This window comes from Mytilus californianus, unplaced genomic scaffold (assembly GCF_021869535.1).
Source record: "Mytilus californianus isolate M0D057914Y unplaced genomic scaffold, xbMytCali1.0.p SCAF_9, whole genome shotgun sequence".
NCBI classification, from domain to species: domain Eukaryota; kingdom Metazoa; phylum Mollusca; class Bivalvia; order Mytilida; family Mytilidae; genus Mytilus; species Mytilus californianus.
The window spans coordinates 46,692,356-46,814,251 of NW_026262745.1; the positions used below are offsets into that span (position 1 = coordinate 46,692,356).

General features: G+C 32.3%; 1 protein-coding gene and 3 long non-coding RNA genes across 5 annotated transcripts; 2 read left to right on the plus strand and 2 right to left on the minus strand.

Moving 5' to 3' along the window:
* Positions 1 to 5,878: 5,878 nt before the first annotated feature.
* LOC127715620 (uncharacterized) lies at positions 5,879 to 10,343 on the minus strand. Its single transcript, XR_007988503.1, has 2 exons — positions 9,770 to 10,343; positions 5,879 to 6,347 (listed from the first exon to the last, which is right to left on the minus strand). It is a non-coding gene; the product is annotated as an uncharacterized LOC127715620 (long non-coding RNA).
* A 32,976-nt stretch (positions 10,344 to 43,319) lies between these two features.
* On the plus strand, positions 43,320 to 120,359 carry LOC127715614 (glycine receptor subunit alpha-3-like). The gene is made up of 8 exons (XM_052221711.1): positions 43,320 to 43,626; positions 65,260 to 65,330; positions 68,325 to 68,392; positions 114,820 to 115,046; positions 115,862 to 115,944; positions 116,268 to 116,402; positions 117,984 to 118,336; positions 120,021 to 120,359. The coding sequence occupies exons 1-8, from the start codon at positions 43,562 to 43,564 to the stop codon at positions 120,150 to 120,152; spliced, it is 1,134 nt and encodes a 377-aa protein (XP_052077671.1). The 5' UTR covers positions 43,320 to 43,561; the 3' UTR covers positions 120,153 to 120,359.
* LOC127715615 (uncharacterized) lies at positions 70,695 to 84,299 on the minus strand. Of its 2 annotated transcripts, none has more exons than XR_007988497.1 (4): positions 84,212 to 84,299; positions 79,862 to 79,937; positions 74,700 to 75,111; positions 70,695 to 73,715 (listed from the first exon to the last, which is right to left on the minus strand). It is a non-coding gene; the product is annotated as an uncharacterized LOC127715615 (long non-coding RNA). The 2 variants fall into 2 exon arrangements; XR_007988498.1 differs by having other exon boundaries at positions 79,862 to 79,950; positions 84,212 to 84,251.
* Positions 84,318 to 99,616, plus strand: LOC127715616 (uncharacterized). The gene is made up of 3 exons (XR_007988499.1): positions 84,318 to 84,416; positions 96,651 to 96,768; positions 99,462 to 99,616. It is a non-coding gene; the product is annotated as an uncharacterized LOC127715616 (long non-coding RNA).
* Positions 120,360 to 121,896: the final 1,537 nt, after the last annotated feature.

Sequence of the window (121,896 nt, forward strand, 5' to 3'; positions counted from 1 at the left end):
TTCTTTTTTATATTTGTAAACACGCAGCAGCTCTTGAGATAAAAAAAAAAGTGATTGTGATAAAAAAATTTATTTTGCTTGAAATAAAACGAGAAAGCTGGTAGTTATTTAATAGCCAATAAAGGGACCAAAATGAGCATGTTTGATGAATGCCAATGGATATTGTACGCAAACATTAATGAAGGTATCGTCTGATCAAAAATGTAATTTCGTCGAGAATATGCAATAATATTTGCCCCGGTACGTTAAGCAAATTTAATTGAACCAATTCCGTTCCGAACTTTTAAAAATTCACATTAAAACATATCTTTTTTTTTTTTTTGTATAATTCGCCTGGAAAATTAAAATTTCGTTTAGCTTAAACAGTTTTAAATGCACCCCGTACTCGTATACCGGATACCAAATATACATGAACACTGTTTGTCTTGAATCTGATAGTGCTCTGCTAGTCATTACTAAATTCATACGTGTAAAACTATACAATTTTACTCATCTGCCTTCAACACAAAGTCTTGGCTAACACCGAACAGCAAGCTATACGGTGCCCCAAAATGACCAGTGTAGAACCATTCAAACGGAAAAACTAACGGTCTATATATTCGACTTTTGAAATACATAATCAAACAACAACCACTAAACAGCAGGTTAGGGCAGATCCAAACAAATGCAGCGGAGTTCAAAAGCCCAAATAAACGAATAATTCTCGAGACTTAAGTGACATTGTTTTAATAAGATCAGAACCTTATATGTGTTAATTTAAAGCAAAAGATATAAGTTTGTAAGAAAAATATTGACGTACCAATTTTAATAGTTAAGAAAATTTCCTTTTGCTAAACGATGATAACATTTTAACATTTTGGAATACCTTATAATTCATAATCTATTTCTGAAACGACTTCTCGCCTTGAACATGTATGAAATGTTTGCCACTGGACGTTAAACAACCATTAATCAATCATTCAACTTTAAAAATGAATTAAGCCGCAAGTTTATCCATCAACGAGTGCTGTTGTTTGTTTGTCCATTTAACATATACTGAATTCGTTTTTGTCCAGCATTATATTCCTTAGAAGAGTTCAAGTATGTAAATAAATTCATAGGGTATCATGTGCTAGTTGAAATTTTTCAGTGAAATCAGTATTGTGTGTCTTACGTTCTTTCATGCATATCAAATGTTGTATCCACTTTTTGCTGTTCGTAGTCTGTTAGTCGTCGGTCTGCAAACTTTAGCACACACTTATGTAATGACCAATCTCGAAAGGGGGAACATTATTTTTTATTAAAAAAAAAACTAAAACAATTTCTATATTCTATCATTCAATTAACCGATGTACACCTAAGAATTTCAACTATAGATGTTGAATTAAAAAAAAACAATAAAAAGTCCCAATGTATTTTTATGGCAAACATATCTAAAGGGTTATTTTCTCATGCAAAATAATTATTTTTTTCATTTTTTCAAGATAATAATGTTTTCAGATATGTTCTTTGACACGTGTCTTACGGGTCACCGATTTTCGGCAAAATCAAAGAAAATCAGCAAGTGCCTAAACATAAGTTTTAAGAATGTTGATGTTGTATTAATATATGGAACATGATTGTCTTCATACCAAAATATAGTACTCACATTTAATTTTCTTGTAAATGAAATTGGGAATGAATATGGGGATAATGGACGTCATACTCAACTCCGAAATATATAAAAGAAACTAAAATTAAAAGTATACAAGACTAACAAAGGCCAGAGGCTCCTGAATTGTGACAGGCGCAAAAATGCGGCGAGGTTAAACATATTCATATTTTTTTTCGAATTGTCTTTTTTTGTGAAATTATTCAGCAACAAATTAATCTATTTATTTTTAATACAATGAAACAAGATTTTTTTAACGAAATGAAGAATTTTTTCGTCCCTTATATTCAAAGGAAATAAACAATTTGTCAAAAAAAAAAAAAAAAACTCCGCCCATCCTTCTCTTCACCTCCCCCCCCCCCCCCCCCCCTTAAATCCAGAAAAGAATAAATTGACATTTTATTAAGAATAAATGTAAAATCATAGATAAACTGCTATTATATTCTTATTAAGATCTACATTTTAAAAGATTCGGGGACTAATATTTCTCTAAAAGCCCATGCATACACTAATATTTGTGTGTTTTTGTTTCAAGTTGTTTCAATTATCATTTACATGTATGAGGCTATAAATGGGACCACCATTTATAAGTATATGAATGGGGTTTACAGATTTGAGAATTATGGGGAAACTAAGTTAATAAGAAGCGAGGCAAAAAAAACTAGATAACAGAATATAGAGGTGGTGTAACCCAAATAATTCAGTCGTTATATTCCGCTGATCTACGATTACTACATAAATTCACAATTTTATGAATGTTGACATTGATAGAAATAGTTTTTATACGCCCGTCAATTTTTGACGGGATGTATTATGGTATACAAATGTCCGGTGTCCGTCCGTCCGTCCGTCCGTCCGTCCGTCTGTCTGTTCGGCGTAAACATGTCGCACCGTAACATCAGAACGACTTATCCAAATTTTATGAAACTTAATATAGTTGTTTCTTATGATGGTCAAACGATCTGTATACTTTTTGGTGAAAATAAGATTAAAACTTTTTGAGTTACGGGACTTAGTAACTAAAACAGGTATGTGTTTTTTTTTTCACATGTCGCGCCGTATCTCAAAAACAATTTATGATTATTGCTTACAACTTTACACACTTCTTAGTTATGTTAATCTTAAGATCTGTATACTTTTTGGTGATGATTCAAAATTTTATTTTTGAGTTATTGAGTATTTTGTAAAAAAAAAAAGGGGGAGGGGTTTTTCACATGTCGCGCCGTATCTCAAAAACGATTTATGATTATTGCTTAAAATTTTTCACACTTCTTAGTTATATTAATCTAAAGATCTGTATACTTTTTGGTTTTGATTCAAAATTTTATTTTTGATATATTGATTTTTTTTAAAGGGGGGTTTTCGCATGTCGCGTACTTTTTGGTTTTGATTCAAAATTTTACTTTAGAGATATTGCGTTTTTTGTAAAAAAGGGGGTTTTCGCATGTCAGGCCGTATGTCAGAAACTATTTATGATTATTGAATAACAATTCACACACAAGACGACGGGCGTATCATGCGCTCATGGCGCAGCTGTTTATTTGAAAATATTTTATCGAACTTTAATATCGTAATCTGTAAAGTTCAACGAGACTTTTTGTACCTTTTTGCATGGACTGTCTCGGATATAACGATAACGCAAATCACGTGTATTAAACACGGTATAGGCCCAGGAGGATATCATTTCATTATCACTTCCTAATATCCAATCCACAGACACGAGTCACACGACATCCCCGTATCTTCTAATTTTACTTGTATACGAATTACCAACAAATTTGGCAATTACCAGTTGTTGACGCTAGTAAGAAAATGAATAGTTAAGTTCGAACTATTATTATTTCAAATGTCAAAAACACTTTAAGTATTATAACAGATCATCTAAAAATCAAACTAAATAAGAAGTATCACAGGTCAGATCGGCCAATGTCACTCATTAGGACTTATAACTAATTGAAATACTGACACATTGCTTATAGTTTGCCTAACGCTAATTTGAATCGTAAGATATTACTGATTTAAAAACTTGTAGTATCAAAATTGAATTGCATAAATTAAAAAGAAATACATTGTGTATCTAAAGTATTTTCATCAGCTTTCCGGATGACCCTAATAATATTTACCTTTCAAATGATTTTTCTACAGAAGGTTATATATCTTCTCTCTGGTCACTAAATTGCCCTAAAGCTAAAAGTCACCGTCAGATGTATAGTATATAGAAGGCAAAAAACGCTTAGTTGTTAATTTCTGTGTTATTTGGTCTCTTGACGAGAGATTATACCACATCTCCTTATTTTTTAAGATTTGTTTGTGTTCAATGTGCAAACAATGCAAAAACATATTATATAGTATCTTTAAAATGAAACGGTGTGTAGAAATACCGCAAAGCACTTCTTAGTGCACTAAGGACACAAAAACGATGTTTTAAGATCACAAGGAACATGGATATAAGTAAATAACTCATAAATATAAAGTTTGGTATCAATAGATATTGTAATTTTGAAGTAAAATGACTTTTTAATCAGCGCGTGCCACTCGGCACGTGACCAACGGCTTATTGCAAATTCCCAATCATTAAGTTCAATCAACCATATCCAAATAACAATCGTCTTTTGATCGTTACTAATTGATTAATTAATGATAGTTGTTGAATAAACCTAACGGTTTAGGATGTTATAATTTCAAGCTGATGAAAGAAAAATTAAAGACTGAATTGCTTTAGTAAACTTGTTTTTTTTTTTTTAAAGAAACCTGTTTCGAGATAGAAATTGAGAAAAAAATGCTTCTGAGATTTCATTTCCACATTTACAACTCTATAGACGGGTCTTTCTCATTATCCCCCTTAGTATTGCACATGTCCGCACGAGGTCATCGATGTCCGGTCGCCATTAAGGTCGTGAAACATTGTAAACATTAGAGAAAGCACGCTATCTGAACACACATAATTTTATTGTTGATACGTCAACCAAAATGAATGATCTGAATTATTAAATATGATAATTATCTCATATTAATGAGATAACACATTGGTATGCAATGTTGACGTTTTGACAAGAAGACTTCATAGACATGTGTGTAATTTACTAGGGATAATCACAGTTGGAAAGGCAAACAGTGTTGACTTGTTTACCTTCACATGTTAACGTAATTGCTTGTTATGTAAAAAAATGTATTACCCCAGGAGTTCACTTCAGAAGACCCGTAATTCCTACTTTGATAAGTCCAGATGCTAATAATTCGATACAATTTAATAATAAAAAGTAATGAGCAGGTCTATGATTACCAGTATATATATATATGATTTAATATACAATTATCTTTTAATTTTCACTTGTTCATAACAACAATAATAAGAAGAAGACCAGGAATTATCGTCTCCAAGCTAGTTTAAACACTCACATTTAATGACATCCAAGACAGGAGATTTAGTCCACTGTTCATTGAAGAGTTTTGATGATTTAATCTAACTTTTATTGTTGGGTTACAGTCTCATTGACATATATCACACTTCCTGAATTCTCTCATTCAAGTCAAATATGGAAATCAATTAATTGAAATAAAACAATCTGAAGGTTGAATAAAAATGTAATAAAAAAAAATGAAGAACGAAAAACACAATTTACAATGTAATATTATATTCAATCCGTATCTACATTGACATCCCGTATTAAATCTGATCTCAAATTTACCAATGCGGAACAAACAATAAGAATGTCATCAAAATTCTTTAAAGACGACACTGGTACAGTGCACTTAAAACTTTAAATACTTTCAGTCTACGAATAGCACGCTCTACATGTATTCGTACATGTGCAATACGTCTAGTAGTTGTGACATCTTCATTTGAAAGCTGGGGTTTGCATTTTGTAAATACAAGAATGTTTAATTTTACACGACGAAGAAAACGAAAATCTTCAATTGTAAATCCACGATCTGCCATTACTTCGTCACCCGGCAATAAATAGTTTAAAAATCCACTCTTTTCCACGATAATATTATAACAAAAAGTAGGTTGATATTCGTGTAATGTAACATGGTCTGCTAACTGTTCTTTTCCCTCAGACTCTCAACAGACGAACTACATCTGTGAGAGCTGATACTGGGTCTTTACATGTTGGGGGAAACTAGCTTAGAACAATGCCTTTGATGGTGTATGGCATTGCTGCCGATGTAAAGGCAGGCCGGGCGTTGTTGCCGATGTAGAGGCAGGCCGGGAACAACAACAGGAAAGAAAACCAAACTAAAATATCAAGAAACTCGCTATTAATTTAATAAAGAAAACATTGAAATAATTACAATATAATTTCAAAGTACACATTTTGAAGTCAAAATAAGTTGAAAACAATGATAAAATACTACAAACAATTCAAGTTAAATACCAAATAATAACAATGATAATTACTGTTAAAATAAACCTCTGAATTAAAATATTAGTTACTTATAAACTTTATTTATTTTTCAAACTTAAATTAAAAGAAAAATAATTTTAAATCTAAATTATTTTCAAAACCAAGAGACTCACCTAAAATATCAAGAAACTCGCTATTAATTGTATAGCGGCTTGATCAGTTTATATACTAAGTTTTGAATGTCCTAGTAACCCTTAACTGACTATAACAAACAAAAGAATTGATGATTTATGAGTTATCAATAAAATTTAGAATGCTCAAATATAGTTATGGTCTTAGATTAGGTCGAAATTACACGTCACATAAAACTGGTTTTTCTTTCATCTCTTCAATTTCTTATTCTAAAATTGCCAATTTATGTTTCGAATATATTTATTACCATTTCCCTAATTATAATATAAAACAATTACAACGTAAATCCATATAACATAGTATAAAATAACATTATAAATATTAATCCGGATCTTAATCAAAAGTAATTATGGAACTAGATTGTGCTTTATGGCTTAACACAAATAAAGCTGCTGATGTGAGTTGACCGTTGTCTGAACTTTTAAGATGTTTTATTAACTTTGCTGGACATATAATCGAAGGTCCATTTGGCCACAGCTGAAGTTTTATTGCACAGATACGTTCAATAGTTTGTTAAAGTATTTATTTGACATGTTTGAAATATCCTACGCTTTGAAAATGTATAGAACAGTTAAACAATAATTTTGTATAAAATAGTTTACAGAGTAGAACTTACATACATTAACTAATAAACTATATGAAATAAAATAAACTGCATTTTTCTATTACAATAATATAAAACGTGATAAACATAAAATCGAAGGAATAATTGTAACGTCATCTATATCCAAAATTTATGTCAAATATCTGTCACAATATATCACTCTCCTTAGAAATTTTGGACTCCAAAATTAAATAAATTAAAAAAAAAATATTTTAAAGAAATCGCATACAATGTTATGTTTACTATATTAATTTGAAAATGGATTTATAACTTTTAATTATTAACGTAAATAAATAATTAATATCCATATTAAACCTCAAAACAATATAGAAGACAAGCAATTGAGAAGATTGCGATGCAAAAAAAAATTAAAGTATAGTATTTTGTTTTTGATTTTAAGCGATAAAAAAAAAACTTGAAATCATTTTTTTAAATATTTTTCTCTTTTTTTTTTCTTTTTTTTTCATTTTTGAGACTGCATGTTAATCATACTGTTTAATTGGTGGTTTTATTGTAATTCTTTATAAATCAATCGATGTCTATGATGTTACAATATTTTGGTATTAATTTTAAATTGTTGTTCTTGAAAGTTTGTTACCCGCATGCTTACAATTGAACGTTTATTTGACAGTTAATGAAATTTAATTAAAAATATATGTGTTTTAAACAAAATGTTGCAAAAATATATGAAATATGAAAAGACTAGAATAAAACTTTAACAGAATTTTAATTGCTTACTTCAGTCTCTAAGTTACTGTTTAGTCGTTTTTATGGCGTTCCTGCTTCTGAGGTTACCCATTATATTAAATATTTGTGGCGTCCCTGCTCTTGAGGTAGCCCTTTATGTTAAGTATTTGTGGCGTCCCTGCTCCTGAGGTAGCCCTTTATTTAGTATTTGTGTGGCGTCCCTGCTATTTAGGTAGCCTATGCAATATGCTTGCCTGTATATATATATATATTAAATTATTATTACTTTGTACCGGTATTAGATTATCTAACAGTAAACGGCAACAAGAATTTGACTAACTTGTTCCTAATAGGTAACTTACAAACAAGGATATTTACTTTATGTAACCCTTAATGAAGTTGAACCTAATCTTAAAGACGACTGATTGCAAATATTAATATTGACATGCGTTTGAAATACAAACATTCAGTTCTAATTAACATCATTCTGAAAAGTTATTCAATGGATGATTTAAATGAATAAAATTTTACAACACTTTATCAAAAAATAATTTTATAACTTATTTTAACAGTATTTTAGTAAAGTTTTTCTTAAAATTTTAAGACATGAAACGCAATACGATTTGTGAAATGAGAATGAACATTTTGTTTCATAGCTGAAAATTTTAAATTTTAAATTTAGATTGTAAAATAGATTTTAAATAAGCATTTGATATACTCACAGTTTCATGAAAATATATGTTTACAATAAAAATACACAACAATATAACGTTAAAGTTCTTAATGTCACTGATGTTGATAATAGTTCTTGGTTCTTTGAAAATAATGCATTATAGTGTTCTTGGATACAGAGTTCTTCTTTATGGTTGGTATCGATGTACAACTGTGTATTTTGATAAAGTCACAAATAAATCATTAACTGGAAACAAATGTAAAATTGAATAGTCCGAAAGGTACAAAAATAATGTTCAACTGTAAATACTCCGGTTCGAATTGTCGAAACACTGTCTTAGTCTCTGGCATGCTGAAAGGTCTGGATGCCGATGTTTGGTGTCAGCTTTTAAATTTCGTCCACAAATTATTGTAATAGTTCCTCCACCATATATTAGGTCCTCCACCATATATTATAACAAAAAGTAGGTTGATATTCGTGTAATGTAACAGGGTCTGCTAACTGTTCTTTTCCCTCAGACTCTCAACAGACGAACTACATCTGTGAGAGCTGATACTGGGTCTTTACATGTTGGGGGAAACTAGCTTAGAACAATGCCTTTGATGGTGTATGGCATTGCTGCCGATGTAAAGGCAGGCCGGGCGTTGTTGCCGATGTAGAGGCAGGCCGGGAACAACAACAGGAAAGAAAACCAAACTAAAATATCAAGAAACTCGCTATTAATTTAATAAAGAAAACATTGAAATAATTACAATATAATTTCAAAGTACACATTTTGAAGTCAAAATAAGTTGAAAACAATGATAAAATACTACAAACAATTCAAGTTAAATACCAAATAATAACAATGATAATTACTGTTAAAATAAACGAGAGGTACCGGGATCGATGCCCGGGTCCTCCACCATATATTATAACAAAAAGTAGGTTGATATTCGTGTAATGTAACAGGGTCTGCTAACTGTTCTTTTCCCTCAGACTCTCAACAGACGAACTACATCTGTGAGAGCTGATACTGGGTCTTTACATGTTGGGGGAAACTAGCTTAGAACAATGCCTTTGATGGTGTATGGCATTGCTGCCGATGTAAAGGCAGGCCGGGCGTTGTTGCCGATGTAGAGGCAGGCCGGGAACAACAACAGGAAAGAAAACCAAACTAAAATATCAAGAAACTCGCTATTAATTTAATAAAGAAAACATTGAAATAATTACAATATAATTTCAAAGTACACATTTTGAAGTCAAAATAAGTTGAAAACAATGATAAAATACTACAAACAATTCAAGTTAAATACCAAATAATAACAATGATAATTACTGTTAAAATAAACCTCTGAATTAAAATATTAGTTACTTATAAACTTTATTTATTTTTCAAACTTAAATTAAAAGAAAAATAATTTTAAATCTAAATTATTTTCAAAACCAAGAGACTCACCTAAAATATCAAGAAACTCGCTATTAATTGTATAGCGGCTTGATCAGTTTATATACTAAGTTTTGAATGTCCTAGTAACCCTTAACTGACTATAACAAACAAAAGAATTGATGATTTATGAGTTATCAATAAAATTTAGAATGCTCAAATATAGTTATGGTCTTAGATTAGGTCGAAATTACACGTCACATAAAACTGGTTTTTCTTTCATCTCTTCAATTTCTTATTCTAAAATTGCCAATTTATGTTTCGAATATATTTATTACCATTTCCCTAATTATAATATAAAACAATTACAACGTAAATCCATATAACATAGTATAAAATAACATTATAAATATTAATCCGGATCTTAATCAAAAGTAATTATGGAACTAGATTGTGCTTTATGGCTTAACACAAATAAAGCTGCTGATGTGAGTTGACCGTTGTCTGAACTTTTAAGATGTTTTATTAACTTTGCTGGACATATAATCGAAGGTCCATTTGGCCACAGCTGAAGTTTTATTGCACAGATACGTTCAATAGTTTGTTAAAGTATTTATTTGACATGTTTGAAATATCCTACGCTTTGAAAATGTATAGAACAGTTAAACAATAATTTTGTATAAAATAGTTTACAGAGTAGAACTTACATACATTAACTAATAAACTATATGAAATAAAATAAACTGCATTTTTCTATTACAATAATATAAAACGTGATAAACATAAAATCGAAGGAATAATTGTAACGTCATCTATATCCAAAATTTATGTCAAATATCTGTCACAATAATAAACTTGTCACTAGTTCTTCCGCCAAAAGCTTTGGAAATAAACATGAATTGACCATGTGGAGATTTTCCAACTAAATATTTTGCGGTATTGTGCGACTTGTAATTACTGAAAGTTTCACTTCTAGTTTCAAGTTCGTAGGTCGTTGTATAAATGTTTCGGCACAGTCTATTATTACAGTGGTGCGAGGGTAATTTTCTCGGAAAGATTCGGGACAACATGCTTGTATTGTATTTGTTTCCCTCGGCAACCATGCAACTAAATCCTTAAGTTTTCTGCAAGCATTAAACATTTTACTAGCTTAACTTTTGAAATTCCAAATCTACGAGCTAAGTCATCAAACAGCAAGTTTAGTTTAAGTTTCATCAACACTAGTAGTTACTGGTCGGCGACTTCAAGTTGAAAGTTATATGTATTTACTGCTGACATAACCTCTGCTAACGTAAAGAATACTTCTTCACTTACACCAGTATATAACAAGAAGTCACTGTCCGTTACAATACTTATTTTTGCGGACATAGCGCTACTTTCAATTTTGACTTGAACCCCCTTTTCTTCAGTCAACGCCGTATTCGTTTGAGTAAAGGTATTCTGTATGTCCGACCAGGGTTTTGAATATATGTGATCCTGTGAAATCAAATAATCAGAATCGACATATTGTGTTCCAACTGATGCCGTAGGTGGATTAACCACATTAAAATCACAAAAAGCTTCTGGAAGCCGAGCTGGAAGCAGTTCAGAATTAGACGGTCCTTCAGTCTGATTAATGTCAACACTCGTCTCGGTACTACTGCTTTCTTCCAGTAAACGTTTTCTTTTTCTACTTTCTGGTTCTTGTCTCGACAGTTTACGTCTACCGGGGGTTGTCTGGCTTTCATACCCAAGATTTAATTTTGGGAAATGATTTTGTTCCGTCGGAGCTCCGTCTAGAAAGTGATCCGAGCATACGAATACTTGCTTTGGAAGTGTTTTTCTATTTAAAGCTTTAATACACTGTAATCGTTTTGTTTCATTAGCGGGCATAACATGTAGTTTAAATGGAACCAAACAAGAACAGTCTTAGTGATTTTGTCCATGTAATTCACAAAATGATACGTTCCAATCATTTAATTTACGACGATTATTAGAACATCCATTTATAACAGCACAAGAATTTCCACCCCCTTTCCTATATTTTTCGTTATTTGCCATGGTCATATGTACATGAAATATGTGAAACAAAAACGTTATAAATGACCGATAATTATATAGACTATATAGATTATTGATTGCACGTGCGTTATCATTCACGAGTGCTATGGCCGACGTACCACGTGACCTCTTAATGGCAGCGCACATGTTTTTGAGATAAGACGTGGATAAACCCGTCTATAGTTTACCATGGAAGTAATATTGAAAGGAATAACAACGTCGTCACTTCAAAGGTTTCATCTGCGTTACCGCCCATCTTTCGATAACTCGTTAATTGGTTTAATATATGGCATGGTAATTGACTCTCGGCATGTGATAGATCAAATCACTGACACTTTTCGGTCATTTTCGTGTTCCCGGAAAATTACGAATAGACCAGTTGTTGTCGTATGTACGTACGAAGTAACCCGAATAGTTCACTCGTTACATTCCGCTGCTGTACGCTACCGAATAGAGTCAGTCATTCAATGTTGATTTTAGTCTATTTTTCCTATTTATGTCTTTTTCGATCTTAATAGTTTAGGCCGACAGTTATCACATATTGAATTTAAGAAAAAGGGTGGATCATTTTCAATTTTAATACTCAAAACCAGTTAATTAAGAAGCCATTTCTGAAAGTTAAGAAGATGATTGTACAAAAAAATATGTGTCGACCCCCTTTTATTAAATACGAATAATCCAAGTCTTCCGTGTATACCAGGCAAATCAAATGCTCACAATTTTAAACGTTTCTATTCTTTAATTTGTACATAAACAAATTCATATAAAATAAATTTGCGGTTAGACAGATAGCGTCAAGCTCGTTTTGTATGGTTGATTTTCTTTTTGCTGTAACGTGCTACATTAATATTAGTATTCAATTGTAAACACTTTTTTAAAATAGATATAAATTTAACATGTTTACGAACTTATGATCCCGATTTTAATTGTCCAGTTTCAATAACGTAATCATTAAAATTTTACTTGAAAGTAAATATTTTTATAAATCTCGATAAACTTGGCACAGTTCAACAGTAAAATATTCTATGTCTACATCTGTCTACATTATTTTGTTCAACATCATGTGAAACCTGATCGATTCGGTATTTAACTGTTTTACTCGGGATCCGCTTTTAACCGGAAAATACTTTTAGAACAGTTTAAAACAAACGGTAAAAAGCAAAAATATGCTAAATTAAATACAATTTTCCACGCTAAACTGTTGTAGGTTGAACAATTCTCGTCCGTTTTTCAAGTTTTTTACATCATACGACTTCTTTCTGAAGGTAGGGGTTTTATATGATACAGCGCCACCTTCTTATTAATAAACCTCGGATTTCACACAGGTGCTTTATAATTACCGGACTCGATAAAATCACGTGACTGATAAGAAATTCCAGATGCCATTTTACAACCGCGGTATCACAGATAGTAACCAAAGGGGTATTGCCGATGAGACTATAATTGGATAAAATCATATGACTTTAGTACAGAGCTCTGCAGGCTGTTAATACATGCTAATTAGTCGTTGTTATTCCTTTTAAATATTACTTCCATGAGTTTACATACTATCATTATACCTTGAAAGACATTTGAGAGTAAAATATATTCTTCAAAACCCGATTATAGAAGTGATATAGAAAGACTTCAAGAGGTTAATATTATTTTCAAAAAGAGAATAATCATATTAAATTGTCTTCTTTGAAAGTTACCTTTATTACGGATGTCATTGGTTTTTTTTATTGTCATTCTCCGCCATATGTGTATTTTGTATAATTATAAAATTCAATTATGTTATTAATATAACACTGATGCATTTAAAAAATAATGTAAACCATATATTCTTGCTCCTAAATAAAACTCTTATAATCTTATCCTTAGTAAATCTAGTATGTGTACCCATTAAAAGTATTTCGGTTGAACAAAATTACCGTTCTATAACTAAAATTTGGCCCAGTGATTTCAGAGGAGAAGATTTTTTGTAAAAGCTAACGACGACGGACGCAAGATGAGCTAAAAATAAGAGTAGAAAATACGATATTACATAGAAGTAAAAAATATAACAGACAGAAATACAAAAAGCACCATATAACTGCATTTATCATGTTTATAAAATATTTCAGGTCTGCAAAAACATCACTATCAATCAAGCATATAAAAAAACGATTTCTTCTACTTAGAATATTACAGCAGGTCTTGTCAACCACACCAAAAACAGTACTTTTAAAAAGATATATAAACTTATCATCATCAGATAAAATATTTAAAATCACCATTACTTCTTTTAACTTCATAAAATAAACTTTCACGTAAATCTGCATATAAAGGACAGTCTAATATAATACGTTTCTCATCTTCAATTTTACATGTTTAATCAGTATACAAAGTGGATTCTAAACGGTCAAGGTTTTTCGAATTTCGGGATGTCGGGATTTAACTTTTTTTTAAATTCGGGACTTCGGGATTTCATGTTTTTAAGCCCGGGATTTCGGGATCAGGACCCCTCCTACCCCCCCCCCCCCCCCCCCCCCCTCCACAAAAGATATGATCATAAAATTTAAAATAATGTATTTTTACAAAGTCTATTTCTATATGCCATGTCCTTTGTGAAAGTTGTATCATTCCATCAGGTCCTTAGTGCACATTTTCCTTCTTAGTGTACGAAGGAGGTCCTTTGCGGTATTTCTACGAATGTGCTGCCTTGGAGCCTTTATATCAGGAGACTGAATTAACGAGAGCTTCTAAACACCACCTAGGCCGCCTTTGTGCACTAAGATCCTTTAACTGGACCAAGCCCATGATGGGATAGTGTTATGAATAAAAAATGAACGTACCGTCAAATGTAGTTTTTCCACAAGATATTATATTATCTGATGTCAAACAAACCAATCAACAAAGAAGCATGGATATTGAGCACTTGTATAACACTTGTACATAAGTTTAATAGTGACAACTATCCATTTTGTTATAAAAAAACATATGCATATTTTTTTAATTTGAGGTTTCATATGACTTTAAGATCAATACTCTTTATCTCTTCTAATTACAAAAACACAAGAATTATTATTTTTCAGTTTGAAGTTATTTCTTAAAGGTTTATTGGATCAATTAACAAGGTGATTAGACATTACACAAGAAGAGCGCGTGCCACATTAAAATAATAACATATTTTTTAAATTTTAAATAAGGAATCGTTTTGAAACTAATTTTTTATTAAGTTTTTGAAAACAGTCATATTAATGGAAATTAGTTAAAAAGTCAAAGTTCAAAGTCATAAAGAAGTGTTCCGTGTAGAAATGTTTTCGAAAGTCAATTTCGTTCATAATTTCTCTATGTAAAACGGTTTTGTAAACTTCTTTAAATAAATTCGGATCTTCCCTCATCTGATCACCAGCATGGCTGAAGAAATTGTTCCCAGATGTATTGTGAGGTGACACGTCCAGGTATTCAAGCGATTTCCTGTCGGACTTTAAAACTCTTATTACACAATTACATAAAGCAAGTTGCACCACTTGACCTCTGAGGGTATTGATCAGTGTACACGGCCGATAACTTGTAACTTTCCATTTTGAAAATATCAGGTGTAATATACATCTTTGTCTTGCGTGTCCGATAGTGATATACTATAGTCATTACTTATATACGCTTGTTTATAAATAACGTTTCTGGTGTTAAGAATGATATTTATGAAAATCTTAATAATTCCCCAAAAAAGATCTGATAAAATAAAAATCTATTTACATATTTTCCAAGGGTATATACTTGTTGTCAATAGATATGGACATTTGAAACATACACATTATAAATGATTTCACAAAATGTACGCACTTGTCGATCATTGGTTTATACGCCTTGAAAGAATGTTATGGAACTATAATAATAATAATAATAGATAGTCTCAATTTAGAATATATACATGTATATACATATTGAATATACGAGAGAAACATTCAAAACCAATCTGATTTAAAAACAGGTCGAAGTATTACTCGCTTTAATTTGGTTCGTCGAAGTTATGGACAAAGAAAAATTACAGATTTATCTTTCGGTTAGATTATTTCGAACAGTTTAAGTCGTCATCATCACAATTGTTGGGTATAATCAGAGACATATGTCTAATGTATAATAATGTGAACATGGTTCTAATAGTACCTTATGTCAATTTTCCTGTTCCGACATGCATGTTATATATATGCCACTGGACGTACATTAATGATCCCCAAAAAGAATTTCTGAATAATATGATTTATGATAGTTTGTATGAGTGTAACCATTGTAACCAATGTAACCATTATGTCAATGGGGGTTACAAAACAAGGTAACTCAATTATGGTGCAAATTTTGTGCCTTATATACCTTTTCTGCTCTCTGGTCGGATCGTTGTCGGACACATTTTCTATTTCCATTCTCCATTTTATTCAATTGGTTGCATGCATTTTTGTTTTATCTTTCTCTGATGTTTTCGTAGAATTAATCTAAATATTTTAAAGAAGACATTTAAATCTTTCTTCTAAAACTTTTAGCATTAAAACCTAATTGCATTAAATTGAATTAGTAATATGTTATTATCAGTTTTATCACTTTTTCGGATGAACTTTATAATATTGACCCAGGAAATGATTTTTGACAGAATTTTATATATTGTAGAATTCGTTCTTTTTATCGACACATTAATTGATTATTTGCTTCCGTAAAATGATATTTTTACACCACGAACAGCTGAAAGTACGTGATGTTAAGCTAAGATAGTATGTTGTTATATCATTAGAATGTCACGATAGGCTTACCATACGATATGCACATTTAAAACTACATGACTTTCAGTTGAAACTAGGTGATGTTAATCTAAGATAGCATGTTGTTATATCATTTGAATGTCACGATAGGCTTACCATACAATATGCTCATTTAAAACTACACAACGTACAGTTGAAAGAATGTGATGTTGAGCTATGATAACACGATGTTATATCATAATAATATCACGATAGGCTTGCCATACAATATGCTCATTCAAAACTACACGACGTACAGTTGAAAGTACGTGTTGTTGAGCTAAGATAGCACGATGTTATATCATTATGACGTTACGAGAGGCTTATCATACAATGTGTTGACTTGAAACTACACAATGTAAATTTGAAGTAGTTTGGTCTTGACTTAAAACAGTAAAATGTTAAGCTATAAAAACAGAACGTAAAGTCAAAATAAAACAATGATAGGATGACATATACTTGTGCAGAATTGGAGATTTTTGGTGTTGACCTCGAATATAGTACAAATATTAGATCGTTTTATGTTAAATTGAAAGAAAATAATGATGCGTAAAACATTACAGAATTATGTGAATTGAAACTGCAATTCTATGGAAAAGAATGAGGGACAAATCCCCAGGATTTTTCTTCTTCATTTGCAAGTTCGGAGGCAAAATGATATACAAAGAAAGTTTTTCATAAATTCATAAAGCAAAAGAATTACCCATCGCTATATATTACACTTGAATACAGTTTTGCCGTATATTTTACATGTTTTGTTTGGATCTTTTTTTATAATTAAAAACCAGACTTTTTTATGAACAATATTTAAGAAAATATTTATCTATGTTGTGTGTTAATACATACAATATAATATTGTGCTTATAAGACTTCTGACTGTGAGGGTCAAATTTTACTCATATAAAATCACATCTATGTAAGAGTTAGTGGAGAATTTGTATTTACCACTCCCGTTTTCCACGAAATAGAACATAAGAATCTGAAAAAACAAAGATCAACTGATATGACAAATAATACGCTTAGCGTAGGACTGAGAGGGTCAGAGCTATATCGGAATTTACCCCCCCCCCCCCCCCCCCCCCCCCCGGGCTTGTTAGAGGTATCTGAAAATTTGTGGAATTTTCTTTTCCACGAAATAAAACAAAAGAATCTGGACTTCAATAGAATGTCAGAGACGGTTTGTCGACTAGTTCGTTGAAAATTTGGCTAGGCAAGTAAAGTATGTCTTGTAACAAAGCAGGGTTTATTCATATTCATATCACACTTACATGTTCTCGTCCTGTTATGCATGTAATATTTGCCACTGTACGTAAAACGCATCCTTTTTCCCCGAAATAACACCAAAAAAACTGGACTTAATCAAAACCGATGCTATTTGGATTTCCATAGATTGTCAGGGACGGTTTGTCAACTAGTTTGTTAAAAATTCGGCTAAGCAAGCAAAATATGTCTTGTACAGAGAGCCAAGATTCATATTCATATCACACTTACATATTCTCGTCCTTATATGCATGTAATATTTGCCACTGTACACTAAATACAAATACATTTTCATCAATTCTTTTTTATGAAAAGGAGCCTATTCTAAGCACGTTCATTGATTTGACACCCTGTTATTCATGTTTTTTGGGAGTTCCTCGAAAATTATAAAACATTCCTTCTTTATTTACAAAATCGCCAAGTGACGGGTGCCACATATGAAACAGGATCTGCTTACCCTTCTGGAGCACCTGAGATTACCCCTTTTTTGAGGGTTTCGTGTTGCTCAGTTTTTGGTTTTCTATATATTGCTCTTAATATACTGTTGTTTGGCTTTTGATCTTTTTTCTTTTGTTTATTTCGGCTGATGAGTTTTTGTCATGACATTGTCTGTTTGGTTAAGATTTTTACTATCCCTTTTGTATCTTTCGCCTTCTTTTATCAATTTTTGTGTATTTGTTTTTTCGATTCTCCCCTCATCCTGAACAGTATAATAGATAGATAAATGAAAACAGAAACCCTTTTCAACAAAAGGAGATCTATAAGTAAATTGTAAATTTCTTCCTCATTAGATATATTGCCCTTAGGGTAGATCGGGTGTCTTCCGCCATCTTAGGGAGCTACCATTTGATTTTTATTCGGGGCTAGGATGAAATTTGTAAAAAAAGGCAGGACAGGAGTTTTGAGTAAAAAATAAGTCAGGATGAGCAACTTGGCAAAAAAAAGGCAGGTTGATAATTTATGTAAAAAAAAGTCAGAATAAAAAAAAAAAAAAAAAATGCAGGACCGAATAGAGTGAAAAATAAAAACGCAGGACAGAGATTACAACTAAAAAAAAGGCAGGTCAAAATTTTTCATCCTAGCACCCCCCCCCCCCCCCCCCCTAAAAATCACATGGTAGCTCCCTTAGATTCTCATATAGCTCAACACAATCGGTCTAGATCTAAAAAAAATATAATATACACATTTTGAGAGAGGAATGTTATTCATATGTAGTACTTTTCATCTTGATGAAGAAAATTATGAGATTTATTTGATTAAAACGACTATTTGTTTTTGAATACAGAACGTTTTTTGCATATGTTTTTCAACTTTTCCATATAGGGTAGATAACTCGGATAACTAAAAAAAAATGTTTTTGAATACAGAACGTTTTTTGCATATGTTTTTCAACTTTTCCATATAGGGGAGATAACTCGGATAACATTATTTTTTGTCGTTTTTTTTTTTCTTTTTTTCCATGGCATACACCTTATCGCTATTCCCGCTTGACCCGAGAATCTGTCCCGCTCGAACTTTTGACGCCATACAACAATCACTTTTCCATTGTGGCGTCAGACATTTTCTATTATGACGTCAAAATTTTACGGGAACTTGTGTGATGTCCAGTAATGGCGGACAAATAGCGATAAGGTGTATTGTCAGTCTGTTTTCGACTTATGAGTTTGAAATCCCTTTGGCATATTTCGTCTCTAATGATGGAATGTGTAGGGCCTTTATCTATTTTGTTTTGTAGACAGAAAACGAGTCTCGTGATCCCAATTTTTATTTTTATTTTCTAACATTGAGTTTTCCATGTATAGTTTATACAAAATCTGACAATGCTGCATAACCTGTAGCTTGCAAAATGCTCTGTGGCCCAAACTTTTTATTATGTTTTTCAAAAAAGAATAAACTACATTTTGGCAAATAATTAAAAAAAAATCTACCGATTTTAATTTTGACCAAACTCATGAAAACTATAAGAGAGAGAGCGAGAGAGAAACTGTTGACATCAAAAAAACAAATCTACAAATTAATCAAAGCAATACCAAAATAATTCATGGACTTTAACAATTTTTACAGATTTTTGATTTTTTTTCTTTTTCTTTGAAAACACATATAGATAGAGAGAAGCTGCAAAGAACCAAGAAAATCAATTTGGACAAGAAAATAAGTGACGGAAATCATTAATTGGCTTATTATTATAAGTTATAGGGGTCATTGTCCATTAATGACTTTACCAATTTAAAAAAATGAAATATTCTCCGAGTGGATATATACATAAACCTGGGCACTATCTTACTTGGTGCTGGAAAAATGGTTGGCACTGCTGTAAATGATGTATTTTTTTTTTTAAAGTCGACGATTTAGACTGGAGGCTCTAGGTCAAATTTCATTAGGTTTCATATAGACTTCATGTATGAGCGAAAAGTATACAACAGAATCTACCATACTTTATGTTTGGGTTGGCCCCATGCAGTAGGATTCTTCCACCTATCAATTCTTTTTGTTTTATTTCGTGGAAAAGAAAATTCAAATTTTCAGATACCTCTAACAAGGCCGGGGGTTGGGGGTCACATTCTCATATAGCTCTGACCCTCTCAGTCCTACGCTTTAGCGTATTATTTGTCATATCAGTTGATCTTTGTTTTTTAAGATTAAGACTCCAGATTCTTATGTTTTATTTCGGGGAAAACGGGAGTGGTAAATACAAATTCTCCGATAACTCTTACATAGATGTGATTTTATATGAGTAAAATTTTACCCTCACAGTCATAAGTCTTATAAGCACAATATTATATTGTATGTATTAACACACAACATAGATAAATATTTTCTTAAATATTGTTCATAAAAAAAGTCTGGTTTTTAATCATAAAAAAAGATCCAAACAAAACATGTAAAATATACGGCAAAACTGTATTCAAGTGTAATATATAGCGATTGGTAATTCTTTTGCTTTATGAATTTATGAAAAACTTTCTTTGTATATCATTTTGCCTCCGAACTTGCAAATGAAGAAGAAAAAATCCTGGGGATTTGTCCCTCATTCTTTTCCATAGATTTCAGTTTCAATTCACATAATTCTGTAATGTTTTACGCATCATTATTTTCTTTCAATTTAACATAAAACGATCTAATATTTGTACTATATTCGAGGTCAACACCAAAAATCTTCAATTCTGCACAAGTATATGTCATCCTATCATTGTTTTATTTTGACTTTACGTTCTGTTTTTATAGCTTAACATTTTACTGTTTTAAGTCAAGACCAAACTACTTCAAATTTACATTGTGTAGTTTCAAGTCAACATATTGTATGATAAGCCTCTCGTAACGTCATAATGATATAACATCGTGCTATCTTAGCTCAACAACACGTACTTTCAACTGTACGTCGTGTAGTTTTAAATGAGCATATTGTATGGCAAGCCTATCGTGATATTAATATGACATAAGATATTGCTATCATAGCTCAACATCACGTACTTTCAACTGTACGTCGTGTAGTTTTGAATGAGCATATTGTATGGCAAGCCTATCGTGATATTATTATGATATAAAATCGTGCTATCATAGCTCAACATCACATACTTACAACTGTACGTTGTGCAGTTTTAGATGAGCATATTGTATGGTAAGCCTATCGTGACATTCGAATGATATAACAACATGCTATCTTAGATTAACATCACCTAGTTTCAACTGAAAGTCATGTAGTTTTAAATGAGCATATCGTATGGTAAGCCTATCGTGACGTTCTAATGATATAACAACGTGCTATCTTAGCTTAACATCACGTACTTTCAGCTGTACGTGGTGTAATTTTAAATGAGCAAATTGTATAACAAGCCTGTCGTGACATTATAATGATGTAACATCGTGCTGTCTTAGCTGAACAACACGTACTTTCAACTGTACGTCGTGTAGTTTTAAATGAGCATATTGTATGGCAAGCCTATCGTGATATTAATATGACATAAGATATTGCTATCATAGCTCAACATCACGTACTTTCAACTGTACGCCGTGTAGTTTTAAACGAGCATCTCGTGTGGTAAGCCTATCGTGACATTCTCATGATATAACAACGTGCCATCTTAGCTTAACATCACGTACTTTCAACTGTACGTTATGTAGTTTTAAATGAGCAAATTGTATAATAAGCCTATTGTGTCATTATAATGATATAACATCGTGCTATCGTAGCTTAATATTACAAAATTTCAACTGTACGCCGTGTAGTTTCAAGTGAGCATCTTAGCTTAACACGTTGCATCGTGTTGTTTTAAGTCAACAAATTGTATAGTAAACCTTTCGTTTCAATATAGTGGTGTAGCATCGTGTTATCTTAACTTAACATCATGTACTTTCAACTGTGCATCATGGTGTTTTAAATCAACATATTGCATGATAGACCAATCGTAATATCACAATGATATAACACCGTACTATCTCAGCTCAACATTTATTAATAACAAGTCAGCACCATACATTTTAGCTATTCATTTTATTTGTTATCATAGCTATCGAAGTGGACGACTGAGCAGTATACATCTGCAAGCTAACATCATGCAACGTCAACTTCACATCATGTACTTTAAACCCAACGTTACGTGTGTTTGGCATATCATCACAACATCGTGACTTATCATTATACTTTCACGACTAAAGCACTTGTCATTGCAAGTCAACATTGAGCAAATTCAACTTAGCATATTGTAATTTAGAGTAAGTATTTTGATGACTCAATTCAACATCACGCTGTCTTAACTTTACATTTTAAGCTTCAGCATAACGTTTTGTAAATCTCTAATATATGACAGCTGAGGCTTTCCATACGTTTCCGCATTTTGGCACTACGTTTCCGCATTAAAATTCTTACGTTTCCGCATTTTTATAGTACTCTTTTCCGCATTGTTTTTACATTGATTTTATTAAAGGTTATTTACGTTTCCGCATTTAAATTTTTAATGTATCACCCCCTTTTACTCACCAACTGGGTGGAAGTAAGACTTCGAGCAGGATAAGTCTTTATGACTAAAATGAAACTACAAATGTATGAACTTAAAATGATAAAAATCACACATGGTCATATATCAATTAAAAGTCAATGTTCAGCACTAAAAGTTTATATATATTTTAAGCGTCAGTATACTATTATACAGTACATGTAGCACAGTTTAAAGCGGTAAACTTGTAGCCAACTGACTTTATAAAGTCTAACCTCGTATTCTATTCTCTACCATACTTGACAAACTGTTCGGATACGAATTCAGCACGTTCGCGATCATTTTTACGAACTGATGCTATTGCTGATAAAGACCGAATTTTGATGTAAGTTGTTGTTTGGATCTTCTGCAAAACGTCCATAAAAATAAATATAATTGTGTGACATGGATAGAACTGGCAGAAACGATTCCAGCTCAGTTGTGGTTCTTTTGGTATCTGTGTCGGGAGGAGATGACCATATTTGATAATAAAGTCTTATACCGATATATCATTATTACCATTTTTTACAGGTGAAATACAGGTAAAAATGCTGAAAAGTGGTATCTATTTATTTCGGAAAAGTAATGCACGAAAATGTGGAAACGTGAATTGCTAAAATGCGGAAACGTTATACACCCATACAATTACTATATGTCTCTGATGAAGATTATTCGTTCAAACTTTTATGAAGAAATAACCGACTTTTTTCAACTAGATAAATAAACAACAAAAATGCCGGTTTTTTCTTCTAAAATAAATTTCTTTCTTTAACAAAAAGGATTTTTGATAAGGATTGTTACACAAATGTAGAGCCCAATATTGTAACGAAGATATTCCTTATCTCTTTACCGAAATCCGCATATGTTTATCTTTTGAAACAAAATTTAAGGAGACAGAAATGTTCAAGAAACCGAAATTTTTAGTAAATGTCGAAAACTTCAAACCCGTTTATCTTTAAAATTCAACATATGAAGATATAGATATAGTTTTTATTACATATTCAAGTTGGTTTTGTAAAAATTAGCTTGTATGTGTACTTTCATAAAAAAAACACTGTGTTGTTGGTCGTTTGCCCATAATTGCCCTAAAGCTAAATGTCATCGTCAGATTGTGAGGGTCTGAATCGGGATTCATTATTTCTGTATTCTATTATTTTAGGCAATTTTTTCTATTCGTTATACCTTTTGCCGATCATTCTTTATTCCATGTATTCTGGAACCTCATCATTTTCTTTTCTATGTATTTGTCTGGTTGTTTTCTGTTTTCTTTATTCTTTTGTCAATAATTTTCATCCACAACGTCATGTATAATGGAAGACGACAAACATTTTAGTATACATACCACCCGTTGTCAATTCTCCCCTGATATACAAACCACATGTAGTTATTTCTCACTTGGACACAGGACTTATATATATATATACAACTCGTCTAAACATCAACCCAACAATGTTAGATCTGTAAATTTGCTTTCGCAAATTTTTTGTTCTTCCCTCGCCGGGATTCGAACCCATGCTACTGAGATATCGTGATATATATTTTACGTAATAGTAACGAATGGAATTTTATCGCACTGGCTTGTTAAATGTATTTTGATCTGACAACAAGAACACATTTGTTTATCATAATTTTTTACTTTATCTAAAATTAAGAATGGAAATGGGGAATATGTAAAAGAGACAACAACATGAAAACAGAAGGCCACCAATTATATTTGATCATGTTTTAGTTTCGAAAAAGGCATCAACCATCGTATTTTCAAAAAATCTCTACAAGGATGATCAAAGTTTTAACGACCTTGAATGGCTATACAGACTGAGCCCTCGCACGGTCGATCTCTAAAATTTGCCAAATTTAAGAAACTTTATCAAGAGATAGGCTTTACCTAGCTTTAGGCCCCGGGTTTTAAAAAATATCCATTTAGGAACCAAATTGTGGCTTCTTTATATTTAATGTTGTCGAAGAGAACAATTACACAAAGTGCAACATGAGAGAAGAGGTTTCATTTTGGCTTACATTTTTTTTTTATTAAAGTGACTAATCTTTTGAGGTTACGTCACGGAAATATGTTTCAAATGAAAAGGTGCAATTGGATGCATCCCTAAAGAAAAAATAAAAAAAAAAATATAGAGATAAAATTACGGCTATTCGTCAATCAGACAGCAATACTACATAAAAACAAGTAGGTTATCTGACATATAGAATAAAAGGTCTACTTTAAGCATAACCCGCGCTGATATCAACTTTCTAAGTTCTGGTAAAATTCAACATACATGTAGGACTCTGAAACGTAAAATATATGAAAGTTGTTTTTTTTTACGTACGATACACGTAGAGTGCCATTCCCTAAATACATACGGGTCCACAAACTATTATAATGTAAGGGTAAATGAGGATCTCATTAGAGGAACAAAGTAAAGATGCATGCTGAAGGAAGAATAATTTCCACACGAAGAACATCAAAAAAGGACGATCTCTCAATTAGTATGCAACTGTAACTAATACATCCATAGACATTAACACTAAGTAATGCTTTATATACTGACATTGAAACAAATACACTGCTCATATAAAATTTGGCATTACTTTCCCGGGAAAAAGAATACGTTTCCACAATTAAAGTCTACGCTTCCGGAAATAAATACCTTACTTTTCCGAGAAAATATTACAATTCCGGTATGTTCAGGCAAAAGTAGTAATATCTTTTAAAGTCAAATCCTATAAGGAAAGGATGCACACAAGAGCTAACTGTACACATTCTGGTATGTTGTGTGGTTGAGTTGCTGTCTCTTTTACGTCTTTATCACATCTTCTCTTCGTATATGTACGCGACTTTGATATCGTCATGCATGGACACAATACTTCACACCATTTCCTTTTTCGTATTTTGACATGATTGATATACAAATAAGAAGATGTGGTATAATTGACAAATTCGAGTATTTATACTACATAACATAGGTGATGTCATGATCACAAAACTTCCAATAATTTTGACATTGATCATAAGTTATATTTTACTATTTTGTAAATTTGAGTTATTGACAAACAATCGCAGGGGTTTATTTGTAGCACGTTCCTTCGTTTTTGAATGCCGCAAATATAAAAATAAGGGTTTTTTTAAAATATTCCTTTTGGGCCAGGGCCGACCGTGCGAGGACTTAATAGCCAGTCCAGTTCGTCAAATGTTCATTTCTTGCAAGAATTATTTTACATGCGGACATAACGATAATCCTTTCATAAACCCACTTCAAATTTCATTTGTCGTTTGCTGCTTTTACACAAATAACACACAAATAACACACATTTGTAACCAGTGACCGGTATTACAATTTTACATAAGTTTTTATTAAAAGTTCATTGAGCTGTTACTTTAATTACAAGTTTTAGCAAGACGAAACTGTTTACTAAATGAATTCAACAAATGTCAAGCTCATCTAGATCAATTTTATTATTTAACAAAAAATTTTTTTTAATTACAAGCTATTTTAAATGTCGGTATAAATGTTAATGTTTTTTTCTCACCGAAAATATAATATGCATCTATTAAAACTTATTGTCTATTGATTAAAAAAACATCTTTCACTTCTAGGTTTGTAATGAGCACAATAACGACCTTCTTATTATCTTTCCGGTTATTATTTTTTCGCAGATATATTTAAAAGACCATACCTTACTTACATGCCACGAGTTTTCATATTAGTAAGCAATATTGAAAACGAATAATTTGATATAAAGAGCTATTTTATTTTTAACAGATTAACACTTTGTACGTTTTAAATCGTGCATCAATATTTATAAATTTAGTTATATATCCATTGTTCATTCGTTTATCTTAATTGTGAAGCATGTTTATATATTCAGATTCAATTTTTTTATTAAAGTCTCACCACTTGTATAACATTATACATTCCAATATACATATAAAACATTACTTTAAAATAAATATTGGAAAACATATATAAAACTAACCACCAGTAAAATATCTTAAATCGATAACGCTCGGAGCGGATTAATGATAGATACACGAGGATGCTTTAACCGTAAGGCACCCTGCTAATGTTAATATCTAAGAACAGGATTTCATATAGATAAGTATTCTTTTCTTATATTTCATGTTAGAATAATACAATAAAATACAGTGTTCAACAATAATAGAGTACACTAATCCGAAATGTGCATATACTTCTACATCCTGTCGATACTTATATTTTCTCAGACTGCTTATGACTTCTTTATATAAAATCAATTAGATATGAACTGATTGATTATTTAGTTTAAGAAAACAGGGTTTATTTATTGAAATTAAATATGAACTAGCTTTCAATAAGATCTATTAGATCCGTACTTCATGTTTTTTAATATTTGTGACATTTTGTTGTTGTGTTTCGTGCCGATCTGATGAATCAAGCCCTTTCCATCTGATATTTACTGTTTGTTCTAATGTTGTGCTGTCACACTACTGTCCCAGGTTAGGGGGATTGAGCGTTCATACACATATTTAACTCCGCAACATTCTTCGTGAGCCTGTCCCAAATTATCACCAGTGTCACTAGTGGGGACCTCAACTATGGCTATCGTTGGTTGCGTCTGCAATATTGTTTTTCGTTTGTTGTTTCAGCATAAATCATACCGTTTGATTTCTATTTTAAATTGTTTCACATCTCGTCATGCCTGTGCCTTTTAGAGCTTACTATACGGTGTTAATGTTGTCGTTGGTGAAGGCCGAATGGTAACCTATAACATATGTTTACACCTTCGTCCTTTGGTTGATAATTGGTGCATTGGCAAGCATAACATACTTTGTATCGATCTGATACTTTGTATCGATCTGATACCCTTTTCAACTGATTTTTATAGTTTGTTCTTATGTTATACTGTTACACTACTATCCTAGGTTAGGGGAGGGTTGGCGCCTTTAAACTAGTTTAACCCCTCCACATTCTGTATGTGACTGTCCCTAGTCCGAAGCCTGTAATTCAGTGGTTGTCGTTTGTTGCTGTATGTCAGATTTGTTTTGCGTTCATTGTTTTGTTCATAAATCAGGCCGTTAGATTTCTCGTGTGAATTGTTTTACATTTGTCATTCCGGGGCCGTTTAAAGCTAACTACGGTATGGGTTTTGCTCGTTGTTGAGCGCCGTACGGTGACCTATAGTTGTTAACTTCTATGTCATTTGGTCTCTGGTGGAGAGTTGACTCATTTGCAATCAAACCACGTCTTATTATCTTTTGATCTGAGCGTCCCTGATGAGTCTTATTTCGACGAAACGCGCGTCTGGCGTATCAAATTTTAAGCCTGGTACCTTTGATAACTACTTATTATGTTTATATGTAGTGTATCTCCTTATTTCCATTAAGATAGTGAATAGAATAGTGCAGTAGGAGTTAACGCAAGAAGTATATAACTAATGCGTTTTCAGAAACAAATATTAAGGTAAAGTATCATTGCAAGGGTAATGACACGGGTCTTCATATTTTGGTGAACAAATTTGAAAAAAAACTTAAATTATGCTTTCTTATTTTTTTTTTTTTTTTTTTTAATTTATTGAATACATATTAAAAATATATATGTGCATTTGAACAACCCAAAATACTTAAAATCGGTAAAAACGTTCTTGATATTGTTTCAAAATTATTTTTATGATTTTCTCCGGTCCATACATTTTTTGGCTAAAATATTGATATGATCCTTCATTAATCCTGGTCAAATTACATGTATATAAAATCTTCATATGGTCTCCAAATTTGTCCTTCGATAATTAAGATGGGGGGGTGTTTTGCAAAACCGGGTTCCTTCTTGAATGGTGTGAAGTCACGGCAAAATGATTCGGTTATCATGTGGTCAAAACCAAAGTGTTTCCGACTTTTAAGTTAGTATTTAATGCGTCTTTGGAATTTTATCGGGTGTAATAGCATTGACAGAGTCACATAAGAGGCGCGGAAGTTCTTCATACTTAAAATGTGAGCACGATCAACACTTTAACAATCCCAAAATATAACAAAGCATTCAATTTTTAAAATTACATTGATATGCTACAACTATGCATTATAGACTAGAAACGTTACCACGAGAAGCACTTGCAGTCATGAATGCTGTATTTTATAGAGAAATACAATTTGATTTTGAAATACTTTGCGATTATTATCAGCCAACCAAAAGTACTGAATCGTATGAACCATACATGTAAGGTTATTAAGAAATGATGGAGTAATGAGGGGTTAGAGATAATTTTGAGACGAAATTCAATTAAGTTTTCATTTTCAAGCTATAGTTATCCTTGTCCAAGTTGTATGTACCATAATGATATCATCGTGATATGGATTATATATATGTGTTTATTATCCTCCTTCAGTCTGTGCGACGTCGTTTTGCCTTCTCCTCTTCGTTAATGGTGGAAATTGCTGTGTTCTCTCTCATGATAATAAGGACTGCTTGAACGTTTATTGTACTGGTATTTGAGAATAATTATAGTCGGCAACTAAGGAAGTGTCGTTAATTAGTGTTATCTGTATCTAGACTGAACAGTACAAATGCATTGCCAATAGCGTCTATTGCTTGTCATTGTCTGTAATTTATAATCAATATTGAAAAAGAATACATTTTTGGAGGATTTATATAACTTTGGGAATGTTGTTAACTAATTTTTGTTGCTTTCTAAAAAACACTTTCTCAAATGTAAGACTTTTCAGTTTACAAAATGTATCATATTTGAGGAGTTCTTTTTCCTTTGATTTTTTTTTATCAGTTACAGTTATGCTTTTCCACGTTGTATGTAACATACTACAACAAGAAATGACATTTTCTACATTATTTTTTTCCCTTTCCCCATCACAGGTGTACTAATCTATTGGTCAAAACTTTAAATTATGACATTAATTATCATTGATATGGTTAGAATTATAAATTAACTTTTTTGAAAATTGGAATTTTTGAAGCATTACGAATGTTCTACCCCAGGAATAGATTACCTTAGCTTATTTGGCAAAACTTAAAGAAATTGTGTGTCTTCAATGCTCATCAACTTCGTATTTTGTTTGGCATTTTTATATTTTTTAATGAGAGCGTCACTGATGAGTCTTTTGTATCCGAAACGCGCGTCTGGCGTACAAAATGTCAATTTTGTTATCTATGATGAGTTTATTTACCAAGACAAATATTACAGGTTAAACCAGACACAACCGTTGTTTGGTTATCTCAAATCTTTCTAGCTTGATTGACATCCTTCTGTCAGATGTTATAGTTTATTGTTAGTACGATGATTATCTGTCATTAGGCAGGTTAATTGATATATAACACAATTTTGTCTAAAAGCCATTTCGATACTTGCTGCATGACCTTGTACTGTACCATTATTCATCATGCAGTACAGCAACCGTTGTCTCTTTTATATCCAATATATATTCATCACAAAATAAAACATCAACTAAACGAAAATCCAATAATAAATATGCAAATCTAATATGATACTACTTTACGATGACAGCCCTATACTAAATCAAAGAAAGCATCAATATGTTCCCAGTCTAACTGATTGTCATTTTCCAGGATTTGATTTCTGCCAATCACAAACTCGTATACAAAGGATGCTATATATTCACACTTGAACATGCTATTAAGGGGATACCCAACACTTTGACTTAAATAGATATGATGGCTCGTTTAATTTTCAAAATAATTTGACAAAATATTTACCTGTTTACAAAAATATAAAAATTTCAAGACATTTGAACAGGACAATTTACAGGAATATATAGCAGTTTGATAATACTAATATTGATCATTGAGAAGCTTGATTTCTCTTTACTAATGGTACGTGATTAAAACGTTCCGCCGATTTTTTAAGAGTTAACGCCCTTAGTTGTTCTGTAACCCCTTAATCAAATTTAATTGAGTATCCTTCATCCATCATGTACATGAATAAGGTCAAATTACCGAAGTGCTCCCTATTAAATTATTAAAAAGTCTCATGTTGCTTGGGATATATCTAATATATACAAAACAGTATACAATAAAGCTACGTAAATATCGATTCATTATCATCCAAATAACACCAGAATTTAATCTCAAAGCAAAATTAGGGAGAATTTTTATACAGAAGTAAGAACAATTGAAAATATTCAAAGCTAAAGAAATGTCTTCATTGAAGGAACAAGTTATCAGCTGTCACCTTGTCTTCACCTCTCCGGCAATCAGTGAATGCTTATAATGCACTATACTAAAGGTTGTGAAAGCCAAAAATATAAAAACGTTAGAAAGCACAAAATCTAGAAGTGCTTGGGCAACCAAAGGTCAGAAATAGTATAAATCTTTAATCGTCATTGAAATAAACATTGAACGTATAAGACTCGCATAAAACTTCAGTTACTTTCCTTACTGTTTTAATTATCACTTGTCCAAAATAAAGAATTTTGAAATTTTGAAATAGTTCATAAAAAATAACGATTTTCACAGTCCTTGTGAGGGATCTCCATTTCAAACAAACAGATAAACCAACGCGGTTATGAGAACATTAAGGACCCAAAAGAATATATGTGTAATTATATCTGAATAATAAATTCAATTTACAAATGGTTTATGGGGGTAACTAACAGAATACGGAAAGCATTGATAATTAAGGGCATCTAGATTTTCGCATTCGAAGCATTAGAAAACGTATAGATTCGGAAGTAATGTTCGATTTATTAAGTGGTGTCATGTTAAACAGTAAAACCTTACAGGACTATCACTTGGGAAAAGCTCGGGATTAATTTATAACAATACGTGACTATAAGGTGTCAGGTCGCAGTTACACTATAAGTAATTTATAGACGAGTTCATATATTTACCATTGCAATAGCAGTTTAATGTATAATAAGAAGGTTTGTTTTCAAAGATGCACTTTAAATATCGGTTGAAAACTTTTTAAATTTCTGATTAAAGATCATTGATGAATAGATTAGTGGTTGTAGATTTCGTATCTTCTAACAAATAACAAATATCAAATGCATATTCAGAACAAAATAAATCCAATTGGTGCTGCACTACGGAGCCCTGTTGGTCTCACACAGATTATAAAGTGTCTTTTAAAGTCCTGTGCTGAAGATGTGTAAAGTCAAGCGCTGGGGATGTAAAGTCTAGCGCTGGGGATGTAAAGTCTAGCGCTGGAGATGTGTAAAATCTAGCGCTGGAGATATGCAAAGTCTAGCGCTGGAGATGTAAAGTCAAGCGCTGGAGATGTAAAATCAAGCGCTGGAGATGTAAATCTAGCGCTGGAGATGTAAAATCAAGCGCTGGAGATGTAATGTCAAGCGCTGGAGATGTAAAATCAAGCGCTGGAGATGTAAATCTAGCGCTGGAGATGTAAAATCAAGCGCTGGAGATGTAAAGTCAAGCGTTGGAGATGTAAAATCAAGCGCTGGAGATGTAAAGTCCAGCGCTGAAGATGTAAAGTCAAGCGCTGGAGATATAAAGTCTAGCGCTGGAGATGTAAAGTCAAGCGCTGGAAATGTAAAGTCCAGCGCTGGAGATGTAAAGTCCAGCGCTGGAGATGTAAAGTCAAGCGCTGGAGATATAAAGTCTAGCGCTGGAGATGTAAAGTCAAGCGCTGGAAATGTAAAGTCCAGCGCTGGAGATGTAAAGTCCAGCGCTGAAGATGTAAAGTCTAGCGCTGAAGATATAAAGTGTAGCACTGAAGATGTAAAGTCAAGCGCTGGAGATGTAAAGTCTATCGCTAGAAATGTAAAATCGTGTTTTATAGCGTGTTGCAAATAAGGATGCAAGAAAGGGATCAACTTATTTTTGTGTATTTTCACCTTGGACTTAATTACAAGGAAATATTACAAATCCTTAATGAAAAACACAGGATTGGCATTTCTTTGTGTCACCTAAAAAGGCTGTTGGCTAGCTTTGTATTATACAGAAGGAAAAATTACTCTGATCTTCTAGACGTAGCCATGTTTATTCATGAACAAGTACAAGAGTCCGGACAGCTGAATGGATACCGCTGGATGCACCTAAAATGTTTGCACAGTGGACTGACCGTAAGAAAAGAAACAGTGCGACTTTTAATGCGTGCTTTAAATCCTGGTGGTGTTAATAACAGATTGAAGCGAAAACTTAAGAGACGGGAATATAATGGTCAAGGGCCAAACTTTATATGGCATCTAGATTCTTACGATAAACTGAAGCCTTTCGGATTTTGCATTAATGGATGCATTGACGGTTACTCCAGATTTATTGTATGGCTACATGTTAACAGAACAAGCAGCAACCCTCGGGTAATTGCCGGATATTATATTAAAGCTGTTATAAGAAATAATGGCGTACCGTTGAGAATGCGCGGTGACCTAGGGACAGAAAACACACACACAGCTCAGATGCAAACGTTTTTCCATCGAAATGATCATAGGAATACATTCATATATGGTACTAGCCAACACAACCAGCGTATAGAAAGTTGGAGGAGTGTACTTAGAAGAGAAAATACAGATTTCTGGATCTCACTGTTTCAAACTTTCAAGAAGGATGGATTTTATACCGGGGATTTCATCGACAAAAATCTTCTCCAGTTTTGTTTCATGAAACTTTTGAAGGTATGATAAACATATACTATGTACCATTACTATCTTTAATGTTCTATTTGCTGTTCAATGGACAACCAACCATTACATATCCTACTGAGTACATGTATTATTACACAAAATGGAAAATGTATCTATGAATGTAATTTTTCAATCCGTTTACATAACCAAAATTGATTGTCTCTAAAATTTAAAAATGTTATAATTAGATTGTACAATTTTTTATTTTATAGAGGGAATTCCAGAATGTCGTAGATACTTGGAACCATCACAAAATCCGGCCGTGTAAGTACGAAGGGAATGTACATGGCCGTCTAGTAATACCCTACAACTGTCCGAGAAATGAAGACACCCTTAATTTCCTATGTCCTGTTCGACCAGAGGATGTTGAGGCTTGTCTGGAGGAAAGTTTATTTCTTGAAGATATTTGTGACAAAAATGTTTTTGATCTCGCTTGTATTGTTATGAGAGAAAATCATTTGGATAAACCAGAAGATCCATATGCTGCTACCAACTTGTATATTGAGCTGCGAAACATATTCCGCATCATAATGGAGCCATGATTACTTCAATACACTGAACAATAATTAAAAACTTTTAATTTGTTTTCTCCAAATTATTTCGAGATGAATTAGGCGGGTTTATTTGTTATTTTCATATAAGGATAAGTATCATAAAACAACGAGTTTCCTATTTCTTGCCCTTCAAATTGAAAAGGTATATGACGTAGATAAGCTGGTTCTCGGCTGACAACCACACTTCCATCGTCATAGAATACAAGCCAACACCAGTTTATGACGTAGACTGCTCCTTGTGATCTGGATAACACATACTTACCGCGCCCGGGGCATAACAATTTGTTATCGCCGTTATCCCATGATAATTGGTGTCCCATCGTTGAAAGCTAAATTCTGATCTTTTTTATGGTAGTGATATTCAAACTAATTGAAGGAATTTGATACACAATTTTAGAGTGTCATACTAGTGTTCCATTATCAATTTTTTACTTTGATGGGGTTCAACATAAATTTCCATAATTATTTTGGTTATTTCATGACGGTTAGTTTTATTGGTCTTAAACCCCGAGTACCCGGAGGAAACCGCCGACCTGCGGTAAGCAACTGACATAAATCATCACATAACCACATGAAAACCTAATCTACATTTTTGAGCCTGCCAAAACTCCGACTTGAACACCTAGAAATGATAGGTTAGTGCTCATATACACTCTTTCTACTTAGACGTGACAGTTAGAGCCGGAACCCGTTCTAGCTATTCTGACCCAAAAGAATTTCTAAGCTTATGCCATCACTTTGTGTCCGTCCGTTAAACTTTTTAAATTTTAATTTCTCCTCTGAAACTACTCACCATTAATCTCTACAAAGTTCCCTCATTTTTCAAACATGACTCCATGACCAATACTTGTTTCTGATTGGTCGGAATTCTTTCCGCAAGGAATGTTTACAGACTTATCATTGCGAAATCTGTGGACTGGTTGTTCCTGTAATTGCAGGGTGGTTTCATTCCGAGATTCCATAATGTGGATTTTTTGCCTTTCCCCACCAGGTAAGCAACCGTTGTATCTGGGTCGACTCGACTTGATATATCGTTGTCCCAGTCAGTTTCCTCTGTTTTCTGTCCTGATGGATGTCCGGCCTGCCACTGACGCATTTACCCTGTACGTGGGTTTGTATTTTCTCCTTGTGTTTATCCTCATATTGCCAGAATGACACACATATACATACCACATATTTTTTTACAAACACTTATCCAAAAACTTAACATGTCAACTTGACCATGAAAATGAGGTCAAGGCTATGGGAAAAGCAACTTGCTGACAAGCCATTTCATACCCAATATGTTTGTCACAGGTGTCTGAGATAATCAAGTTAATAAAACGTTTACATTGTAACCACCGCCTTAACACTTAGCATTGCTACATAGTAGCTAAATGTGTCCCCCGCCAGTGGGTATATGTATATATTATCGGGATTTTGACAGCTAGATATAGTAAAATATCATCCCGTGAGCCAGAATGTGAAGTTCGGAGGCTAGTGAGCGTAGCAAACGAGCCACAAAGCTTTATATTCTGTCGAGCGGGTTGATATTTTACAATATCTCAGTGTCAAAAATTCAGATAATATGTTTATCACCCTTCATAGGCGATATTTCTGGGTAAAATCTAACATCGATCAAATTCTCCCAACGTTTTTGCGAGGGAAGCGGCACGATGTTATTTTGCATATCAATACTGGTTTCACCAACTGTATCATCCATATTATGACTTTCCATTTTAATAAAATTGACCAATGATCTTTCTTTTTCATTTTCCACAGGTATTTTACATACTTGTATAGGGAAACGGTAGCGTTCGTTTTTGCAACGTTGAGCAGAACAGATAAGAACGACGTCCAGCTAGTTTTTAGAACGTTTTATTCGGGAATTCTAAATAGTTTCGTTTTAATTGAAATCAAAATATGTAAATGAAAATTTTTTAAATAACATATATATGTATGTTATCAAAATTTTGACGTAGTAATTACTGTTTAAACGTTTTGAGAATCGCTTGATAAGTTCTGCTCTCTGCACGTGCCATTTCGAGACAACTTTTACGGTTGCTCTCAGCAAGTAGATATAGCCGTAGGGAAGGGTGATAATTATCATTAGGGGGTTAAAAATGTTGGTTTAATTAATCCAACAACAGTAGGAAAATTGATATAACCTACATAAATGCATCAATTATACAATTACTCTGAAAATGTTCTATTCATGAGCGCAAACTTGCATACCAAATATCAGACCTATTGGTCAAAAGATACGGAAAAGGTTTTTGAAATGGACAATGTCTGATAAGTCTGAATAAAGTCCGATGATCACAAAAAAAATTGCAGCAGTTTCTTTTCTGTTCATCAGGGCAAACTTGCATACCAAATACCAGACCAATCCATCAAAGGACTACAAAGAAGAATCATGCACGGAAACGGTTTGTTTGGCAAAAAAAAAAGACAAAGTTTGATATTTGGCAAGAAAAAACAAGAATCACGACGCAAATGCAATATATTCTTCTGTTCATTGAGAAATCTTCCATACCAAATTTACCAATCGCCAAAGGACTTCAGAGGAGAAACACAGAAAGGGATGGCGGACAGACGCGTGTTATTGCCTATTAGATCAATAAAATACTGGGACAATAAAAAACAATCCCTTTGTCTCGCCTTAAGTGACTTTGATCCAGGCGAGACAAAATCATAAAACAGGAATTTAATCCTCCATTTTACACAAAGAATTGGGGATTTGACTTTTACAGACTCACGAAGATGTCTCGCCTTAATATGGACGTGGACACAGATGTAAGCTTATCAGAAATCCAAAACTGGATCCTTAAATGCATCAAAATAAGAAAACTTGACCAAAGTAAATGGATTGTGAGAATGAGGTCATTATCAGTTGACACCTGTCAAACTGCGACATGTACACCTTACAAGGAATTAACACACCAAATATTATTGACCTACCATACCTAATTACTGAGAAACTGACTTATTCACGGACACTTGATCCTGGTCACTGGACGATGACAATGACCTTAAGGTCAGTACCTTACAACACATTCGCAAACCACACATTATGGACCTATCATATCTAGTTACTAAGAGTCTAACCTTACCACGAAAACTTGACCCTGGTCACCGACAATGAGGTCAAACTGACCTAGTCGACACATGTTAGACAGACATGTACACCTTATGACAAATTCATACAGCAAATATTGACCTACCATACCTAGTTACTGCCGATTAAACTGACATAATCACAAAAACTTGATTGTGAGGTCAAGGTCAGTTGACATATGTAAGAATGACATGTACACCTAACAATGAATTTCACACTCCAAATATTATTGGCCTACCATACCTTGTTACTGAGAAACTGACTTATTCACGGACACTTGATCCTGGTCACTGGACGATGACAATGACCTTAAGGTCAGTACCTTACAACACATTCGCAAACCACACATTATGGACCTATCATATCTAGTTACTAAGAGTCTAACCTTACCACGAAAACTTGACCCTGGTCACCGACAATGAGGTCAAACTGACCTAGTCGACACATGTTAGACAGACATGTACACCTTATGACAAATTCATACAGCAAATATTGACCTACCATACCTAGTTACTGCCGATTAAACTGACATAATCACAAAAACTTGATTGTGAGGTCAAGGTCAGTTGACATATGTAAGAATGACATGTACACCTAACAATGAATTTCACACTCCAAATATTATTGGCCTACCATACCTTGTTACTGAGAAACTGACCTAATCATAACTTGACCCTGGTCACTGGACCATGACAATGAGGTCAAGGTCAGCCGATATACGACTGACTGACAGGCTTATGTCTCAAGTTACATTGGCACCAAATTTGGTGGTCCCAGGTCAAAAATTTCGTGAGATATATGCATTTAAACCAGAGGCTCTAGCGAGCCTGGTTAAAGAAGTAGTTAGTATGTTTTTATTATAGGGTTCAATGTTAAACTATATTTGGCCATGGAATCCATTTTGGATTTGCAGTTGCCATAAAAATCATAAAATTGTCAAATTCAGGACCATCATTTGATCATTCCTGCATAAAGTTGATTCATTGTACTATACGGATGCTCAAACAGAGCAGTTCACATGTTTTCCCTTATGGTTCTTTGTTAAACTGTCTCGGCCTGTGGCGACCATCTTGGTTCTCCAATCAGCACCGAATTCATTAAAATTATTAAGGACTATTATCTGATCATTTATCCATAAACTGGAATCGATATGTCAAAGTTTCTTTGTATAAGTTGTTTGTACATTTTGTTTCCTATATGGTTCTATGTTAAATTGTATTTGACCATGGAAGCCCTCTTGGATTTACAGTCGACACCAAAATCATAAATTTTATCAAGAACCTTCATTTGATCATTCATGCATATATTGGATTCATTTTGTAATATGGTTTCTAAACCAGAGGCTCTAGAGAGCATGTAATCAGTCACTTGGTTTAAAAGAAAACGGTTTCTCAGTAGAAATAGTTTGCATTTTTTCCCATAGGGTTCAATGTTAAACTATGTTCGACAGTGGCGGCCATCTTGGACTTCCGATCGGCACTAAAATCATAACATTTATGAAGGACCATTATCTGATCATTCATGCATAAACTGGAATCAAAATATCACACAATGTCTCCGTAGACGTTGTTTGCATGCTTTTCCCATATGGTTCTATGTTAATCTTTGTTCGACTGTGGCGCCCATCTTGGATTTCCGATCGGCACCAAAATAATACAATTTATGAAGGACAATTATTCGATCAGTCCTGACATATATATTGGATTCAATATGTCAAAAGGTATCTGAAAAAGAGCAGTTTTTATGTTTTCCCATAGGGTTCTATGCTAAACTAATTCCTGCGGTGGCGGCCATCTTGGATTACGGATCGGCACCAAATGAACAATCTTTGATGAGGTCTACCCAAGGAACATTCCTGCCAAGTTTGGTTTGAATTGGCCCAGTGGTTTCAGAGAAGATGTTTACGTACGACGACGACAGACGACGGACGCAAAGTGATGACAAAAGTTCACATGGTCCTTCGGACCAGGTGAACTAAAAAGAGCAGTTTACATGTACTACCATATGGTTCAATATTAAATGTCCATCTGTGGCAGCCATCTTGGATTTCTGATCGGCACCAAAATCATAAAATTTATCAAGGACTAATATCTGATCATTTATGCATAAACTTGAATCAATATGACAAACGGTTTCTCCGTAAAAGTTGTTTGCATTTTTCTCCATAGGGTTCTATATTAAACCATGTCCGGCTGTGGCAGCCATATTGGTTTTCCGATCGGCACTAAAGTCATAAAACTTTTGAAGGACCATTATTTGATCATTCATGCACAAGGCCAAGACAAAATGTATGTTTCCTATTACACACTCATGGATTTTACATCTCCAGCGCTTGACTTTACATCTCCAGCGCTTAATTTTACATCTTCAGCGCTAGACTTTTCATCTCCAGCGCTTGATTTTACATCTCCAGCGCTTGATTTTACATCTTCAGCGCTAGACTTTACATCTCCAGCGCTGGACTTTACATCTCCAGCGCTAGACTTTAGATCTCCAGCGCTGGACTTTACATCTCCAGCGCTAGACTTTACATCTTCAGCGCTGGACTTTACATCTCCAGCGCTAGACTTTACATCTCTAGCGCTAGACTTTACATCTCCAGCGCTTGACTTTACACATCTTCAGCGCAGGACTTTAAAAGACACTTTATAATCTGTGTGAGACCAACAGGGCTCCGTACTGCACAGTGGGTTGACCGGGATTAAGTGTATGTATTCAACTACCACATGAAAGTTAGTTAAACTTTGTTGGATAGGGACAGATATTTTGCATGGCAAATAGAATTAACAGCAAGACTTAGTGTTCTGTAACGGTGGAAATCGTGTCACCTTCCTTATACGAGACTTCGGATTTAACTTTCCATTTCGACGTGATTGCGTATTTATGCATCCCACACAGCCAAGCGAAAACTATACTTTTTAGCATGGATTTTATCTCTGTCGAATGGTAGCGAGGACGGACCACATTTCAATGACCCAATCATTCAGTTGAGATTATTCATTAATGAACATCGACATTAAATAATGATTAATTGTTAATCCAGATTTTGAAATTTCATCTTCACTAAAAATTTTCTTACTTTCCAGATATAGTTAATTCTATTGAACTAGTTGGTACCTTAAATGTAAGACATTTGACTACAATTACAGCTTTAAATTGTAATTATACAGTCACGTGTTCCCTTCTTATTTTTTAGCTAAACTTGAGAAAAATATGCCCTAAAACGTTAAGATATAATTAAATGAAACATCAACAAATGTTTATCAGTCGACGACTGATATTAAGTATTCATTGCATAACATGAATAGCAAAAACTTTTGAACTAGAAAAAAAGACAAAAGTTACCAAAACCAAAAGTTGAAGGGAGATATCAAACACCATAGCCCAACCAAAAAAAAGGCCGAAAAGACAAACAGCAGTGCTATAAAAACTTAGATTTAGCAGAATTCTACATATTTCGGTTGATCCTGATATTTTTTTTCTTATAATATATTTCTGTTTCTTTAAAATTCAAACTTGCCTTTATATAGCGAAATTTCATACAGATAAATCTTAAGAGTTTTTAACATTTGTAGTCCTATATCCTGTCAATATTTCTGATTGTACAAATCAATGGATTTCTCAGACTGCTTGTGACGTCGTTATATCAAATGCATTTGATATGAACTGAAAAAACAGCGTTTATTTATTGAAATTGGCTATAAACTAGCTTGCAATACCGTGAGTATTCTTAGATCCGTTCTGTGTGTTTTGTAAAATTTGTGACATTTTTTTGTTGTGCTTCGTCAAGCCCTTTCCATTTGATATCTACCTCTGTCCCATGTCAGGAGGATTTAGCGTTCATACACACATTTAACTCCGCAACTTTCTCCGTGTGCCTGTCTCAAATCATGACCAGTGTTACTAGTGAGGACCTCAATTATGGCTATCTTTAGTTGCGCGTCTGCAATATTTGTTTTTCGCTTGTTGTTTTAGCATAAATCATACCGTTTGATTTTTTTTTAATTGTTTCACATCTCGTCATGCCTGTGCCTTTTAGAGCTTACTATACGGTGTTAATGTTGTCGTTTTTGAAGGCCGTCTGGTGACCTCCGTCATCTTTTTGGTTGATAATTGGTTCATTAGCAATCATAACACATCTCCTAATTTCTATAAAGTTACATTTTATAAATTATAAATTACGAGTTATATCAAGATTTTCAACTATGAAATGACGAGTTATACTGTTGTCATCTGGACTTCTCCTATCTGGCAGTTGTTTCCTAATTAATGCTAAAGAGGGGCGTCTGAATGGTTGTGTATGATGAATAATAAATGCGCAGCCATGTCGGAATCGGATTTTGAGCTACACTTTATATAGGTTATAAGCTATTCATTTCTGGAAAAGATTTTGATTTTCAAATATTTTGGCCTAGAGCATCACTGAAGAGACATTATTTTCCCAAGTGCTCATCTGGTGCAGAAAAATTAGCAACATTCATGTTATTAATCCGATATCTCGAGTAAGGATAGTGCTCCTATCTAGCATTTCCACTACCTTTTATTTCAAACGGCAACCAACATATCTCGTTCTTATACCCTGTCGATCCAATTTACAGAGCATAACTATTGAATGTATTGTTGTTTTGTTCTGATCCCCAATTTGCATGAAATAGTTGTCACTGTACGTTTAGCCCAATCAAACATTATCAATATAAACCCATCATTTGAGACAACCAAAGATATGAAAAAGAAAAAAAAAAAAAAAACAAAAACAAATCATGGGATATATTTTTCGTGTGCGCATGACTTATTACTGAAAAAAAATTATCCGATAAGATCAAGATAAAAAAAAATTTAAAGCCAACAATATAAAACATTAAAGATCACATAAACTAAAAGTACCTGAACAGAACAACCAAAGGTTCTTATTGAGGGTAGTCATCTCAAACAAACAAAGAAAACAACTTAAGTCTGGGAGAAAATGATTTATTAACTAGTATAAGTTGTAATTGGCTTTGAATTAGTTTTGAGTAACTGCGAGTACTCTTATATCGATACTGTGCGTCTATTGCTCTTATGTTAGGTGCCAAGTACCGACCTTTTGAGTTAAGCCAATTGCTACTGATTCTTTTACAGTTTGTTCTTTTGTTGTGCTGTTACACCACTGTCCCAGGTTAGGGAAGGGTTGGCGCCTTTAAACATGTTTAACCCCGCCACATTCTGTATGTGCCTGTCCCAAGTCAGCAGCCCGTAGTTCAGTGGTTGTCGTTGGTTAATGTCTGTCGTACCTGTATTTGTTTTTCTGATATTGTGTTGTTATAAATAAGGCCGTTATTTCTCTCGTTTGAATTGTATCGCATTTGTCATGTCGGGGGCTTTTATAGCCGACTTTACGGTATGGGTTTTACTCATTGTTGAAGGCCGTACGGTTGCTTATAATTGCTCACATTCACTTCATTTGAACAACGGTGGATAGTTGACTCATTGCCAATCATACAACATCTCCTTATAATAATAAAGAGATTAACATTAAATTCCCATAGAAATGTCATTTGTTAGTTTAAAGAAAAAAACAACATCGTTCACAAAACCTAAAAAATATATTGTAAAAAAACCCCGTGAATTTCAGAACATTTCGTAAAAAAATCAGATGTTTGAATTTTTAAAACCATCCTTTGATTTACAACGCCCATAGACTGTGAAATACAGTGCATTCAACGGCTTATTTTGAGGAAAGTAACTAAATTAAAAATATTTTACAACTAAATGCATCGACATTCATATTTCGGCTACGAAATTATTAAATAACTTATTAAATAATTATTTGATGCGATTTGCGAAAGTAGTTTACTGCATCTATTTGTAAAATGAGCGTTTTCCTAATGTTCAGTGGAAAATATTACATGTATTCAGGACTGGAACAAATTTAACAATACATCAGTTTCTAGATAGAACTGGGTAAAATGTTGGATATTTGTATAACTGATAGAGAAGAAGGCAAAAGAGTTTGAGCATTTTATTAAGTATTAATTATCCAAGTGCATTGTGTTTTAATTGAATGTGAATTATTAGTTTGCATTATGAATGATAAAGTGCACTATTTCCCCCAAAGCTGGCAATGGAACCCGTTGTGCGGCACGGGATATATTATAAATAAAACATCTCTTAGGTTGATACAATACAGAATCTCTTTAACCAATAGAACGGTATACATTTTTAAATACGGACAAATATACAATCTTCTCTAATGTGTCAATAATAAAAAAAAATAGTATTGATTTTCTTGCATAGTAAAAACTATAAATAATATTATGCAACCATTAACAAAGCATTGTTAAACATATTACAACTTTAATATAATTATATATTTTGCATGGATTCATGTTATTCATATTGGAGAGAAGAGCATTGTAAAGATTAGAAGCTAATTTTTTGCAACACGAGATTCTGTCCAGACAATTGACATAAATACAAACCTTTTTTCCCTCTTTTGAAGTTTTGCAATGACATAATTTAGCATCAATTATCTAATTACACGAATCATATGTAAGCAGGACACATGTGACGTAGCCTGTATGTACTTTGATTTTTAGCCAGAGACGAAACAACTTTTATGCATAATTTGTTATATGTAACAGCTCAAGTGATATAACATCAACTTTTCGCTTAACTTAATGCTATTATTTCTTTACTGACGGTCGATAGTAAAATTGAGTGTGAGAACTATACACTACAATTGCGTATACAAACGGTCGATAATACTATTGAAGTAATAAGTAGGTCTCTTCACAATTAACTACAATTACCGATTGAAGAGGATGGATATAATTGTCACTATTGTTTTCTTTGTTTGCTTAGTAAATGTAGAACCCAAGCTATCAAGGTAAGTTATAATTTATCTAATTATCAAATTATATTGTATATGATACACGCACAATTTATATACAGATACAGTAAATGTAACAGATGCTATGACTATCACATCTGTTTCTGGAATGTTTGATCCATGTAATAAATTAAATTTCCTGTTCTTTGAGCTGATGTAAGCTGTATGTGTTAAATATGAAAAATGGGATCGTCGAATACTGAAAGAGGACTTCACATCTAATAACCAGAATACATATTTAACCTACAAAAATAGACATGACTATATATATATAGCCTTGAAACTCCTCATTAAATCCATGATAGTAGCTGATACTACCATTATTATACATTTAGCTTGCTTTCTTTATTCCAAAAAATTGCCCTATGCTTAATGAAAATTCTGTTGTGGAGAATGCCAAAGTTTTCGTATGTTGAAACAGAAAAACAAATTTGCGGACGTATGTGTAGGTTACGTATTCTCTGGCAAAATTTTTAATCATAGCTGACATGACCTTCCTTTCTAGTGACATTTAAAATTAGTTATTACTTCACCCAGTTCACCAGGTGGATACAGTTTTTATATTCTCTCAATTGTTTTTTTTTCATTTGTTGCTTGAAACATTTTCAAGGAGATGTAAACTAAATTAAGTGTTACTAAATTACCAAGTATGTGCTATATGAATGAAATGGAAATACTGTTGGGATCGATTTTGACCTCTCTTAAATATAACAGTAGAATATTTCGCATGATACCTTTAACACAGTTTCTGATAGAAGCTGTTCTGCACTACAACAGGTTGTGACACTTCCACTCTATAGCAGATTTGACAATTTTACATTAGAACAGATTATGAAAGTGCTATCCTATTACGTTTTCTGATACTTCTACCTGAAAACAGATAGTCTGGACAGTTCTACCATAGAGCCGTTTTGGACAGTTTTACCTCATATCAAATTCTGACAGATCAACCCAAAAACAGATTTTGACAGCTGTAGCCATAGACAGTTCTACCACGGAAAAGATTCTGACATGTCCAACCTTGATAAGTTCTTTGAAAAGATCTTGTATCTTTTTTTACTACTCACAAAACTCATCACCTGCGCTCGCATTGAAATATTTAAAAGGCCAAATCACTAACGAGCATTGAAAACAAATTCTAAATGGTGTGTCAAATAGGGTATAGAACGTGATAGAATAGTTATACGACATATTAATTTGATAGTTCAAAAGACGGGTTATAGATAATTCGAATTTTATGAGCACTAAACTTGCAATAAATTAATTTGAGAAAAGAAATACATCACATGACGAAATGAAAGTTTGTGCACTGTTATCATTTAACATGTATCTATATAATTATGTATATATTGCCATTGATCTTCAGTCGTGTTTTCATTACTGTAAATTCAGAAATTATTGCGATGTTTTTATTAATGCGAATATTGCGACTGTGTGAGTATCGCAATAATCACTCGCATTCTGATATCTGATGCATATATCTGTATGCAGCTTTTTTCTGAAATCGCATAATTAATCTCGCATTTATGTCCATTCTTAAAAAATCGCAATAATCAATGCACGCAATAATTTCTGAATTTACAGTATATAAAAGTAATGAAGAATATGTTATTTACTCATGGGTCGCCATTTACTTAGGTGCATATTGATAGTGAGCCACATTCTGTATGTATGTGCCTGTCCCAAGTCAGGAGCCTGTAATTTAGTGGTTGTCGTTTGTTTATGTGTTACATATTTTTTTTTCGTTCATTTTTTGTACATAAATTAGGCCGTTAGTTTTCTCGTTTGAATTGTTTTACATTGTCATTTCGGGGCCTTTTATAGCTGTTGGGTATGGGCTTTGCTCATTGTTGACGGCCGTACGGTGACCTATAGTTGTTAATTTCTGTGTCATTAAGTCTCTTGTGGAGAGTTGTCTCATTGGCAATCATACCACATCTTCTTTTTTATATAGCTCATAAAAACGTGGAAAGAACAATTAGAGTATCGTCTTTTTTTAAGTAATAAACACCTAATCAAAAATTGAAGTAAGGACTTTTTAAAGGTACAACCAACAAAGGTAAACATGCAAATTTAATATAACTCAAATCGATTAAAGCTAAAATGAAGAAAAGAAGGCAGCTTAATACTTCGATAAGAAATTTGTTGCACCATGGAAATGACGGCCACATCATATGAAGATGGAGCGACCACTTGGCAATAAGCGTTTATTTAGACTAAGTTCATGTAATAAAAACTTAAATCGAAAATCTTCAGTCATGATCATGAATAAAAAGTCGCCAAAGATACCAGGCTTCTGATTTTGCACGCCAGACCACTGGAAGTATCATCTATAAACCATATGGCAAAATAATTATAATCCTGAAAAAAATCCAGCAATTATTCCGAGAGCGTTTAACACAAATATGCGGAAAATAGAAATGAACAAATAGCTGATGCCGATATATTTGTTATCAACTCCCTAGGTAACGATGCATGCATTATGCAAAGATGCGAGCAAGGCATGTATTTACCCAAAAGGGAGCGATGTATTTATTCATCTCAATCAGGCACTATTATAAACAGTCTCACAAAGAGTAAGGCTTGTTCCTCTCTAACGTTTCACCCTTCGGGAAATTAACTTTCATAGGCATCAGGATTAATTTTAGAATATTACTATTTTGATTTACTATTTTATAGACAGTACTCAGAAATAATAAAACCATTGGTTTTTTTTAATAACATTTAAATATCATATTTTATATATGACAGAGGGTTGTTTTCAATAACAGAATGAAATTCGATATTTCTATCATTGTTTTTATATTTTTGTGTATCGTTATCATGATGTATGCAACGAGTACAATGTATTCGTTAGTTGAAGCATACTTATTTCATTTCTTTTTATATCATATTGATTGACTATTTAAGGAAACGTATGAAGTGAAAGGTGTCATACCCAAAATTTGGAATTCAACATAGCTTAAATACTACTAGTATGATAAAGAAGATAATACCTCGAGAAAAAAAATTATTTCATTTTGTACGTTTCATTTCAATTATTTTATGCAAAAGTGGTTATAATGTTATTCCATGGTCCTCGTTCTTGGAGGAAACAATATTTGTTCTTGAAAGTCAATTATTGTGTCGTCTGCAGCAACCATTTGCAACTTTACAGAATGTAACACTGAAATTTTAAGGAGGAGGAAATTGCAGAAATTGTACAAAACTAGAGAGGATTTGCATCTTGGGGGTAAATCCAGAAAAGTGCTTCGCAGCAAATTCATAAAGTGTTACTCCTATTTTCTGCCACCCTTTTCACATCGACGCACTAAACTGTACCTTCCCGATGGTATCATTATCCAAGTAAAGTTAACGTTGCGTCGGAACCGACATGACGTATAACATGCATTTCTAAACCTTCCTTTGATTAGTTTAAAAAATATTAAAAAAAACTAGGGTTCAAACCTTTTAGGATTGAGCTTAGATTGTTTTGAGCAAACTTTCTTTGATCTATAGATCTATAGATCCTCAATTATAGAAACATCATTGGCTGTCTTTTTTTTTTTGTTAGCAGCGTTCCTGATGAATAAAAATCCAGAAAACAAAAGAATAAAAAAAAGCACCAAATGTATATTGACAATGTTATCCTCATATTTAAAAGAATAAAAAAAATCTTTACTTTGTCATTTTCTTTACTGTCTTTTGTTGTTTTATTGACAACTTTTTTCCCAATGCCGCAAAAAGAAATAAACAGAACGTAAAGCACCTTGTTGTTATACATCGATTATAGTGAATTACAACTGCAGAATAAATGTCTTTTTTATCAGGATACAGAAATTTCCAATTATCTCCAAAAAGTTTCCAAATCCATTTCTCAGTTTTATTATATGATTGATAATTAAGAAAAAAATAAACTCTAGAACTTTATTGAGAATTTCGTACTTTTGCTAGAGTGTGTGGTTTACAAAAAATTAATGATCGATGTTAAAATTGAAACACAAAATGTGTACTCGATACTTCCTTTACTAGGCATTACATCCATGGAAGTAACAAATGTATTCATTTGCATAAATCTGTTCATCGTAATGTAAAATTTACAGTATCCACCAACTAAAAATAAATTATTGATTGTAAAATTAAATACAATATACTTGTTAATTTCAATATGAATAGAAATATGTTGGACATAATTATGTCAATGAAACAGCAACCCAACGATCCAAAAACTAAAATATATCTAGAGATCAGCATATCTAATAAATATCTTCTGTATCTATAGTGGACTTGCCTCGTTCTGTTCATGCATGAAGTATATGCCACTAGGCAAAGCCGCATTAATTATAAGTAACCAATAATCATTTAGTGGTCTTACGTTTTAAGATAATGTTGTCTCCTGTTTCGTATCAGAAGCTCCTTCTGACATCAATGGGCCTGCATAATGAACTTTTTATAAGCTAAATACATTTATACAGATGTAGGCCAGATTATTAATGGCTAGACGAGGCATAATACCATTAGGTATAATAAACGCGTCAGAGCGACGCTATATTTCTTTATATCACAATACCGCCATCCGAAAATTGCAGAGCGTATAAAACAATTAGTTTACATTATAAATAATATATAAACCACTCATACCACATCTTCTTATATCTATCTACGACCTCTAAGAATGATCAAAACATTTTAAACAAATTATTTTTGCACTAACTGTCCTAGTATAAATTGTAATTATTTTCTCCTTGATTTATACAAAATATATTGAAAAAAATAATATTACAGCTCTGCAAAATGCATAATTGACAAGATAATGATATAAATAGTTTATGTTTGAATTCAAACAACAGACACAATCTTACTCTGACATAATAGACGATTTAATTATACAGCTATAGAGTAACAATATAAAAAGAAAAAAAATGCAGCGAAATATTAATTAAAGAGAAAAGATAGTGGGAAATGGTTTTCTTATTCTGTTTACTCAATGATTTGAGAGAGAATCCATTTCTCTATTTATTGAATGCCACAATGAGTTGGATGACCGTTATGGAATATCTGTGTCAAATGACCACGGATATGTTCCAATTGTCGTTCCAACGTTAACAATCCCGTCCTCTTTTCCTGTAGTGTGACATCATTAAATGACACTTATGTTTACCTACCATGATCAACATAACAGGTGCACTAGTGCATTAGGATTTTCTTTCCCTTCCGGAGTACCTGAGATGACCACCAGTTTTTGGTGAGGTTCTTGTTGCTCAGTCTTTATGTTTCTATGCCGTGTTTTAAGGACTTGTTTTTGTCTTTGTGTCGTTTTTGAATTCGTTTTGTGACATGGAGCTGGCAGTTTTTCCCCACTTATGAATGTTTAAAGCCTCCTTGGTATCATCCGTTTTATTTTATTATTCTTATGATTACACAGAATTTCTTTAGTTCTGGCAGCTTTGAACATTCCAGTAGAGTTTAACATTTGAGCATATAACAGTCTGAGATGCATTGTTTGCCAATATAATGTTTTTTCTTTCTTCTGTCACATACCACGAGTGAATGAAATTCGTTACAAGTGCAATTGCACAATTAGTGGTTGAGTAATTAGAATGTACTCCATGGAATCCATTAAAAAAAACAATGATCAAACAACGAGAACAAATAACACACCTGGCAGAGCCAAACAAATATTTTTAATCAAGAAATATTATCAGATATTATTTTTTCATATTAGTTTTTAATCTGATTTATTTTTTGGGGTCCGTATAAATGTTGGATATTTATTTAGTTTGTTTTTATGGTAGATTTGGGATAACATATATTTTTTTTTTCTTTCGATTTATGTTTTGTTTTGTTTTGTTGTTGTTAATTTGGTACTTTTCTTTGTGTTTTTTGTTTTTGTTGGTGAGATTTCTTCTATTTACTGACAACGTTTTATGTGTCTTGTGAGGTTGTTTTTAATTGTGAATACCTATAGCTACATATGTGACAAATGTATGTGTTTCTACTGATGGAAACTATTTTTACAGATTTCACATACAAATGTGTGCTTTGAACTTTAAACTTATGGTATTGCCGACCTCTCCCACATGTTTAACAAAATCTGTTTAGATAAATATAAAAGAATTTCAAGGATAGAATAAGTTCATTGATGGTATGACAGTGTGAACAGCGCGCGTGTATATAAGTTTTGTTTTACGTTCTTCACAAATGAAGAAAAACATAGAATAGTCTTTAATTGAATGTACAATATGCTGTTCTTTAAAAGAGTAATAAGGAAGGGTTGAATGCTGAAATTTAAATTGTCTGCAATTTCAAATTATTTTACCCAGAAATGTTTGAAAATGCACAGGGATATCCTAAATCATACGCCACAGAAGGACAGCCGTAGCCATTCGGGAAAGAAAACTAAAAGTCAGACAACAATCCATTCAACAGTACACACTGTTGAAAAGCTAAGATTCAGCAACATATACCACCACCCCTTTTTAAAAATTGGCTGATAAAACGTAATGTTTTTCTTTCTTCTGTGAAATATCACGAGTTAATGAAATTCGTAACAAGTGCAAATTGTTCATGGATTGCTTATCATTGAAAAATATATCCTAGAAGAGAAATGACAACGTTCCAATATCGTGAATACTCAACAGTACTTTTACATAACAGTCTATCAATGTAATTGCGCAATTAGTGGTTGAGTAATTAGAATATACACTATAGACATGGAATCCATCAAAACAAAAAAGAAACAATGATCAAACAACGAGAACAAATAACAGACCTGGCAGAGCCAAACAAATATTTCTGATCAAGAGATATGATCAGATGGTATTTGTTCATATGCGTTTTTAACTTGGTTTACTTTTGGGGTGCGTATACATGTCGGATATGTATTTACTAGTTTGTTTTTATGATAGATTTTGGATAACAGATATTTATTTTCTTTCAATAGGTGGTTGTTTTGTTGTTTTGCTTTGTTTTTTGTTGTTGTTAATTTGGTACTTTTCTTTGTGTTTTTGTTTGGTGAAATGTCTTCTATTTATTGACAACGATTTATGTGTCTTTGAGGTTGTTTTTAGTTGTGAATTCTTATAGCTACATCTGTTACAAATGTATTTGTTTTCACTGAGATTCGAAACTGATGAAAGTTATTTTTCACAGATTTTACACATATGTGTGCTTTGAACTTTAAACTTATGGTATTGCCGACCTCTCCCATATGTTTAACAAAATCTGTTTAGATAAATATAAATAATTTCAAGGATAAAAAAAGTTCATAAGTTTATTGATGATAAGACAGTGCAGACAGCACGTGTGTATTAAAGTATTGTTTGCCTTCTTCACAAATGAAAACAAAAACATAGTATAGTCTCTGATTGCATGTACAGTATGCAGTTGAGAAGAACAAAGAAGAATTGAATGCTGAAACTTAAATTGTTTGCAATTTTGCAATTTCAATTGTTTTTACCCTTAAGTATAAGAAAATGCACAGGGGTGTCCTAAATCATACGCCACTGAGGGACAGCTGTACCCTTCAAGGAAACAAAGACCAATAGTCAAACAACAATCCATTTAAAAGTACACACTGTTGAACCCCAAAATGGCTGATAAAACGGTATAATGTTTTTCCTTCTGTGACATATCACGAGTTAATAAAATTCGTAACAAGTGCAAATTGTTCATGGATTGCTTATCATTGAAAAATACATCATAGAAGACAATAACAAAAGGTGACAAAGTTCCAAAGTCGTGAATACTGAATAGTATTTTCACAGAACAATCTATTAATGTAATTGAACAATTAGTGGTTGAGTGATAACTATGTACACAATAGACACTGACTCCATAAAAACCAAAAAGAAACAATGATCAAAAGTAGCGAAACAAATAACATATCTGGCAGACACAGAATTATCTTTGATCAAGAGATATAATTTGTTCATATGCGTTTTTAATTTGATTTCTTTTTATGGGATTTCTTTTACTTTATTACTGACAACGATTTACGTGTCTTGTGAGGTTGTTTTTAATTGCAACTTCCTATAGCTATATATTTTACAAATGTATGTATTTCCAATGAGATTCGAAACTGATGGAAATTATTTTCACAGATTTAACATATACATATATGCTTTGAACTTTGAACTAGTGGTATTGCTGACCTCTCCCATTTGTTCAACAAAATATGTTAAGATATATATAAATAAAGACAACAGTAGTATACGGGTGTTCAAAAGTTATAAATCGATTGAAAGAAAACAAATTCGGGTTATAAACTAAAACCGAGGGAAACACATCAACTATAAGAGGAAAACAAAGGAACAACAGGAACACTGAATTTAAAACAAATCAAGCATAAAATAAGTTCATAAGATTTTTGATGGTATGACAGTGTAGACAGCATGCGTGTATAAAAATATGTTTAGCGTTCTTCACAAATGACAAAAAACCCATTTAAAAAACGACTACCAGTCAAACAACAATCAATTAAATAGTACACACTGTTTAAATGTTAAGATTCAGCAACATACACCAATACACCAACCAACCAACCCTTTTCCATCATTGGCTGGTAAAACGAAGTGCTTCGTTGGAATCAACAATGATGGCGTCATAATGTCATGCGTCATGTTGCTGATGACTTATAAAAAAACTAGTGAATAACAGCCTTTGGATATGTTATATACGAGAAAAGGTAGCCGATGTTAAAATGTAGTAAATCGCATATTATAATATGTGTGTTGTTAATATCTAAATATTTCATATTTTACAAACTTTATCACATACGCATAACAAACAAAGAACCCTAATTTTTGTACACACCTATTTAGTAATGATCTTGCAAAAATCCTATGTTTTGGTCCTCTTTAGTCTGATTTTAAACAAACTTCCCAACTGTAGTTATTTATTACTTGCGTTATATGAACATTGCGTAACCAAATACTGAAATCACAGCCACAACTGTAACATGTGTAAACGTCAGATTAGAAGGGATTGATGATGTTCTTAAGTGGATTATTGTTATGATAGCTTTAATTAATATGTCGAAACGATCGATGTTAGGCATTATATAATTCATCTTGTTTTTTTCTTTCTCGTGCTAGCTGAATACACTGTTTGTATGTTTCTATACTTGAAAATGCATATATACTTTGTTCTCATCGAAGTTTTACAGAAACATTTTTTTTTATTATTTTCACTAGGGTGACCATGGTGACCAGTTTGCAAGTTGTTATAACAATCCATTCTTATTAAAAGTAGGGTATTGTATCAAAGCTTACTAACTTGTAAAATCGTTTTTGGGATACAGTACATCAAGGGGGAGCAAGAAGGTGAACTGTGATTTATTTTTATCAATAGTACCGCTTAAGTCGACGCTAGGGGCAGTCTTGACCTTGTTGTAGGGTATGAATGATTCGTTTATTGTTGAAGACCCTACATCAATTGTCAAGATGAAGAACAGGAATAAAAGCCCTGTTCATTGATAATTTTCTATGTTTTCTATGTATTGTGTGCGATTTTGTCCCATGTACATTTACTCCATATCCTTTCATTTTCTATAGCCCCAAAATTAAACTAGTATACATGGACCTGCACCAAGATTTGTTTTTCGAGACAATTCTGTCTGTTACGTTATTGAACACAGTGCATCCTTTCAAATAAGACAAACTCTTATCTCCCGTTAAATATCTAATCTTAAGAATCGTCGTCAGACTGTATGCATATTTAGTACATAATAGGAGTGTTTTTATTTGTGTGTGTTTTTTCTTCCTTACTGGCTGGTTGGTTTATCAAATTTGGCTTGATACAAAACCAGTTAAAAACAGACAGCTTTAGTTTATATTGGACGGGGGTTATATTGTTATTATCGAAGAAGAAACCAAAGTTAGATTTAGAAATCTATCTGTTATATTTTAGAATAATCTCATCTTGATCTGTATGTGTATAAATATTGGTGTAATTGATTAAGAAGAAGCAGTGTAAATACATATGTTTTTCTAATTATTAAATTATTTCTAGACTATATGTATTTAATGTTCATAATTAAGACACAGGAATAGTTGATTTAATGTAGCATATGTTTAATTTACACTCAAGTATATCAATTTCAACAGAACATTAAGCATAAAGAGTTATTGTACTACGTTAGATTGCTGTCCAACTATAGCTATTGCATGCATTAATAGATTCACGGTCGTTCACTAGATGATTGAAAGCATGTCGTTGTAATTGTTTCAGACTTTGAATGCATCATACAACCCTTTGTTAAGCTTTTATGTTTATTTATTGACAATTTATATACTGCAAACTGACGCCATATGACAATAAAAAAACTCACATGACACTTTGCCAAGCTGAGCTTAAAAGTTACGCTATACACAATAGTACTCTGTACACCAATGTACCAAGGGAACACTTAATATTCCATTGAACTTCCATAATAAATGGCTGTTAATGTGATAAAAGAATGATGTCGACAAGCATTACAAAACATGAAATATCGAGCCAAGTCTGTTTTATAGATTCCATTGACAACAGATATTACGTGTTGTTCCGATTATCCTGAAGGGGCCTCGGTGGCCGAGTAGTCTAAGTAGTTCATCTACGGTATGATTAGCCTGTCAACTCTGAACCTGACACGTGGCAAGTGCGTTCGATTTCAATCTCTATTAACTAGATTTGACAGATTTCCCGCCAAAGGTCGGTGGTTCTCTCCGGGCATTCTGGTTGCATCCACCAATATAAGCTGGCGAATCTATAAACGAACATTTCTATATTATTCAGTAATAAATACTTTTTTAAATAATAGACAAGTGTTCTACTGTCCATTTTCGATAGAATTATTTAAACATTTGTTACTTTAATTTTGTGTATATGGATTTGTATTTACTAGATGGTATTATTCCAGTTATTAGTACAAACTTGACATAAAAATAAGGGCATACTTAGTACAAATGAATGTAAACGCACGATTTTAACTAATCTTGATTAGAATTGAGCATGGGTTTTCTTTAGTATACATTTATCAAATTTCCCACCACCACACGCATTTTATCAAACAACGTAATTGTAGATGTTTACAAATTGTGTTTTGTTTTCTTCATATATTATAGAATTTAAAGAGACATATAGATAAAAGTTTCAGACCAAATACTTTATTTGAATATAACTGTAGTAAAGAATCCGACTTTTCCGTCACTTGCAACTGTCTTGAACACCTATTTTTTCATTATCACAACGCTCTCCTGAGTGCAGTTGTATTCTTCTCAGATTTTGTCGGGGTTTGTGTCACTCAGTTTTAAGTTTTCTATGTTGTATTTTGTGTACTGTTGTTTGCTTTTTGTCGGTTTTTTTTTTTTGCCATGATATTGTCAGTGAATTTGACTATTCCTTTGATATCTTTCTCTTCTCTTTTCCAATTACAAGCTTTGAATGTCCGGTGATGAAATGGTATAAGATTTCTCCGTCTCACAATAGACAAACTGCAAGTACAAAAAACCCAACTGTCTCGTGGGAGAGGTGTGAATCAAGGACTAATAACTGTGAACGTTTTTCACGATAGTTGATATGACCCCTAATATGCGTTAACAAATCTCAAATTCAGCGTTGTTTCGTTAATATTCTAGATCTTCATTGCGTATAGGTTATTGTAGCTAAAATACTTATGCATGTCTTTGAACTATCTCCAAACCTTCAATGGATTAATCCTTTTTCTTGTGACAGTGCCGAGTTTTTCTGTTTTGTGTAAAACCAATTTAAAATTTTGCCTTCTGACGCCAGACAATTAACCAATCAAAGCCTGGTACTTCATTCTTAAAACTGTTGTTCGTTTGTAACTGACTTCTAACTGTGCCTGCTCTACCTTGTTCAGACAGCTTCCACGTTTTATTTACTATCTGTGCTTCAACATCAGTGCGATTTGCTAGTAGTTTTCCCTAAATCAGTACCAATGAAATATGTTCCAGACACATTATCTGCTGTTTAACGGTACACTTCAAACTCAAAACTTACTTGTCTTATTGACTTTCCTCTTTACTACTCGCAAAGCATTTACCAATGCCTCATGGTCATATTGAGAATCAATGTGTTTACAAACTCGTGGCATCCATACATTAAGTTAAGGAAGAGCCGTAAACACTAAGGAAAATTTAATGTATCATGCCACCCTTTTTTCCAAAAGACTTAATAATAATATAATAATTAATAATAATGTTGTTAGTTTGACTTTGATTTATGAAATTTAACTATCCCTTTTGTATTTCCGCCTCTATTCTGTTAATCATTTTTCTTTTTGTATTATTGTTTTCATTGCTACATAAAACAACAGCTAATAAAGTAGTTTGCCTAGCCTATAGGACAATAGACTTTATACAATCGCTTGACGCCCGTTTTTCAGATTGATAACTCACATTTTTCATGTCTTCCAAAATTCGCATTGAACCCAAACTTTATTTTTCTTTTGAATTGTTTTACATTTGTCATTTCGGTGCCTTTTCTAGCTGACTATGCGGTATGGAATTTGCTCATTGTTGAAGGCCGTACGGTGACCTATAGTTGGTAAATTTTGTGTCATTTGGTTTCTTGTGGAGTGTTGTCGTATTGGCAATCATACCAAATCTTCTTTTTATAATCAATGAGAATGATGTATGGAAGTTCCTAGGCAAACGGCCGAAGGAAGAAAAGCAAATATGGTGACATTCCTTTCCTATATACTGTTAATCTGTACCCAGTACGTTAAAAACAGCTAGGCACATATGTGTAGTGAACTGAATTTTAATGTGCGTATTGTTATGCGTTTACTTTTCTACATTGGCTAGAGGTATAGGGGAGGGTTGAGATCTCATAAACATGTTTAACCCCGCCGCATTTTTGCGCCTGTCCCAAGTCAGGAGTCTCTAGCCTTTGTTAGTCTTGTATTATTTTTAATTTTAGTTTCTTGTGTACAATTTGGAGTTTAGTATGGCGTTCATTATCACTGAACTAGTATATATATTTGTTTAGGGGCCAGCTGAAGGACGCCTCCGGGTGCGGGAATTTCTCGCTGCATTGAAGACCTGTTAGTGACCTTCTGCTGTTGTCTGTTCTATGGTCGGGTTGTTGTCTCTTTGACACATTCCCCATTTCCATTCTCAATTTTAGTACAAATTAGCGTTCACTACCACATCATATCAATGTTCTCGTCCTTATATGCATTTAATGTTTGCCTCTAGATGTTAAACACCCATCTATCCATGGTTTCCGTATACATGAATAATGAGAATAGCCTTTTTTATTAAAAAATACACAATTTTGGGTATTAAGGTCTTATTCTTTTCATCGAGAGAAAAAAACACTCACATATTGACGAAATGTCTTTTTAGATATATATATATATATGTTTGTGTTTGACTCTCATAAACAAATTATATTTAGTTAATGTTCATAATTAAGGAATACTAGACATTTGCGGAAACTGGGTCTTCACCTAGGATTACACTTAGACTTACGATTACAGTTGACGAAAAACAAGGGGTCCTCTCAAAATAAGAAAATAAATCCAATTGAGATACATAGTAAAATGAAATGATATTTTTTTTTTATCATGTAAATAAGTCTTTTCGACGACACACAAATGCAGAAACTTATGGTCACAACAGATGTGAATCGCCACAAAGTCCTCATAACTTTTTTTTTTTTATTTCTCCGAATGCGTGTTCAATCTCTACTCTTTAGTGTGTAATATGTCTATTTAATTTTCTACACTTCCTCTGCATATTCTGGGGTTTGTCTCATGTAAGGTGTCAATACTTGATATCTGTTCGGATATATTTTGTCGCCAAGCAAAAACAGCTCAGTCGGGAAAGGTAATTCTATTACAGGTTAGAAAAATCAGGTGCTAACTTTCCATTGTTATACAATGCATTTTTAGAATCAAAGAAATTGTACGAGTCAAAAAGAAACCGTCGTGGTATATGTCGTCTTAGAAACTTTTTTCACTGATCAATAATTGTCAAATATCCTCGGACAGGGGACTGCTCACCATTTACTTATAGAGAGAGGTAGATATGGTAATACTCCCCGACACAATAGAGTATGTAAAAGATGTTGTAGTAATGAGGTCGAAGACGAAACACACTTTCTTTTTAACTGTGATAGTCTATCTGATCAACGAAAAGATATGATAACAATGATAAATAATTGCTGCAAGAATTTTAAAAATCTAGACCCTACCAAAAAACTGATATGGTTAATGAATAATGAAGATGAGAAATTGTTATCAGAATTATGCATGTTCATTAAGAAATATCAAAAGTTTTAATGGGATTTATCTCCCTCTTCTACTTGTAAGTTGAACTTGATATTTTCCCTTTAGTGAGTTCTAGAGCATCGTCCCTTGATGAATCTTGCACAGTAGCAATGTCAATCCCTTGCTGCTGTGCATTAGTCATGAGGGGAACCACTATTGGGGATAATCTCATAATATCTGTAGCTAGTTCTGAATGACCTCCCCGTGATGACCTCTGCATTGTCGTGATGTAAAGTTCCTCGCTGCTGTGCACTGGTCATGAGGAGAACTACTATAAAATTAGAAACTATATTTCTGGTTCTATTAATTCCTGTTAATAAATTTTATATCTATATCTATTTCTTTTTAAATTTTTTTTTTTATAAAACCGACCTCATTACACCTAATGCTTCATACTGTAATAATATCCTACATTGCTCATATTTTCACTTTATTTCTTTGTGTATTATGTATTGGGTATTTCACAAAAAAAACTTGCATGTTTTATAATCATTGTATTATGATGTTTATGTATCTTACCTGACAAGGGCCCATGATTGGTAAATAAATAATGTCTAATGTCTAATGTCCTATATTTCTTATCAACATATATATATATATATATTGCTGATGCCAAAGAAATCTGCACTCAACATAACATTTCCTGTCTTCGTTCAATATTACAACTAGAGTGTGAATGCAGTCACAATGTCTGTGTCCTGGGGGAAATACTATCCTTGTAGTTCTGTTATCGGCCACAAACTTTCCGTCGATAGCCCCACTGCAAACGGAAGTTTTGGCCACTCACCTTGTAAGTTCTGCCAATCATCTAAAGAAGGCCAATAGATAAAACGGTTATATGTTTCTTGAAATATGTATACATGTATGTGTTTCATCTTTGGTAGTCGAAACACTAAGGTCAACTATTTCAGAAATCATATGATAAGACGGGTACGATTGGGAGTCGTACATCTTTTATACGATTACACTTTTGTAGCCGCAAACGTTTAAATCTTGCCAAATAATGTAAACAGTGTTTTAACTGTTTTTCTACTGTTTGACGTTAATGATACTTGTAGTAAATATCGCGTTGGCGATTTTTTTTTTAAATATCAGCTTATAATTAATTCCTATTGAAATATAAAAATATCTCGTTATAAATGATGTGTCATGTATTTGATTACGATTCGGATCCAATTAATATCCGTGTGCATTCAAATATCTTTACAAGCAAAGAGCATTTAAGTCAAGAATGATGTAATATAGTTTTATTTGGTAACATACAACTCCCTTATTTCTTAAGAAATTAAAAAAAAAAAATCGTTAAAAAAAAGTTTGACATGCATTAAATCTAATATAGGGTTCACAGACATCCGTGTACTTTATAAGACAACCTGAGTGCTTTAAGAATATCTAAACGAAGTTCTTGAGGGCCTATACTTTGAAATTTTTGATTTAATTTAAAATGTAATTACATGTATATGTTGAATGCAACTTAAGTTACTCTTATTTTTTTTAAACGAGAAAACGATGCAAAGGGGCATTTAGAACCCATAAGTAGAAGAAAAAAGACTCCACCATGGTAAAAAAAACTACTAAAATATAAAAAAAAACTCAACAAAAACTCAACAAAGAAAAATAGAGTTCATTTCTACATGACGATAAAAAAAATCAACTGATTTTGACGAATCATGGTACACGTTTTCCAATTATAACAGTAAGATTTAAATGATTTAGACCTCTGATGAATAAGGATAATTTGACAAACCACAATATAAATTGAATGAAGTTGTCGTTAACGATAGTAGAAAATTAACATTTGGTGCCCGACGGTAAAAGGCATTTCTACCATCTTGAAAGAATTCTATGATCACTTATTACAACACGGGCCGGTATATGTAAAAACGAACATATCTCTGCTTTATATTTTCATTGCATTGAAAGATATTTGTTGTTTTATTTTTCTAATTGATGTGGTTAGGCCGTCATAAAACAATTTGTAGTAACAGAACTTATTAAAATGCATCGAACTGACAAGTTGTCACAGCAAGCTAAGATGGTCAGTTTGGGGAACCTGAGAAGAAAAAAATTTAGATAAAAACAAACAAAAATCATATTAAACGTAAAAACCACGAAGAGCCGCTGGTCTGACAAGTGTTTCAAACTGGTCCGAGTTGTCTTTCAAACTGGTCCGAGTTGTCTTTCAAACTGGTCCGAGTTGTCTATAAAAGTAGTCTGAGTTGTCTTTAAATTGGCCCGAGTTTTCTTAGTCCGATTTGCCTTTGGGTCCGAGTTGTCCCGATTCCACCTCAAGCTGCCAAGATGCCACTTTTTATCGATATTTCTTTGAAATCCCGTTGTTCAACTATAGAAAAACATCATAGGAGTTAATTCTTTATTTTGAACCGACGGTTTATATTTACGGCTTTGAAACGACCCAAGATTTAAATGCTACCTGTAAGTGTAATTGTAATCCTAATCGTAGGTGTATGACAGTTTCCGCAAATGTCTAATAATATTTGAGTTAATGTAGCATATCCCTTACCGAAAAATAAGCCCTGCGGCAAACATTTGCCGCAAGTTTGCAGCAAACATTGCCGCAAGCTTGCAGCAAACATTTGCTGCAAACTTGCCGCAACCATTTTACCATGCAAATGAAGGTTGCGGCAAGCTTGCTGCAAACATAATTATGCAAATTAGATTTGCCGCAAGCTTGCGGCAATTGTTTGCTGCAAGCTTGCGGCAATTGTTTGTTGCAAACTTGCGGCAAACTTGCAGGAACTACACATATACCAATGTCATGTGTGTAGACACATTCAATTTTATCTCTTTCAAATTACACAGCAACATTTTTAAAAGAATTCCTGCCTGTATACAAACAGTCATTGAAAGAATTCTTGCAAACTTAAAGATTTAGGGAAATACATACATGCATTTGAGTTTTGTAAAAGGGAGCAGGGGTTATTCTCAAATGACATCATATACCTGTATTAAGAAATGAAAAAGGAAAAATCTCCAATGTGTATTGGGTATAAAGCTATTGGTAATAATTGCATTACAGAATTGAACTTTAAATTTTAATAAACATGATACAGTACATCAGTTACAAAATTCAAACTTATAATAGCTAAAGTTTTTCAAACACATACATATATATATATAGTTGCTTACTTAATTATGTATGATGGTGACATTAATTATTTTATTAAAACATGCAGTTCTATGAATTTTTTGTACTTACAAAATTACCTATTGAATATCCTATATTATTGAACCAAAATGCCTCCTTGATCTCTTCTATGTGAAATGCATTTTCCAAACACAATCAACATGACCTATATAGACACAATTTCAAATTGTTAGCTTCCAGGAAGTGCCAACTAGGCATGCCCAGTCAATAATGTGTAATTCTTGCAATGTTCTGGCAAACATATAGAATGGTCAAAGTTTTCTGCAATTTTGCGGCAAACATATAGAATGGTCAAAGTTTTCTGCAATCTTGCAGCAAACATTATTTATTATCATAACTTTCTGGCAATCTTACGGCAAACATTGATGTTTCTGCAAACTTGCCGCAAGCTTGCAGCAAAAAGCTGCAATGTTTGTCGGAAGTTTGCAGCTAGCGGCAAACATCTGCAAACACTATTTTCTGTGTTCCTGCAAACTTTTTGTTTGCCGCAAGCTTGCAGTAAGTCTGCTGCAAGTTTGCGGCAAACAATTCAGTTCCATAAGGGATGTTTAATTAACACTCAAGTACATAAATCTAAACGGACATCAGGTCGATGTATTGCATGCATTAATAGATTTAAGGTCGTACACTGGATAATTGATAGCAAACCGTTGTAATTGTTTTAAACATTGAATGCATCATACAACCTTTGTTATGTTTTTATATTTCTATGTATTGAAAGTTTACGGACGGACACTGACGCCACATGATTATAAAAAGCTCACATGACACTTTGCCAAGCTAAACTTAAAAGTTACGCAATATACAATAATATTTTGTACACCAATGTACCAAGGGAATACCTAATATCCCGTGAAAATTTCATCATAAATATCCTTTATTGTGATAAATGACTGATGTCGACAAGTATAACAAAACATAAAATATCGAGTCGTGTTTAGATGCCATTGACGGGATAAAGATTAAAATAAATGTTTGACACTACAATTGCATAATGTATACGTTTCTGACAGAAAAGTAGACAACAAATATTACGTCATTTATCCCCAATTATCTGGAAGGGGCTGTTACTGTATCACTAGCCTATTAACACTGAGCCCCGCATGTGGCAGGTGCGTTCATCACCAATCCTAATTTACTAGCCTAAGGATTGCCAGTTTTCCTGCCGAAGGTAGGTGAATCTTTCGGGCACTCCGGCTTTCTTTACCAATAAAAGAGATACATTTTGTGTTTAAACACCAACCAAACTAACAACAAACCAATATCTTGAATGCTTTTGTGTTTGGCAGCAGACACTTAATATATGTACTAGTGTCCTTGAACACCTCATTATTATTTAAATACTTTTTTTAATAATACACAATTGTTCGACTGTCCAATTTCGAAAGAATCATTCAAACAGTTGTTGCTTAAATTCTATGTAATACTATATGTATTAGTATACATGTGTACCCTACATGGTATTATTCCAGTTATTAGTACAAAATTAACATAAAACTAGAGCATTTTTAGTGCTATGCTTATTTAATATATATTATCTTGATAAAAGTTGAGCATTATCATTCCTCAGTATGCACTAGATAAATTTCCCACCACATACATTTTCGCAAATAACGTTATTGAATAAAAAAATCTTCATATTCTAGTTATTAGAGAGACATATAGATAAAGGTATTAGACAATAAACTTCGTTTGGATATTACTGCAGTAGATGATGCGAGTGTTCTGCTACCTATAACTGCATGCAAGTTTCTCTTAAAAACCTTTTGACTTTATTATAATGGTCAGTTCTAAAATTGAGAATGGAAATGGGGAATGTGTCAAAGAGACAACAACCCGACCATAGAGCAGACAACAGCTGAAGGCCACCAATGGGTCTTCAATGCAGCGAGAAACTCCCGCACCGGGAGGCGTCCTTCAGCTGGCCCCTAAACAAATATGTATACTAGTTCAGTGATAATGGGTAATACAATGTATGTAGTGGACAGCTGATTGATTAGTACAAACAATTGGTAGCTACCCTGCATTTGATATGTCAAATAAATAAACAATACAAGTCATATATCATAATGATTTGACTTTGAGTATAATTACCAACACTACGGTTTATATGTACTATTTTTATATCCCTAATTTGATGTTAAATTGTTCTGGAAAGTCTTTTTAAGGATTTTCTTTTCTCGCTTTTTCAACTTTTCCTTTAAAAACTTGTAAGGTTTGTAACCCTTTGACTTTTTCTTAAAATATTTTGTCTTTCATTCCCTTTATTCCTCAATTTTATTTTTCAAATCTAACTTTTGAAACACACTTTAGGTCAAATTCTTGTTATTCTTAAAACTATGTGTTTGTGTGCTCTCATGTATAAAAAAAACCTCTAGTACATAGAGCTTAAATCAAACTTACGAATATATCTTTATTTTTCAATATGTTTATTAATAATTATTGTACATAATGTATTGCAAATAACGCCATTTATAAAAAAAAACACTATATTGAATTCGGGACGTTACGTTTGCGCGAAAACACCCCACTTTTCGGCAGCGAAGATCACAAAACACCTTCTGGTTATACATTGCTCACTTACATTTGTTTTTCTTTAGCCGTCATTTTTTTTTACTTTTACTATTCTTGTATTATAATGGTTTATAAAAAAATGCTCATCGCATTGTATGAAGAATGTCTGCTATAATTATGATTGAAACAGATTTTATCTTGATATATGCTCTGGTGCATTGAACAGTTTATCATTTTTATAGTTACATTTAGGAAGTCATTTAAGATTTAAAACGTTATCACGATACAAAACCATAATTTCAAATGATATAACATGAAATGAAAGTAGCCTGAATGTGTTTGGTTATCGTTCTAATTCCCAGTTCCCGTCTCAATTCTCAATAGTTTCTCTACTTTGCAATCTAAATAAAGTAATAATGCGCACTTCCATTATTGATGAAGCATTATATGCGATCCGATGTGAGATAAGATCTTCAATCTAATTTAGAGAAATTAACCTAACGAATATGTGAAGACTTTGTCGCTATTTGGGAATCTGTGACAGTGAACTACGTGTATTGGCGACTTACAAATGTACAACAATCAAACTTTTTTTTTGTGGCGTCAGACATTTTCTTTTGTGATGTGAAAATTTCAGACAAGGAAACATTTTCGATGTCTTTTAATCATTGCGGACAAATAATGATAAGGTGTAAAAACCATCAACCAAAGACAATTAAGACGAGAGATATTTTAGAAGTACTTTCGATGTCTAACAAAAAAAGAAATATATTACTCAAATGTGCACCAAGTTTTTGATCGTATTTTCGTCGTTTTCGTTTTTTGCCATATGTCAGATTTTGTTAAACTTATGAGTTTTGCATGTTCACTTGATATCGTTCGAGTTTTATTTATCCTTTGATTGATTTAAAGGCAGTTAATTTGACTTTCCTATAAAACTTTTAAAGAAAGCGTCAACTTAATGTTCAGATACTAAAGTGTTTTTTTTTTCTTTAAATGTATGATAGGTGTATTTTGTAGTAGACAAAAAAGACATATTATAAAATATTAGGTATTTCGTGCGTAATAAAATTTGTGGAATGCATTTCTGGTTCGAGATCAACACATATAAGTCCTTTTTTAAAATTACCAAGAGATTTATATCAAGTATAATTCAATCAACCAGAATGTGATTCAATTTGCCTTGCATTCCTATGATGTATCGTTGCAAACAAAGTATTAACGATTACAGCATAGTATTTGTCTCAATGGTGCCATTAATAAGTTGCATTATTTAAAACATCAACACAATGCTAAAAGACGGTTTGAACTGGTTATTACAGAACATATCCTGATATATTGCTTGTTTCTTTTGTTAAAGATGACTTTATTTTAAGGAAAACCAAACAACCATTATGCATATCACAACGTACACCAGTAAACACTTTTTATCCTTATCAAACATTCCCCTATCCTTCTTTTCTGTACATTGTTATTATATAACAGGTTTAATTATTGAATTAATTGATAATTAATTGTGGTTACATACGTTTATGAGAAAATCTAAAGAAATACAAGTAATGGATGACTGGGGGAGGGAGTAGAACTTGATTAAGGGTGTTGATCGGATGGGTATGCCATATAATATAGGATAAATATTAGGCTTTCGAAAAGTGAGAATTATAATATATATATATATTTTTAATTTCAGACAAGAAGTGCTTAAGAGTTTGATGAACAACACAACATACGATGCAACTATTGCTCCAGACTTTGAAAAAGGTAGGAAGATAGCGAGTTTATAGAAAAACTAAATATTCGTATGAATGAAAATCAAAGCGTAGTCGGTAGATTTTTGGTTTAATCAAAATAACATTTGATCAATTACCAACAGGAAGTATACATACAATTTCTCAAATTATTAAACAGGAAACACATTTAAAAGTTATTTCAGTTTTTTCAATGCGGTCTTATCAAAAATATGAAGGTACATGTAATAAGTGTAATAATGTCATTGATGTTAATACGTACAAACATTGGATTTAGAACAGTCGGAATCATGTGAAATATTAACGAATTTAAACAGTATTTTTTGGAATTAATGTTACAAAATGTAACAAGCAAAAGGAAACAAAAGGAGAAAAAAAACGAGTGCATAATACACCAAAAAGGTCATATAAGAACATTTTCGATTTTTAGTAGATGTGTTTGCAAATTTGAGGTTAAGTGCAAAAGAAGTTATTTGAATTAAATTGAAAAACTGTAAGCATTTGAGAGTACCAAAGCAAAACGGGACTGAAAATATAACCAAAACCATCGAAGGTCAACTTTGCCTTTGAAAGTTCAAACCTTAGTTCTTGTACATGTGCAAACTATACAGGTTAGTACCGAATGAATTAACTAGGGTATATGAATGTTGTCACCGGGAATATTACCACCAGACAGTAAGACCAATTGAATGTCAAAGGGACATCACTTTGGCTTTGTTTAATGTATAGATACACCGCCACGTCCGGTCGGAATTTGGACATCAAATCCATTGATCCATGTTAGGACATTTCCACGTTCTCTGCATGTTAATGAAGCCTGCAACAACTATTTTAGGAGTCAGTAGTCACCCTTTGTTAAGTCTAGGTATCTGCTCCTATACAACACACCCTAATGTTCCATTTACAGTCCAGGTTTCCCACCCTACTTCTCTGCTAGTTCGACCCAATTTGAACAACCTTACTATTGTACTAATTGTTGATGTTTCTCCTTCTGAATGTGCACGAGTATTTGACACTGGGCGTTAAGCATTCATTAATCAATCAATCAATCAGTTTACAATAAAAAAATCTAAATTTGAAAGTTAGCATCGATACATTTATATTATTTTAAATAATTTGCCTTTTCCTCTGGGAAATAAGGCGCAAAATGAAGAACTATTAGTTTCAGGAAAAAAAGGAATGCAATTCAAGTTATTATACGCTGACGATATGTGTAAAATCAATATCAACTAGCAATTGACAACATTTTATTCGTTAATTTACATATTATGTAATGCTTATAAAACTTTGACTTACGTAGAATTATATGTGCTAGCTCATTTGGAGATGGAGATGGCATAGGCATAGTACTTCGAGTAATCTTAAATCGCTACTTGGTGTCTGTTATTATTTTTGTTAGATGTTATTTTACTAAGTACCAACCTGATGAATCAAGCCCGTTTCAAAAAAGAGGGACGAAAGATACCAGAGGGACAGTCAAACTCATAGATCGAAAACAAACTGACAACGCCATGGCAAAAAATTAAAAGACAAACAGACAAATAATAGTACAGATGACACAACATAGAAAACTTAAGACTAAGCAATACGAACCCCACCAAAAAAATGGGGATGATCTCAGGTGCTCCGGAAGGTTAAGCAGATCCTGCTCCACATGTGGCACCCGTCGTGTTGCTTATGTTATTACAAATCCGGTAAATAGTCTAATTCGGTAGGTCACATTCGTGAAAAGGGAAGGATATTGTAGTTATGACATAAGGAACATATCCGATATCATCTGTGAAACGGTTATTCCATAACGGTTAACCAACTCGTGATGGCGTCCGTAAAATTTACGAAGGGATGATTTCAACTTCACCATTTGGAACTCTTGGTTTAATAGCTTCCTTGTGAGTAGAAATCCTCTATCAAGGAAATTATGATAGGAAATACAAGCCCGGAAATATCGTATCAATTGGGAGATATATACTCCGTATGCAGGCGCTGCTGGAATGTTGCTACATAGAAATGGAAAGTTCACAATTGGGAAGCTGAAATCATCTCTTTTGTCGTAAAGGTCTGTTTTCAACCGACCTTCATTGTCCGTTTCTAGATGTAAGTCAAGATATGAGGCAGACTTAACTGTATCTGTAGTATCCTTTATCTCTAGTTCGATGGGATAGATTCGTTAAACATAGTCAACAAATTTTGTATTATTTAGTGAGAGAACATCATCTATATAGCGGAACGTAAAGTTAAAGGATATTGCTAACTTCCTATTCAACTAATGTTTACAGTTTGGTATTAAGTTGTGCAGTGACACCACTGTCCAATATTAGTGGAGGACTGAACACTCAAACATTGTTTAGCCCCGCCACATTCTTTATGTACTGGTCACAAATTAAGAGCATTTAATCTAGAGAAGGTTTTTCATTGTTTGCAGTCTTATCATATTAATCGTTTTCCGTTTATTGTTTTTAGCATAAATTTGTCCGTCAGTGTTATATTTTTGAATTGAATCATACTTTGAAAGCTGAGGTCTTTTATAGCTGACTGTACGTTATGGATTTTGCTAATTGTTTAAGTCCGTCCATGACCTGTAGTCATTCTTGTCCGTTGGTCTCTTTTGGATAATCGTCTCATTGGCAATCATAGCACATCTCCCTATTTCTATAAAGAGGCCATTCTGTATGAACAACGAACTATTTCATATCTTCTTTTAGACTATTGTATTCCGGACTAGACAGTTAACTAATTAGGCTCGAGTGCAATTTTTATTAAAGAAGGCTGTGAACTAGTTTTTTTTTTATCATTGTTATCTAGGCATATAAATAAGGTATACGATCATTTATAAATATATGCTAACATCAATAAAAAAAAGGTTCATACGTGTAATAATCTGAAGGTAACCATGATTATATTTTTGCATTTAGAAAAACTTGTCAGGCGACCGATTCTGATTTTGGAAAGATTTTAATATTTTCTCTTTATTTTCACTGAATCAATTATTTTTTATCTCATTTTGTAGACCACCCTACTAATGTCACTATTCAGATCAAGTTAACTAATTTACATTCAGTCAGTGAGATTTCAATGGTGAGTAAATATTATATATAAGCAACCTATATGACTTGTGATAGAGCAAAATCTTAACCAACACACTTTTCTATTATGAAAGAACAGAACAAATATTATAATAGATAACAAAGAAACATTCACTAAAGAGACAGTATTAGTTTCCATTTTTATAAAAATGTTTTTGAAAATCGTAAAATTTGTCATTTATAGGAAACAAATAATTGAACTTTCAGTCTGTAGCAATAACTTTTCGGGCGAATAGGGGCTTTTAATGTGTTCACAAGAGGACATGTTTCCTTGATATGCAACTAACTACCACCTTTAAAAGCATGTTAACTTGACCCCACTTGTCTGTAATTATTTAGAGGTGTGATAACTTAAATTTAAGAGTTTCCCCTTGCAAAACAGGACTTTTACGTTGCTTAAATGAGATTTTCGTCTGTAATTTGTAAGTACTGTAATAGATTGGATAGAAATCGGCCAAAGTTAAAGGATGTACGGAAATTGGGATGTATAATGGATTTCTTATTATTTGTTTATAATTTTTATTGATTTTACTTTAAATTTGCTGTCAGATACCACTCTATTGCATCACAAACTTGCTTCTAAGTACAATATATGCAACTTTATAAATGCACTTTGGTATTTAATCATCTGAAACCAATTGCATTGACACGACACGCTATTCATCAATGCTGGAGACAATTTTTTTGGGAAGATATATTAATAAAATAATCAAGAGCATCAAAACCTTTCAGTGTATTAAAGGATATCCGAAAGTGTCTTAAGTTGACTTTTCCTATTGAACTTACAAATCTATCACTTATTTTCTATTAGTTTTAGTACATTTGTTCTACTAAGTACAATTTAACAACTGAAAAATAACATTCATCAAAAGTACATGGTATGTGTTGCTAGGATAGAAAGAAGAAAATCCATGGTCAGCTTACAACCGTAATATTTTTACATACAATATTTAGCATGTTGTTTGACAGAAGTAGGAATAGACAATACTATACATGTAACCAGTCAATAACACAAAGGAAAATTAAATGTTTATTATAACCATAATTATACAGCTTAATATGTAAATGTAGATTTAGATTTATGGATATTAATATTCACATAAACTTAAAACCTTTACGTGTTTAGGTGTACATGATGTAACCCTTACAAATGCATTTTGGATTTTTATTTATAAACTATGTAAATGTTTGCATTCCCCTGTTTATTTACCCTTTTTGTCGTTTTATTTTCAATATTATATATGAGGTTCTCCGGGTTTTTAGTTTCTGATTTATTTCCCAAATCGTCTAAAGATATGTCAGTAGATAAACAAAGTATATTTCTATAGATCTGAGAGTCACAGAGGTTATACTCCGTCAAATAATAAAGGATAAATATATATGATCGTAAAAACGAATATATTAAATTGAGAATGGAAATGGGGAATATGTCAAAGAGACAACAACCCGACCAAAGAGCAGAAAACAGCAGAAGGCCACCAATGGGTCTTTAACACAGTGAGAAAATCCCACACCCGAAGGCGGGCTTCAGCTGGCCCCTAAATAAAAATGTGTACTAGTTCAGTGAAAATGGACGTCATACTAAACTCCAAAACATATAAATGAACTAAAATAAAAAAACCCATACAAGACTAATAAAGGCCAGAGGCTCCTGACTTGGGACAGTCGCAAAAATGCGGCGGGGTTAAACATGTTTTGTGAGAATCTCAACCCTCCCCCTATACCTCTAGCCAATGTTGAATAAACAAACACACAGCAATACGCACAGTAAAACTCAGTTTGAAAGAAGTTCGAGTCCGATGTCAGAATAGGTAACAAAAGAAACTAAGCAAAATGACAAGGATACATAAATCACCAAAGGACTACTAGCAGTTACTGACATGCCAGCTCCAGACCTCAAATAAACTGATTGAAAGATTACGTCTTCATCATATGTTCATAAAAACAAAATATATATTCAGAAAATCAAAATAATTGTTCATAAAAAGAAAAAATATGTTCATAACAATAAACAATTGTTCATAAAAGTTAAAAGTATATTCATAAAAAGTTAAATCTATATTCATGATAAGTTCAATATATATATATATATATATTTATTGAGAAACTACCCCTTTACATCGGGGGCAAACACCAACAGGGTATTAGTGTTTGCGTCATACAAACTATAAGTATTATAAATACAGTGTACATAAATAAAAACATCACTATCATTAAAAATGTCAATATATTCGTAAAACAATTTCTTTTAAAACCCAACATTTGGTAATAAAAATTATAAAAAACTGAATCTATTTTAAAAGAGTAAAATCCATTTTATTCCTTTCTATAATCTTTTTCAATGTTTACCATAAATTGAATGCAGATTTCATAAAGAAACACACATATTTTACAATATTCCATGTTTTTATTCTTATAATTGATAAAATTTACATTTAATGTTCGGGAAATTTCCCAAAATATATGAAAGTTTTTAAAAATTTGTGGTAAAGATGTATGTGACAACTTTTCGGGAAATGTCCCAAAATCATTATCAACATTATTATTTATAACATATATGTTGGCAAAGAATGTTGACAAACAGATCTGAAACACATTTCGGGAAAAATCCCGACAAAAATAAACTAAGTGAAAAATGTATAACACAGATGTCTTCGGATATTTTGGGATTTATCCCGAAAACAGAACGTATATGCTAGAACTCATGACTAATAATTTCTTTTCACATTTCGGGAAAAATCCCGAAAATATAAATCTATTATCAGGCACACACTTGTTACATAGATTTTTTTTACCCATTTCGGGAAAAATCCCGAAATAAAATCTGCAAGCAAATTTTTAAAATTATATGCTACAGATTTCTTAAACATATTGGGAAAAATCCCGAAAAAACTAAATCTATAAGATATTACAACACAGAATTTTGATACATTTAGAAAGTTTTTATGTAAATTTGTTTCCAACATTTGTTAAAATTTTGATTCATAAAAAATATGTTTCTAACTGAAAAAAATATGTATTTTGTTTATAACCATACTTTTCATTACAGGTCCGAAAAAAGTATTTTCTAAGAAATATTAAGGTTGCTCTCTACTGCATCTCTTTTGTCATGCTTTAGTAATTTCCCAAATATAATATCAACCAAATTTGTCCCACAAAAAGGGGGCTTAGGCCTCCTCTAAATCCTCCTCTTATAAGTGGTCGATTTTAAACAGGCCTAAGCATAAACTTTCCATATAAACTGCAAAAGATTCTAAGTTATAAAACCATGATTTAGGGTTCAGGATAAAAAAATCCCCAAGCACATGTATTGTCCAAAAGCTTATTCAACTGCATATAAAATATCCCTGACCTACTTTTAGTGGTTCTCCTTAAACTGAACTTCTTACAAATCTTACAGTGTAAACTAAGGAAATTTTCAAAGTCAATATTCCATTGCTGAGAGGCTGGTGAGGAGGGCGGTGCTCTATGGGATTGAGATGTGTTTCCATAACACATTATGCCCTGCTTCCACAATCAGATTTCCATATTCAGTAACTTATTTGTAATTACTTAAAAAATCGATGACTTCATAATGAACACTTGAATGTACAAAGTTTCAAGTTTATTTGACCATAACATCATAGTAAACTATTGTACACAAAACCTTAACCTACTGTACTGTTTGTACATCTTGAAAACAAAATGATTGATAAAAACTAGTTTTAACTCATTACTTCAAATGCCAATGAAATTTTAAAATAGGAATAAAAAGAAAAAACTCAAACTCAAAAATATTCAATAATGTAGCCTCATTTCATTTTCCTAATTTGCACAATTTTGTTTTTGTCACAGAAAACATGGAAGAAACTTTATCTTTAATTATATTTTTCTAAATTTCTTTGATGTTCTCCACAACAAAATATAACAAGAGTGCACACGCTGAAATGTCTTGCCTTCTTTACTAATTATTGATGTTATGTTGATAGTCCTAAATATAAAGCTTTACTACCACTATCACATAAACTTAACATTAACCAAGAAAATGAGGTCAAGGTCATATAAACCAAACAAGAAATACATGTACACCTTACAATCATTCAATACACTAAATATAGTTGACCTATTGCTTTTGTTTCTAAGAAATAGACTTAACCAAGAAAACTAAACATTGACCAATGAACCATGAAAACGAGGTCAAGGTCAGATGCACCATGCCAGGCAGACATATACAGCTTACAATTCTTCCATACAACAAATATAGTTGACCTATTGCTTATAGTTTAAGAAAAACAGACCAAAACACAAAAACCTAACACTGAGCAATGAACTGTGAAAATGAGGTCAAGGTCAAATAAAACTTGCGAGACTGACATGTACATCATAAAATATTTCCATACACCAAATATAGTTGACCTTTATTGCATATAGTATTAGAAAAAAAGACCACAACTCAAAAACTTAACTTTGACCCCAGAACCATGAAAATGAAGTCAAGGTCAGATGACACCTGCCAGCTAGACATGTACACCTTACAATCATTCCATACACCAAATATAGTAGACTTATTGCAAACAGTATAAGGAAAACAGACCAAAACAAAAACTTAACTTACCACTGAACCATGAAAATGAGGTCAAGGCCAGATGACACCTGCCAGTTGGTCATGTACACCTTACAGTCCTTCTGTACACCAAATATACAAGACCTATTGCTTATAGTATCTGTGATATGGACTTGACCACCAAACCTTAACCTTGTTCACTGATCCAAGAAATGAGGTCGAGGTCAAGTGAAAACTGTCTGACAGTCATGAGGACCTTGCAAGGTACGCACATACCAAATATATTTAACCTATTACTCTTAATAAGAGAGAAATTAACATTACAAAAAATCTTAACTTTTTTTTCAAGTAGTCACTGAACCATGAAAATGAGGTCAAGGTCAATGGAAATGTGACACACGGAAACATCGTAACATGAGGCATCTGTATACAAAGTATGAAGCATCCAGGTCTTCCACCTTCTAAAATATAAAGCTTTTAAGAAGTTAGCTAACGATGCCACCGCCACCGCCGGATCACTATCCCTATGTCGAGCTTTCTGCGACAAAATCGCAGGCTCGACGAAAAAGAAAAATACTGTTCTAAAATAAAATACATGTTCTATATAATATTACAAATACATACAATAAAATATAACTACAAATCATAGTAACATGTGAATAAATCTTCATAACATGTGCAATGCTTGTTATATTCAGATGGAATTATTACATGTTAATTTAAATTGATCTGTTTCTTTACTGATGACTTTTTCTCTTCCTTTCACTCCTGCCTATAAGAGAAAAGTAAAATAACATTTAGTAAAATATAACAAAAACGTGCTATTCCGCTGAACATGCTAAATGTAAATATTAATGGTGAAATCAACAATTTTGATCATGTTGATAGGTTGAGACTATCACATTTGACATTTATAACAAAACTTCTTTTCCCCCTCTGACCATTTTGATTACCTTGTGTGACTTTTCACACAATCAACATGATCATAATGTACATAACTTTTCTGACATTTTTTATCAATAAAGATAGTATAGCCAATAATAGTTTTCAAAATTATTTAGTGTAGAGTTGAGTTCTTTTCCCTTTCTCCAATTGAATGTTCCTGGCAACCTGCATTCTTTTATGTTACTTTTTTTCATTTAACAAATACTGATCAAGATTTAAAAGGGGAGCAGAATTGAGTTTTCATGTGGCTTTCCAAAGTCAAGACCGTTCCTGTTACCTAAAGTTGTATCTTAAGTTTTGTGGTTATAAGCATTGTGTATAAGTTTCAGAACATTTGGTTAAGCAAACTTAAGTTTATAGTGAACTAAAATGAATAAACAGCTGTGCCATGAGCACATGATACCTCCGTCGCTTTTTCAAAGAATAAGGTCTTCAACACAGCGAGAAAATCACGCACTATAAGTGTTTCTTGTTTCTCTTTTTTTATATAGATTAGACCGTTTGTTTTCCTATTTGACAGCTATTTTCACACTAATCATTTTTGGGGTCCTTAAATTAATAATAGCTTACTGTTCGGTGTGATCCAAGGCTCTGTGTTGAAGACTGTACTTTGACCTATAATGGTTTTTCTTTTACAAATTGTGACTTGGATGGAGAGTAGTCTCATTGGAACTCATACCACATCTTCTTATATCTATGTACAAACATACAAGGATAAAACTTAATGCCCTCCTCCGCTACGACGGGGCATAACAAAATGCATATACATATAAAGCAGCAGGACTCTTATTAAGACTGAATATGACAGTACCTTATTCTTTATTCTTTCATCTTATCCCCTGCATGATTCCTGACATGAATTTTGGTTCTTTATTTCTTTTACGTCCAGGCAATTTTGGTATGAAAGCACCATATTTCAAGCTAAGTGTACCCATGATTTGTCCTCGGTGTATTTTGATAAAAATAATAAATGTTGACTGCATCTTTTGGTGTCTCTCTTGTAAAACAATAATGCAAAGTCTATGTGTGTTGTTTAAAATTACAAATCATAGGAATTAACCAGTAACATATATTGTATTGTAATTTCACTTCTGAAACAATCCTGACCGGTGACTGTACAGTTTCAGCATCCTTTCCTTTGTTCTTAATTTTTCTGATATTTAGCTGAAAGCAGGATCAATATATTCATGTGTGTGGCAAACCAGTACTAACGACCAGAGAACCTGAAAAAAAATTATCTGTTGAGTTCTCGACTAGTATCATTTATTTATCCATTAAAGAGATAGAGCTTTGTTAGAATTTTGAAAGGTGGAAGCAGTATAATTACTTTAATACACTAAAATATGTAATAAATAAAACAAGAATGTGTCCATGGGACACGGATGTCCCTGCTTGTAAATATATCTCTAATTTATCCTTTTTTTCTATTAATAAAGTAACATAATATGAGAATGATGAAAGTGACTTGATCATTAATAAGCATTGGAACAAGGAATTATTTGAATCTGGAATTATTTTGAATTCTGGAAAATTGAAACGAAATTTATGATGAAAACTAACCAAACTAAATAGGGTTAGCCATGCGCGCATGGCTAAGGGGGGTTAGTTAGTTCATACTGAAAGAACAGTGAAAGTAAAATTACCCTTGCATGGCTATCCCTATTTAGTTGGGTATGTTTTCATCATACATTTCTTATCAATTTTCCAGAATTCAAAATTATTCCAGATTCAGATAATTCCTTGTTTTGTGTATAAGTTTCATAACACTTGGTTGAGGCAATGAAAAGCTAAAGTGCAATTAGGGATTTGAACTAGTTTTCAATTACTTCAAGTTCCCTGATATTGATTCATGTTTTTTTTTATTGCAGTACGTACAGTAATAATCTGATGGTTTAAGAGAGCACAATACCACGACAACAACATGTTTATCAAAATATCATTTTCATTTTGTTCTTTCTTAATATTCATCAGACACATTTTCTTAACTAGATACCCCAATGATGATTGACTGTGGCCAAGTTTGGTTAAATTTGGCCCAGTAGTTTCAGAGGAGAAGATTTTTGTAAAAGTTAATGGTCGACGACGGCCCTTTGGGCCAGGTGAGCTAAACAAGAGGCTCTAAAGAGCCTGTGTCGCTCACCTTGGTTTATGTGCATATCAAACAAAGGACACTCTCTAACATTGTAGACGAGAATATACTTCATGACAAAAATCTCTATTTTGTTGATCTTTTATTACAGGTCTTTTATAATTAGTCTGTTTAGTTTCTCTCTTTCTTCTTTAGTTCTTGCTCAAAACACAAAAGAGGGTAAACAAAAATCCTCACTGAAGGGCAATCACTCCTATTAAGCATGTTAAGAGTGACAGTCTACTAACTATATCGGCAGAATTTAACTTTTAATAGATCTTGCCATGCCTTTTCTTACATTACTCAAGATCTGTTAAAGTGACGCTATCCAAATTTGTACTTGATCTGCGTTTTGTGGTAATATGCATTGTGCATAAGTTTCATAACATTTGGTTGAGGCAAACTAAAGTGAGAAAGAAAATGAAAAATTCAGCAATATTTCCATTTGTAGAGGGGGATAACTCTAGAACGGTAAAAGTGACGCTACCCAAATTCACACTTGATCTGAGTTTTGTGGTAATAAGCATTGTGTATAGGTTTCATAACATTTGGTTGAGGCAAACTAAAGTGAGAAAGGAAATGAAAAATTCAGCAATATTTCCATTTGTAGAGGGGGATAACTCTAGAACGGTAAAAGTGACGCTACCCAAATTCAAACTTGATCTGAGTTTTGTGGTAATAAGCATTGTGTATAGGTTTCATAACATTTGGTTGAGGCAAACTAAAGTGAGAAAGGAAATGAAAAATTCAGCAATATTTCCATTTGTAGAGGGGATAACTCTAGAACGGTAAAAGTGACACTACCCAAATTTATACTTGGTCTGTGTTTTAAGGTAATAAGCATTGTGTATAAGTTTCATAACATTTGGTATAGGCAAACTAAAGTTAGAGAACGGAAACCAATTATCGGACCTACTGGACAGACGGACAAGGGTAAAACTTAATGCCCCCTCCGCTACGGCGAGGCATAAAAAATGTTTCTAAATTTCATAGTTTTCCTGATAATAGGCATAAATAAAACAAGAGGCTCTCAAGAGCCTGAATCGCTCACTTGTATTTCAGAGGAGAAGATTTTCAAATGTTAGCAAACTTGATGAACAAATTGTGTAAAATTGTCTTTAAAGGGCAATAACTCCTTAAGGGGTCAATTGACAATTTTGGTCATATTAACTTTTTTGTAGATCTTATACTTTGCTGAACATTATTGCTGCTTACAGTTTATATATATATCTATAATAATATTCAAAATAATAACAAAACAACTGCAAAATTTTGTTAAAACTACCAATTCGGTGGCAGCAACCCAACAATGGGTTGTTCGATTTGTCTGATAATTTCAGGGCCGATAGATCTTGACCAATTAAACAATTTTACCCCATGTCACATTTGCTCTAAAAGATTAAGTTTTTGAGATATAAGCCAAAAACTGCATTTGACCCTTATGTTCTATTTTTAGCCATGGCGGCCATGTTTGTCAATGGATACAAGCTTCGGATATAATTTATAAACAAGATACCCTAAGGAACATTTAGGTAAAGTTTGAAGGTAATTGGCCCAGTAGTTTCAGAGGAGAAGATTTTTAAATGTTAGCAAACTTGATGAACAAATTGTGTAAAATTGTCTTTAAAGGGCAATAACTCCTTAAGGGGTCAATTGACAATTATGGTCATATTAACTTTTTTGTAGATCTTACTTTGCTGAACATTATTGCTGCTTACAGTTTATATATATCTATAATAATATTCAAAATAATAACAAAAAAACTGCAAAATTTTGTTAAAACTACAAATTCAGTGGCAGCAACCCAACAATGGGTTGTTCGATTCGTCTGATAATTTCAGGGCCGATAGATCTTGACCAATTAAACAATTTTACCCCATGTCACATTTGCTCTAAAAGATTTAGTTTTTGAGATATAAGCCAAAAACTGCATTTGACCCTTATGTTCTATTTTTAGCCATGGCGGCCATGTTTGTCAATGGATACAAACTTCGGATACAATTTATAAACAAGATACCCTAAGGAACATTTAGTTAAAGTTTGAAGGCATTTAGCCCAGTAGTTTCAGAGGAGAAGATTTTTGAAATAGTTTACAACGACAGACGACGACGACAGACGACGGACGCCAAGTGATGGCATAAGCTCACATGGGGACCTTCGGGCCCAGGTGAGCTAAAAAAGATGTACAACAATTTATAAACTAAATACCCTAAGGAACATTTATTTAAAGTTTGAAGGTATTTGGCCCAGTAGTTTCAGAGGAGAAGGTTTTTGAAATAGTTTACGACGATAGACGACGACAGACGACGGACGCCAAGTGATGGCATAAGCTCACATGGGGCCCTTTGGGCCGCGGTGAGCTAAGAAAGATGTTCAACAGGTGTTTAGAAATAAAGAAGATAATGCACTCCAAAGAAATTTTTTTATTTATATTAGAGCTGCCATGAGAAAAAACATATGATAGATTTTATAGCAATATGGAAATTAAATATTAATGTACAATGTAATGTATGTGCCTGTTCCAAGTCATGAGCCTGTAATTCAGTGGTTGTCGTTTGTTGATGTGTTACATATTTGTTTTACGTTCATTTTTTGTACATGTACATAAATTAGGCCGTAATTTTTTCTTGTTTTCTTGTTTTACATTTGTCATTTCGGGGCTTTTTATAGCTATGTGGTATGGGCTTTGCTCATTCTTGAAGGCCGTACGGTGACCTATAGTTGTTAATTTCTGTGTCATTTGGTCTCTTGTGGAGAGTTGTCTCATTGGTAATCATACCACATCATTTATAAGCATACATCAAGTAAAGTTAAGTACAACATTTAAAAGTGTTGATGTTAATAACATTTCTGATATATCCAATTTTCTTGAGGAGAATATCTAAAATATATGAATTTATGAGGGCTTGGAACCCCGCTAACATGTTTAACCCTGCCACATTCTGTGCCTGTCCCAAGTTAGGAACCTGGACAATCAGTGGTTGTCGTTTGTTGCTGTGTTACATATTTGTTTTTCGTTAATTTTTTTGTATTTTTATAAGGCCTTTAGTATTGAATTGTTTTACATTTGTAATTTTGGGGCCTTTTTTATATGACTATGCAGTATGAGCTTTGCTCATTGTTGAAGGCTGTACTGTGACCTATAGCTGACTGACAGACGGAGGGACAGGGGTAAAACAATATGCCCGCCAACTTTTAGTTGCGGGGACATACAGAGTTATACACTTTGTTTAAAATACTATTGAAAAGTTCATAATTTAAATTATTCATGTTTACAGAAGTCTTTTGTTAATGTTTATATTTGTATTGTGTTGTGTTGTTTTGTTTCTGTATAACATATAAGTCTAAGTTTTTGACCACCAAAATTTGCAAAGAACAATTTCAGTATTTCCCTCAAGGACCACCAGGAGAAAAAAGATTTCAAGAACTCTGTAATGGAGAGAAAGAATGGATAGGGTTTAAAGAATAGAGAATATTGGACAAACATGTGCAGAATAAAGGGGCAAACAAATAAAGAATAGAGATTATTGGACAAACATGTGCAGAATAAAGGGGCAAACAAATAAAGAATAGAGAATATTGGAAAAATAATACAGAATATTGAATAATAGGGCACAAAAATACAGTAAATTATTAAGACATGATAGAGATAATATAAATGGGCAAAATAAATAATGAATAGAGAGAAAAATGGTCTAATATTTAAAGAATAAAGACAATAAGGACCCCCTCATCCAAACCCTCATTTAGCAGAACAGTAAAAATGATAATTATCTACTTTCATGTGGACATTTTCAAACAATTTCATACATTCCCATATCTTTAACTATTTGATCATTACTTACATCTGTCCATTATTATGTTGTCTTTTAGATCACATTGCATTTGAAGCTGATGTTCAATACTTGCACAGTTGTACACCTAGAAAAAAAATCTGCAAAAATAAGATAAAACAGTCTTGTGTAACTGTCATATACTAGTTTAGATACAGAATCGTGTGACTTTCTAACAGAAAATTTACATCACATCAATGAGAAATTGCAAAAAGTAAATAAAATTATTCATTTGTCGCTTTCGTTGTTGAGGTTACATGAGTGCATTAGCTGCCTTATTTTTACATGTTCACAAATCAGTATTCGGGAGAGCAGTAAATATATAGAGGCTCTGCACCCTCCCCCTGAAATTTTGTGCTCTGAAGGGAACCAGGTGCTTTTTCTAAGTAAGGAAAGAGTTTAAAAATTATCCATCATGTCCTCACATCTAATTATTAAAAGATGAATTAATTGATCATTGAAATGTGTATCAGAGTCAGAACTTCTCAATGTTCATTTTTTGGGGGAATATTTATTACCCTAATTTAATGTTTTTATTGTCTTTAATTAAGTGACTGACACAGTACTGAGGATAACATTTTCATATCTCTTCATTTATATCTACAAATTCTAATGATGTTTCACATCCTGGGGGATATAAACCCATGAAATTGAAACTTTTCACACATAATTGACTAATAGTAGTAATTGGGAATGTAAACATGTAATAATTTTTTTCCCAGTAGGCAGTTTAACCAAAATTAAGATACAGACAAGACATAATAAATCTATTATACTATATACACAGCATGCACAGGACATGTGCTCCTATCATAATGATGAACTGAGTCTATATATACTGTCCCTTTAACAAATAATGCAAAGTTAAAAATTTTTGTTATTTAGATTCTGTGAATTTTTTTAATTTTAAACATTCTTAGTTTGTTTGAAATAGATATACGTTGTATACTTAATCATCTGTAGAATTTTTTTATTAATGAAAAAAAAAGAATTAGCTTAACTGATTAATCTATAAAGATTATAGTCGATCCAGGTAATTTCGTACAGGCAGTTGGTCCGAGAACACAGTTTTTTTGTAGTGCATTTCTTTTAGACAATAAGTGGAAATAAAAAAAATCCAAACTGAGCTTTCTCAATAATATTTTTACAGTGTGTTGTACTACTTAACTTTTGGGACAAATTATAAAGAAATTATAGAAAAACTTCATCAGCTCTAACTCAAAATATGGACAATTTTATGTTAAGGGGGTCTTGAAATCTTGACAGCTTCCAAAATTAATGCTAATTTTTAACCTTTTTCAGCTGGAACAAATCACTATTTTACTTTAAAATTCATAATTCAAATTTTTTAACAGTGTAATTTTATCCCCCAACTTGCTATTTGAGACATAAAACATGAAGAAATAAATTTGGAAGGGGGATAAAAAAAAATTGGCAAGTAACACCCTGTCCACACTAGTTAGGGACTATATTCGTGGACAATGAAAATCAAAGGACGATAACTGTGTGTCCAGACCAGGTAATTACTGTACATTTTGCTTGTTTATTAAACAGGGAACCAAATGACTTTCATTTAGGACCAAAAGTGTACGGAATTACCCTGACTGACTCTAATGTAAGATCAACCTCCTCTCCAAGGTAAGATATGTACATGCATTCATAAACTGGGGCTCGAGTAGGAGATACACCCTTATGTCACAAGGCTTTTACCCTAATGATCGAAGCGTGTCTAGAAATTGCTTCAGATTACTTTTAAGCAAATAGAACAGTTTTGAACATTTAAAAGATCCCAAGTACATGTAAATATTAATGACTCACATTTTAGATGACCAACAATGTATTAAGAAATTTTCAAAGAACATATATATCGGATTTAATATTGTCTGCCATGAAATTATGTCCACCAGACACTATTTCACAGTAAATTGTGTCCACGGACTTAATGTTATTATGAAATATTGTCCAAACAATGTTTGCCTATAGTATACAATTGTGTCCAGATGTGAAAAAAATTGTCCTTCAATGAAGGGACAATATTTCATATGAAAAAAGTGTCCTTCATAGAAAGGACAGTATGTCAAGAGAAAAAGTGCCCACTATCAATACCTACTATGTTTACATAGCTTCAATTCTTTATCTAAATTAAAGTTTAAAAATTAGAATATAGGTTTTGTCTCTATTAAAACATGGCATGTAAACTGGAGTAGTGAATTCATACTAAATGTGACCATCACCATGTGTAGTTAAACATGAATTATACAATAAAACATGTACTAATACACACAAAAACAGAAATATATTAAAATATTACTTAAAAATATGAACAATGTTAATAAAAATACATGTATTTTATTTCAATTTACATAAACTGTTATCACAGAGATATGTCTTGCCTTTTTGTAATTTTGATAAAGCAATATTGTCGAAATTAAAATAGCAATACTTTAACATGTAAGTTATGTAAAATATTCAAAGTCAATGAACCATGACTGAAGGTACATGGCTGAACAATCTCCATGGAAATGAGATGTGCTAATGTTAAATTATACAAAAGCTTCTTTTTATGCATACCAAATATAATTGACTTACCTAAGTCATTCCCTTAAAAAAAACCTAAACACAAACATTAACGGTAAACTATGTAAAAGTTTCAAAGTCAATGAACCATGATGAGGGGGTGGGGCTTTATAATCTCCATGGAAACAAGACTTGCAAATTTATGCCAATAAATTTGCATACCGAATATCATTGACTTAACATTAGCAGTTCATCTTAAACTGATCTAATCAGTATCACAAACTAATACATTTAAATTAAGCAAATGTTTCAAAGTCAATAGACCATGACTGAGGGGAAGGGGCCAAATAATCTCCATGGAAATGAGATATGCCATTATGCTAATACAACTGCATACCAAATATCATTGACCTACAAATGTACCACTAGTGGTTCCCCATAAACTGACTCAGACCTAATCACAAACTAATACATGTATAAAACTAAGCAAAATTTTCAAGGTCAATAGACCATGACTCAGGAGGCAGGGCCAAATAATCTCTATGGAAATGAGATATGCCAATGCTTATACAACTGCATACCAAATATCATTGACCTACCACTTGTGTTTCACCATAAACTAGACCTAATCTCAAACTAATACATTGTTGACGCCGCTGCCGCCGTCGGCAAACCTATAATGTCTCGCTTTTTTACTCTGTCAAGGCGAGCTAAAAATCATGTAATTTTCAAGAATTTTCTCATAAATACTGTTCTTTCTTCATTTGGTATTCTTGTACTTTATATAGGGGTTGTGACAGTTGATGCTGGTGGATACTTTTTGTTGACATCTTTATAGCTAAGATAATTGAATATGCTTTGGAATTTAACACCTTCCATTTGGTGTTTTTATCAAATTATAACAGGTTCTTGATTGGTTTGTTTTAGTAATAGAACATTTAATATAGCCAAAATACGTGAGTGACTTTTTTATGATCTCCCTTTAAAGGACACCTTTTACTGTGAAAAGGTCCTCTTATTGAAAATCAACCTTGCAGGACAGAATTTAATAGTACTTTATCATGAAATAATGAATTGAAGGACACTTTTTCAAAGCATCGGACAAATTAAAATATTTACATTTTCTGTGAAAAAGTGTCAAGGTGGTTGATAGTAAAAAAAGGTATTGTTACTTACACATGTAAATGACTAGTAATGGATTGTTGAGACTTGTTATATGTCAATACATTTTAGAAAATTGTAATTATGGAGAATAATAAAGACTTTTTTACAGTGGGCCCCAAATCCCCAAATACCTGTGTCAGATGTAGGTGAATAGAAAATAGGGATTGTATGCAAGTAAAGCCTAGATTTTTGTAAAAAAAAAAAAAAACAAAGACTTTTATCTGTTATAGTTTGATCTATTACAGATTTTCATTGTAAAATTTAACTCACTTACAAGTATTATGTCCATGCCAGCATTTATTGTTTACAAAGAGTCCTACACAACCTTAAATCAAATACAATCCAAAGTCAAACACACCCAAAGCCAAAGGCAAAGGTGTACTTGAATAGGTCTATATTTGGTAGTCTTGATTTAATGAATAACTTTATTTCTGAATTTTAAATTGGTATTATTAAACTGTGTAAGAGAAATTATTGCTCTATCTAATAAGCATTGACCAGTTGACATTATTGTGGTCAAGCAGATACCAAAAAATATTCGGAATCCAGATTTTCCCCATACTTGTCACTGTCAGGTAACCAGAGGATTTCCAAACCGAAGTGGTTCGTCTAAAAAAGGTGGAATTTTAATACAGAATAGGTGACGGGTAACAGTTCTGTGGATGGAACAAACATCCTCACCTTCAAACTGGTAAAGTTCAACTTCTACAAGAGTCCTGAGTTGCAGTGCGATAGAAGAACGTCTGTTATCCAAATGCAATCAGGGAACCAGTTCATGTAAGACAAACTTGTTGTGACCTTGAACTTGAAGATGCAGAGATGCTGAATGAAAACTTGTCAGTACGACAGTAGCCTGTTGTTGAAATGATTTCAATTTATATATATGGTAAACATTTAGTTAAAACAAGTGTGAGAGCAATTTACGTTTAAAGGGGGACTGGATTTTTTGTTTTGAATCTTTGTTTCTTTTCTTTTTTTTTTTTTTGGGGGGGGGGGGGGGGAGGGGGGAGGTGAAAGGTATAGATAACTAAGGGACCTACCATTTGGTTTTCATGGGGGGCTAGGATGAACAATTTTGTCCTTCATTCTATTAGTTGTTATGTATTTTTCACTCTATTCGGTCCTGCCTTTTTTGTTTTGAAATTGAGAATGGAAATGGAGAATGTGTCAAAAAGACAGCAACCCTACCAAAGAGCAGAAACCAGCAGAAGGCCACCAATGGGTCTTCAACATAGCGAGAAAATCCCGCACCAGGAGGCTTGCTTCAGCTAGCCCCAAAACAATAATGTGTACTAGTTCATTAGTTTATCCTGACTTTTTTTTACATACATGTAAATAGTCATCCTGCCTTTTTTCGGCAAAGTGTCTCATCCCACCTTTTGATTACTCAAAACTCCTGTCCTGTTTTTTTTTCGAATTTCATCCTGATTTTTTTATATTATAGTCTAGTTGCATAATCAATAATATTTATTGTTCGAACAGAGTATGTATAAGTTTATTGAAAAATTCGCCCAATATTTGTAAAATGTATTTGCTGCAAACAAATATAAATTATTTTTTATTTGCATAGTAGAATACTGGAATACATTGTACTTACATGACTTATCTTATTGATATTTGTTAACAATTTTATTAATTCTAATCAGTCAATTTGATAACAATATGAATTTATATCTTTTTCAAGTTTTAAAATTGGTACATCATTTTTTGTTACTCATTCCAAGCTGACTATATAGCTAGTTTATCAAAAAAAAATGTTATTTTTATTATAAATCCATTACAACAATCAGTGAGAATTATCATTTTTAACAATTAATGCTCTAAAACAAATTTTAAGCCAACAACTTTTAAATATTTCCATGTGTTTTCATAAATTTCCAGAATTTATACCATATGAATAAGTTTATTAAAATTTAATACCCATTAAACAATATGTTTTAATAAAAGTACTAGGGAGAACGGACCTAGGGCGAACAGACTCTGTGGGTGAATGAACTCTGGGTTAACAGACCTAGGGGAAACATGTAATCAGGGCAGAGGGATTTTGTTAATGCGATTAAATATTCTTACATGTACAGGCTATACATCAAAGAATATAATGTTATAAAACCTCTTTATCCAAATCTTCATATTGTATATATGTTCCAGACCATATGAGTATTTGGACCGTACACATATACTCGTGCAGTCGGACCATATGTGTACGGTCAGACCATTTGAGTATACTCATACAGTCTAGGACTAACTAGCCCCTATATGTATTTGTACCATATAGGGGTTAATTTTAGACAAACATTTATCAAAATTTTTATTGAATATATACATACAAATTATTATAATTACAATTAGATGAATAAAGTGAAATATATCATCATATCATCAACCCTAATAATCTGGAAACAACTGGTATTATTATAGAGTAACAAAGCTACCTTATTCCTTCCCCCCAAACGTGTCCGATTCCCCCAAACGTGTCCACTCAGAAACGTGTCCTTCCCCCCAAACGTGTCTGATTCCCCCAAACGTGTCCACATGACGTCACTGAACTGCAAAACATATCTAAATGTAAAAGGGCGCCAATTAAAGCGTGTCATTTTTATTAACGCCCAATCATGTCCATTTATATAATAACACCCAAACGTGTCCATCTCACAAACGTGTCCATATGAAGCCTAACTTTTTCCTTCTTTCTCTAAAAGCTCAATCGTGTCCATATCATAAAAATGTCCAAACGTGTCCCCGTTATTTGCATGGTTATTGCTCTTTCATATACTCCTTTTACTATTTCATTGCAAATTGAAATATAGTCCTTTAGGTCTTTATCAAACAAACAGAATAACCCGTGCCAAAATGGGGCCTCCGTTTGGTTGGGCGGGGTGTAAAAGTACGCAGCAATGTCTACAGGTAACAATGTGGATATTGAATCAGATACCTCCTGTATAGGGAGAATACCCGCTATCTGTACATTAAAATCCTTGTAACAACTCTTTCAGGGTGCCGTCGATAGTATGCATCAAGGCAACCATTTTTGTGCCTATACATATTATCTAGTGGCAGTTGGAATTTCCCCAACTTTAATTTTAAACGGCCTCTATTATATAAAGGGGAATAAAAGATTGTTATACTGAAGCCCCGTAAACATAAAGTGGTCTTTCTCTGCTCCCAAAAATTATTATCTAATTCTGAGTCCCGATTAGTGTAAATTCCTAATAACCGTACAAATTTAGGCCCAATCCCAAATTCCCGTCATAAAAATGTTACTATCCTAAAGTCCCGGGAAATAGTCCTCCGTCTCTCATTAAAGAACTTACCAATAATATTTATTGTTAATATGTTGTCGTCCTAAAAATGCATGAAATATTTGCAACTGGAAGTAATGTCTCTTGTTTGTGTGTCTTTAAGTGATGTTCGAAACCCCAAATTTATAATATTAAACCTGAAAACAAGTTTATGATTTCAAGAGCTTTTAAAAAATCAGAACTGTTGAAAAAAATTGGAAAACACCGCTGCAGGAAGCCAGTCGTACATTATCCTCATACATGATTAATATAGTAAGACATCACTGCAGTTTATTAGAACAAAATAATTTATTGAGTAAACGATTAATTTAACTGTACTAAAGTAATGTTGATGTTCGCTCTAAATATGCATCAAATACTTGCCACTAGACATTAAGCAAGCAACAGTCAAGAATTATGTATATGTTGATAATCAATATTGCATACATATAAACAACTGGTGTTGAACAAACTAATGCTAATACATTTTGAATGTTCTTCTTTCAACTCTGTTCCTTTTTAATTTCTGGTAATTGTGCCCAAAATATATACTCCAGGAGTAATGTCTTTTGAATGCGGCTTTTATCTTATTTAGGATCCAACAAAAACCCGACATGTCCCCTATTATGGAATTGCCGTAAATGTTATAGACGTAACTGAGAATATAATAGCGCTTAAAGTTTTCAGACGTTCCGGCGTTTTAAAGTGGACACGTTTTAGCGAATAACAATTATCGGACACGTTTGGGGGTTTTGAAATCGGACACGTTTGGGCGATATCAACTTTTAAGGACACGTTTGGGGGAAATAGACACGTTTGGGGGAATCGGACACGTTTGGGGGGATGGACACGTTTGGGAGTGTTACATATATACATACAAATTATTATAATTACAATTAGATGAATAAAGTGAAATATATCATCATATCATCAACCCTAATAATCTGGAAACAACTGGTATTATTAGAGTAACAAAGCTACCTTATTCATTCTTTGCACTAGTTTTCGACGCGTTTTTATTATATTTTCTCATTGTTTTTTCAAGGGATTTTTTTTATAGTTTTTGTCCAGTATCTGTGACGGTTTTTGTAGAAAAGTTCCTAAATATACTAAAATATTTTCTTCCAACATTATGTTTATTCCAATAACTTTAATTTCAGTGAGCATAATTAAATCTCATGTATTAACTGACATGCTAAATATACAGGAGCTTAACAGAATAAAGCTGTGATTTATAATGATACTGTTCCACAACATTTTAGGGTCAGAGAAATTTAATGCTTGATTGGGAGCAATTATTTGTGGTCACTTAAACTGAAGAAATTTATTGCTTTTAATTGATTGACCATTTGTGCAGCTGGTAAGAACATAATCAGCTGATTTACTAAAATAACATGAGTAAGTGCCTTAGATTCCTCTTTTTCTTTTATTCTTTAGATTTCTTTATCAATTATTTACTATGATCAAAAAGTTAAATCTACTATTTTCTGCCTTTGTTATTTATGTGGTCAAACAATCAACTTACTTAGTCCATTGTACTCTTGAATTTATTTAAAATTGATATCCCTCAATCCATAGGACATACAAAAAAATGTAACATTAAGACATCTACCATGTCTACTGGGAATTGAAAGTAATAGAGAAACTATTTTGATATATGGCATAATACTAAGATCATATATATTATTATCAGAATTCATACATGTATTTCTATACACCCTCTTCAGAAAATGAAATTTTATCTAATGGTTCTATTAAATTCTAGTAGGTTAATTGGGTACAAGATATTTCTAGAGATATAGCACAGTATAGTGGCTCAAGGGTACACTGAGTGGAGGACAAACTTTTGAAATACTTAACTAGCAAACAAAACAAGTCTATAGTCTTTACAATGCTTTATACATGTAGTCAACAGTTTATACAAAATCAGCATCCTCTTTCATTTTCATTTTTTATTTTCAACATTTTAAATATGTTTTTGTTAATGCCTAAAAGTGCTGAAATAAAAAAAGTTTAAAAGGCCAATGCCAATTATTAGTATGAAGTAGAAACCTTTATGATATATATGTAAGTATTTATATTATTCATATGTAAGTGGCAATAAGTGAAATTAGGCATTAAGCTTAAATCCTTGTCAATAAGGTAATGCCCAGGTAGACTAAGTCTATCATCTAGAAATGATGTTAACAGTCATTATAAAAAATGTATTCTTAAATCCTGAAAAAATATGTCCAGGCTTTAAATGCAAGTAAATAAAAAGGCATTTATTCAAAGTTAAAATACATTTGGTACATAATCATGATAATAACATAACAAGAACTGCTGGACTTTAAAATGTAAACTAACTGAAATGATGCCACTATTCTAGCCAAGTTAGTCTAACCTTGGATATAATCAAAGCTGTATATTCACCATCCTTGTCACTTTGTAGTTTAGGGATGCATACCAAAAGTTGTGTAAAAATCAATTAAATCGAAAGTCACCATTGAAGCACATTTTGACGTGAGAACTCTAATGTTACAAACTTTTGTTAGTTTTTTTATTAGCTCACCTGGACCAAAGGGCCAACTGAGCTTTTCATGTCACTTGAGGTCCGTCGTCATCGTCCGTTGTCGTCAGTTAACTTTTACAAAAATCTTCTCCTCTGAAACTACTGGGCCAAAGTTAACCAAACTTGGCCACAAACATCATTGGGGAAAATAGTTTTTACAGACAAATCAGACAACCAATTGTTGGGTTGCACTCCTGAATTAATAATTTAAGAAAATTTTGCAGTTTTTGGTTATTATCTTGAATATTATTATGGATAGAGATACATTATAAACAGCAATAAGGTTCAGCAAAGTAAGATCTACAATTAGGTCAAGATGACCAAAATGGTCAATTGACCCCTTAAGGAGTTATAGTCTATTTTAAGGATTTTTCGTAAATTTTTGTAATCTGAAACTACTGGGCCAAATACATGAAATAGAATCAAATTTTCTCACTTTTTTTTTTCAATTTTGCAGAGCTCCAGATAAGCTGCGTATTTGCGTGATCACGCAATAAAAATAATTAAAAACCCAATGCAATTGCCCATTGCAGGGTTCAATAACCCAATTAATTCAAAGGAAAACCCAATTATATGCCAAAAACATGGGTTTTTAACGCTTTTATTCGCTATCGTTTGCGTTATTTACCCTTACTTGATTACAGTCGTCGCGTAAATCTATTTTTATAATATTTATAATTGGAGATGTCCTTTCGTTCTAAAAATAGAGCCCTGCATCAAGTAGCTGTAATGGGTCCCTGTTGAAATTTTCCGTTGCTCAAAAGGTACACGTGTTTATGAAAAGATTTCGATCTTCTCGGCGTTTATCCAATTAGCGTGTGACATGCTGTCATTTTTTTTCGAATTGCTCGGGATTTATCGCAACATACAATGAATTAAAACGAAAGTAAATGTCCGGTAAAAATATTGAATAGAAGCATGTTTTCGGCTTCTTTTTGATAGCTGAGGGAAAGTTATGATGATAACAAGACTCAGCTAGTGATTTTAGGAAGCGACCATAACGAGAACATTGCTAGAGCGATAAACACGGGGTTCCGTCAAAAACGAAATCAGTTGGAAAAAGTGAAAGGCCAAATCAATTATGACATGATATGTAGTTTGAAAGCATTGGAAACCAAAAGTTCTGATAAGGGACAACTTAACCCAGATTTATGTAAATTGAATTAAACGAAAACAGTTTATATATTATTTTTTTCATTTTAGTTGATGAGTGAATACACATATATCCGTTTTTTTACGTCAATGCAGCTTGACACTTTTTTTGTTTTGGTCTAATTGTTCTAGATGCTTAAGATAGTTGTCTTATTGGCAAGTGCAGTATAACATTGTCATTTATTTACTTGATGTTGCAGAATTATTTGTAAGAATGTGGTCTCCGTCATTATAAACCACCCTATAAACCTCAAGGTTTTGGGGTATATCTTAAATCTGGAAACTACTTTTTTATTTTTATTAAAAAGTAGATCTGGCAAATAGGTGAAAGGACTGGCAAAACTTTCTTACAGCACCTAATTTTCACATATATTACACAAAAATCTAAACACTTAGCCACACCTACCCCAACTATAATTAAACTGTAGGGTGATCATATGGGATCTAGAAAGGCAATTAGTTCCTGTCCAACTAGTGACACCAGCTGCAGTTTACATAAGTTTTGAGAAAATACAAAACTGACAGAACGTTTAAAACGGGACACAAATTAAATGTTCAATTGCTCGTCAGTAAATAAACCAAATAAAACAGCTAGCACATATTCTACAAAGAAAGAAACACATTTAAGATGGAAACACATCTGGGGTTGAAATAATGTGAATATAACATGCCTAAATATTCAATATTGTGTTGATGAAAAAACCCAATACATTAAGGAGCTTGGTGGTGAAAAACCCAATTTGATATTTGCTTGAGGGGTGAATTGGAATTGATAATGCAATTAAAAAACTTTATCACCCAATTACATAAAAAAATGGTGGGTAAAAACCCCAATTTGTGAATTCTTATCTGGAGCTCTGATTTTGCCTATTATCTTGAAAACTATAATAGATAGAGAGAAACTTTAAAATGCAAAAATGATCAGAAAAAATACTCTTTTGTGTTTGGAGCAAGAGCTAAATAAGATCATGAAGATAGAGAGAAACTAAACAGACTTTATTGATCAGCAATATAAGATACAAAAAAAAATTTAGTAAAGAACTATTAAAAAAACATACACAAGATAATTTAAATCATCTAGTGAAGGTATACACATGTATATATATATATGTGACAAAATATTCCCTTCAAACTATCCTGAACCACTTATTTCAAGACAGAATTACATTTGTATAGAGTCATTATGCATTAATTAGGGAATGATGTGTAAATTTCAAACACACTGTTGTTGAACTTTTAAAGAAATTTTTGATAGAGAATCATTGTAATTATCTTTTTATATAATTTATATTACTGTATCTAAACTTCAAAGTGAATTAACTTGCCATTTTCTTCTTTGAACTGTTTTCCTCCACTGCATGGTTCTTCACAAAATCACCACAAAAACAATAGTAATAAAGATAGTAATAAGAGTAGTGTATTCTTGATGAATTTCAACATTTTATATTCCTCTACACATTTTATGATGTCCAAGTAATGAGGTCATGACATCAATATGAATCCATATAGTAACCAATGAGATAAAAGAGAAATTCATTTTATGTCTTCCTAGATCTTTGGATAAAAACAGGTCACATTTACTTGTACATGTTGTGTGTATTATGCTTAAAAAACATAAAAACACAAGTAAATATTATACATATATATATATACTCACCACATTGATTCAATGGACATAATTAAGTATAATGGTAGTAGGTCTATTAGTGTAAATAAAAGTGAAATCATTAGAAGGATTAGAATACACAGTATTATATGTTCATAATGACATACAGCCTTACAGGGAGAGAATTTTGAAAAAAAATATTGTAAGTAATAATTTCATACTTAATGCCAATAATATGTTTATATTTTCTGTTTTGTGTATGGTCTGCTTAAAGTTTTATTTTGAGGAGGATTAAGGGGATGGGGCTAGTGGGCCCGGGCGAAATTGACTAGTATTCATGTTGCATGTTGCATGTTGCGTGTTACATTGATCTTCGATTATTTCTTTTACAATTTTTGTAAAATTGGAAGAATTTTTAATTTGGATATACAAAAACTGTTTGTAAAATTGGAAGAATTATAATTTGGATATATACAAATATTTTTGGTAAAATTTCTCATCAGTCATCGTTTAAATTCACCCTTTAAAATGTCTTTGACTTACATCATGGAGTCTGTTTTTGACCCGACTGTCCGTCCGTCTGTCCATCTGTCTGTCCGTCCGTCCGTCAGTCCGTCAGTCCTATTTCTTGTCATCGCAACTCCTCTCAAACCATACAACAGAATTTCACGAAACCTTTTTAGATAATAAGGACATAGTATGTAGTTGTGCATATCGACAGGAAATTACGATTTAATTTTTTTTTCTAGGAGTTACACCCCTTTGAACTTATTGACTTTAATGTACTACTGCAACAGTTTGTCATCGCAACTCCTCTCAAACCACACAACAGAATTTCATGAAACCTTTCCAGATAAAAAAGAAAATACTACGTAGATGTGCATATCGACAGGAAATTACGATTCAATTTTTTTCCAGGAGTTACGCCCCTTTGAACTTATTTGCCTAATATACTACTGCAACCTTTTGTCATCGCAACTCCTCTCAAACCACACAACAGAATTTTATGAAACCTTTTCAGATAATAAGGACATATTACGTAGATGTGCATATCGACAGGAAATTACGATTCAATTTTTTTCCAGGAGTTACGCCCCTTTGAACTTATTTGCCCAATATACTACTGCAACCTTTTGTCATGGCAACTCTTCCAAACCACACAACAGAATTTCATGAAACCTTTTCAGATAATAAGGACATACTAGGTAGATGTGCATATCGACAGGAAATTAGGATTCAATTTTTTTTTTTATACAATTTTTTTTTCTTACAGTTATTTTATTTCTCCAGTGACAATGTGGGGACGTGGGGTATGTGAGGTCGCTCACTAAGGTTCTTTAATTAAAGTTTAAAATATTGAGCTTAAGTTTGTAAACTATATTTGATCTCTTATCAGTTTTTAATTGCTGACAATAATTTGCTATTTTCAGGAGTGTTGATATTACTAATTAATTGTTTTTATGTACTTTAGCAGACTGACCCATTGACTGTTAAATTTAATGTATTGTGCAGCTGTCATGGTTGTGAATCAACTCTAATCATCTCTCATTACTAGCCCTATATTATATGATTTCGTTGTTTTTATATCCTGTTCCTCAAGTTGTGTGATCTTGAACTACATTCTACTTTTAAATTGATTCATATTAGAAAGTATCCAAGCCCTGGTCAATATTAACAATATTGTTTTAAATGTTAAAATGTGAAAAAGTTGAGTATGTATAGTGATGACTTTCCGAAAAGGGAGGGGGACTGGGACATGCCCGCTACATTTTTTAACTGTAAGTTGGAGAGGGCAGAACCAAATTTGACCCCAAAATCCTGATTTCATACAGATTTCCAAGATAAAGACCCCCACACTTACAGATTAGAAAAATGAAGCAGGCCTGTCCTCCTTTCGGAAAAAATGGATCCGCCTCTGATTAGCTACTTCCATTCATTACGCCTATGCTAATGAATGTGTCTCTCTTTAACTATATGTATTTGTATATATATGATGGAATTTGTAGATAACAAATATGTATATATGAAATTTGAATCAATTCAATTATAAGAGATCATTTCACCTTTAGCTTGATAAATTTTTTATTTATTTTAGCCAAATATAAAAATCTCTATGTTGAGAGAAAATCTCTGTTATTGAAAATAATTAACCATGTTAACAGGTCATAAAATTCTATCAAATTATCCCATATCATCTAATTAATACTACTATAGATCAGTCTCTAGAATCCAAGTTTTGATGACTTTTGTTGATAGGTTAATTAAAAATGTCAAATGAATTGAAGGATACACTATATATATATACATATGTATGTCATCATATAGTTTCATGTTTGGTCCATTTATTACCAAGCATAATATAGTACAGAATAAATATGACTCATGTACATTCAGTTATAACATTAAACCTCATGTAAATTTAACAAATGAATATTAAAAATTTTTAGCCTTCATTTTTCAGATTCTGTTACTTTAACATAAAAAAAAGTTAAATTTACAGACACTGGTAAAAACATATATAAAATACATAAATTTGTTCTCATGACAGAAAAAAAATCAAACCACCATTCATCTATCATGTAATGAAGGTATTGTTATATAATTGTGAATTACGTCATAGAAATAGCAATCAAAAAACAAAAAAGAAAGAAAAGACTTCCCTAATGTACAAAAAAATTAACTTTATCTACATGCAACACGCAACATACGGCCCGGGCACCCCTTTTTGAAAAAAATTTGGTTGATTAATTTTTTGAGGGATCGAAACACTGAAGCAAGTTTGAGCGGGCCCCTTTTGAAAATTCTGGTACTACCACTGCATACCACAGACATACAGAAACTAAGGATGTTTTATAATTTAAAAAAATTCTAATATATCAATTAAAACTTTTTATATTGATATATATATGCATTAGTGATAAATTTAATAATCTGTCACCTAAGGATATTTGCCTATAGATGTTTTATGTCCCACCTTTGGGCATTATATGCTTTCTGATGAGTCATGAGTATGCGTCTGTTCCTCCATCCGTCTTTCCGGCTTCAAGTTTAAGTTTTTGATGAAGTTGAAGTCCAATCAACTTGAAACTTAGTACATGTTCCCTATGATATGATCTTTCTTATTTTAATGCCAAATTAGAGTTTTGACCCCAATTTCATGGTTCACTGAACATATAAAAATGATAGTACCAGTGGGTCATCTGTGTGCTATGGACACATTATTGTTGTTGATTTAAATGCAAAAAAAAGTATTAAGAATTAGTTTCTGAATTTCACGAGTTGATAATTGCCTACAATTTAAAATTCAAGAATTTTGCATACAAGTATAATGAGTATGCCACTTGAAAAAAAAAATTGACATGGATGAGATTTTAGATGGGGTTTACAAAATAGAGAATAACGGGCAAAATGTGCAGAATAAAGGTAAAAAAAAATAATAAACAGGGAAAAGTAGGAAACCAAAATAAATATTAGAGAATAATAGTGTGATGAAATATGAAGAATAGAGATTAAAAAAAATTAACAAAAGATTAAAGAAAAACAATCCAATATACATGTATTAAAGGATAAAGATATACAGAACCCCTATCTAGACCTTAATAAATTTAAGCCATAAACACATAAATGACAAATACCCTAATAATTTGTTTTTAGGTCAGACAAGAGTTCGTCTGCAAAAGACTCATAAGTGACTTCCGAATAACAAAAGTTTAAAAGGCCAAATAATGTACAAAATTAAAAACTTGGATAATCAAGAGAAAAACAGAGAAAGACAGAATTCATACATAAAATACAAAACTTAGAACATCGGCACGATCTGGGAATAGGACTTGCATTATTTCCTTATTTTAATTGACAATTGATCCTTTAAAGCAGTTATTGCCCTTGAAAGAATATTTTACCAAAATTTTTGTTTGGTTTTTTGGTTTTTAAATTGTTTGAATCATGGAAGTATTATATTTCATTTACTTTCATGGTTGAATTAAGTTTTTCATAGTAAGGAAGTGTCTTCATAAGAATACCAGTTTACATGTGTTGTTTACATTAATGTCATTAATTAGTTCTGCACAGTTAAACATTAGAAGGAACTATTAGGTTCATATAAATTATTTTATAGCTGTTTCACTAATAGGTTTTTATGGAATTTGTCACCTTTTGTAGAATCTGTTTTAATAAGATGCCAGTATTTCCTGAATACTTTTTGAAGTTTTCTGCTTAAGCATGTTAAGAATTCGAATGATAATTTGTAATGAATGGTATATTATATATATCTATTTTCAACTTTGTTCTTTTTCTTAGTAAAGACATAATTTCATAGAAATTGATCCAATATCCACCTATTTAGGTGAAAATCATATCTCTGGTCTGATTTCATAGACAAAATTTCATAGAAATTAATCTAATATCCACCTGCATTAGTGCAAATCACCATTTTTAATTAATGTGCCTTCAAGCAGTTCATGTGTAAAAAAAAAGCTAAGGATGATAAACATTTTCAGCATGAAGTCTTATGTCATTCTGTTCTTATTTCAGATTGACATATCCATAGGACATGCAGTTAGCCTAGACAAATAGGAAGAGAAAGGTCTCTGATTTAATTCTCTGTGAAGTTCAAGGTCTTTCTTAGTCTAAATATGGGAAGATTTGAAAGGTAAGTTTGAAAATTTGTAAGTGTACAAAAATATGTTATGTCTAACAAAATGTGCTGTTTCACAAATAAAATACTCTGTCTCTCAGACACTTATGTAGCAATAAGGCCACTATATTTGTGTATGAAATGATTATAAGCTGTTTTTGCCTGACGGGTTAAACTGACCATGCCTTTATTTTCATGGATCATTTATGGATCAAGTTTAAGTGATAATTGTAGTAAAAGCGTCATATTTTCAATCATAAGTAAAGCAGGCATAGTTGTTAATTTCTGTGTCATTTGGGCTCTTGTGGACAGTTGGCAATTATACCACATCTTCTTTTTTGAATGTTGCATTTGTATAATCAAGCGTACTGCCAGCACACATTAGCTGGCCAGTTGTTTATTAGCATTAATGTTCACAAATAGTGCAAATTAGGGACATGATAAGGAAGACCTTTGTTATGCCCCCGCAGTAGTTTTACCCTTGTCTGTCTGTACGTAAGTCTTTCCATACTTCCCAAAGTTGGTTTCCGTTCTCTAACTTCAGTTTGCCTCACCCAAATATTATGAAACTGATACACAATGCTTAATTATTACCACAAAACACAGATCAAGTTTGAATTTTGGTGGCGTCATTTAGTTTAACCATTCTAGAGTTATGCCCCTTTACAAACAAAAAAATTGCTGAATTTTTCGTTTCCGTTCTTTAACTTTAGTTTGCCTCAACCAAATGCTATGAAACTTATACACAACGCGTATTACCACAAAATACAGATCAAGTATGAATTAAGGGGGCATCACTTTAATTGTTCTGCAGGTATGCCCCTTTACAAATGAAAAAGATGCTTATATTTATAGTTTCCGTTCTCTAACTTTAGTTTGCCTCAACAAAATGCAATGACACTTATACACAATGCTTTTTATAAATCACAAAATATAGATCAAGTTTGAATTTTAGGGGGTCACTTTAACTGTTCTAGAATTATGCCCCTTCACAAATTGAAACAGTGCTGAATTTTTCATTTCCATTCACTAACTTTAGTTTGCCTCAACCAAATGCTATGAAACTTGTACACAATACTTATTACCACAAAATACAGATCAAGTTTGAATTTTGGAGTTGTCACTTAATTTTCTAGAGTTATGCCCCTTTGCAAATGGAAAAATTGCTGATTTTTTTTGTTTCCGTTCTCTAAATTAAGTTTGCATCAACCAAATTTTATGGAACTTATACACAATACCTGTTACCACTAAACTCAGATCAAGTGTTTTTGATAAAGTCACTTTTACTGTTCTTCAGTTATGTCCCTTTATAACTTTATATGATATGCAAGCGGGGGCATCATCTGTGGTCCATGGACACATTCCCCATTTAATTTTTTGTTAAACATCGATTTTTGACTTTTTTGGTGTCGGAGCCGATAAATTAGGGTTGGAAGGGCAATCAAAACACATCTTTTTTGTTGTTATCCTTATTGAAAACTATAGTAAAGAGATGGAAACTTTGAATAGTAAAAATGATTAACACCATAAGACCTACACATAAGTCACATGGCCAAAATCATCAGTTGAGTTATTGCCTGTCAGTGATGGGTTTGTTTGGTTTTTTTTATGGAAAATAGAAACTTTAAAAAGCAAAAATGATGATTGTGAGCTTTTAAATTAGATATTTTTTTTAATACCAAGTTGATTTGAAATAGTTATAGAAATTTTTAAAGTTGACTGCCTGAAATTTAGTTCAAACTAAAAATTGTAGCTTTTATACCTATTAAAATTAAATCCTTAAGTTTGAAAGCAATAAACCATATATTATAAAATAACCTGTTCAATACATAATTGATATAGTTGGACTGATTTAAGACCAGTCAAGACTAAATTTAAAGGTCAAGACAGGTGGAGACTGGGTCAAGACTAAGTAGAGACTGGTCGGGACTGGTTGAGCATTTGACAAGACCATATTCTGACTTTACCAAGATTATCAAGTACTCTTAGACTCTTTAGGTTAAATTGTAGACCAAAGTCAAGTACAGTTAAGTACAGTCTAGATTATGTTGAGTCTTTTCAAGTAAAATTGTGCTTACTTTGAAAGTCATTTTTACAGTGACAGCAGCAATCACAGGCGTTACACTGTGTTCTTTGGAACCCTTACAAATTTTTCTTAAAACCATTTAAATATGCCTTGTTTGTTTCCAGACAATTATTGGTAAAGTAAAATAATTAAATTAATAGGATTAGAACTTTGCCCCCTTTAAAAGAAGAAGATATCTATAGTATGATTGCTAATCCTAATGATAACTCTAAAAGTAAAAAAAAAAATGTTTTATTTTTTAAAACTTTTCCAGTTTGCCCCATTTGTTTGTAGGTAATAATCGGTAAAGTAACACATATATATATATATATATATATATATATCAAAAAAGGAAAACACCAGATTAGAAAAAATGATGCAGTATGATAGCTAAGGAGACAACTGCCCTAATCTGAACAAAATTTATATATCATCAGTGTGGAAAGGCTTCAATTATATATTGAACAAAACAAATGACATACAGTAACATGAGTAAGCTATGAAAGGATGTCGACCTGTGATAACAAATTCATCCATTATCATGATTATAAGAAAGAACAAAATATGCCGGAAAAAAAAAAATCATGAATAATATGCCTGAAGGACTTTAAAATATTGAACTTGAATTGACTTTTCTTTGTAGGATACATAGAAATCTTGGAGGACAAATTGACTTGAGTCTTAAAAGACACAGATATGAAGATAAACAAGAGGAAAAGAATGCCAAACATAGTTTAAAGGACTGCATACTTCCTGATATCTTTCAAATTATTGTGTCTTTTTGGTATAAATGTAATAATGCAATGTCATCTTATTTGTATAGGCATGTATACATCCTGCAAATCTTGTTGGTACCTTTTAGCTCCTTTTAATGCAACCACTATTTATAAAACATTGTCCTGATTGTATTTCTATATGTGAGTTTATTAGTTAACTAGCGCTTGCCGCGTAGTAATTGCATATATATGCATTATTAAATACCATACCTATCATCAATCTTAGTCTTTTTAATTAAGAAATAATTTTTAAAACAAGTTTTTTTAATGGAATTTTATTTTCTATGTTTAACCTGTAATATGCACTTAGTCAAATATAGCATGTTGCAAAAGAGATGCAATAGAGAGCAAACATTATATTTCATGATTACATAAAAACCTTCTAAATGTATCAAAATTCTGTGTTGTAAAATCTGAAAGATTTTGTTTTTCAGGATTTTTCCCAATATGTTTAAGAAATCTGTAGCATAATTTTTGCTTGTAGATTTTATTTCGGGATTTTTCCCGAAATGGGTAAAAAAAAAACTATGCACCAAGTGTGTGCCTGATAATAGATTTATATTTTCGGGATTTTTCCCGAAATGTGAAAGAAATTATTAGTCATGAGTTCTAGCATATACATAGATTTTCGGGATAAATCCCCAAATATTTGAAGACATCTGTGTTATACATTTTGTACTTAGTTTATTTTTGTCGGGATTTTTCCCGAAATGTGTTTCAGATCTGTTTGTCAAAACGCTTTTCCAACAATTTTTTATATGTTATAAATAATAATGTTGAAAATGATTTCGGGACATTTCCCGAATAACAACAAGTGTCACATACATATTTACCACTAATATTTTAAAACTTTCATATATTTTGGGAAATTTCCCGAACATTAAATTTAAGTTTTATCAATTTTAAGAATAAAAACATGGAATATTGTAAAAATTGTGTGTTTCTTTATGAAATCTGCATTCATTTATAGTAAACATTGAAAAAGATTATAAAAAGGAATAAAATGGATTTTACTCTTTTAAAATAGAGTCAGTTAAAAGTGAATAAAAGAAACCGTAAAAGTACGTTGCGACATTTTTAAAAGATTACACATATATACATAGACTTTTTCTAAAAATACATGAATATTCACATAAACTTGACACAATTTCAAACTTTCATACATTTAAATAATTTAGACATTAACATGCAACAACTCATTGCGAGCTTTAATGAGTGAGGTTAGATATTGTTTTCCCATTTCATCAACCTTTTTTCCGATATCATCACCGAACAAAAAAGCTATGTCTCCGATAATAAATTGAAGTTTATTAAAACGAGGCAACTCTGAGAAAAACACGCCGGTTCCTGCATTAAGAAGGAAATCGTGCAAATCAGAAAGGAAACGTTCTCGAATATCAGTATATGCTTGGCATTCTAACAATATATGTAAAACGGATTCTTCAGTACAACACGTTTCACATGTATTACTATCTTTCAATTTCATGCGGAATAAAACAGCATTCAATGGAAGACAATTCGTTCTAGCCAGAAATTTAAGACGAGAGGCCCAAAAATCGTCTTCATTTGATAAATACGATTGTCGTGCTTGTGTGACATAAAATGAACGGTAATCACCTAGGCTTCGCTTTTCTAGAATTTCGGACTTCAGCTTATTACAAGCGTCAATACCAAAAAACTTTTTAAATGTTTTTATATTAACGTTTCCATGTATATAATGGTCCAGTCCAGTGGACTGGAATATGCCATTTATATGATTAAAATATTCATTTTTTAATAACTTAAGTTCGGTAAAAATCATTTTGCAATATCTTGTACCAGGTAGAGAGTCTAATCTAGCAAAATATGTGATCCTTTGACGGTCCATATAATTTGTTAGAGATTCCCATCCTAACTCTGATAACACAGAGCATTTTGGAAAGTTCATTTTAGAGTTTATTATAACTTTTGCGACTTTGTACTGCCAGCTGTCTAGCATTTCGGTTCCGGATTTTGACGTTGGGTACCATACACCACAAGCATGAGCAATGGATGGACGTATAACCGAAATCCACAAAGCACAGCCAAAATTAAACCGATTAAAATCGCCATGTTCTCCGAACATCAATACATATTCATACACACAAAATTTTCATTAAAAAAACAAATGTGTTCATAAAATAAAATATATGTTCTTAAAAATTAATAAAAACGTTCAATAATTTGCATCATGGGATATACCTCGTTGCTTTTGTGGCAGTCTATTTGATTGGGTACGCACTGTAACCTGGAACGGACCCGACTGAGTAAATTATGGGAAAAAAGTGTTTCAATTTACTCCTTTTGTGCAACCTACTGAGGGGAATGAAGTTAATTTTTTGGAGCACTGGAATTGGATGTATGATAATATATATATCTTAATTTTATTTATGTTAAATTGAAGATTGTATACACATTTGCAAGAGAAACTTTGAAAGCACATGTAAAAAATGTTCGGAGAATTCTCCGAAAACGCCACCGAGTTTCCATAAATGAAAATAATAATCTGATTGAACCATTTCTTTCAGTATAAAAGAACTTATCTGATCTTGAAAAAGTGAGTCCGGGTTGTGACCTAAAATGACCCCGGTCTTCAAGTTTTTTTTCCAAAAGTGAATTGTTTCGTTGATTCCCCGATAAATGTCATTCAAATGATTTTCTGTTGATAATCAGATCGACAAAAAGATAAAAAAGGAAAAAGGAAAAAAATAAATGTTCCAGCTTAAAATTATCTAAGTTACTTTCTGTCGATGTTTATTGATTTTGTATACTCTTAAGTCCGGGGTAACTTCAGGTCTCAGCCCGGACTCACCTATAGTTCTATTTACGCCAAGTATTTTATGTATATAATATCTTTGATCAAATGTCTCGGCAACAAGCGTAATAATAATAAACAGTTTACATACAGTTAGTTTTCGAGATGCAATACACGCGTGTATCTAAAATTCAAGTCCGAGATATATCAGGTCACAGCCCGGACTCACCTTTGCAAGAGAGAATTGTTTCGTTGATCCCCCGATAAATGTCATCGACAAAAAGATAGATAATAAAAAGGAAAAAAATGTTCCAGTTAAAAAATATCTAAGTTACATTTCTGTCGATGTGTATATATTTCATATACTCCTAAGTCCGAGCTAACATAAAATACAAGGCGAAAAAAATATCGGTGAGTCCGGGCTGCGGGACTTAGTATATGATTCTCATTCGAAAAAAAACTTGGTCTGGCGTCCGGTCTAGTCCGAGTTTCAGTACGTACCCAATCAAATAGCAACGAGGTATCCCATGATGCAAATTATTGAACGTAATAACTATTCAAAAATTTTTAAGAACATTTATTTTATTTCATGAACACACATTTTTTCTTATTTTGAATGAACTGTTTTTTGTGTATCTATTGTTATAAGATAATTAGACGTTGATATCCGTATTGTAGATGTTATGTAGTATGTTGTTCTGCAGTTAATTGTTCCTTCTGGACCCATACTCTCAACAGAACAATGACTCTGTGAGAGCTGGTTCTTAATTTTTACATGATGGGGGAAACTAGCCGTTGACAATGCCTATGATGGTGTATGGCATTGAAGCTGATGTAAAGGCAGGCCAGCCGTTGTTGCCGATGTAGGGGCAGGCCGGGATCGACTGACACCTATAAATTTCAAAATTCAAACTTTTTTAATAAAATAAATAAAAACGAAAATAATACAAAAACAGTTACAAACAACAATAAAGTAAAACAAATATTTTCAATTATTTCCCTAATAGAAAACAATAAATATTTTTATAAAACTTCATTTATGAAAACTTTTAATTATCTTTATTTTAGTTTAACGGTGTCATCCTGCAGTGGTTTGCCCACTTTTAATTACATGCATATGTAAACATAGGGGGGATTGTTGTTTTAACAATTATAGTTTATTTCTGAATTATAGTCATATTCTTACCTTTTATTTTACCTGTAAAATTTTATAAAAAATACTATATTCTGCTATTAAATCAAGGAAAATGTGCCAAAATATATTATATTTAATTTTGATATATTTTTTTTAGCAGGAAAATGTATTGAATTTGATAAATATGAAAATAAAAAACAAACAAATATATGTTCAAAAATGTTTATTTTTTTTTACAATTTATCAACAAATAGTTTTAATTGTTGGTACATTCTGAAAAAAGTTTAAAAAAAATATAATAATAATAGATTAGAATAAATGTCATTTAAATTTCTTTTTATTTATTCAACATTTTTTTTTTTAAATTTTGATAAATATATTTTTCTGAATAAAATCATCATCATGATCATATAGATACCAGGATTGAAATTTTGTATTTGCGCCAGACGCGCTTTTCGTCTACTACTACGATTAGTGACGTTTGAATCAATAAAAGTTAGAAAGGCCAAATAAAGTTCGAAGTTGAAGAGCATTGAGGACAAAAAAAATCCTCAAAAGTTTTGCCCAATACAGCTAAGGTAATCTATTCCTGAGGTAGAAAAGCGTAAGTACTTCAAATTTTTCAAACTTAGAAATTTAATATAAAAAATATCCAATTAATTCTAACAAATAGAATATATCAAAATGCAACTGTTCTTTAGCCAAGCTTTACGTTTGATAGCTACTAGCTATTGATCATTTACAAGCTTCTGTCCAAGTTTGGCACAAATCCAGGATAGTTTAAGAAAGTTATCAAAATTTTAAAAACTTTAACCAAAGAGTGAATGTAATGTTAATTGGCAGATAAACTAAGTCCATTTATAAGTAAAATATGGTACACAGGATTTATTTATTGAAAATTACCTTCTGGATACACTCTTATAATGCATTTATAAACTTGATTCATTTATTATATAAATTATGTTTGCAATAAAAGCCAACTTGTATTGGTGTATTTATATCATGAAAATCATTCAGAAACTAATGAATTATTATGACACTTTTATAACTCTAAAAGAAGACATTTGTATGTATTTCCCATAGGGTCCAATGTTAAACTAAGTCCCCTGCTGGCGGCCATCTTGGATTATGGATTAGCTTCATAGTAACAACACTCGGTCAGCAACTCATAAGGAACATTCATGCCATGTTTGGTTTCATTCCATTCAGTGGTTCTCTAAAAGAAGACATTTGTATGTATTTCCCATAGGGTTCCATGTTAAACTAAGTCCCCCGCTGGTGGCCATCTTGGATTATGGATTGGCTTCAAAGTGACAACACTCGGTCAGCACCTCATAAGGAACATTCATACCATGTTTGGTTTCATTCCATTCAGTGGTTCTCTAAAAGAAGACATTTGTATGTATTTCCCGTAGGGTCCCATGTTAAACTAAGTCCCCCGCTGGCGGCCATCTTGGATTATGGATCGGCTTCAAAGTAACAACACTCGGTCAGCACCTCATAAGGAACATTCATACCATGTTTGGTTTCATTCAATTCAGTGGTTCTCTAAAAGAAGACATTTGTATGTATTTCCCATAGGGTCCTATGTTAAACTAAGTCCCCCGCTGGCGGCCATCTTGGATTATGGATCGGCTTCAAAGTAACAACACTCGGTCAGCACCTCATAAGAAACATTCATGCCATGTTTGGTTTCATTCCATTCAGTGGTTCTCTAAAATAAGACATTTGTATGTATTTCCCATAGGGTCCTATGTTAAACTAAGTCCCCCGCTGGCGGCCATCTTGGACGATATAACAATAGATACTTGTTTAACTTGTTTAGAAATGTTTTAATCTAAATCTTAATAATTTTAAAATCATGACTTACCTATAAGTTTCAAAATTCAAACTTTGACGTCTTAAAGCAGAATTTCTACTTATTAGCAATCATTTAATTCATGTTATGCCAAAATGACTTTCTTTGTCAGCATAAAATTAGATATTACCAAATATGGTTATTGTCCGAAATAAGATCAAAATGTTGTATAATTAAATGTCCCATATAAAAAAGAGAGGTCAATTTGACAATGGTGATAATAAATAATATTTAATTGACCGGATAACTGTTTGCAGTAACCCACGGAATAGGGCAGAATCTTGTAAAGTTATTTTGAGTGGGGAATTAGATCATATAAATGAAACTTATGCAAACGAAAAGCAACTGAAATGTTATCTGAGCTACCTTCTAAAATAATTAATGCAGAGCTCTTTAAAATTGACAAAGAACATTTAGAAAAGAAAGATGTGAAATATGTTCGTCAATCTATGTTTCTAATAGAGAAACTGCCGGTCCCAAGCTCGTATAAAGGAGGAATGAAGTCATTTATTTATTTGATACATAATGTAAGAATAAATAATTTCACAAAATTGGTGCAATTAAATGATTTTTTTATTGGCGTAAATGCTACCTATAGTTTTTGAAATGAAGTGGCGTAGAAGTAGCGTTGGCGCAAATAAGTTGTGTCGCAAATTAGTTCATTTTTGGCGCAAAAAGATATCGCCTCGGAATAGACAGTGATAAACAAAATCATTACCTTTCTTATTAACATAAAATTTAATTGATAATTGTAACGTCATCTATGTCCAAAATTTATGTCAAATATGTCACAATATATCCCCGAATATATATTGAAATTTTCATGAGTATATATTTTACTTTTTATGAATACATATATAACTTTTTATGAATATATATTTAACTTTGTATGAATATATATTCAACTTTTATGAACAATTATTTATTTCTATGAACAAATATTTCTGTTTTATGAACAAATATTTGTTTTTATGAACATATATATTTTTTTAAGAACAAACATTTTTTATGAACAATTATTTATGTGTTATGCATATATAGTTTATTTTATGAACACATATTTTGATATTTATATTTATTTTTTGTTTTTTATGAACACATATTCGTTTTTACGAACAATAATTTAATTTTGTGAACATATATTTTTTTTTTGTGAATATTGCAACGTTTGACACTCCATAGTCACTCACATCGTTAAAAATATGTTTTCATCTTCAATTTAGTATACAGTATATTCTTTATTCCAAGAGCAATATAGCTCATATGTCATATGTACAATAAATATCATAAATATAGCTCATATGTCATATGTACAATAAATATCATAAATATTATAGTATGCATCCCATAGTACAATTAATTAATATTACCATTAATACAATTTAAAAAAATCTAGGAGCATAATATAATCAATTACACTTAACAATCTTGAAGCATGCTATATACACGTTTACACATTCAACAATAACGAATTATAATGGATATAACTTAACAATCTTGAAGCATGCTATATACACGTTTACACATTCAACAATAACGAATTATAATCAATATAACTTAAAACAATCTTGAAGCATGCTATATACACATTTACACATTCAACATTAACGAATTATTTCGGCAATGTATAAAACTTTCCATTATTATTAAGTTCTTTTATTTTTCGAAAAGATAAGAATTACATATTTAGTGTTATACTGATGGATTTCTACAGTAATGTGGTTTTATATACATTTGTACTCCATGCAAATATCTTTATATGTATTACAAAAATTAGTCGCATTCCAAAATTAAATTGTATTCATACTCTACAGAATTAAGGTTGCACATAATACATATTGTAGTGTTCCTGATGACAGTTAGAAACCTTTCAGTTTTATTTTTCAAGTTATGCGCATGAAACGATACTTGCTAATTAATGTTTTATATCTAAAATTCACAGATCAACTAAGATTACAAGAGGCTCCTAAGAGCCTGAATCGCTCATCTGGAATTTTTGTTTAGATCGTGCATCAATAATTATTTTAAACATGTCTTTGAAAGATTCTCTCTATCTATCATAGTTTCTGCGCTGCGAAAAAAATGGTAACTCCTACAAGGGATCAAGTGACAACTTCGGTCACGGCATATTGTAGATCTGAATTTGCTGAATATTTTTGCTGTTTGAAGTTTCTGTATATCTGTCAAAGTTTCTGAAAAAAAACTTTAAAAATCTAATAAACATAATCTTTCAAGGAAAATAACTCCTATATATAAGGGATCAATTGGCATAAAAAAAAAACACACATTTTATACAAGAGAATCATTCACTCCAAGTTTGGTTGAAATTGCTCCAGTAGTTTTAGAGGAGAAGATCTTTGAACAAAATCACGACGACGGACATTAAGTGATGGCAATAGCTCACATGGATCTTTGGACAAGGTGAGCTAAAAATGCAAACCATTACTGTCATATATATATATATTTTAAAAATGACATTAAGGAGACTCTTCAGAAATGACATTTCAGTTATAAATCAATAAGAAAAACGCTGTTTTGACTCAGCTTTAAACTCATCTTCATTTAAAACATTTTTTGTCAACCATATATTATTTAAGCCAGAACTACATACATGTAATACATCTCTTATTTTACATGACCAATTCAATTTATTTTTACTTTTTACATAGCTGGCATATATAGCATTTCTGCATACCAGGTTTTTTCAGAATGAAATTGTCAGTTTTTAACAATTTACAGCAATATACAGCAATATTTCATCATTTTACAATACATCTGTTTATACAATCGGAGTCTACCCATTGAAATCTCTTTTTCTACTTTCAAAAGTATCTTTAAAATATGAAGAGCTTCCCTGTCGATTGTTTTATGATATCCCACACTTTACTACCATAATTCACTATGCTTAAAACATATGTATCAAATGCAGACAGTTCTTATATCTATTTACTGCAGGGTTTGTTGCTCGTGCTGTGTGGATGCAGTAGAATGTGTCCCCGTGCTTGTGGTGTATGCCCTTATATTTTTTCAGTTATGGGTTGTTTGCCTGTGAGACAGCTTTCACATGTTTATTATATCTTTGTTCTCAATTGTTAATTATATATTATGGTGTTTGGATGTATAAATACTTATCCACACCTGTTATTTTTATTATTGCCCCCCTGCTATGGTTTTACTAAGATTTCTTACAATCTCTGTTTTTGCCCTGTGTTTGTTATATGTCAGTTTTGTAATACTTAAGTCTTTACGTGGCCTTTTATAACAGTTTTTGTTAGAGTTCTTTTACTGCTTTGCCTATTATTTCCTATTCCGTACATTTAATTGTGATCCTCATTCAATGTTACAACCTCCGGTCTTTTTTATTTTTCCTATATCCCTATTTATATAGATTACACCGTTGATTTTCCCGTTTGAATGGTTTTACACTAGTAATTTTTTGGGTCCTTTATAGCTCGCTGTTCGGTGTGAGCCAAGGTTCCGTGTTGAAGACCGTATTTTGACCTATAATGGTTTACTTTTATAAGTTGTGACTTGGATGGAGAGTTGTCTCATTGGCACTCATACCACATCTTCTTATATCTAAGTAGTGTCTTTGTATTAAAGTAGTCGTCTTGAATTTTATCAAATAATCTAAAACCTTGATTTGACAGCATTTTCTGAGTATTAGTAAAAAATACCATTATAATTTAACAGCATACCAAGATATATAAATTCATCACATAACCCAAATAAAGAGCTGCGTCATGAGCGCATGATACGCCCGTTGCTTTTTCAAAGAATAAAGTTCCATAACTCCTCAGTGTAATATCAGATATTTATAAAAAAAAAAATATAAGGAGATTATTTTAATAGGTATAAATCAGTCACAAAAGTTGCACGAAAACTGCTCAAAGAATTTTTGAGTTATTTTCCGAAAACTGGAAACTCCCCCTTTTTTAATGATAAAACCCCATAACTCGGAAACATAAGATCTAAAATTTATAAAAATCGAAAGGGAGCTCACGTCAATAGATATAAACTTCATGCAAATTCGTTAAAGCGTTTTTGAGTTATTGTCCGACATGTTGATGACGGACGGACGGACGGACAACAGTATACAATAATACGTCCCGTAAACGGGCGTATAAAAACTCTCTATGAAGAATTAGAAAGTGAATATAAAAGGTAAAAGAACAATTCTATAAATAAGCATAAAATACAATGAGAAAAAAATAATATTTTATAAAGTAGTAATTCTAAAGAATTTAGGAAGATATTGAACTCGTATAAAGAGGGAATAAAGGACTAATATTCCTGTTTAAGTAACTATTTCATATGAGAATAACGAACTTAATTCACTGTTAAACAGTCCTATCACGGAAAAGGAAATTTGTAAATACATTAAAGATCTTAAAAATAGCAAAGCTTGTGGTGATGACTTCACTCTTAATGAATATATTAAGAGCACCTCCCAGATTTTCATGCCAATCTAGGGGCCTCGGTGGCCGAGTGGTCTAAGTAGTCGAACTACTGTACCACTAGCAAATCAACTCTTAGGTTGTGAGTTCGAATCCCGCACGGGGCAGGTGCACTCGACTCCAATCTTAATTGACTAGGATTGTCAGTTTTCCTACCGAAGGTTGGTGGTTCTCTCCGGGCACTCCGGCTTCCTCCACCAATAAAAATTGACCGCCACGAAATAGCACAATAGTGTTGAAAGTGGCGTTAAACACCAATCAATCAATCAATCGTGCCAATCTATGTAAAACTATTCAATATTGTATTTGAAGATGGAAAAGTGCTTGAACTTTGGCTTGTTGGTTATTTTAAATCTTTTTATAAAAACAAAGGTGATCAGTCAGATCCTCAAAACTACAGACCAATAACTATATTATAATATTAAGCTGTATGGGTAGACATTTCACGTCAATTCTGAGTTAAAGACTAAGTACATTTTTAGAAGAATATATAATGTTAAATGAAAACCAGTTTGGTTTCATAAAGGGTTATTCCACTATACACAGCATATTTACTTTGCATATTTTATTTGAACTATTGAAACAAAAAAAGAAACAAAAACTTTTTTATGCTTTTATTGATTTTGCTAAAGCATTCGATACAGTTTGGAGGTCCGGTCTTTGGTCAAAACTCCTTTTACATACAGCGAATAGGAATATGTATACTACTATATTTAATATAGAATAAATGAATAAAAATGTCAAATCACGAATTTTCAGTAATTGTGTATATTCAGATTACTTTCCATTAAATGTAGGTGTACGACAGGGAAAAAAATTATCTCCTATACTTTTCTCTAAAAGATTTGGAAAGCTTTTTTCAGAACAAAAATATTAATGGTAACGTTTGAAATTTTTATCAGATCAACAGAGAGCGAGCCAAATGTGTACTCAAAACTGTTTGTTGTAGTGTACGCAGACGACACTGTACTTATGTCAGAAACATAAGCAGATCTACAAAAACAATTAGACACTTTAAAAGAATATTGTGATAAATGTAAATTGAAAGTCAATGTCAAAAAAATCAAAATAGTATTTTTTTCTAAAGGTAGACCACTACAGAATATTAATTTTAAATATGCTGATATTGTGTTAGATATTGTTAAAGAAATTACATATCTTGGTGTATTGTTTTCAAGAACAGGAAGTTTCACAAAAGCGAAAAAGATACAAGCTGAGAAAGCAACAAGGGCTATGCACGATATTTTTAGAAAAGGGGAGATTACATAATTTGAACATTAAATGTCAACTAGAATTATTTGACAAAGTATTCAAGCCAATATTACTGTACGGGTGTGAAGTCTGTGGAATGGGTAACACCTCTGTTTTAGAACGTGTTCATCTTTGTAAATTACTGCTTAATCTAAAAAAAAAGTCCACTCATGACTTCATGATAAATGGGAACCTTGGTCGATTCTCACTGGATATTTTTATCAAATTACGAACTATTAATTATTAGGCAAAGCTTGTTACCGGAGAAGAAAAGAAACTTCCTGTTATTCTATACAATCTTGTCATTGGTAGTTACAATGGAAACATAGCTTAGTGTAAGAATGTTAAATCTGTGCTTGATAATTGTGGACTATCAAATATAAACACTAAATATCTTATGAGTAACAACTGGTTGTATAATACTGTTAAATTAAGATTAACTGACCAGATTAGACAGACATGGTATGCTACTCTACAGAACTCTCCAAAAGCTCTAAATTATAGATTATTCAAAAACAGTGTAAATTTCAAAACCTATACTTTGATATTCTAGATGACAAAAATATTGCTTCTTATTGTAGATTTAGAACTTTGAACACAAAAATTCCTATTGAAATTGGTAGATGGCAAAATCGTATTTGTCCTTTATGTAATATGTGATATTAGCGACGAGTTTCATCATGTTTTAGAATGTTCGGCAATAGACTAAAGTAGACAAACGCTGTTAAAGCATCATTTTGTAAACTGTGTAATATACTTAAATTTCAAGATCTTATGAATAGCAAGAACCCGTCTGAACTAAACAAACTGTGTAAATTTTACCGGACAATAATCTCCTGGGTAACCACATTGTGAACATTTGTACTTAGATTTCATACTATACAAATAAGAAGATGTGGTATGAGAGCCAATGAGACAACTCTCCATCTATGTCACAATATATAAAAAGTAAGCAATTATAGGTCAAAGTACGGCCTTCAACATGGAGCCTTGGCTAACACCGAACAGCAAGCTATAAAGGGTCCCAAAATGACTAGTGTAAAACAATTCAAACAGGAAAACAAACGGTCTAATCTATCTAAAAAACGAGAAACACCTATGCATGTTAATTTATTTGTATATATGTCTCTATACTATTGTACTCTGGTTTACGAGAATAAAGATATAACTTATATATTCGAGTATTAGTAAAAAATACCATTATAATTTAACAACATACCAAGATATATAATTTCATCTCATAACCCAATAAACTCTCCACTAATGGACCATAATTTCTCTTCTGGTTTAAAAACACTTTTGTTTCTAAATACAAGGTTTTAACATATTTATATGCAATTTGTTCCCTCCAGAAAATATATGTACAACGCTTCATGTTTTGAAGATCATTTATATTTTGGCTGAATATTTAACAGTATCGTCAGCATAAATTGATGATCAAAGATTGAGCATTCTCATATCATATAATTCACAACCCTGTTTATTAATTATATTTCAATGTCATTGACATCAAATACAAAGTCGATAAGGGTTCTCCTTCCAGTAGACTAATGTCACAATTAAAAAACTTTCCCTCATGTTTACCAAATGATTTCAAAATAGGATATATTGATTTGATTAAATTTAACAATTTTCCAGTTATTACCACATTTAGCTAATTTCATTCATGATAATTTAAAATGCATTATGTTTGACGGAAAGGAAAGTACACGTTCGTTGGTCTCAGGTGGATAGTTGGCTCATTGGCAATCGTACCACATTTCATATTCTAAATCCTTCATATGAGTTTACCTCGGTTGTTTTCTGTTTTGGTTTTTGTTTGTATGTGTTTATGTATTTATTTTTTATTAATTGGACGGGGAGGGGGCATCTTAGTAAGTTCTAAAAAATGATTACATTGTACGCATCTGACTGTTCAAACTATTGGCTCTTTAGGGTAAATGGCAAATTTTACAAAAGATGCACCTTATGTAGTTGTTCAGAGATGGACAGCTATCTCCTGTGAAGAATGTTATAAATAAACATGAAGTTGCACGTTGGTTAATTTAATGTGATATATAATTATTATTATATTACTAATCAGGTGGTATGGATTATGACAATATGTATGTGTTTTCTCATTTTTCCAGAATGTACCAAGTGTCAGATTTAATTATAGATACTACCGTTATGAAATGCATGTAAAATATCTATGACACAAGACGAGCATCCTTCTGTACTTGCAATCCTTTGACATTTCTTTTGCACATAATAATTAATGACGTACATGTTACATTTAATTAACAAGATATAATAGTTTTCACATGCAAACAGAGAAAAACCTAACATCATCATGTTCATGCAGATGCAGTTGAAGAGAAGTATTTCGGTGCACTTTAATGAAGCACAAAATAAATAATTGTAATAGATTTGATGCATGTACAAAAAAAAAAAAAAAAAGATGAGGCATATTCCCTTTTAGCAATAAGCAAATGAGAAGCATTTTTACCTCCTTTTACTCATATATTTTAGCCTTTATCTTTACATGAAGGAACAAGAAGTTTAGCTTATGTAAAACTTCAAATGAAAACATATTGTCATGACGATATTATGACCTCTATATTTGTTTTGGTTATTTGTGCCGTTTGTTTCCTGTTTCGGTGACGTATACCCAACATGTCGTGCTAAATTAAATCATTTTGTTGAGCTTGACAAACACATTCATCTGATCATATACACACCGAACATGTACAAAATCCATTGGATGTTGGATGTGTACTGATTTTAGTCTTAGATGCATGATTATTTTTTATTAGTTGTTATTGGCTTTGAACTAGCTGTCAGTAACTGCAAGTACTCTCAGATCTGTACTTAGTGTATTTTTGTTGTGGGGATGTATAAGTACTCTGCAACGTCCACTCTGTGTTTTTGTTAGATGTATTTTTACTTTGTATCGATCTGACGAGTTAAGCCCTTTTAAACTGATTTTTATAGTTTTTGTTATGTTGTACTGTTACACCACTGTCCCAGGTTAGGGGAAGGGTTGGCGCGCCTTCAAACTAGTTTAACCCCGCCACATTCTGTATGTGCCTGTACTAAATCAGGAGCCTGTAATTCAGTGGTTGTCGTTTGTTGATGTATATCATATTTTTTTGGTTCATTATTTTGTACATAAATCAGGCCGTTAGTTTTTCTCGTTTGAATTGTTTTACATTTGTCATTTCAGGGCCTTTTATAGCTGACTATGCGGTATGGGTTTTACTCATTGTTGAAGGCCGTACGGTGACCTATAGTTGTTGATTTCTGTGTCATTTGGTCTTTCGTGGAAAGTTTTCTCATTTGCAATCAAACCACATCTCCTTATCATTATATTTACATCTTTGACAAGAAGACATATTCCATACTATGGCCTTGTCCGCCCGTCAGCATCGTCTGTATTGAGGAATGAATTAATTTTTGATCTAAAACTTTATAAGGTTGAGGTTTACATATTTCTACTTTATCAATAATATATATGCACATGTACGTTAAATAGCATGTGTTAAGTAACAATGTACTATAATTTGAAAAAATCTTTTGAATTTTGTTCGTTTTTGTTAATCTTTATACGTGTAAGCACTTGTATAAAAATTGGAAAGCAAAGACAATTTGGAAGTCATTTACTCATGATGTAACACACATTCTTAAATAATGACTGTTCAAGTTGTCCATAAAGTTTATTACATGTATGATCAGTATACAAATATATATCTTTGAATCCGTTTTCTTGTAGGATTTCTCAATTGACATATTTCTTAGGCAAAAGTGGGTTGACGAGAGGCTGTCATTTGAACATTTAACAGATGATAAATCACTCGAGTTGGATCAAAAAGTCATGGACAAGATATGGGTACCAGATACTTATTTTGCAAATGAAAAGAGAGGATTGTTCCATGATATTACTGTTCCGAATAAAATGATGCATCTTTTCCGAAATGGAACTGTTTTCTATAGCTTGAGGTAATTCGAAGGAATGAAAAGTAGCTGAAAAAAATCAGGGCGAAATTACTTCCTAGAAATATATTTTTACTCGCAATATATTTTAATTGACTAAATGATTTCGATAAATTGTATTGCATGGTGAAGATGCAAGAATATAAATATGCATGTACATGTATGTCCTTATAATACAATTCATCAAACTTCAATTACAAAAATGAATATCACAAGAAAGAGATGTGGCTTATTACCAATGAGACAACTATCCACACGAATCTAAATGACTTGGATGTAAGCAACATGTTTATTCTATTTATGTCCGTTTTGGGGTTTCATAATGTGAAACGGTTTCTATAGTTGAATTCCTTAAATTTTGGCGTCTTGAAAAAAGATTTTACAAAACGCGAGTCATCCGATGAATTATACGTTGCATTGATTGGTTGATGTTTGCCTAACGCCCACTGGAAAAAATATTGGCTTATACCTAACGCCAAACGGACGCCCCACTTTTTTGCAAGAGTTTTAGTGCCGGTTGGAAGAAGACCAAAGTGACCATATTTTTATTCCCAAGTCACCCTTTGGGAATTATATGTTGAAATAAATAGCGCACACTACACTATCATACACTGCCTGATGGCTCGGTATTGTTTTATATTGTTTGTACTTTCTTTACTTTTTCTAAACCTAATCTAATCTTAACATTAATTTGAAAATGTTCTTTTGAAAGATCCTTAATAAAACTATAATAATATATTAATTTAAAGCCAATTACTGAAATCACAATATACTATTCTTATCATAATAATAGAAGAATATATATACAATATTTTATTTAGGGTTGGATTAACTCTGAGTTGTGTAATGGATTTGGCTAAATATCCCTTGGATTCACAGACATGTCCTATACAGATAGAAAGTTGTAAGTATAGACGTGATGTTTCAGAACCGTATGTTTTAATTGTGAATATACGTATTTTCTATTATAAACAGATTGCTACCTTACAAACTATGTTGTTTTTAGATATAAGCAAATAATTAATCAAAGCATTATTCCATTGAAAATAAGCACCGAAGGAATGTTTTTAAATTTTTTTGGAATCGTTAAGCAAAAGAATGCATACACATTTTTCAATTGACTTGTGCATGTAATCTCAGATGGACCTTTACTTGACTTATTTCTTAGGCTTTTATTCTTGTTTTTATTTTTTATTAATGCAATTTGTTCTGATTGATAATTTTTAGATGGATATACTGTAGACAATGTGAAATTTAAATGGGAACCAATGGAACCCATCGTATTTGACGAAAAAGAACTTGCACAGTTTACTCTTTTTGATGAATATGATATTAAAAGTTGTTTTAGGCGTAGTAATACAAGTAAGTATGTTTTCTCTCACCAGTTCTTGTTAAATGTTGCAAATACGACAAGACACCGTTATTATATAAGCTAAGGAAGCAAAAGTGCAGTTTCGATATAGACATGTTTTGTTATTATGGAGTTTGGATTGCTTATCCCTTGGTATTAAGTTATTTGTCTGCAATGTATACTATGTATGTACTCATTACAACCAGATGTGTAAGCATTATAAGTAGTAACCTAGTTTCTAGTATTGGTGTATTATATATGATCTGGAAAAATCTTTAAAAAAAATCTTATATAAAATTGAGAATGGAAATGGGGAATGTGTCAAAGAGACAACAACCCGACCATAGAGCAGACAACAGCCGAAGGCCACCAATGGGTCTTCAATGCAGCGAGAAACTCCCGCACCCGGAGGCGTCCTTCGGCTGGCCCCTAAACAAATATGTAACTAGTTCAGTGATAATGGACATCATACTAAACTCCAAATTATACACAAGAAACTAAAATTAAAAATGATACAAGACTAACAAAGGCCAGAGGCTCCTGACTTGGGACAGGCACAAAAATGCGGCGGGGTTAAACATGTTTTTTGATATCTCAACCTTCCCCCTATACCTCTAGCCAATGTAGAAAAAACAAACGTACAATAGTACGCACAGTAAAACTCAGTTCAAGAGAAGTCCGAGTCCGATGTCAGAATAGGAAACAAAAGAAAATAAACAAAATGATAATAATACATAAATAACAACAGACTACTAGCAGTTACTGACATGCCAGCTCCAGACCTCAATTAAACTGATTGAAAGATTATGTCTTCATCATATGAATATCAGGCACAATCCCTCCTGTTAGGGGTTTAGTATTATACAGTCATACAATATATGAGAAGAACATAACCCGTGTCATGCCAACAACTGGTTTTAGAATAAATATGTTTAATTCCGATGCAAAGATTGGATGTGAAATACCCGAACGTATATGTAAAATGTAGAAGATTATAGTGTTAGCTACTATACAGCAGTCTATCCAGTTGTATAACGTATATACAACTGGATAGGCTGGTGTATAGTAGCTAACACTATCATCTTCTACATTTTGATAGCAGTAACAGTAGAAGAGAGGCAACAAGAACCCCACCAAAAAGTAAGGGTGATCTCAGGTGCTCAAGAAGGGTAAGCAGACTCTGCTCCACATGTGGTTACATAACCAGTACTAGTACATGTAGTCATGAGTTGTAACAGTGTTGCTTTTCCAGATCATTTCTTATTCTTATATAGCTTTACTAGAAGTACCCTTTGTAATCATCTACTTGACTTTAGTGTTTAAGGTAGAAAGAATATCTACAAAAGAACAACATGTTAATTGAAAATAAATCATAATTCCAGACCTGTTTTCATACTCTTATGAGAAAAAAAATCTTATTGTCTCCCTTTGATTTTGAATACTGTTTTGAATCAAGAAGCAGATACTGGTTGTAAGTTGTTGATTTGTTGCCCAGTTCCTACGACGTTCTATTATATCATGTTATTGAGAACTGTGTAAAGAATGCACCTAATTAGATTGGTACATCTTTTTCGCTTTGAATTTCTTTTTAGCTGGAGAGTTTGCATGTCTGCTAGCCGAACTGCATCTTCAAAGGAACAGAGGATATTACATCATACAAATTTTTATTCCCAGCATTCTTATTGTCACGTTGTCATGGGTATCATTCTGGTTGGATATTGATGCTATTCCAGCACGAATCTCACTAGGCGTGCTGACCGTTCTCACCATGACAACACAAAGTGCCGGTGCACGTGAATCTTTACCTAAAGTGTCATATATCAAGGCCATAGATGTCTGGATGTCAGTATGTTTAATATTTGTGTTTGCGTCATTGCTGGAGTTTGCATACGTCAACGTACAAGCAAGACGAAAAAATAAAGAAATTTCAACAGAAAAGAAACATGTATGTACATAGATATATTTTTTTAAAATCTTTTTCTTAATTCTATTTGAGTTATACATTTGTATTGCCAGTTATTATTTAAATCGATTGAATATAATTAAATTCTAAATTGAAGGAATGGACGTTTTTTTTCCTTTATTTTTCATATTTTTCCTGATGACAGGTTAAATAGACATTTGTTTGAGAAACATCTAAATTAGATACATTAATAATAGAATAGAGAACGGAAAGAATGTAAAAGTAAGATTGTGTAGCGTTAGCATATTTACTTTAGAATATAGTAAAGTACTCTCGACCAATGAAATTGTAGGATTGGATGCCTCTTAATTGTGAAGAATGAATGTAAATCATGTTCTTAGTAAGGGATTATCCTATTACTTGGGTCTATTTACAGTTCAAAACAAAGAGTTTCTATAAATGAGTTACAACTGCCCCGAAGCACATTTATCAGATTGAAAGAATTTATCACACAGTGATTGAAACTGACTAAAAGTTGAATTGTGAAACAAACAAAAATCTCAAAATAAGTTGAAGTTTACTGGTGCAGTAAAATTGGTACCGTAAATGTTATTATGAAAATATTAATAACTTCAAATTACTATAAAACTAAACAATACCAATATGAAAAAAAAATTGGCTGTAAAATAAAATTTAGTTGTAACTCAAATGTATTAATTGGTTTAAACTGTAAATAAAAAAAGATAATTCCTCACTAAAATATTACATGATTTACATTCAAACTCACAATCAGGAAACATACAATTCCTACCTTTTCATTCTACTGTTGTGTCACCTAATATCTATAACGCATTTTTTTAAAAAATATTTCCCAAATGATAAGAAAGTCCTCACTTCACTAAAACTAATCTATAAATGACATGCCGAAAAAGGAAGTCATGCATCAATTATAAACATTGCACTGACAATGAAACTAATTTTTGAATAGACCATTTGAGCCTTGAGCACTTTACAATATTCTAAGTTTGTAAGAGAATGATAATCCCTTACTTCATGATAAGTACTCGCTAACGCTCGTACTTAATCATGAAGAAAGGGATTATCATTCTCTTACATATACATAAAGTATGAGTGATTATCAAATTACTAAATGCTCGTGAATTATACTATGTTTACTGAAATGGGGGAAAACAATTCAACACACTAAATCAAATTGAATTTACAGCACCAAAATGAATGATTATTATTTCTGGATTTTTTTCATAGTTCTTTTGCCATGCTCCCAACTTCCTTGATAAGATATTATTCATGTTATTTAAACCTTAGAAACAACACAGTTTTTCATCGTGCCATTTACATTCTTATAGACTTTATTCTTGCTCTCCTTAATTAGTTTGTATTTTTATTTTAAACGTAAATAAAAATTGGGTTATATGATTATCAATTCTTTTTTATGATGTCATTTTGAAAAAAAACTATTATAAAATCTAATGAGACAAGTGTCTCCACGTGCAATATTTTCAGGGACAAACTGTCAATAAATGAATACTAGTATCAGTTTCCATCTTATTAAATTAAGCAATGTGAAGTGTTTAGATATTTGAGCAAATTAAATTGAAAAAAGATGAATAAAAAAGGTTATAATCAATTATATTGATTGTTTAGTAAATGTGTAATGCCTCACTAAAAGCGTTTAATTTCATACTACTTCTTTATCTTATTTCAGTTCTGTCGGAGTGATAGTGTACTGTTGGATAGAGTGAAGGCAAGACAAGTAGACAAACTATCAAGACTTATATTCCCGTTATCATTTATTATATTTAATTTAGTGTTTTGGATTTATTACTTGGTTTCGTAAATAGAATATTCATTCTATATTTAACATTCCATTTTTCATTGAGAACGGTTCCAAAGATGACGAGAAAGATAACACCAAAACTATAGGTGTGTAAACTGTGATATTTTGCTATAATTTTTTTGCACTTTTGTTTTCCACTAATTCAATAAAAAATGCACTTTAGAAATAAAAGAAGTATGGCATGGTTCCATATCAGTATGTTCAGTGCTTTGGATTTGCATTCAGTAATGGCGAAGGGAAAGAAGGGACGTTAATGCAGGATACATATTACGGGGAGTCACTGCTCATTTTTCTGGATCACTTGAGTCAATCTGATGTTTTCATTGCATTTCATTTTGATCATTTTCGTTTTATGTTTTTATATTTTCCTGGGTACTTGTCAGTGTCAAAGTTGCGACCTCATAGTCAAAATCTGACCTGACAAGAGATTTAAAAGGAAGAGGAAAATACCAAGGGGACTTTCAAAACGCCCTAATCGAAAAGAAACGGACATCGCCGTGGCAAAAAACGACAAAACGACGAAAAGACGAACAAGTCCGTTTAACACTTAGTCTGCATAGAAAATGTGGGTCCGCAATGCTCTTCAACTTCGTACTTTTATTGGGCCTTTTAACTTTTAAGCGTCAATATTGAGTCTTGTGTAGACGATACGAACACCAACCAAAAACCGCGATGAATTCATGTGCTCCGGACGGGTATGCACTTTCTTCTTCACATGTATCAAATGTCGTGTTGTGTCGTCAAATACAAATCCCGTGATGAATCTTGTTTGTTGATGCCACAATCGAAGGTAAGGACGGGGCAATTGGAACACATCTGTGGTCATCCTAGACCCAGACATTCCATACCGGTCAACAAACTCGTGATGGCGTCCATTTCAATTTAACCACTTGGAAGCCTTGGTTCAATAGCTAGCTTGTAAGCAGTCACTATCTTTCAAGGAAATCATGATAAAAAATAATGTAAACTCGGAGATCTATATATCACATGCAGGCTCTGCTGGAATGTTTATACATAGAAATAGAAAGTTCACAAGCTGAAATCATCAACTTTGTCGTAAAGTTTTGTTCCCAACCCATCTACGTTGTCAAGTGATAGTTGTTAGTCAATATATGAGACATATTTAACTATATCTATTGTATCCTTTTTTCAAGTTGGTTGGGATAGATGCATTAAACACAGTCACAAAGCTTTTTTATGAAAGTACTTAGTTATAGAGCGAAAAAGGAGTAAAATGATAACGCTGGCTTCTTTCCATTTTCTTGAGAAGCTTCTGTATGAAGGGTGTCTCTTTGGTCAAGTAACGAGCTTTAAGGCGAATTTTGTATTTGTCACTTGATCCTCCCCATAGTCATTAATAACAAATTGGGCTGTGTGTTTAATATCTTTTATTCTGTCTACGTCTTTGTAGATATTTATCCCTAACATTTGAATAAAAGTACAGTATTGAACGTACTAGATGTATGTAGGCTGATTCTTTGAGTTTCATGTTTCAATGTTGCAATGTTGTACTTTTATCCGTATAAATCATAAAGTTGATTTTTCGTTGTTGACCATTTCATAAATATGTGATGACCACTTTACTTTAGACTGTCGATTAGCAAAATGCCTAAGTAGAGATTTGTGTTCACTTGTTCCAGTATTTGGTTGTCTATACTGTAGTGGTCTGTTAATGGGTTGTTAAATATGGTGATTGACGTTAAGTAGCTTTTGGTAACATTAAATTTTATACTACAGTTCTGTG

Excerpts from the sequence above, each read along its gene's own strand:
- LOC127715614 (XM_052221711.1), top strand. The coding sequence starts at position 43,562 with ATGGATATAATTGTCACTATTGTTTTCTTTGTTTGCTTAGTAAATGTA. Across the intron at positions 65,331-68,324 it reads TGCTCCAGACTTTGAAAAAG|ACCACCCTACTAATGTCACT; the intron begins GTAGGAAGATAG and ends CTCATTTTGTAG. Across the intron at positions 115,047-115,861 it reads ACTGTTTTCTATAGCTTGAG|GGTTGGATTAACTCTGAGTT; the intron begins GTAATTCGAAGG and ends TATTTTATTTAG.